Here is a 120,837-nt window from a genome sequence, read left to right on the forward strand (position 1 = left end):
ACCTATCGGCTCAATAGCCGATCGATCTGTTTTACCGTTCACCTTGTCAGTCGTAGGATCAGACTGACTGACACGCCCGCGCATTCTAAGATTTATGTTCTGCACTAGACCTGTCTAAGATTGATTCCCAAGCCTACGTGTGTGTGACTGTTGATTATCATTTTCAGCGTCAACATCTGTATACCTCCTCCTCTGTAACTAGCCATGGCTATGGTTCTACAACGTACTTATAACACGAAGAACATACTATAAATATGTTTAACACTACAACGAAACAAAATGAAATAACTTAAATACGCTTTCGAGCTAGATAAAGACATTGTTGGTGTCGCTGCCTCTGTTGATGAAGTTGTACTCCACCATTGCGTTTACTAGTAGACATGATGATTAGTCAAGGAGTAAGTCGATCTCGGCTCCACAAATAATGCTGCGATCTACTCCACCATTGCGTTTACTAGTAGACATGATGATTAGTCGAGGAGTAAGTCGATACAGTCCATAATGTTGCGATCTACTCCACCATTGCGTTTAAGTCCAATAGATGCCAAACTTTTGTATGCAAGTACTCACTTAGGAGGCAAGCCTTCACAAGTTGGGCTGTCCTCGCATCTCGATCTTCTCAACATTCTCACCACCCTCTCAACTGGTGCTCTCTCATGAAATTCTATTTAAGTTGAGATCCTTCCCCATTGAAAACCAAGGTGGTATTAATCCTCTTAAAATTAAATGTGGGCCTATGGACTTTAATGAGATTAAATGGACCTTTAGCCCATTAATCTAACAATCACACACGAGAAGTCCATCTATCTCTCATCCTTTAATACAAATCTCATGTTTCATTTCTTTTTCTTCGATCACTATACGCAGTTTTTTGTCCTTATGATATCTAAATATGGTTCAATTCGATTAGCAATTTGGCTTAGCAACCTTTTTGTTTTCTGCTGTCATGGTTCACATAATGTTAGACAGTGTGTTTTTTTGGCAAAAGTTTTGTATAGAGAAGTTACTTAAAAAATCAAATAAACCTATTTTCAAGTTTCAAATAATCAATACTTACTCCCTCCGTGTTACAGTATAAAGCTTTCTGCCCTTACTTAAATTCATATGGATGCTAATAAATCTAAACATATATATAAATTATATACATTCATTAATTGATGAATTTAGGCAATGTTAGAAAGTCTAGGTAGTAATTCGTTAATAGCTCATCTCGTTTTATGTGTCGTGAAGTTACCTAAGCTTTATGTTGTATCCAACGCAGCGTTAGGCCGAGTTAAAAAAACATTTCTAGACAATATTTTGGTTTGTTATAATGAATCGTGGGAACCATAAAACACTATACCGTTAGAACGATATAATACATACTAGGTGCGTGGCACGCGTCGGCTGCGCACACTGCAAAACCGGCGCATCAACGCGTGGCGACACGCAATCTCCCATCCATCCAGCCACCCATCTCCGATCGGATGGTTCATAAAATTTCGCTGACGTGTCCATGCCCAGAGGACGTCCAACCCACCAGCTTTAAAGGGTTTAAATATGTATTCGGCTTAATACATAGGAAGCAGCTAAGCACGTTTCAATGGTATATCATTTTCTAACACTTTGTTAGGAAAACACTAACCCTGTTTATCCTTCCACGGATGACTTCTCACGAGTGGCTGACAAGCGGGACCCACCGAACTTAACCTCCTATCCATAGTTCCACACGTGCTCTTGTAAATCGTAACCCCGTAGGGAGAGAGAGGGAGAGGGAGAAAGAGACGGTTTAATCTAACCATCAAACCAGTAATAATCCACCACCCCTCTCTCCCCTCTCTCTCTTCCCCATCTCTCCCTTTCTCCCCGATTCGCCCCGTCTCCCTCCCTCTCTCTCTCTCCCCCACTCCCGAACCAAAACCCTAACCCTAGAGGGGAGGGGGCGCCCCTTCCCCCGACCAGCTCAGCCCCCGCGCCGATGGCGACGCAGCCGCCCTCCTCCGCGGCCGACCTCTACGAGACGGCCTCGCAGCCCGACCCGCCCGCCTCGGCCGCCGGCGACGCCTACACTTTCCTCGAGTTCAACACCCAGGGCGACGACTTCGACTACCCCGACTTCCCGGAGCTCTCCCAGCCGGCCCGATCCGCGCCGCCGCCGCCGGTGCCGCAGGGCCCCGGGTCCTCTGGCTCGTCCCCGTCGTCCTCGTCGTGGCCGCCGCCCCCGCCGCCGCCCCCGGACGCCTCGCAGGACCCCGATCTCGCGCCGCGGGAGGCCACCACCCCGCCGGCCTCCTCGTCGTCGCCGTCGCCGCGCGCCTCCAAGGCGAGGGCGTCCGCGGCGGACGGGCTCGCCGCGGGGGGTCGCGGCGCTCAGCTTCGAGGAGCCGCTCGGCGCCGGGACCGGGGAGGACGGATACGACTACGGGAAGGGCGACTTCGTCGAGCACGCCTGCCGGTACTGCGGGATCCACAACCCCGCGTGCGTCGCGCGCTGCAACGTGCCGTCCTGCCGCAAGTGGTTCTGCAACTCGCGGGGGAACACGTCCGGCTCCCACATCGTTAACCACCTGGTGCGGGTCCCTCTTCTCATGCTAATTACGGTCATAAAGCTTAGTTTTTTTTGTTGGTAAGGTTGGTTCGCTTTCAGTTTTAAGATCAATCAGTTACGTAGATAATAATTCGGTAAAAAATTGCTGCCAAACCAAGTAGGTGACAAGTTTGTCTCACACATAATGCTCTCTTGCATCTTGATAACGCCTTTTGGTGTTAGTTCCTAAGGTGTGAAAATATTTAGGATGTTGGAATCAACTATATTGAAGACATCGCTTATTGTGTTTGTTGTATTACTGTCATCTAGACATCTACTTAGGTTAATTAGGTTCGATTGTTTTGATAATTTGCTCAAAGAGTCAGTTTTCCCTCAATTTTGTTAAAAATTCTGAGCATGCTGGATGGCTGTAATCTTGGGAGGATTAGGTTTGCCAGCTTTGTTTTGGATACAATCGAACATTTCATAGCTATTAAACAGGAGCTGAGCGAACGGTTTGATCTATTGGTATTTTAGTGTTGAACATCCTGTTTAAAACTTGATATAGCATGCCTTGTCCCATGTAAGGGCAATATTGTCATGAGGATGTCAGTATTGGTGGATGGTGCTTGGATATTTTTACTCACCTTAGTTAATGCTATTGTTGATGATGATGGGGGAGGGGGGGGGGTGTTGGTAGCTACTTCAACACCATTTGCGATTCTTTCACGACACATGCTAGGATATTATGTGTTGAGTGCAAGCATGTGAAGCCATCTCAAATTTCCTAGGAACACTGAAAATGACATTGTTTAAGAATTTGCATGTGTCAACACCTATCGGTCACTGGTTTAACATGAGCTTACCGTGAAGTGAATATGAGAATGAAAGATATGAAAAATATACCCTTGTGTTCTTTATGTAGATGTACCATTTTGCGACACTGTATCGGTTACTGGCTAAATGCTAAGTGATTCTGAGAATTAATGAATGATAGATGGGGAAATTTGCCTTTTTTTTCTAGATCTATCATTATTTCTTGTCACCTTTTGGTTGACACTCTCCCTGATTACATTTTTTCAAAATGTAAGTCATTTTAGACTAGTGCACAATAATTACGAAAATAGTTCAAATGACTTTGTTTCCCTTCATTTACACTAATTGGAAAATATGAATCATTTATTTTTGAGAAAGATAACATTTACTTGGCAAGGGTAAACTGGGAAGACAAAAAATGAAAAAGTTGCTAGGAGTTCTAAAACGACTTAAATTTAGAAATGAGCTAAGAAGGTTTAAACCATCCTCTCAAAAATAACATTTGTAATGGAGAGAGTTCCCTTGTTTGTTACATATTGTCTAAAGATTAGCTAAGGTTGGCATGTAGATTTACCTTCATGCTTGTGCCCTAAGGATGCCGTGTTTTCCACTATTTACTAAATTGATTTTTGGATCAATACACAAATTTCTGATTAATTGCAATCCTACAAGTTTTCCTGTTAAATCTGGTGAGCTAAATAGAACGAACAGGATGGAAAGGCCTTCTGTAAGGAGTTTGTTAGAGCGTTTCTGAAATACGTATGTTATTTTTTGCAGACCAACTTAAGCTTTTTATTTGTACTAATAGATATATAATGGTAGACAAATTGCTCAGCTGTAAGCCAATTACTTTTTATGCAAGAACCCCATCTGGTGTCGCTTATTTTTAAGGTGCTGCTATTCATCTATTACCTCAGTTCTATAGTAGTATAAAACATTTTGGGTTTGTTCTAAGTTAAACCTCTTGAAGTTAGACCAAGTTTATCAAAAAATGTAGCAGCATTCCAGTGGTGGATTTAATAAATAATTTGATGGTGTAGAAGGTACCTGTTCTTGACCAAGTTTAACTAACAAACACATAATATCTTATAATATGGAGTGGAGGGAGTAGTTTATATAATGTTTTAAGTACTTTTTCACAATGCTGTATATTTTACACAGGTTAGAGCAAAACACAAGGAAGTTTGCCTCCACAAGGATAGCCCGCTGGGTGAAACAATTCTTGAGTGCTACAATTGTGGTTGTCGGAATGTATTCCTTCTTGGTTTTATCTCAGCAAAGGCAGAGAATGTTGTTGTTCTTCTGTGCAGAGAGCCCTGTTTGAGTGTTAATGCCTTGAAGGATATGAATTGGGACCTCAGTCAGTGGTGTCCTCTTATTGATGACAGGTGTTTCTTGTCGTGGCTTGTCAAGGTTAGTGTTTTCTCCCTTTATTGTTTTGGGTTGTGTGTGCATAGGGTGTTGTCCTGTTATTTATCTTTTCACAATTGTACAATCTTACCTTCTACCAGGTTCCCTCAGAGCAGGAGCAGCTCAGGGCTCGTCAAATTAGTGCCCAGCAAATTAACAAAGTGGAAGAGCTCTGGAAAACAAATCCCGATGCCTCTCTTGAAGACCTTGAAAAGCCAGGTGTCGATGATGAGCCCCAGCAAGTGGCACTGAAGTATGAAGATGCTTACCAGGTTTGAAATTTTCATAAGTTCATTCGTGCATTTATATCCTGAACTTGTTTTAGATAACTTTCATCTTGATGTTTTAGTAACATTTTTAAACTGTTCAAATCTCCATGTTTTTACTATATTGTAACTAACACGATTTTGTTGTTTTTGCCAGTATCAAAATGTGTTTGCTCCGCTGATAAAGCTTGAGGCTGATTATGACAAGGTACTGCGTTCTGCTAATATTTCCTGAATGTACTGATATTTCTTATAACCATTTTGTTCCTTGGGGACCAGATCATGTTATATGTATATATATTGAAGTTTCTTTCCCCTTGATATTTTGCTGTAGATGATGAAAGAGTCACAGAGCAAGGACAGTCTAACTGTAAGGTGGGATATTGGACTGAACAAGAAGCGTATAGCCTATTTCGTGTTTCCAAAGGTTAGTTTAAGAACTCGCAAGTACAAATCTGTTAATATAGGCCCTTTAATTCCCATGGACTTTTTATGCATTTATTTACTCCAACACTTTACATTTGCTAAACATGTGGAATCAATTTTATATTGTAGGAAGACAATGAATTGAGACTTGTCCCTGGTGATGAGCTACGGCTTAGATATTCTGGTGATTCTTCACACCCTGCATGGCAGTCTGTGGGTCATGTGGTATGTACCCTAGAAACTTGTTAATTGATAGCTCTATGATAACACCAAGAGGGTCAGTTCTACTTTAGTGCTCATGGTAAGGAAATTGTTCCTTCAGATTAAACTTACTGCACAAGAGGAGGTAGCGCTTGAACTTCGTGCTAGTCAGGTATGAGGAGTATAGTTCTTTCTTGTTTTTTAGCGACCCTCAGCTTTTTGTTGCTTCCATCTTCCATCATTAACTATCTTGATTTCAGGGAGTTCCTGTTGATTTGAACCATGGGTTCAGTGTGGATTTTGTTTGGAAGAGTACTAGCTTTGATAGGATGCAAGGAGCAATGAAAACCTTTGCTGTGGATGAGACAAGTGTCAGTGGGTGAGTTCAATGCACCTGAATTTTATATATTTTGACTTTATGGGCACGCAAGCGTACTTATGTTTCTCCACGAGGAAATTCATACTTGCAGAATGTTCATAGTCTGTATTTGGTATCTTTGTTGGATAATCACTCTTTTCATGTTTCTCCACGAAGAAATTCTTACTTGTGCATCACTTCAACATAGGTATATATACCATCATCTTTTGGGACACGAAGTTGAACATCAAATAATACGTAACACACTACCTAGACGCTTTGGTGCACCAGGACTTCCAGAGCTAAATGCTTCACAGGTACATCACATGTATTAATGTGTTTATACAGCATGATTGTTGTTAAGTAATGTATGATCTTTCCTTTTTTTTTACTTCTAATACATGCTTATAGCAAAATGCACTTTGATGACTTAGGTTCACATGGTTCTCTCCTTTTCTTATACAGCATTTTAGTATGGTTTCTTGTGTACTTGCCTAATCTATCTTTAGCTGCAGAACTGCAGGTGTTCAGCTATTATGATACCATAGGTTTATTGAAGTAGAAGCAAACATTTTATGTTGATCTAATGTGCTGTTTCTGGTCTTGTGGTGCATCTCTTCAGGTCTTAGCCGTTAAAAGTGTTCTCCAGAAGCCAATTAGTTTGATTCAAGGTCCGCCTGGCACAGGGAAAACTGTCACATCTGCTGCAATTGTATATCACATGGCAAAACAAGGTCAAGGACAGGTATTTTCTGCAATTGTGGTGCATGCTAGTTGCTATGCTGATGTAGTTTCATACTATCGTTAACCTTTCTGTTGAAATTTCAGGTCCTTGTATGTGCACCAAGTAATGTCGCTGTTGATCAGCTGGCAGAGAAGATAAGCTCTACTGGTCTCAAGGTAAAAATAGATTATGATTTATTTTTAGTATCAACTGTTCTCTGACTTTATATTTGACTGGTTCGCTTCCCCATTAACATAGTCTATCGATTACTAAAAGATATTATAAAAATGTAGAAGTTGCAAATGCCATGCTTTGCCTCTGCCGACTTTGATAACAGAAACCATGTTTCGCACTGTTGGAAGTACTCAGTGATGCTTTGAATTGTTAAACTATAGCATACATATTAGACCCGTGAATACTTCTATTGTAACAAACAAGTAAATGACACAGGCTGTCATCCCCTACCCACCAATGTTTTGAATTGTCTCTAGTTTCTGTTGGCATGTGGTTGTTCTATTTTATCCTTTTTTTAGATAATGGAAGAAATCCGGCCTCTATATCCACATTCCTCTGTACACAATTACACATCCAATGTTCTCTTCTGATGATGCATTCTTTATGATTTTTGATTTTCATCTAGTAACTGGTTTCCTGTTGCAGGTTGTTAGGCTATGTGCAAAATCTAGGGAAGCTGTTTCATCTCCTGTTGAGCATCTGACACTTCATTACCAGGTACAGTCTTGAATTCCTGCCTGTCCTGTGCTTTCATGTGAAATAGCCATTAGTTTGATATTGCTCATGTTCCTCTATGGGTAAAATGTAGGTTCGCCACCTTGATACGTCTGAAAAGAGTGAATTGCATAAGCTCCAGCAACTCAAAGATGAACAAGGTCCTTAATCCTCTCTTTGCCAGTATGCAATGCACCTGCATTAGGTTGAATTAGAAAAGTTGCTTATCTTCTATTTTGACAGGTGAACTTTCCAGCAGTGATGAGAAAAAGTACAAGGCATTAAAACGAGCCACTGAGAGAGAGATATTACAAAGTGCTGATGTGATTTGTTGCACTTGTGTTGGTGCTGGAGACCCTCGGTTGGCAAACTTCCGTTTCCGTCAAGTAATGATTTAATTTTTCTAATATCAGTTTAATTTTGATGTGTGCTCGTTGTTGTATCATATGATGTAATGGATTTTTTTCTCAGGTTCTTATTGATGAGTCTACACAGGCGACGGAGCCTGAATGTCTTATTCCATTGGTGCTTGGTGTAAAGCAGGTAACAAATTATTAATTGGTATTTATGCTCCTTCCATCGTGCTATACTTATACTTTTACAATCTATTTAGGTTGTTCTTGTTGGAGACCATTGTCAACTTGGCCCAGTCATCATGTGCAAAAAGGCAGCTCGTGCAGGATTAGCACAATCTCTATTTGAACGGCTTGTTATCCTTGGAGTCAAGCCTTTCAGGCTACAGGTAATCATTGCTATGCTAACCATGCATTGTCATGTGACATTGGTGTCAAAACCGTGGGAGCTATTGATGCTAATCCTATCTTTATACTCAGATTTCTCATAATTCAGATATGCTTCTGCGAGTACTTTTTAAAATGTTTTTCCTTATGTGCATGTAGTTATATGTTTGTGCAGACATTCTTAATTTGAACAAATTATCCTGCTTAGTATTTGTTGTCAGATCATTGGACAGATCTCAAAGCATTTTGAATCGTTAAGAGTAGTACTTTTCCTTCATTTACGTATAGTTTTGCATTCTGTTTTTTGTGTATGCTGTTTTTGGGGATGAACTAAATCTGTGTTGTTCATCCAGTTCTTTTTGTTGTGTTACATAATCAAACATAATGAAAGTGAGTTTAACTTTTTTGTTGGGAATGGATTATCAATCCAACAAGTTATACCCGAGTAACCTTTAAAATGAGTCATATGCAAGTATTCTGTGATCGATTGTTTACTTATGGGAACAAATCCAATAATTTTGACATAACCATCCATTATTACAGGTACAATATAGGATGCACCCTTGCCTATCAGACTTTCCATCCAACTGCTTCTATGAAGGCACACTGCAAAATGGAGTAACTGTAAATGAGAGACAGACACCTGGAATTGATTTTCCTTGGCCTGTTCCAAATCGGCCTATGTTCTTCTATGTGCAGGTACCTACTTGGACCACCACCAATCAACCTATGTTCCACCAATCGACCTATGTTCTATGCTCCCTAACTGCAAAAGTTCTTTGTGCTTATTTAGAAAATTGACTCGCACTGTTTTGTAGATGGGACAAGAAGAGATCAGTGCCAGTGGAACATCTTACCTCAATAGAACTGAAGCTGCAAATGTTGAAAAGATTGTAACTACATTTTTAAGGAGTGGTGTTGTACCAAGCCAGGTATGCAGTAATGACCCCTCATCTAACATTTGCAGCAGTCGAGTTTGCTAAGAAATTCATATATCCTTTGGCATGTATTGTAGATTGGAGTTATCACACCTTACGAAGGACAAAGGGCATACATTGTGAATTATATGTCAAGGAATGGCTCTCTTCGACAACAACTTTACAAAGAAATTGAGGTTAACTATAAATCATGCATATTGCACCATTAAACGTACCTAGTTGAAAGTGGCCTTTTTATATAAGATTTTCACTTATTGCAGGTGGCAAGTGTGGATTCCTTTCAGGGAAGAGAAAAAGATTACATAATCCTGTCTTGTGTTAGAAGCAATGAGCACCAGGTATGGTTTTCTGTACAGTGTTCTTGATAGTATTTCGCAATTGATTTTAGAAGAGGTTATAGATGCATACTACCTGGCACTTTATATTAAATGAAAATTCCATGTTTAAGAAGCTCATTGACAGATGAGTGATGAGGGTGGCAAGGCTGTGTTTGTAAAATTCTTGTGTTAAGCAGCCATGTTAGAGGCATCTTTGCAGTAGTCTAACTTGCAGAGGGTTTGTGATAACTGACATGAAATATCATCTTGCGAACCTTTCAGGGCATTGGGTTTCTTAATGATCCACGCAGGTTAAATGTTGCATTAACTCGTGCTCGGTATGGGATAGTCATTCTTGGGAACCCTAAAGTTCTAAGCAAGCAGCCACTTTGGAATAGTCTATTGACTCATTATAAGGTATCAATTCCTTCAATGCATAAAAAAGTTTGATTTACAAGGTTGGCTATTTTTTGGTGTCGTTCTCATTACTCGTTAATGATTGGTTCTCGTGTGATAATAAGATGATATAACATGCATACTCTATTTGGGTTCATATATTTGGGGATTGTGTACAAATTGCTATGTGTTTTTTCCTAACATATTTCTACAATGACATACTAGAAATTATGCTAGCATTGTGGACAGAACATTTGTATTTTCTACCTGCATGTGTTTCTAAGGTCTTTTATTTTTCGAGTATTTGACAAATGGATAAGTGGTTCAACTCCACTTGGCCCTTTTCAGTATTATTTCTTCTTTTTATGTAACTACAAAATAATAGTTTTGTAATCTAGAAGAATGTGGTGGATGCTTAGTACTATCTGAGATATTAAAAGCGATAACATGTTTTATACTCAGCTCTGTATACATAGGATGTTATAGACTTGTAATCAAAAGGGTATGTACAATCTTTATAATAACAAAGATGAGGATCTCTACTGAGTTTTTTTTCTGAATTTTTACTTAATAATTTTATTTGTTTAGGAGCATGAGTGTTTGGTAGAAGGACCTCTGAACAATCTAAAGCAGAGTATGGTGCAATTTCAAAAGCCCAAAAAGGTGGTGCCTTCAGCTCTTCTAGGCACTTGTTCGAAACATTATGGTTCCTTCCTTTTTTAGTTAACAATGTTATTTCCTTGAGTAGATATACAATGATCGGAGACTGTTCCTGGGTGGTGGTCAAGGTGTTATGCAAGGAGCTAGCTTTGGTGCTGCAGGCACAAACCTAGTGGGAGATAAGAGAAGTGGTAGGGGGAAAGGTAGATAGTTAATTTTTTCAGTGTTCTTCTAAGCAACTTTTTGCTAATTTTACCCTTATTTATCTTAACATTCCTTCTCATTTCCCCCCAAATGCAGGGCATTCCTTTGTTCCATTTGGCCCACCAAATGGGGCTCATAAACCTGGTGTGCACCCTTCTGGCTATCCTTTACCTCGTATGCCTTTTCCTCCATTTGCTGGGGCTCATTCTCAACCCTATGCCATTCCAACCCGGGGATCCTTGCATGGACCAATTGGAGCTGTTCCACCTGTGCCTCAACCTGGAAACAGAAATTTTGGACCTCGTGGAAATACTGGAGGCCCTATTGGCGGACACCTTGCTCATCAACAGAACTCTCAGCAAGCTATGGGTGGCATAGGGACAGCTTTTAGCTTTCCTGGACTGGAGAATCCAAGCAGTCAGCCTTCTGGTGGAGGTCCAATGTCCCAAACTGGGTTGATGACACAGGTTTGTTTATCTCTATCTATATACATCATACATAAATAAGTACTTGCACAGTAATATTTGCCCTTTCCAATTAGATGCCTGTCCAGGGTCTCAGTCAAACATTCCGCGATGGGTTTTCCATTGGTGGGATGTCTCAGGTACCAGTAATTAATGACACAAGCATGTCATTACTAAATTGTTCTATTCTTGACACAATTTGGTTTTGTTGTTTACTAGGACTTCTTTGGAGATGATTTCAAGAGCCAAGGTTCTCATGTGGCATACAACATTGCAGATTTTTCTACTCAGGTTTGTACCCATTTTTCAAATTGTTAGTTTTAATATTTATGTGCCAATGCATCTATTTAGTCAAATCTGATTTGTCAATCAATTCAAAATTAAATTACACGTACTCTGGGAGAATCGTCTTCTAATAATGGTCAATTACAGGCTTCTCAAGGAGGCTATGGGGTTGACTACTCTCAAGGACCCCAATCTGGTTATCCTGGGAATTATTTGAACCAAAATACGCACCCAGGATACTCCCATATGGGTGCAGCAAATGACATTGTATCTCAGGTCTGTTATGTATTCTCCTCCATCGTAACTATTACGAAAACTCATACTGCTTTTTAAAGTCTTGGTGTATGTCTATGTTCTCAATTTATTAACCTTTTAATATGATCCAGGATCCGATGGCCCATGGATCTCATGGAATGTTTACACAAGCGGGATACAATGACCCTTCACAAGATGAGTCATCTCAGATGCATTTTGGAATGGCTGGTCCTGGTCCTCTCCAGTCTCAGGTGGCTTATCTTTCTTTTATCTTTGTAATGTTAACTCTTCTTTCTCAGAAAGTGTGTAGATAACTCAATTTTTTGCAGGCCATGATGAACCCGCTCTACTCTCAGTCATATGCTCATTACAACACCCAGCCTCAGTCTCTCCAACCTCCTCCGCAGTGATCAGGAAATATTGTGATATAATTGCTGAAGCCGCAGTAAGTTTTTGGAAGTTTGATGGGTTGTATCCTTGGCCCACAGCAGCTTGGTTGTGCCTTTCTGCTCAGTTATGCAGAAAAGATGGTGCATAGACATCAGTTGCAAGTATTGAGCACAAGCGTATTTTGGAGCATTACATGGACATTTATTGAGGCAAGCTTGTACACGATGGCTATGGCCGTCGACCATTGACCAGTGCTGAGGAGCACAAGGATTACAACATCTCTCTTTCCTGTCATGGTAGTTCACAGTGGGGCTTGACAACAAGAGGTGGTAACTTGTGCACTGAAAGATGCCGATGACTACCCACATCGCTTCACCTGTATAGAAGGCAAAATGGAGCTTATAGTGGTACGGTGTGAATACTCCAGGATTGGCTGGCGCAACCAAGTCTAAGGTTGCAGCTGCTATCGCCTGTCTCCATGGTACCACGAAAACGCTTGCAGATTGGCTTTGTATAGGGTTTATAGATGGGGGGTGGCCAGCCCTTTCAGATCTCTCGCACATGGCCATTTATATTTATCTGAACAAGATGTATGCTTTCTTTATAGTTTTTGATATTTAGGTCACAGAAATGATGTTTGGTGATCTTGGTTGAAAGAGCGAAAACTATAGCTTGTAGTGATTGATGGAGATCGCAGGTTTTTTTTTGGATCTGCTGCCAATTTTAGGAATTGGCTGGATTCTTGTACCCACAGGTGGGGTCTTTTGTGTGGTTGATTCCACAACCATGAGAGCAAATATTCTGTGACATGTTTTGATATTTTGATAATCCTATGTTTGGCCTCTTTCGTTATCTGGATTGGAGTCATGCACTCCCTTTTTGTTGATGGAAGGTGCATTAAACTTCCTCTGCTGTTGTTATTTGGGTGATTGTCGTACGACATTTATAAATAAAATATAATGTGCATTAAACTTCCTCTGCTGTTGTTATTTGGGTGATTGTCGTACGACATTTATAAATAAAATATAATTTATGAAAAAAATTTTTATGTGTATGTTTTTAGTGGTTTAAAAGCCAAAGCTAAAATATAAACAAATAAAACTCTAAATTTATTTAAGTTTGAAAAATTTAAATTTTGGTTTATAAATATAAGTAAAAGTGAAAAGACAGATATCTCTGTGCCATTTTGTCCGGTTGAAGAATCTTGGCACAAGTTGGAATTGTGTTGGTTCATGTGAAACCCGATGGTGGACGAGACTTCGACGTATGCTAGAGGCCCGGAGCGAAAACTACTGCTTTGGCCTTGAAGTTGCTAAAATTTTGGCGGTACATCGAACATTTAACCGGGGATGTTGGAAGAAGTTTTCGGACACGAATGAAAAAATAAATTTTAGATTTTGCTTGGAAACTGCAAGATGAATTTTTTGAGTCTAATTAATCCATCATTAGCACATATTAATACTATAGCACTTATGGCTAATCATGTTCTAATTAGGCTCAAAAGATTCGTCTCACGATTTATCCTATAACTGTATAATTAGTTTAATGTTCATGTATATTTAATGTTTCATTTAGATGTTCGAGGATTTGATGTGATGTTTTTTGAGAAAATTTTTGGAACTAAACCGGGTCTTTGTCCTGAAATAAAATCATTATTTTCAATTATAAATAAATCATTATTATCTGTTATAGATTTACGTTAAATTTTATAAATACAAAAAGTAAATAAACTGTTAAGATACATAAAGTTAAAGGGTATTTTAGTTTATTTATTTTTTATATTTACTCCTACATCTTTATTTTATTGTCGCTGTTGTCTATTATTGTTTTAACTTTGATCATTAATAATATTTAAATGATTAGTTGATGATCAGTGAAAGTTGTGTGGTTGTATATTTATAGCATATTTTTAAATATACAAAACATTTTTATTAAAAAAACAAGCGATTAAAACTAAATAATAAATAGTAATCCGTGTTAATTATTTAAAATCAGAGGGGGTATATTAACATGCTTGTGACGAGCGAAAAAAAGTTTGGAATGAAGCTTTAGTCCCAGAAGACAGGAGCTAGCGAAAAAAGTTTGAATGAAGCTTAGTCCCAGCAGACAGGAGCTAACGTTTCTCTCTCTCTACGTCCACATCCAAGTTAGGGCTTAGGGCCCGTTTAGTTCTATTTTTTTTTCCAAAAATATCATATCAAATCTTTAGACACCTAAATGGAGCATTAAATATAAATAAAAAGCTAATTGCATATTTAGAAGGAAATTATGAGACGGATCTTTTGAGTCTAATTAGTCCATGAATAGCCATAAGTGTCACAGTATCCACAGTGCTAATGACGGATTAGTTAGGCTCAAAATAGCTCGCGATTTTCATGTGAGCTATGAAATTCGTTTTTTCATTCGTATCAAAAAATTTCGACATCCGATCAAATGTCTGACGTGACACCTAAAATTTTCTTTTCGCAAACTAAACACGGACTTAGCAAAAACAACTCGAGTTGAGTGATCTAATAAATGTGAGTTGAGTGATATGATAAATGTGGAAATTTGAGCTAACTAACGAATAGCAATAGGAAAAGAGGAATCTGATTTTTTTTCTCAGTTATAGCAACTCCAACAGTTCCCATCCTAACTTACCATTTTTGTTTTTTTTAAATTGTAAAAAAACTGTTTCCAACAGTTTGCCATCCGGGGTTTCAAATTTTAGCAATTTTCCATATCCTCTCGTTTACGCGTATATATGGGAGTCTGGATTTCACTTGGCATCCAGGAAGTACGACGCTGGGTTTCTCTCGCGCCTCCGCTCGAAAAGTTTACGGGCGACATTTTTATTTTGGGTGGAGTCACGGTGTCGTGGTCTCGTCGTCCTGGTCGCGGTCCAGTGCTCGAGTCGACGCCGACCGGCGTTCCGCCGCCACCGACACCCATTCCCGACCATCGCCGGTCGTTGCGCCCCGGTGCCCGCACACCCGATGTCCTACGCCGCGGCCCCGCGCCAGCTCGCCCGTTGCCCGATGCCGCACGCCCGCTTGGCTAGAGAGACAACGGATCCTTGGCGGTGGTGGTGCACAGTGATAGGAAGTCATGCTCGTGCATCACCGCCTTGTTTCCTGCGTTGCGAACACGACAACTCGCCATGGATTAAGCCACAAACGCTGACAGCCAAGGATTCATGGCCAAAGCAAAAAAGACACACGAACATCGATCTCCTCGTGCATTCGATCGACCTCGCGAGCTCGATCGCCAGCCACATACCTTGGATCCCCATAACTATAGCTCGCCGATCACCCGCCTTGCCGCTGCCGACTCGCCGTGAATATCCCTAACCATTTTGACGACTAAATCTGTTTGTGCCAAGTGGAATATCCCTAACTGTTAGAGATAAAACAATTTTTTCTTTGTCATATTATTTAGAAAATTACTAGAATAACATATTTGGGAAACGGAATTTGGTTAACTGTTGAAATTGCTCTAACATCCGCAAACCGCAAAGAAGGCTACGAAGGGTAATTAGCGAAGCTAATCGGGTCAGTTTTACAACGTCACTCTCTTTCTCTCTCAACATTTTATGTCTATAAATTTTATAGGCATAAACTTTATACATAGAAACTTTATAACTATAAACTTTAGGTATATAAATTTAATATCTACATACAACCTCTTCAATATTAAAAATCTAATAAATACAAAATATTATATATACATAACACATTATAGATATAAACTTAATACATATAAATTTTTATACGTATAAATTTATACATACAAACTTTATACATATAAAATAAAAAATATAAACTTTATATATATATATATATATAGTAAAAAAAAACTGTTTTGGGCTGTTTTGGGCCCGTTCGTGCGAGCTTGCTAATTAGCCTTTTGAAAGCTAATCTCCCAAATTTGGAAACAATACGCCGATAGGCGCCTCGATTAAGCCCAGACTTGGCAGCCACGCCACCCTACTGTCGTACACCACCGACTCCGATTCGAACTCCATCCAATTCGCGTATAAATTGGCCCCTAGCTCCAGCGCCCGCCGCCGCATTCACCTCGCCTCCTCCTCCTCACACCGACTCAAGGCGACGGCGATGGCGCCCATCCCCTTCCTCCCGCAGGACAGCGAGCTCCTCGACTGCCTCCTCCGCCCCAAGATCGCCGGCGCCCACATCGACTCCCGCTTCACGGAGCTCGTGGGCTACGTCGACGACGTCTACGCCCTCCCGCCGGACCAGCTGGCGGCGCGGCACGAGGGCACGCCCGGCGAAGGCGGCGACAGGGTGTGGTACTTCTTCGCCCCGCTCGGGACCGCGCGCGGAAGGACGGTCGGCGGCGACGGCAGCAAGCGGTGGTGCTCGGTGGGTTCCAGGAAGAAGGTGGAGGGAGGCGGCGCTGGCGCCGGCGGCTGGTACTGCCAGAAGCTGAGGTACACGGAGAAGACGGCGTCGGGCGTCGTCGCGCCGGGGTGGATGATGGCCCAGTACAGCGTCGCCCAGGAAAAGGGCGGCGAGGGCGGCGCCGAGCTCTTGCTCTGCAAGATCTTCCGCTCCCCTCGCGCGGAGCCGGGGTCACCGTCTTCCAGCAAGTCGGCCTCGGCCTCCCCGTCCGCGTCCTGCTCCGGCACCGGCTCCGGCGGCCGCAAGAGGAAGGCGAAGGGAGATCACCTCGAGGCTCCACCACCGTCGACGCGCACGCAGCCCTTCCCGCCAAACGCAGAAGCCCTCAAGCCGGAGGGGGCAGCACCGATGAATAGTACAGCGAATTCAGCCGGGTCATTGCTGCTGAATACTTCTTGGCATTTTGATTAGTTTGTGTAGTAATAGGCTCGTAGGAATCAGGCCTGTGATGATCTCTGACAGACAGATAGGATGAATTCCTGTCTTTTTTTCTCCCGTTTCATGGAAGGCACTGTGGTAGATAGGATCTCTGATAGATAGGGTGGATTTTTTCGAATTTTCTTATGTGAAAAGAAGAACATGTAGTCTATGAATTGTATTTATCACTGATTATTGATTATGAACAAAAGATAACATCTTTTGTATACTCGAGCGACGAGTTTTGTCTCTGTAATCTCGACCAGATGCGTTCTGTTCAGCCGGTGTTCAGATCACAAACACACTTTGTTCGGTGAATTAACCACTATTCTCATACGGCATTGTGCCACCACTCTACTCACTTGATAATTTTTTAATTTGGATATGGGGTTGAGGTGTTTTTTTTTTAATATTTCACGAGCAGATATTTCATTCAGAAATTACACATCAAAGAACATATCACCTTACATTCTTTTGCATATCACCTGAGTAGCACCTAAGTTAGCTAGTCATGCATGTCTCGCCCGGGCTACATGCTCATGCATGTCTCTTAGCTAAGTTAGGTTATAGATGCAGTATTCCTACCCATTATTTCTTCACAAAAGAATGAACCATGTGATGAGAAAATCATCCATCTTGTCCCTCTCTTCATCTTGGAAGAAATGCATAAAAGGTGTCCAAACTGGGACCAAGATGTGACACTACTTTAAATCCTTGAGGGATTTGCGTGACATCTCAGTGGTTATATAATTGACAAGATAGATTAATGTGGGATATATCAACTACACAAACACAAAATATTAAATTTTACTCTTACCAGTTAAAAAACATTTATGAGTATTAGATATTTATTGGTGCTAGAGCTCCCCAACACAGTTGGTGCATTTTTCTATAAATTTGTTAAGTTAGAGAAGTTCAAGCTTACTTGAACAAAATATTTATCGAGTACTCCCTCCATATTTTTATATATGACACCGTTGACTTTTAGAATCACGTTTGACCATTCGTCTTATTCAAAATTTATATCCAAATATACAAAATTATAATGCATAATTAAAGTTTCTATAATAATAAATCATATTATAACAAAATAATTAATAATTATATAATTTTTTTGAATAAGACGAATGGTCAAACGTGGACCTAAAAGTCAATGGCGTCATATAAAAAAATATGGAGGGAGTACTATAATAATTGGATTTATAACACATCTCATTTTATATGTTATCCACAAAAATATTTATCATATGGTTACATATATCAATGAGTATTATCTATATAATATTCTAGACTATGTTTAGTGCTACCTCCGTCCCAAAGTAAGATTATTTTTGATACAATGTTTTTGACTATTCGTCTTATTTGAATTTTTTTACGATTAATATTTTTTTCTTACTAGATGATAAAACATAAATAGTACTTTATGCGTGACTAATTTTTTTAAGCTTTTACGTAAATTTTTCAAATAAGACGAATGGTCAAACGTTGGACACGGAAAACGAAAAATAAAGTTATTATGGGACGGAGGTAGTAACAAATATCTCATAAATTCTAAAAACTAGCTAACTAATGTGGATCATACAATATTTTTTAGTATTTATAATAGTTACTGCTAACTCATATAAAAACCACAAATAATATACCAATATCATGGTATATGAGCTAATATTGGTAAAATAGTTAGGTTGCGTTCGACTCTGGCGGGAACTTATCGAGATACTTTCGTTTTTCACGCTCACGCTTTTTGAACTACTAAATGATGTATTTTTTTTAAAAAATTTTATAGAAAAATTGCTTTAAAATATCATATTAATCTATTTTTTATTTTTTAATATAATTAAAAATTAATTAATTATGTACTAATATATTACTATATTTTCTATGGCGGATAACTTACCCGAGAAACAACCAAGCCGAACATGGCCTTAGTGGGTGGAACTAGCAATACTATTAACAAAAGTATCGAAGAATGAGAAAACAAAACAAAAGGAATAACATTCCGTCGACGGATGTTTAGTTCACATGTGTTGGGCTATCGAATAAAGTTGTGTTAAAGATTCTAAAATTTCAGTAATATCGATACACTATTGATAAATGAGAGTATACCATATAGTAAGTTATAATCAATTTTATCTCTCGTGTGTGTGGTTGTCTTCTAACATGCTCTTTCCTTTACTTTCTGATAGATAAATAAATGCCTTTGCGTTGCTACGGAATACCAAAACACTGAGCAAAAAAAAATCTAAAATTATTATTAATTTTCTCTAGAATCATACAGGATCGCATCATTCTTTCTGAATTTCTTCATCAAATCAATGCGTTATCATAAAAGGGGAAAAAAATGAAACTCACAAGGGAATATGCACTGAAAAAGAAAAAAAATAGCCCAAAACACTTGCGCTGCCCGGAACAAAGATGGGCCAAGAAAATAAAAGAAAGTAAATAAGACGAAGAAGCCGCTGTTAGGAAACATGCGGTTAAAAGGCTTGACCAGGTCAACTGGCCACGTGGGCGCCACGTAGACAGAAACCGCTGCATTCGTACATGTATGTATAGACAGCAGAGGGAGGCGGAATACCCGGTTTTGAGGTTCAGGGAGGCCAAACATACTCTGCCAATAGTTGAGGGAGGTAATGTGAACTTCTTCCTAAATAAGCCTAGCAGGCCCATTAACTCCCGCATGGGCCGGGCCCACTTCGCACAGCACGTAAGCCAGCCAACTCCTTCCTCGGCTGCTGTCTCGCCCCCTCGCCGTCGCCTCGTCTCCTCGCGCGAGCTCGCCCGCCCGCCGCCTGCGACGATCCTCCGCCGCCGTCCCGCTGTTTCCTCTGCATCCTCACTCGCCGGTGAGCATCCATCCGTTACGCAGCGACATCCTCTTTCTCTTCTCTCTATAGCTTCGCACTTTTTTTTTTCATTCTGGAGTTTGCGTCATGAACCCTAGATAGGTTCTCCTCCAGATCTGGGAGTTTCTCTCTTAATTTGCCTTAACCTTAATAATAAAGAGTTGATGCCCCGTGCGGTGCTGCGGAAATCTATAGCTATAATTTATATGGGATTTTAAAAATATATTTGAAAGGGAGATGGAGATATTGAACACAATGTAGCAACCGGTGGACAAGCCATTTTGATTGAACTGTGGTAAACAATAGTCATTATTCGTAGGATTGAATGCATGTCATAGCAAAATAAGAAATGTCTAAGATGGTAGATTATATGAAATGATGGTTGAAATATGGGAGGTACTAATTTCAATCTCACATTCAGTCTTTGGTAAGAGCCAATTGGACAGGAGGTAATCCATTTTTTCTTTATGTAATGCTGCGAAGATGAGTTATAAGTAGCGGTAGATTGGTAATATCTTCAGTCGAGCATGCTGTGGATAGTTAAGAAAATAATTGGAGTATTCAGCTCTTTGCATCCATGTATCTTCCTTTGATGTTTCTCATGGAATTAACTGAAGAATTAACATCATCCTGTGATATTTTGTCTGTAACCCTGAAGGAAATAATTATGGATATTGTTAGGTGGAGAAGATATGATAATAATAAAAATATTGAAATTTTGTGATAATAATAGAGAATGTATGGCATACGTGAGAGAAATGTGAAGGTGAGAACCTGATTGTTGGCTGTTGCTAATCCATGTGGTGATTGAGACTTTGAGAGTATGAGAATTAAGATAAGATAGCATGGTATCAAGAAACAACTATCTTAGGTGGTACTCATAGTATGGCTGTGGTTATGGTAGATTTGATTTGTGAGTTTTAAGTTGTAGTAATGATTGATTTTAGAGTATGACGGTCTGCTAGGAATGGTAATAAGTTGTGGGATTGTAAAAGGGCTGTTGAGAGAGAGTATTTAGGATTAACCGTGCCCTTTACTATACCAATGATGTGATTAATTCCTGGTGAGGAACTGCTACAGCCGATGTGGGCAGTTTGTGAGAGGATAGCATGTGGCGCCAATGGCTGTGATGCGAATGGACAGTGAAGATGTCTTGGGTGTGTTGGACATAAACCCTATGCCTATTTCTTCTGTTTCATTAAGCGAATGAACTGGACAGCTAGAGCGCTTGATTGCAATCCAACGGCTGGGAGGAAACAGGATGACGTAGAAGCACGAAAACAGAGAGAGTTGCTATTAATTGCACTAAATGGGGATGAATCGTATGGGTTTTTGTTCCCAAAAAGGTTAAGTTTGGGGGTTCAGTTGAACCCCCATGTCCCACATTAGATCCGCCACTGATGCACACAGTGTTCTAGCGGTGCCCACCATTCGTTTTGTTCAGAATATGTGCAAATCCCTTCAATGTTAATGAATAATTTGGCCAGCCAACCTGGCACAGGGCATGATGATGTATTTCCTCTGTTTTCAGGCTGACAAGATTATTATTTGGGGGCCAATGGAAGAGGAATACAATACCGAATCATCTAATGAAGAAGACATGCAAGAGGATGATGGTGAGAAAGAAGGAAATGTTACTGAGGGTGACGTCTTCAAGCCAGTTGATATAGATCCTGCATTGGTACCAAAAGTAGGGATGGTGTTTGAGTCTGAGGAAGATGCCTTCCAGTTCTATGTGTCATATGGCTGTCACTCTGGTTTTGGTATCACAAGAAGATCTAATAATACCTTTGATGGTTTCCGCTATCGCTCTACATTCATATGTTCTAAAGGAGGGCAGTCTAGACTGAGGTCTGGTGCGACAAAGTCCACAAGAAAACGAGGCACAAAAACTGGATGCAAGGCTAAGATGATTGTGAAGGATGCTCATTTTCAGAACCGCTGGGAGGTTATTGTCCTAGAGTTGGAGCATAACCATCCACTGGATCCTAGCTTGCTTAAATTTAAGAAGCAGCTGAAGAACTCTCCTTTTCTTCAGAATCCTCCTCGTATATCTGAAGCACCAGAGAGTCGCTTAGCTGCTGCACCTTCTAGCAGAGGTGGAGATAGCGGCATACCTTTGTCTACTCAGATTGAATTCAGAACCAAGATAGATAGAAATAGGAAACTGAAGCTTGCTGAAGGTGATTTAGATGCCTTATTGAGTTTTCTCAACACAATGCAAGACCAAAACCCATACTTCTTTTACAGTTTGGATATGAATGAGCAAGGACAACTAAGAAATGTATTTTGGGCTGATGCCAAGTCACGTAGTTCGTACAATTACTTTGGTGATGTTGTTGCTATTGATGTCAGAAACTTTAGTGATCAGTATGAAATACAGTTTGTGTCATTTGTGGGCACTAACCACCATTCTCAGCAAGTTTTACTAGGGTGTGGTCTTCTTGCTGGTAGGTCTCTTGGAGCTTACGTTTGGCTTTTTGATACATGGCTAAGATGTATGAATGGCACTCCACCACCTTCAGTAATTACAAACTACTGTCATGATGTTGCAATAGCTGTTAAAAAGGTTTTCCCTAATGCACATCACCGCTTTTGCCTTCTACACATTTTAAATGAGCTTCCTGAGAAGTTGGAGGGAACAGAAAAGAAGGATGAACTAGTTTCTACATTTACCTCACTAGCCTTTGATTCCATTACAATGCCTGGTTTTGAAAAAGAGTGGCAAGAAATGATTGAACAATTTCATCTAGAGGGAAATGAATGGTTGTCCAAACTATATGAGGTCAGGACACAGTGGGCTCCTGTTTATATAAAGGATTCCTTTTGGGCAGGAATGTCTATTACAGAAAGAAGTGATAGTGCAGCTGACTACTTTGATGGCTGGTTGATGCCAGATACTTCTGTAAAAATGTTTGTCGAGCAGTATGAGTCAGCTGTTAAGGTTAAGTTAGAAAAGGAAAACTATGAGGATTTACGGTCATCTCAGATGAGGCCACCAGTGATGACTGGTTTACCTGCAGAGGAGCAGGCAGCAAAGGTATACACAATAGAAATATTTGAGAAGTTCTTGGATGAAATAGGGCATTCTTTTCATTGCAGTTATAGTATAGTTAACCGGAATAATTCAGTGGTTACATACATAGTTTCAGATCAAATAGATCAAACAAAGAAGGTGGACTACAAAGTTGCTTATGATAATGTTGAAGATGACATATGGTGCCTCTGCCGATTGTTCCAATTCAAAGGTATATTATGCAGGCATGCTCTCACTGTACTGAGGCAGGAACTTGTACTGATGATTCCACCAAAATACATCATCCATCGCTGGTGCAAGGATTGTAAACAAACTTGTTCTTCCATGTCACAACCTGTCTCATTAAGTAATCAGGAAACAGGTGGTTATGATGATCTCTACAAACTTGCTCACCAATATTTTGCAGAAGTTGTGGAATTTGGTTCCGTGAACTTAGATTCAAAGAACTATGCTTTATCAATCATGAGGGAGATCAGAGATAAAGTGATTTCTTATGAGAAGTCACTAAGAGATCAGAGGGTTGACAGTCATGTTTCAACTGCAAATTTTGCATACAATCCCGTGAATGAGGATTTTAATGATGATGCGTTGCCAATTTCTCTTAGTACAAAAGGATGGGATGTGATGCAAGGTCAGTCAAAACGCACCCGCAAGAAGAAACTGGCAACCCCTAATGTCCTTGACACCTTGAAGAAGAAAACTAAAAGAGCATATAACAAGAGAAGGAATGCCACAGCAAATACCTTAAACACAGCAGTCACCACAACTGAAAGCATACCTGATGGCACAAATGTATGTCTTTCTACAAGATTCATTCATCTAGTTGAAAAGAAACCTTAATGGTTGTTTAATATTGAAACTTTCTTGTTAGATGCAGCATAATCAAGTTAACGAGGGATGGCCATTAACATCTACTGGTGCACCCGAAGCCTTCCCTTATGGAGTAAGACTAAATATACGCATCCCATGTTTTATCTCCTCTGCAGTTTTTTTCTGCTGTTGGTGGATCTGACAGATATATCCCTTCTCACCTTTTCTTTGCTTTCTAGGTGGAGACTATTTCATTTGATTTATCTCAATACAACAATGCGCCAAGCTTCCACTGGCCTGAAAGCAGTAGCAGGTCTCAGCTCCAGTGAGATGATGCAACAACGCAATGGTGCATGCATTCAAATATCCTAGGTCTTGCAACAGGGGCACAGCCCTGGTTCATGCTGGGGGTTGCTGACCATACGAGGGAACGTGAGAAAAAGGTTCAACTTGGGGCAAAAACTAGTACTAATAACTGTTGACTTTTAACCGATTCGGCATGTATTGTGATGACAACATGCTGCCCCAGATCTTAGAGTCCATGTAATGGCTGAGCTGTACATAATCATTTCCATTTGATATCATCCTCAGATAGTCGCATATTTGTAATTTTCACTAAGGTACCAGGTATACATCTGTGTAATGTTATTCCAGATCTAACAGATCATTGACATCTTAAATAATTCTACTTTCTCTATTTTATACGGTAAAACTTTTTAGCTTTGTCTAGATTTAGGTATTGATCAATATGTATAATTTGTATATATGTTTAGATGTATCAGTATTTATATGAATTTAGATAAGGCTAGAAAGTCTTACGATATGAAACAAACGGAGTACTTATCACCTTCATGGAATGTACATTGGTTGGATTATCCCCTTCTACAGACTCAGCTGTTCCGGCAATTCCATTAAAGATGCTGAGTTGTGAACTTGCTACGTACAAAACTGAGCCCTTGATCCGGTACAAGCTGTAAAATTGTTTCCCCTTTTGTTTCAGTGGCACAACGTAACCAGTTTATAGTATTTTCACAGGCTACATTGATTTATTCTGTTGTCAATTCGCAATACCATTAAATTATCTTCTAATCTTCTATTGTTTCCTTTTAGCCCTCTACTCTATATACATATAAAAAAAATCGCCAGTAGAGCATCATTTTTACAGCCTTCGCTGGTAAACTAATTTTCCTTTACAACCTGCCCTGGTAAAACTGTCGCTGTGAGGCAAGTTAAGTTATAACTGGAGATGTGTGTGGTCTCAGGAATTTACCTGAGGCTGGTCAAGAAAAATGTCTAGGGAAAGGAACAAGAGGTAAACGCTGTCACAATTCACAACCTGCTACTAGTATTATGGTTCTGCCGTTTCAAGGAACAGCTGGCGCTGTTGCCGGAAAAAAATTGGGTGCGCACCTCGCGCACGCGCCCGCCAGTGCACCCCTCCGCGGGATGCGCTCAATTTCGTATCGTACGGTGACGGCAGAACTCTCGCCTCGGCTCATTCGCGCGGCATGTGAGGCTCGGCGGCTCGTGGCTCGTGGCAGCCGCAAGGAGACTGAATGACCGTAGTGGCTTTAACCGTTGGGTTGGGTCTGTATGAATTAATTTTGTGTCTTTGGACATATTAAGAATAAATAAAAAAATAATATTCATTCCTGACAAGTTCGTTGATTGAAAACCGATAAATTTTGTACTAATATTTATGGAGACAAAAAAACGTACTTCCTTCGTTCATAAATATTTAACGTCGTTGATTTTTTATACACGTTTGACTATTAGCCTTATTAAACAAATTAAAAATATACAAAACTATATATATGCATAAAAATATATTAAACAATAAATGAAATGATATAAAAATAGTTAATAATTATGTATGTTTTTGAATAAAAGGAATGATCAAATGTGTCTAAGAAACAACGACGTTAAATATTTAAGAACCGAGGGATTATTTCTTTTCATAAGATCCATTAACACCTAAGAGCTAGGCCGTGTTCGGCTTGAAGAGGGTAAGTTAACTTATCCCTGATACGAAAAATATAGTAATAGATTAGTACATGATTAATTAATTATTAATTATTAAAAAATATAAAATATATTAATATGATTTTTAAAACAACTTTCCTATAGAAAATTTTTTTAAAAAAATACACCGTTTAGCAGTTTAGGAAGCGTGCGCGTGGAAAACGAGAGGGTAAGTTATCTTGTTGGGGGCAAACGAACGGACCCTAATGATTTAATAGTCTCATTGAAATTAACTTAATAGTGGGTCCAATTTTCCCATTAACATATGCATGCCATATGCGTACGAGCCACATGAGAAGCGCGTGCAGCCGAGCCACCGAGCCTCGCATGTCGCGCGTGAATGATCCGAGCCAAGGAGCCACGCGAGGAAGTTTTGCCATGGCCGTACGATATGAAATCCATCCAGTGCGTCGCGCGGAGGGGCGCACTGGCGTGGCCGCGCGCGAGGGGCGCACCCAATTTTTTTCCGCTGTTGCCCCCCCTCTCTCTCCGCCGTTGACCTAAGGCGAGGAGCTGTGGTGGTCAGGTCCCCGTGATTGCTAGCCGTTGATGCCGCTAATCTCGCCGTTGGATCCTCCTTGGACGGACGGGATCCCTCTCCGAGGGCGGTGAGATCTAGGCATTATATAGACGCAGTCACATGGTTCATTGTTACTCCATGTGAATCTTAATTGCCTACTGTATATTCATATGAATATTCCATGTATTGGTTAACGACTCTACATATTACCTATGTCTTTTATATAATAAAAAATTAACAGGAGAATCAAATGATATTACCACTATGTTAGAGATATAATTTAAATTATAATATGCATTTGGATTATGTTATTTGTTTCCTAATATAACTTCTATTCCTTATTCCTTTTTCTTTAGGACACTTCAAGTTTGCTTAATAAGATTTGTAATTTTTTTTATTAGAATTCTCATATTTCTTTTTAATATATCAGTTGCGCGGGAAGGATCTGACCATTGTATTCCCTTGCATTGTAATCATCTTCTTATAGTAGTTATTATCAGTCGTCGCGCATGGTTTTTTTCCATAAGAGTTTTCACGTTAAAATTCAGTGTCTTCGGTGTGTCTATATTTTCATAACACACTGCTATCAACATTATGAGTATCACCTCTAACAACCATACTGTAGACAAAGTGCTGGACACCCCAGAACCTTCATGATGAGGCGCCCAATTGATGGCGGAGGATTTGAAGGAGCTATGATAACTTTAGACTGGAATAATACATTTAAGTGATAAGTTCCATGACATAAGAATAAATGTTGAAAGTACGTGGACCTGGAGTATATGACACAAACGCACCATGCACTCTCCTATTTCTCCTATTTCTAGTAGACTAGTACTAGTGTGTTGCAAACTTGCAATCACTTCCGTTTCACTCTTTGGGTCCAGAAAGCAATGCGTTTCTATGTTTCAGAAAAGAAAAACGAGGAACCCACGCATTGTGCTGTAAGCGTGCACGGTGCAGTGATCAGCTATGGGTGAGATGCCGTAAGCTGCCATTGGAAACCGAGACAGAGAAAAAAAAAGGTTCAGATAACCAAAGATAGTTTGATACTGGCAGTAGTAGATGGTGTTGGTGTTGCAGAGGTGTATGGAATGATGCAAAAGGCTTTTAAATTGCAGGCTCTCACATGCCTGCTCCTTGAGATGCACACAGAAAAACACTTGTGCTTCAAACCAAATGTTCCTCTCTCAGTCTCTTGCAGTGTAGCAGTAGCAGTAGCAATCCATTCTCACTGTCGCCATAATAACTTCCACATTTCCTATCTCCTTCGTAATAAGCATCTTTTGAGTAATTTTGTGGGAATTAAATTAATTCTTACTATAACATCATGTAACTTTAGAATGGGCCAGGTTAAGGTCACTCGAGGCAATTGTTGGCGTTACTAAGTTTCGATGGGATCATGGGATTGTAATCCAACATAACCCTGAGTTTCCATGGTATTTAGGAATGAATTTGTGAAAAGTCCAGTTCACAGTTCTACCAAGTGTTTTCAACCTCAAGCTCTCTACCAGTTAGGTTTCTTACAGTAAAATCAGTCTATCTATGCTTAAATGATAGATCTGATATGATGTACGTATTTACGGCTAATTATTTTTAATAACAAGAAGTTAACAATAACTTCATCGATCTCAAGATATATCGGTCCAATCTTAAAAATACTAATAGAGGTACATGTAAGCGTATATTATAAAACCAAATATGCATGTATTATTAGGTTATTCTCCCCGCATGGTTTTACTGTGCTGTTTCTAATAATGTCATGAAACATACTTGAATAAATAAATGCCATATGTGCTATCAATCTAAAATTTCACTTTATGGTTTATAGGCTAACATATAAACTTAAATATTGCATCTGAGTAATCAATAAGAGTTAATTAAATGTATGGAGATAAAACAAATTACTCTTAGTTGAGGCTTCATATGTTTTATGGTTTAGGTAGCTATATACGTTAACTTTTATCCATATAAAACTCAACTTATTTATTTCATCATAAATTATATGGCACATCATCATTTTTACACGTATGGCATATTATTTAGGCCTTGTTTAGTTTGCAAAATATTTTTGCAAAAATATTTGAAGTATTAAACGTAGGAATAATTAACTTTTTGCCACTCTTAGAAATGTCACTAACATATTTGTCACTGGGTCTACATGTCATAAACACATGAGGGCCCACGTGTCATAGACAGTCGGTGGCAAATATGTTACGTGTCATTTCTAAAAGTGGCAAAAAGTTAAATGGCCCATTAAACGTACTCTAATTACAAAACAAATTTCAGATTCCGCCTAGAAACCACGAGACAAATCTTTTAAGTCTAATTAATTCGTCATTAGTACATATTGGTTACTGTAACACTTATGGCTAATCACGTCCTAAATAGGCTTAAAAGATTCGTCTCACGATTTTCCGTATAACTGTGTAATTAGTTTTAATATTCACGTATATTTAATTCTTTATTTATGTGTCTAAAAATTCGATGTGATGTTTTTTGAAAAGTTTTTTGGAACTAAACGGGGCCTTAGTAAGGGGTGGTTTAGTTTGCAAATTTTTTAAAAAACATCACATCAAGTTTTTAACACACATTTGAAGTATCAAACATTGTCTAATTACAAAACAAATTTTAGATTCCACCTAAAAACCGCGAGACGAATCTTTTGAGTCTAATTAATCCGTCATTAGCACATGTTGATTACTGTAGCACTTATGGCTAATCATGCACTAATTAGTCTTAAAAAATTTGTCTCGCGATTTCTTACATAACTGTACAATTAGTTTTGTTTGTTTATCTATATTTAATATTTTATTTAAATGTCCAAAGATTTAATATAATGTTTTTGAGAAACTTTTTGTGTGAAGGACCTATGAGTAAAACCTGAGACTTGGTCCTACATATTTCTGCATTTATGTTAAAGAAACCTGAGGCTTTCTACCGGCAGCCACAGGTGACTGCCACGATGATTTCTTACTGCCGGTGGGCCCACCCGTCATCCGCTCTGGTTCTAGAATGAGGTGCCAGCTCTCGAGCTTCGTGCAGCCGTTGACATGTGGTCCATGGGTAGTACGCATCAAGTTGGTCGGTCCAGATTAAAAAGATCCTACGAAAGCCTCCCCTGGTCATCTCACAAATGCGATACCTGGTTTAAATCAACTATTATTATTTTTTTTTGCCGGAATCCTCTTAGAGCAGTTGCAGAAGCAGACTATAAGTCAGTTATAAGTATATTTTAAGATGATAAGAGAGAAGAGAAAATAATAATGGACTATATATTTGTAGTCACTTGCAACACGAACTCTTTCACATATGTATGTATGACATGTGAGATATTTAAATATATGTTTTGTAGATAATTATTATATAAATTGACTATTAGATTGATTATAGATGAATTAGAGCTATTAGTTGGCTATACTATTAAACTTGCTTAATCAACTTGGCAAACTCTAATTGTACCGTATCATAAGACATAATTTAATCGGACGTGACTACATTTTAACTACGTGGAAACAAACGGTCCAAACCAGCCGATTCATAACAGAATATTTTTTCAATAAAAAAATTTAAGCATCAGATGTGTGACAGTTTTACAAATTCACAGCTAAATCAGGTTTTCGAAATCGCTCAACCACCCAAAACTTCTCCTTAGCAGTTTCATTGATGAAGTTCAAACTTATTATGCTTGATTAAAACATCATATTTACAAACGAAAAATAAATTATAAACAAAACTTTTATATACGTTTTTTAGCGATCTACAAACAAATATGATAAAAAAAATTCTAAAATTAACTCTAAATTTAAGGTTAAACTTTAAATTTTAGCTTCTAAATATAAGTATTAGCGAAAAAATAAGAACGATAGTTTTTTTTTGGGTGATTTCTTTATAAAAATCAATTTGATACTAAGGGTTTGGGGGAGTTCTGACCGTAAGAGTTTCAAGTTTAAAGCTCTCCCAAATAATACTCAGTTTCTGAGAATCTGAAATTATAGAAAACCAGTTTTCTAAAATTATAAGAAACTGATTTATCGAGCGCTGCTTCTCAATCCCCAAACATCAAAGGCCACGTCCCCCGCGGCGGTAAATCATGACATGAGGGCCTGAGCTCGTCTGTCAAACACGTGCAAACCATCTCATTAAATTTCATTTTTTTGGGAGTCACAATTGATACTAGTAGGAGTAGTACCAAACTTTGAAGTGAAACGAGACGATTTCAAAAACTCAAAAACCACCAAAACTCCCATCGCCGCCTCCACTCCACTCTACAGTCCACACTCCCACTCCCAAAATGGGGAGTCTTCGGCTCCTCCCATGCCACCCTCCTTGCCTCCTCCTCCTCCTCCTCGTCGCCTCCGCCGCCATCGCCGGCGGCGGCGTGCGGTGCGCGCCGGTGTACCGGGCGGACTACCTGGTGGACGGAAACCAGCTGGTGGACATGCAGTACCACATGGGCCCCGTCGTGTCGGGGTCGCCGACCAACCTGTACCTCATCTGGTACGGGCGCTGGGAGCCCGCCGCGCAGGCCGTGCTCCGGGACTTCCTCGCCTCGCTCTCGCCGGCGGCGGGGGCGCCGTTCCCGGCGGTGTCCGACTGGTGGGGCCGCACGCCGCGGATGTACACGGACCAGACGGGCGCCAACGTGACGGGCACGCTCGCCGTCGCCGGCGAGCACTCCGACGCGGGGTACTCGCACGGCGCGTCGCTGCGGCGGCTCGACATGCAATCCGTCATCCGCTCCGCCGTGTACGCCTACCCGAACCCGCTGCCGCTCGACCCCTACAGCGGCGTCTACCTGGTGCTCACCTCGCCGGACGTGCAGGTGGAGGAGTTCTGCCGCGCCGTCTGCGGCTTCCACTACTTCACCTTCGCGTCCGTCGTCGGCGTCACCGTGCCGTACGCGTGGGTCGGGAACAGTGGCACGCAGTGCCCCGGGAAATGCGCGTACCCGTTCGCCGCGCCGGACTACGGCGGCGGCGCCGGGCAGGTGCTGCGGCCGCCGAACGGCGACGCCGGGGTGGACGGGATGGTGATCGTGCTCGGCCACGAGCTGGCGGAGCTGACCACGAACCCGCTGGTGAACGCGTGGTACGCCGGGGACACGCCCACGGCGCCGACGGAGATCGCCGACCTCTGCCTGGGGGTGTACGGCGACGGCGGCGGCGCCGGCGGGCTCGTCGGGAACGTGTCGCGCGCCGCCGACGGCGCCTCCTACAACGTCAACGGCGTCAACGGCCGGCGGTTCATGGTGCAGTGGCTCTGGAACCCCGTCCGCGGCGCGTGCTACGGCCCCAACGCCGCCGGCGCCTGACGCCTCCTCGTCCTCAGCTCGCCGCCTCCTCCATGGCCGCCGGGTTCTTGCAGCTTGCAAGAATGGATCACCTCATGCCATTGTGCTCAATGGCTAGTACAAATGGCAATTCCATGGACGGATTCAGAGCTCGACGCCTGAAAAAGCAGCTCCCATTTGATCTGCCCCCTTTCTTGATCGGAGATGATTCGGATGGATTTCGTTTAGGTCGCAAGAAATTTCATGCATGGGCGCTGATCGATCCGTAGCAATGAGAAAGATGCAATTTTTTTCTGTTTATTTACACCATAAGTTGCGATCTATCTGTACTAGAACGAATTTGCAAGCTTCTCTTGCTTTCTCAAGCACAGTGACTACTTCTTTTTCCCTCTCTTCTCTCTTTTGACTGCTTTTTCATCATGGAAATCTCTGCAGTTTGGTCTCCCTGTCTCGCACTCTGATGAACTTTGTTTGAGCAGTTTGGTTGAATGGCCTTGTCTTTTGCAAATATTTTTCATTATTTTTCCCGCTGCTCGTGTGACATTGTTAACACCAGAATATAGTAAAATTTATTAGTGAATTCGGATAAGTAAAAGTGCAATCATTCGATATAAATCTTATCTGGAAGAGTCCGAATTTAAGGAGAAATTATGAAGACCAAGACGTAGTGGATTAATTTTATCTATCAATTAGAGATAGTTTAGAAATTTTGCTTTATGTATAGAGTCCGATTGTGACTTGTTATTTCCTTTTATCTATTAGGAAACATGTGTTGTATCAAATATATACTAGAATTAGAGTCCAAACATGATTTTTTTTATCTACTAGGAATTGCGTGTCGTGTCCAATATGGACTAGCATTCACCCTTGGGTATAAATATATACACCTGGGGTCATTGTAAAATCATCTACATCTATATAATATAGATCAATTACTCGGCGCATTGTCATGCTCCTCACCGAGGTTACACCAGTGGTACATGACACCTGACGCGGGGATGCATTGCTTCGATCTCCAGTGGAGGGTAAGTCCTACGTTCCATCGGCCCCGGTAATCGTATCGGCTAGATTAGAATTGTCTTGGTTTAGTCCGATCTTCTAATCTAGATATACGATTGCTAGTAATCGTATCAGATTCAGCTTGGGTTATTCTTGTATCTTTGGTTGATCCGATCGACCACTTTGTGTGATTTACATTAATTTGATATTTGCTATTTGACATATTCAATCTAGTACTATCTCAGTTCGGTCCGATCCATTATATTGTGTTTATCAAATAGTTTATATCAATTTAATGTATCTTGCTCATTGTTTTATCGGAGTTCCATCCGATAAGTTATCCATTATCGGCTAATCGGCTTGATAACGATATAGATCTGTTTAGTATCTACCTTGACATTGATAGGGCTAATCTTGAATTGTCTCGGTTTGGTCTGATCTTCTGTGATTATTCCTAGTAAGTTAGGCTAGATATTTTACAGATTTTAGTCGATCGTCAGTTGGTTATAGCCGATGATTCATTGTTGGTCTGCATGGCATTCTATTTATATCAATAGAGTAGCTGATTGACTTATTTATATCAATACAGTAGCCGATTGACTTACTACGTTATTTCTACACCGGCCGACTTTATCTTTTAATCAATAGTTATTTATATTGCATCAGCTTATGAAAATTACATGCAAATTAATTTTGGCCAATCGTAGTGCAAGGTTCACTGTTTATTTAATTATTCAAGTATATTTATATTGAGTTTCTAGCTAATCCAAGTATCCAAGCTTTCAACAACCAATTGCTCAACCTATCGGCTAAACGTTGTTGCATCAATATCTCATCGGCTGGATTTTCACTTACCTATCGGCTGATCTAAGTTACCTATCTTCCGATCGGCTTGTTTTATCGTTTATCTTATCAGTTACAGGATCAAATTGACTGACACGCCTGCATTTTCTAAGAATTTAGATTATGCACTGAAACCGTCTTAGATTGACTTCTAGACCTTCGTGTGTGACAGGTCGTCAGGTTAACTTTTGACGACAATGGACACATAGTGAGAATTTGTGCGATCATGGTCATATGCACGCTTCATTTCTATAAAGTGCCTTGCTTGTCTCTAGCCAAAACCGCCACTCATGTGTCAGCGCAATCATCCAAAGACTAAATGGCATGACTTTTACTAGAGAAGACGTAATTCACGAAGCTCTAGCTTTAATTTTTAAATCAATAATATTATCTATTAAAATCTATTTTAACGTATGATACTTGTATGATCAAACACGCACGGTGAATGTCATTAACGTGGGTAAGGATGCACCTGAAGCTGTACTCCATCATATAACAAAACCATCGTACATCTTCCTAGTTATCACGTGAAGAGTTTGACGAGTTCGAAGCAAGCTAAGAAGAGTGATCCATGGGAAAACTTGATAACTAGACTTTGTAAAAATAGAATGTTGCGTGGTAGATAATGGCTCAAAAGCTTAGAAGCTAGCAGTTGTATGTAACTGTTGGAGCCAACTGCTTTCTATTATCCTCGTAAAAGTATTGATTGTTTATTTGGCGTGTCTGTTCTCGCTTGAAGCACCGATTTACTCTTGTTTTGCTTGATGCCTGCTCGACGCAGTGCATAGAATACATGCTACGCACTACGCACAAAAGATTCACTATGGAGTGTCAAAAATCTATGTCCATCAATTCCGTCGTGTAGAATTTTTTAATATTACATGGATTCTATTAAATCTATATAGAGAGATTGTATGGCTCGATTAATGAATAAATCTAGATAAGGTGATAAAGTCTTGCAGTATTAATCTTTACTACTATAAAAATCTCCGGTGACAGTGGCAGTGCCTACTCCCATTGTATTTCTATAATTTAACCTCTTAACTTCGTAATAGTAAAATTCAATCAAATCCACGTAAAAAGCACGTTGATATGAATATTTTCTGTATAAAAAGATGGTCACATATTTCTTTACTACTATAAAAGTATCTAGTTAAACGGATAAAGCAGTAACTTGCTTTGAGTTTAGGGCAAGGGGAAGAGAGAGAGTGCCACCATGGTCAAACTCTGGGTAGAATCCCCAGCGTTGCTTTCAAATGAACGTCTCGGATGAGCCAAAGGCAGACGGATCCACGTCGACCACAAAGAATCCCCCGCTCCCCCCTCGCCGGCGCGGCGCCGCCACGCCCGTCGCCCTCTCCTTCTCCGGCGAGCTCGCCTCCTGAGACAAATCCCCACTCTGGGGTTCCGTAAGATCGCATGCTACGGTTGCTACCTACCGCTCGGTCCGGCAAGGTACGACAGGCCCGCCCCCTTACTGCCTTGAAGTCTTCTAGCTGGTCCGCCGGCGGTAATGACGCGAGAAAGCCTCCGCCGCCGCGTCTTTCCGGCGAGCGAGTTGGTCGGGGCGCTTCCGTTCCATTCGTGTAGCGACGAATCCTGAGACCAGAAGGGAGCCTCCGGTTTCCGAAGGCGATTGGATGGGATTGTTGGGGGTGCCGCCCCTGAGCCTGAGGTGAAACTCCCAAGATCCAAGAACCAATCCCACCGGATGGATGACGCGGAGGCGAGCATTCTCGCGTCCCTCGGCCGCGTGCGCCTCTGCGACCTCGCCGCCGCCGATGGCCTCCCTTCCGACGGCTACAAGATGTGCGTGTCGGCCCTGACGCAGTCGCTGGCGCAGTATTCCGCCGCCGTCGTCGAGCTGCCCCCTGCCGATGGCGCTCTGCTGAGGTCCGGCCTGGACTCCTCCCGCCTCTTCTTCCATCGGCGTGGGTACGGCTCCGGCGAGGCCGGTGGCGGCTCAGATGAAGCCCGGGAGTGGTGCAAGACGTCTGGTTACTATGCTGACCCGCAGATGTGGCTGGAAATGTATGACTTCAGGCCTGGGATTACGGCAATGGAGCCGAGTGATGTGGCGGAATTGCCTCCGTCAGGGTTGCCTGATATGTTCTCGGTCCTCGGGAAGGTTTCCCGGGAGGTCTTGGATGCGATTAGCTTCTCGCTGAATTTGCGCAGCTGCACATTTACGGAGTTGCTTGACAACATACCCTTGAGAAGCCAAGAAGTGTCATCTTCTGTGCTTTCAGCATGTTGTCACTCAAGGCCATCATTTGAAGGAGCACAGCAACATAGCGTTGCTTCTCAGGATGATGAACAATTGCTCATGTTTTCTGATCAGGAGCACCACATTGATAAGACTTTGCTTACGCTGGTTAAGTCGGATAGGTCAGGGCTGTATATCAAAGATTTGCAAGGGCGCTGGATTCTTGTTGATGGAGACCTTGGTCCGCATGATATTGTTGTCTATCCTGGCCTTGCACTTTATCGGGAAACAGCTGGATATGTAAACCCAGCTGTGCACAAGACAGAGGTTGGAAACTTGCAGGAGTGTATGTTTGGGCGGTGTTCGTTGGTTTTCAAGCTCATGCCGAGATCAGTTGCGAGACTGAGTGGTTCGGAGATGAGGGCTGCTGGCCATGGTGTTGACGCGCAGTTTCAGGTCCCCATGCTGGTTAATGATTTCATGCAGACAGAGCATTCTGCCAACCAACTATTTCCCAAGAACAATGAACCATCACCACATGCCGAACAGGAATGTAAGTTTGTGTAACTGCTGATGTCCCCATACAGGCCAACTGTAAATTAGTGCATAATAATGTTCAGGATGCATCTTTTTCATTCAGAAGAAATAGGTGCTAAGTAGCACCATTGCTCCTCCATCTTCACATTAGCCATCATAAAATTCCTTATTTAGAACCGTTACATCTGGTCTATTTTGACATTAATATATTCTTGGTAATCTAGATGGTATATAATAAGAGGGGCATTTAATTTTTTGTCACTCTTACGAATGTTTATAACAGATTTGCCACTGGACCCATATGTCATAGACTCATGAGGGTCCACATGTCATAGACAACGAGTGACAAATCTGTTTTGACCACTCTTAAGAGGCAAAAAGTTAAATTTCCCATAATAAGATGATGTTTTGCTGATCCAACTCGTCTGAAATAATCCCTGGGTGGTGGGATATGGTGTCCACAGGTGTCATGTTCTGATTTATATCCCCAACAGCCACCAATGTAGGGCTGAATAACCTAGTTTAGAACAAAAAAGAACTAACACAAGCAAGCCCCAACATGATGTTTGAGCTAATCTTGCTCTTCCCGGTGTTACTGACATACTGCAACATGTTGAAACAAGGCTATAGTTGATATTTCTCTTGAACCATCCTAATGGGGTTCTATGCTTTCTGTTAGGAGTGTTGATCTACTTTTCATAAGACTTCATGGATTGTAAATTTTGAGGTCTCATAGAGTGTTATTCCTACATGTACACGTTGATGCATGCATTATTATGCGCATCACTTTGTTGGGTTACTGTGAACTGATGACTTCTTCAATTGTTTGGTGTAGCATCATATAACTTTGTGGTGAAGAGAAAGAAAGACGGTAGAAAAACAAAGCCACTCCCTCCTTCCAAAAGACTTCGCTTAGAAGCGCAGAGGGTGCTCAAGGAGCGTGTCCAGGATATTGCAGATAAGAAAGGCATCAAGCTGAGATTTTGCAGTCTCAGGGACTGTGAAAGCCACATAAAATCATTGGACCGTCCATGTGAGAACATCAGAATTGAAATTGGATGGCCACCAGGTGTTCCGTTTGTCCATCCACATGACCTCCCAAACAAATCAAAGCTCAGATTTTTGGAGGCTTATGAACCCGGATGGACAGCCTCCCAGCAAGACTTCGAGTTAAGTTTTACTGAACCATGATAACTGTTATCCCTAGCTTTCTACACCATTGCATTGTTAAAGACAATAATAACTTTTAGGTTGAGTTACTATGCACTATGGAGTATTTTCATTTTTGGTAAGGTACACTAGCGACTAGTTTGTGGTTTCCATGCAAGGGTAACCCAAGCTTTACTTGCATATAGCCAAGCCTGGAAGCAGTTGTTTGTTTTATTGGGCATCTTGCATTATTGATTTGCAGCCTATTGGCTGCTCAGCTCATCTTTTTTGAATGTTCTACAAAAATGCTTTTGCATGTTACTAACATGCGCACACATCTGAATTATCTTCTGCAGGAGCAGGTTTCTGTAAATTTAGATGCATTACCAACCTTGGATATGTTTTGAATCGCAGGGTTGGTCAGTAGTGTATTTTCACCTACATGCAGAGGGGTGATAAGCTAGAAATGTATTGCTGACACCAGATGGATGTAGAAATGTGTACCAAGATTACTGACAGTCTGAACCAAATGCCGTTTGAGAGCTGACATACTTGTAGCCTTGAGCATCTCTGTAAATGTTACCTACCTGATGTTGAGATCTTATTCTTTTTGAATGTGCTGTGGTTCGGTTCTTTTTTAATATTTCGTGGTCATGAACGGTGCAAGTTACCGTGTAAATTTTTGTTGAGACTTTGATAACTTAACCTCCACCCTGCAATAAATTTGAAGCCTAGAAATTTGAATAAAATCAAATTTTGTAGGCCAATTTTGAAACAAGACTTGTGTTTTTCGTGGTGTCTAGCCGTCCTGTATATGTATCATGATATTTTTCCCATACACAAACATGTATTTCCAAATTGTAACCCTGGGATCGTAGAGGACTATCTAGACCATACACGCATAAATAAATGAATACTTGTCCAAGGTACAATTGTCAGAAAATATACACTTCATGTATATAAGGGCTTTCGAGAGTTTGCTCCCGCTGGACTAGGGCTAAACTACTAGTCCCTGGATTTTACTCTATCTGGATTCTGGGCTAAGCATACAAACACAAAATGCAGGTACCCCCACACACTGGAAACCATTGGGAAAGGGAAAATCCCAGCGCTAAATGGAAGAAAAATAAGCATTGAGCTCATTTGCTCAAATGTCTTAATGCTCATTTGTGAGCATCTCGTCCACCTTATCTTCGTCAGCTGTCTGAGCTGCCGAAACTGAATCTGCCGCACCTGAATTTTTGATATCGTCAGGGGGAGTCGAAACTGAATCTGCCGCACCTGAATTTTTGCTATCGTCAGGGGGAGTCGATTTCTCCTGGTCGCTGACGGTTACGGCTTTGTATGATACACCCTCTTGGGTCGACTCGTCGTCACTTGATAGGGTCACTGCAGCTGGCTTGCTGCTTGCCCCAGGTGCATCAACCACTGGCGACCCTGACATTCCCGTAGGTGAATTGACTGATCCAGACAATTTGCTCTTCAGATTGTCAGGATCAGGAGTATCCCTCACGGGCGATCTACACGATCCAGACAATTCGCTCTGAGTACCTGTCTCAGGAGCCTCTGGCGTGGATGGGCAAGTGCCAGCGGCGGCAGCAGGTTCTTGACCTTCCATGGTTTTGTGGGGTACTTCAAGAGTGGGAGTTGAAACATCCTGCCCCTGACTGCCAGCTGACGATGAAGAAGGGGAGTTCAAGTTGAGTGAGGAACCATCAATGCTTTTAAAAACTGCAGGAGAGGCACGTGCAGCTTCCTTGGATAGCAGTGCTGATGGAGTAGAGCTCTGGTCACCTTGCCCAACTGTGATTTTGGGATGCTCCGCGTGGGAAGAAGTTTGCTGAACTTTGTGAACTCTCCTCTTCTTTAGAGCACTCCTTGGGTCCTTGGGGAGAGAAAGACGAGGTCCTGGAATCAGGAATGGAGGTATTGCTGGTTTTTGCTCTCCAAGTAGTAGGCACACAGATTGAGCAATTGCTGAAACAGTTGCTGGTAGTTCACATTCAGGTGGCTTAGATGGAGGTGCACGCACAGCCTCCTGAAGCCAATGTGGTAGCTTGTTTGGTTTTGAACTTCCAAAATCACCAGAGTTCTCAATTAGAGGATCTGAAAGCCTTGTGTGATTCAGATTCATCTCAATCGGCAATTTCCCTAATTTGACACGCCGTTGCATCTCATGGAATAATTTGGCTTGTCCATCTGAAAAACCATGAAGAATGCTCTCATGGGAACTCAGTCCAACTTCATTCTGCTGAATGGAACTACTGTTGTGTCTGTTTATGGGCAGTGAGCCAATGCTTTCCTTCATAAAAGGATTTGGCATAAATGGTGGGATCAGTCCAATATCAGGTTTCTCCCACTTGTCAAGTGTGCCAGGAAAATCTCCACTGTATCCTGATCTGTTTTTGAAATCCTGCCACGGTGTCAGTGAGGGACCACCCTCACTTAAATTCATGTAATTAGTGGGCTCAACATGAGAAAATCTAGTTGGTATATCATTGCAACCTAACTGAATATCAGTTAGGTGGGACTGCAACTTTGGCGGCTCCATCCTCAGTTTGGAGAAGTTACTTCCATTAAGTGCCCGAGACATCATTGCGTCCGATATTCCAGGAAATGATGTAGAGTTGGAGTTTCTGGTGGCTGTAGACATTGGTTCCTCTATAATTTTCTGCTCCTCCAAAATCCATCTCGAGGCTAGCTCTTCATGAGATCGGTGGCTCAAAAACTTGAGCTTTGGATCTCTAAGCATGGCCTCCCAGTTACCCCTTCCATGCCTACGAACCCCAATCCACAATGCATCAAGTTCATCTTCTGACCAGTAGTCAGGTTTTGGACTCTTTTTTAGGAACTTATTTGAGGCATTCTTCAAGACCTTGCTTGAGGAATATTGAGCACGCATCATTAATTTGTCCAAGACCTTCTTATGATTTTCAGGCATGGATGAATGGATTTGTTGAACAGGGTTCATAGCCAAACCTGGAAGAAGGCCAGACATATCTGCCATGAACTTGTTCTTCTGTTTTGAAGTTCCAGCAATATCTGCCATAAAGCTTGGTAGCAATGAACTATTTGGCAGTTCTGGGACACAATTACGTAGATATTCATTGCTAGTGCCCAATGACAAGTTGGGGAAAAGATCTGGTACTGACTTCATATGCTTAAGTGGAATGCTGTCTTCCAGATTAAAATTAGGAAGACCCAGTTTCCCTTGAAATGAAGGAAAGGACGATACAGGATTTTCTACGGGATCACCAATCCCCTTCCCAGGAATAGGAGGAATCTGCAAATAAAAAACCTTGTTATTTCCTTTTCTTTAATGATGCTAATCTGTAGCTCTTAACTAGATTAAAAAAAATCACACGCTCTATTATAGAATGGATTCTTTTTCAGTAGTATAGCCAAAAAATTATTTAAAAAATAATACCAAGGTAGGTTGCCAATTCCTACTAATAAGAATAAAGGGGACAATTATCTTACATTTTTCACTTTTGAAGGAAAAACATGAACAATGATAAAGCAACTGCATGAAATAATATGCTACCAGCGAAAGAAGAGGACATACAGGTTGGAAGGGGAAGTAACTATCTGGAATGATGTTATTAAGCCTTCGCAAAGTCTCCTCGGAGGAACCAGGAAACATAGGCTTACAAGAAGTTGGTTGGACATCATTTTTCTGTTCGCTAGAATGATCTGCAGGAGTCAATAGCGATTTATTGGCTAGTTCACTACTAGCTTTCTTTTGTTCCTTTGTGCTTGGCCCACAAACTGAACCTTTATATGAGTTCATCTGATCAGCATTTGGAGCACAAAGGCCAAGAACAGGTAAGAGGTGATGTGGAGTTCCTGGATTGGAGATATCTGCAGCTTTTGGGTGGTGTTTCGATGAAGCAGTATTGCCCGGAAGCTTGGCATAAAGCTCTTGAGGAATTTCAGGATATCTCTTTGTTTTCTTCGAGGATTGCTTCATTTCTGCAGTTGATTCATTGAGACGTTTAGCCCCAGATGGCTGCACAGGATTGGGATCTTCTACAATTCTCAAGGGATTTGCACTCGAATCATATAGTTTCATGAACTCTTCGAGTCTATCATCAGCATAGTTCTTAATCAAATGGCGCTGAGCAATCCTCTCTTTTTGTCTAGCTCGGAGTTTTCCGCTGTAACAATCAGAAGTAAATCAGTGCTTAATGATAAGTGCACATGCAAAAGTAAGATGAATCCCCAGCCGTAGCATGAGGGAGTGGGAGGGAGATAAAGGGGAGAATTGAGGGGGATAGATCAGTGCATACTATTTTTCCTTCAAAGCCAGTCCAGCTGCAGTGTATTCTCTCTTTGGTTCGTCCTCCTCATCAGAGTCCTATATCAATGTCAGAAAATCATCACCAGGACTCAAACTATTGGAATATAAGAGTGCAAGGCGAATAGCAAATTAAAAATCACACTGCAGTAACGAAGGTCTCTGGATATATTTATATGGAAAACAAACAATATTACTAATGGGAGATTAAACTATTAAACAACTTTGTGGTATCTATCTGAATTATCAGGGAACTGCTCCTTTTGATTCTTCAAGACACTAAAGTTTGTATGATGCCCACAGTTCAGACAATCAACCAGACTGTTGTTTCAGATTCCCATAATAATTAAAAAATTACAGGTACGAACATGCTCTGTCAAGGTTTAAAGAACATTATCAAGAACCAATGCAGTGGTGAGGAAACACAGTAGTACAAAAAATTCATATCCACCTCGAATAGGCCTAAATAGTCCCAAAATCATTTAGTGCATGAACAAGAAAAGTTCGGTTTGCAGGCTTCACAGGGGTTCTCATGCTATCATGTGTCTGTCGAATTACATAGGATAAATCACACGAAATGAAATTATTCTTTTTTTTCTTTTTTTTCTCTAAACACAAGAGAATAAACGCAATCCAAAACTACAAAGGGTATAAATTACTCTTTAGTTTCTCTAAGACGTTTGGTGTAAGGGGAAGAAAATAAAGAGTAATTTATTAAACAAAACTATTTTTTGAACTATGTTAACACAAATCCAAAAATACAAAGGGCTCCTAAAACTCATTTGAATTGTGTTTGCTGTTAACAGTTTGGTGTCCTGTCGGAAACTGTAAAGGGTTGATGGGGGGACTTAGGAAAGCATCATTGTCGTGGTTATTAAGGTGGCAATGTAAATCGAGATGATCCACCCCCGCCTTTCAGCCTAAGCAACCAAACGTACAGATCATATAATTAAAAAAGGAAAAAGTAAAAAGATATGGGCCTAAGTTACATTCAGCCAGGGCGAACCCATGTTCACTCTCCCGGGGTCCTCGGACCCTGGGTAAATTATCCAATTCTTACTAAATTATATCATATTAATTAGTGTACAAAACAAAAATTAGATAATTAGTATGTATTGGACCCCGGGTAATTTCTGTTCTGGGTTCGCCACTGCATTTAGCCAGGCACACACTAGTACTGTGCAGTAAACCCCAGAACAATATCCCATTAAGAGCACCAGTCGGTCCCCTTCCCCTCTTGCCCTAGCACAGGTGCACTAGCAGGAAGCGAGCTGCCGCCGCCACTGCCTCGAGCAGTGAAGGTGGCAGCTCATTAGCAACAGTGGCGGCGGCAGCTCATTAGCACACTGGAGACAAGAGCAGAGGAAGGAAGCATGGAGGGAGAAGAGCAAATCAGTGTAAAGCAGGGGAAAGATGGGAGTGCAGTACTTTGCTGAGAAACAGGGCGAGCTGGAGAAGGTGATGAAGGACAGGGACTCAGGGAGGAGGATGCAGTGGTGCAACAGAGGGTAGGATGGAAGCACAGAGCTGTGGCAAGACGAAAGTGCTGCCTCCTAGGTTTCTAGGGAGAGCTTATCCTCATCATCTTCCCCTCTCCCCTCTCGTTAGCCCACAAGGCGAAGGTTTATCGCTTCATTTAATACGTTTAGTAATAGTGGTTATCTCGTGATGACTCGGTGATTACTCGGATTGAAGAGAACAGCAGGTCATTTCGCAATTATAATAGTCTATTGTGGCATCCTTCAAGTGCCACATCGGATTTCCATCCATGTGGACAGGAAGTATTCAATAGGCATGAACATAAAGTAGAGGACTAAATCAAGAAAATCACAATGGCACATTAAAAAATGGACGATGTGGGGATTGTGCCATTGTGGTACAATTTTAACTCACAGATTCAAAATGTTGCAAAATATATATTCATGGAGCATCACAAGACATGCAGTTGAATCACTCATGTTTTCCTTAAGATCAAAATGCATGTATAGATGAAGGAAAAGTCACAGAGCTCAAGGTTCATAAGGTTCAGCAATTATATGCCACAATTAAGTGGTCATGGTGGACAAAAATGCAAACATAAATTCATACTTGTTAGCTAGGAGAACAGATCTCCTGTGCGATATTTATAAAGCATGAATAATGTTCATGCAGAAGGTAATAAAGCAGTAAATTAACTTATGAACCAGAATTGTTCATTAATCGACCGAAAAATGTAGAGCAAGGTCAAAACGCAGAATTACCTCGCTTAAAGCTTCATTAGGAATGGTTGCAAATGTTTCCCTGTAAGAAACAGCCTTCCTTAAACGCTTACCTCGGCCAAGAGATGCTTCCTCCTCAATTTGATACTGCTCCCATCTGAGATAACAGAGAGAGAGAGAGAGAGAGAGAAAGAGAGTTAGCTGCAACCAGTAAAACAACTATAGTTGCATTTTATTGCCTCACCTAATACTCCATCGGTTCTAAAATAAATGATGCTTTAGAATATGTGCTGCAGTCAAACCTTGAAATCTTAACTCACTAATAAATGCAAAAATATTTGGATTTAATATGTGACAGATATGAGTAGATTTTTCATGATTTCAGGTTGTTACATTTCCAATATTTTTTATAAATATATGATCAGAAAAGGGAATGATCAAACATTTGCATTGGAACCAAGTTGATGTTCTAAACATCATCAGAAAAAGAACGGAGGTAGTGTTTAAGTAGAAGCAAGAAATGGTGGCTGTGAAAATTTTTGAAAGGTCAAATGAGGTTTTGGACCCAGAAGGCACTTGTCCACATTTGTTTTGCATTACTTACTGCATGATGAACTTCCCAAAAATAGGGATTTGTGATACTTGGAGGATGTGGTATGTCCTAATTTATTCAGTTTATTATGTTCTAGACTTGGAGTATTTATTTTTCCATCATTTTTATTTTCTGGCATGTAAAGTTACAAAGTAACAAGAAAAGGATTATCAATTAAGACCATCATAAGCCAAAGAGAAAGAACAAATACATGGTCTAGTGCAGCACCTGACACGTAAGAGTTTGTCCCATTCATTTTCTTCTACACGATTAGTTGCATCCTGCTTTGTTTCAGATGCCTGCTCGGAACCATCATTATCAATATTTGGGACGTCCTCAGTGGCGCCAGGATCATCATTCAGCTCATCATTCCAATCTATTGACTGATAAATTGGTGTAAAGGAGAGAATTAATTTAGATCTTCAGAGAGAAGCTATTAATTGCACAAAATATAACACAAATTAGAATACGACTGGCAGTACCATATAGAAAAAAAAATGGAACGGTTAAAAGTGGACATATTTGTTTGTTACAGAGAACACAAAACAATGAAAGTTTACTCTAGAAACTTCCTTTAAGTATACCACAACAATTTGGTGAGGCGCGGGCAAGGTGGCATTCTAGATGTCACAATCCATTGCATTAGTGAATGATTTAAAAATAAGGCACATAAATTAAATTACCTTTACAGTGCCAAGCATATCATTGTCCAAGTCCCCATCAGTGCTTTCAGCTACTGTTGATGGAAGGTTGGATCTGTCAAGAAGCTTTGTGATAGCATTTTCATCCCAAATAAATTTAGCAGAACCATCAGCACACCTGTCTTCATAAACATCGCCTAGTCCACCAGTTTTTCTTCTATGCTTAAACTCAACATCTGCTATATCATTTTTAGCACTAGAAGCTTCATTATTATCTTTAACATTTGCACCATCACTATTCCTGAAGAGTTCCTCTGTTCCCCAACGAATAATATCTTCCACTTCTTTCTGTGATTCTGATTTGTTAACAAAAAGTTGATCAAGCATCAATTTTTTCTTCGCAAGTTGCAAGATACGCTCCTCAACACTAGCACGCACAACAAGCCTGTAAACTAAAAGTCTATTTGACTGCCCGATTCTGTGTGCCCTGTTCATTGCCTGTATATCGGCATGTGGATTGAAATCAGAATCATATATGACAACAGTATCTGCAGTTGCCAAATTAATACCAAGCCCACATGATCGTGTAGATAGCAGGAACACAAAACGACTCTTGTCCTGATTAAAGCGAGCAATTGCTGCCTGGCGTTCTGCCACAGATACCGAACCATCCACTCTTTCAAATGTTTTCGGACCAAACTCCCAAGTCAGGTAATCTTCAAGGATGTCAAGAAGCTTTGTCATCTGAGAAAAAATAAGAACTCGATGACCATCCTTGTGTAGGATTTTAAGCATAGAGTGCAACAAAGTTAACTTTGCTGAGGCCTTTATTCGCATTTCATGCAAAAATTCTGGTGATCCTGATTCAGGTTCAGTTCCAGGAATAAGATATGGATGATTGCAGACTTTCCGAAGCTGCATTACTATGTTCAACAATGACTGGTGAGCACCACCTTTCCCAATATTGCGCAGTACTTGATAATTCTTTGTAAGCATAGCACGGTAGTATTCAGCCTGAATTGATGTCAATTCGACAGGCACCATTCGCTCCGTCTTCGGAGGGATATTTTGCATTGCATCCTTTTTCAGTCTTCGAAGCATATGTGGAGCTACAAGTTTCTTCAGCTCCTCCACTTTCTCTGCTGTTGTAAGGTCATTGAACTTCTCCTCAAATGAAGCTAGAGAAGGGAAAGAAGAAGGTTGTAAGAAGTTCAATAAGTTATACATTTCACCAATGTTATTCTGTAACGGAGTTCCAGTCAGCAAAACTCTATGCTGAAACGATAATGTATTGAGCAAACTGAAGAGTTTGCTGCTAGAGTTCTTCAGACGATGACCCTCATCAACTATAAGAACCTCCCATGATACAGAACGAAGATATGCAGCATCAACAAGCACCATTTCGTAAGTAGTGAGCAAAACATTGAACTTGTGAGACTTCTTGATTTTACCTATCTGGCTTGCATCACCCTCATGCCATTCATATTGACGAATAATAGATCTTGCCCGTGCAGAACCATGATACTCCACAACATTTAAATGAGGTGCCCATGAAGCAAACTCAGCCATCCAGTTGGGCATAGTAGAAAGAGGAACCAAGACAAGGCATGGCAAATTAATCTTAAATTCACAGCAAAGGGATGATAGAAAAGCACAGGCTGACACAGTCTTTCCAAGACCCATCTCATCAGCAAGGATAACATTTTTTGACTTGTACCAGCACTTGCGTAGCCAGTTCAATGCTTCCAGTTGATGAGGGAAAAGCATGCCTCCCTGGAGTTCTTTTGGCTGCTCAACCAACACATTAAGCTCTTGGCGGTCTCTTGCATTTGCTTTACCTCCCATATCCTTATCCAAAGCCTGGCAGTCAAATTTTTTGAACTGTGTGACCAAATGGGCATATTTCACCATTGTAGGTTCATCTGATCTTTCCCACGTGCATTCGTCATAAGGAAGACCACACCATTTGATCAAAGCTTCTTCTACTTCATCTAAAGAAGTGCGCAGAGCAATAACTCTTTGTGGTTGGCACCATTGTTCTTTGCAAATGTTTATCAAAGACGTTCCATACTTTGCTTTGTAATTTTCTAGTTTCCTTTTAGCTAATACTTTCAGTTCAGATTCAGAAATCCAGCTGTTATGGATATTCGATTTGCCAACCCATTTGACTAAAAACTCATAAGTAGTTCCTTCAAGCTCCTTCCCTTCAGCTTCTTGTATTTTCACATGTAATTTACTTTCAGGTGTATGTTCTTGTTTAGTATGGACTTCTGCCTCAGCTTTGGAAACTGAATGTTTAGTGTTATTCTTTTCTTCTGGAATGTCAGTTACTGTCTCATATTCACCATTTACTGAAGCTGTTACATTCGTCTGTACAGCTCCAGCATCTTTTACTGTGATGATTTGATCAGTGGAATGCACTAATGATGTATTCATGATTTCTTTTGCGCTAAGTGACTCCTTGTGTTCATGGGATCTAACGTTACTGTCCTTTTGAGCTTCAGAACAATCCAAATGATTTTCACCACCATGGTTTTCTAATTCATCAGCACATGCATCCTCTGTCACATTAGTATCACTTTTAGATGACTGAACTTCTTCATGAAATCCTTTTGAAAAGGCTTGACTAGGTTCTGGTAGACTGGAAGCATTAGGAGTGGCCATATCATCCAGATGCAAATTAGTTGATTCAATCTGCTGTGATGAAGCCTGGGCAGGTGAAATGATTTGACTTGTCTGAAGACGACATCCTAGGACGCGATCAACCTAAGCAAAGTACAAAGTTTTGTGATAATCAGATAACTCAGAAATGGGACAGAACAAAGTCGAATGAAAGGAATGATGCTGCAATTTATATAGATAAGGTAGTGGCTTCGTGCAGCTATAGTACTCCACAGGCCACCATCTACACTAGACACTAGCACATAGTTGTTAGAACAAACCTGCCGGTCCTCCTGAGTCATTATTTTGTCTCCTGCACCACCATGCTCCTTTTCAGTTACATGAACGGCATTCTGAACATAAGTATGTCAGAGAGTTAGGACATTTTTCGTAGAAGAGAACTAGGACGTTTGGTATCTCTGGATACCAATATAAGGTGTTCATCGTGCAATAGGAATTACAGGAAGCAAGACACTATGCACATTAAAGAAGTGGTCAAGGTCGATTGTGGTGGCAACCAAAGAAAAGTAATCAGAAAAGGCTGCTGTGGAAAAAATCTATATACCAGATGATGAAAGAAAAAACAATCAAGCAAGCTTATCTTTGTAAAATAAAATTACTACATCCGTCCCAATATAAGTGCATTTCTAGCGCATAGGAGGCAAATTAGTTAGGAATGAAGATGACCTAAATGCCCCTCATTAAATAGGAAGATAGTGTGGATCAGGAGGTAGTAGGGGGTAAAATGGAGAGAGATTTGAAGATGAGGTGATTGATGGGACAACTAGTACTCTACAAATGCACTCTTTTGGGTACAAATTGAATTCTAGAAATACAACTTATTATGGGATATGTAGATTGACTTATGTAAACAGTAGTTTTTTCCCCTACAGCATACAACAGCACCAGAGTAAATACTGAAAACATAAAAGGTACTCCTTGCATTCATAAATGTAAGCATTTCTAGGTCTTTTAGCAAAGAAGATTTGAGGAGAAAAGATCATGATGCCACTCGTTAAATGAGAGGTGGTTGGGAGTTGGAGGGCAGTTGTGGTTGAGGGTAAAATCATGTGAGAAATAGATGAGGGGTGGTTTGTGGGGGAAGTAGTACTCTCGAAATGATTATATTTGTGTACAATTTTCACTAGAAGTGCTTATATTTGGAATGGAAGTAGTCAAATTCAAAGGCAATTGGTTACATATTCTGTTTAATATGAGAAAGCACTACGGGATACACTACAACAAATATTAAGTATGACAACTTTGCTAGAAGAAATGATGGTCGCATGGTATTATTTCAAAAATAGAGGTAATAACTTAATTGATCAGACACTGAGCAAATTGTCAAATTATGACAGGAAAGATGCAACTTCTAACAGCATTTAAAAGAAAATATAGAAGGTAATAAATGCCGTGAAGTGTAGATCTAATAAACGGTGACAGGATGAGGAAGAAAAAACACAAGACAGACTTCTTAAGTTCACAACTAACATAATAATGTGTTCACCAATGTATGACTATGACAAAATCACTAAGTAGCCTTTATGGATAAGTGAAAAATAAAGAAAATGTATTCAACTTGGTTATGCTATGCTAAAGCATAACAAAGTTTTGTTTGAATACCTCAGGATGTTTTTTATCAACAAATTTCACTTTCTTTTTTCCTTTCTTGGTACTTGATGCAGGTGTTCTTCCATCCAATGGTTTTTTTTTGGGTGGTGGTGATTCGCTGTGCTCAAGAGAAGTAGATGGTTCCATTGAAGAATCACTGTCCACATCTGATGCCACATATTTGACCTTTTTTGCTTCAGATCTCTTACTTTCTCTGTGACTTTGTTGCTTCTTGTTCTTATATTTCTTTGGAGGTAGTTCCATGGACTGCAGAGGTTTCTTCACTTTCAAAGTACTTTCATGCTTATCATGTTTCTCTTCTGAAGACTTTCCAAGCAACCCTGACTTTGAGGATGTGGTATCTGTAGATAGTTCCTTGGTTGAACGCTTCTTCAAATGTAAGATTAATGGTTTCCTTTTCTCAACTCCATTGTCTTTTGCACTGGGTTCATCATCCTTAGCAGCACCACGTGATGTATTAAAAGAGACTTTGTTATGTGGAGATGGGCTGTCTGATGTGGTACTTGTGCGCATTCTCCTTGTCCTTTCACGTTTAGAGGTGTCAGCATCAGCATTGTCTAAGAGCTTCAAACTTACTTTTTTCGTACGGCATCTTGGGCATTGCCAATTTCCAGGTGGTGCACGCTATATTGGAGATGGAAGCATATGCAAAGATATAAGAAGCGATCAGTACAACACCCACAAAACTGTCAAAGCAAACAAGAAACAACAGAAAAGATTCAAACCTTGAGAGGGGGATTAAGACATTCCAAGTGGTATGTTCGAGGACAGCTATCACAGCACAGCAAGTTGCCACCAAGATCACATTCTACACACTCATAGAAGTACTGAAGAAACACAAGAAATGCGTATTTAAAAATACTTAGACATCATAATACAAAGAGAATAAATAATAGTGTACAGTCTTAAACATGTAATAATTATGTAACAACTACATGTATCTCTGTTATATGTTCAGCTAAAATTCAATATATTTTTTTTTCTCAAAAAACTGCTTTTGCATATGCCCAGAATATTCCCACACAAATGTATGATAACTTCATAGACATGGGACTCCAATAATTTTTTGTACGTACCCATCCTTGATGCAAAATCACCACAAGAGTTTGGTCACATCCCCTTTATGTCTCAAATTACACAAAAAAAAACGGATTGACCCATTGTTGCAGACATGGGGAAGTTCAAATGTGAGTGCCTTAAGAAGTGCTTCCTCCAAGAAACTTAGAATATCAAGATGCCTTTAAACAGCTAGATTGGGTACATGGAAGTCATATGTATAGATTTGCATCAACAAGAACTTTTGTGATATTACATTTTTATTAGGTTTTACAAATGTACAAGAAATTGTGGTAATGTGTCAAATGAAATGTTTTCATGACCACAAGGAGTAAGACGCAAACAATATCTTCAAGACAGATTAACAGCGAAGCTAGATATGGAAATTATCACATGGGATATACAGCTAAACTGCAAAAGGAAAGTATCAGAGCAGATATTCACCCCATCATTTCCTCTTATCTTCTTGGCTGATGGAGAAATGTTGTCATATTTGAACTTCTTTTTGATAGAGCCATTGTTCATTGGAGAATCCAGTACTGGTGAGGAAGCTCCATGCTCACTTGATGGACTAACCGTTAACTTGCTCCGTTTCCTTTTGTATTTCAAAACCCAATTTCCATCTGCCGCACTTTCACATAAAGAGCTCCTCTCCTTCATCATTAGAGTATCAACGTCACATGCTGCTAGCAACGGAAGAGCATTTCCTTAGTTGGTAGTTCAAAATCAGCAAGTAGGCAACCCTTTGAATAGATTAATCTTATAGTCATATGATACAGAGTTCAATTATCACATGAGATCAGACAAAGCTTAGTCGAGCGTTGGATTGTATTGCTAATGTATTTCAGTAAAACTAAGAACATCACTACATCAATATACTCAGAATCCAATTTATATGATGTACTTACATCAAAATGATGCATTGGTTGATAAACAATTATATTTTAACTAAAGGCTACCAATTGTTTCAATGAGTATACAATCTGGTGATAAGAACTCACTAAAAGATAAAACAGGCATGCATTGTGGAACATGTTACACTTGGATTATTGGCTGCTACCCTGTTTGAATGCTTCATTTAGTACTCCCTTTCACGATATATCATAGAACGACACACGCACACATACAACACTACAGGCCAAAATTAAGAGAGCAATACAAGACAGATGCAAAAGCATTTCAATTATCATGAAACCCTGTAAAAAAGCTAAACAACAAAAATCTAGGGTGAACAGAACATAAAAGACAATCCACTGTTGTCACTTATCACTAATACTCAAATTAATCTTTGACATATGAAGGAAGCACGCAAATCGATAACCCAATTGCATTATGAAAAGCCAAATGAACCCTCCCTTTGTAACCACCAACACAATCAGCCTGCAGCCCTGCACTACTTAATTCCTAGCTACTTAACTTCCAACCTTCCCTAACATCAATCAAATGTTTCATATAATTGCTTCAAAGTCCACATAATGAAACCCACCACAACCACTTAAACCTAGCAAGCTGCACAACTAGTGCTTCAATAGGATCATGAAACGCAAGCCTCATGACTCCACTATGATATGCAACTTTTAGTCCAAACATCCCTTAAGCTGCCCGTACGCCTATTGCCGCAGCGGGTCTCTAAAATTTGTTCTCTGTCAAACCCTGGTGTCTCATGACCTAGCTAATCATCTAAACTTACAGCATGCATACATACATATAACCATAACTAGCTCGTAGTCGGATCACGCAGACAGAAGCATCCAGAAACGCTACCTCTTCTCGCACGAAGCTCGCCGGCAGCAGCTATCAAACCCCTCCGCGCCAAACGAACACGGCCAGCTCCCAAATCCGAATCTCCGCCCTAAGCACGCTCCCCGGCCAAATTCCCACCAAAACCCCCGCAAACCCGCCCGAGCAGGCCCCGAATCGGGGCGCTAGACAGCCGGCTCACCTCCCCAGGTCGCCGCGGCGCGACCCCGAAATCAGAGGCGGATCGCCGGACCCCCGCCGCGCGGCGGATCGCGCCCTTCCTGCGCGTACCGGACGGAGCGGAACCGGAGCAGCGGCGGCGGCGGCGTCGGGTGCGGGAGGGGGAGGAGCGGGGTGGGAGGGGGATGCGGGGAAGGGAAGCGAATGGAGAACGGGGGGAGCAGAGCGGCGCGGCTATCGATGGGGAAGGGCACCACCCATCGCTCGCATTGAGGGAGGGGGGGAGGGGGGTAGGGGGGATGGTGGTGGTGTGTGAGCGCAGGCAGCGCTGCTCCCCCTTCACGCGTCACTTTCGCCTGCCCACCAGGAGGAAGGGTGGGTGACAGGCGGGCCCCGCGCGGGTGGCAGGGCCGCAGAGGGGACACGTGGGCTCCGCCTTCCGCGGTGGCTGGCTGGCTGGCGTCAGACGGCGCGGCGTGCGCTGTGGTGGTGGTGGTGCTGCTGCTGCTGCTGCTGGGAGGTGAACGCGGCCGCGGCCAGCAGCTGCCGCCGGCGCGGCCGGAGGACGGTGGGGGGAGGGGGAGGTGGGATGGAGGCGACGATGGATCGACGATCTTTGGGTGGGAAGGTTTGAGTTTAGGAAAAAAGAATTGGAGGTTTTTATAGGATAGTTTTGGCAAAGAAGGTGCGTTGGCCACTTTTTGTTCATGCTCTCTCTTCCAGCAGTACATTTTCGCTTTCTTTTTATATCTTTTTAACTTTTAAGTCTTTTGTTTTTATTAATTTCCACGTGGGTTAAAAACTCATGCCAACAAATCCTCTACGATGTAATATTTGTTAGTTTTTTTCTAAATTATGGATTCTAATAAATCTAACTAACGCATATACAAATCATATATATATATATATATATATATATATATATTTTTTGATAAATCTAAACAAAAGTCTGTATAAGCACTTGTAACATTTTAAAATGTGAAAGCAAACACTCTCCCTCATAAAAGTTCACCACGAATTTAAGATTATGGCACATTAGATAATTCAATGCAAGTATTTTCCCTCCTAAGTCATAATTCACATTAGTTTGATATTCTCCTAAATTACCATTACTCGTATATTTCTCGGTATGTATCCGTATGTGTATCTATACTATAATAGAGCAACTTAGGCAGATACAGCAGATCTAACAATCCGATCACCATATCCAACTGTCGATATTTGTCATAGGATCATCCTGGTGAAATCACTCACGCATGAGTCATCCTTCCAGATCTAACTAGTCAATCACGCACTTCCCTACTACTCTACTCTTGCCCTCGCTCGATCGCTTGCGCCATCACCCACGTGTAATCTCTTTCTTCTCCATCCTTCCCCTTCTCTACTTGTTGGATATCGTCCATTGCCGGTCATTGCCTTTCACCCTCAATAGCTTGGTGCCTTGAAGACACACCGTTGGGAGCTCGTCCAGCTAAGGGTGGCACCATAGCATGATGCCCTCTCTCTCACTGTTAGCGACACCTATTCTATCTCTACCCTATCTTTTGCTACCTAACCCTATCGTCGATGTTGCTGATCTCCTGTCGATGGATCTTAAACCAAAGTTTGAACCTTTTAGCAGGATCACTAAAGTGCGGTATACAACTAGGGTCAACATTGTTGTATGTCTAAAGCTCAAGGAACTCTCGTGGCGGTAACTCTTGTCCCACGTCCAAAGATCAGGCAACAAACGAAATGTGGGTGATTTAAAATTTTGCATTCATGTTTTGTGTTCTTAAATTGACTAAAACTATCTATTTTTGTAACAAGAACGTGTTCTTTTAACTTCATCTAAGTATGTACCTATGTTGGTGATTTATTAGCAACTAGGGCCTCGTTCGCAAGAGCAGGTTCGTATGTACCTAACCAGTGCACGCAAAACAAGATATATCATTAGCATATGATTAATTAAGCATTATTTATTTTAAACTTGAAAAATGGAATAATATGATTTTTTTAAAACAATTTTCGTATAAACTTTTTTTTAGCAAAATGCATAGCATTTAACAGTTTAAAAAGCGTGCGCATGGAAAAAGAGCGAGAGATTAGCCCCCTGAGCCTCTTTCGAACGTGCCCTAGGAGTTTAAGTTGTTGGGAGATTTAAAATGTTCCTATTTTAGATAGCAATATGCGCCCTTTCGTTGTCATGTTAATTAGTTGCTTTAAAGTATCAATTTTGCAAGAGAAACACTAAGTCATTGACACGACCTCTTTGCTATGAATAACGAAGAAAGTAATGACGCAATATTAAATAAGAAAGTGTATCCATCGGCTCCGCAACACTAACGGAAATTCTCTACAGGTTTACTAAATAGTATTCTAGTCGCACTGTTCCTTTCTCACGTCATTTTTTCGACTTTTGGTGTAGAAATCATTGATTTTAGTTCGTTTACCCTGATTACCCTTATTCTTTTCTGTTTTCATAGTTAAAATTCAAAATTAATTTGACCTTGATGTAGAATTCAACAAATTCTTTTTCACATCACCAATCAACCGTCACTAAAATTTATCTTCACCTTACCATTAACCATGATTTCATCCCAATGATATTTTATTTATTGGGTGATAATCTTAATCTCAATTAAATAACTCAGAAATGCTTAGTAGTTTGAAGTGAAGGGAGACATGCGAATCGTTTAAGACCAAGACATGGAGGTAAAGATGGTTGTACACGTGTACCTAGTTTCCTGTACATTGGGCACATACTATTTCTATTTGTAGCGATTTGGTTATCAAAATAATTAGTTAACCAACTTAATGGTGTATATAATATAGTCTAAGCGATTTTGAGCTACACGACTGATCAACTAAGTGCTTGTTTATTTTCACTAGGACTTTTTTTTAAGTCCCTATCACATCGAATGTTTGGACACTAATTAGAAGTATTAAATATAGACTATTAATAAAACCCACCCCATACTCTAGACTATTTCGCAAGACGAATCTATTGAGCCTAATTAGTCTATGATTAGCGAACGTGATGCTACAGTAAACATTTGCTAATCGTGGCTTAATTAAGTTTGAAAAATTTGTCTAACGAAATAACATTTATTTATACAATTAGTTTTGTTATCAGCCTATATTTAATACTCCTAATTAACGTCCAAACATCTGATGTGACAAGTGACTAAAAAAATTCCTCGACCCAAACAGCCACTAAAAGATATACATTAAAGAAAGTCTAAAAGAAGAGCAAACTACTATTTATAAGCTCGTATTAGAGCTAACCTATATAATAAATTAACTATAAAGGTTAGCGCTACTATTTTTCTCATATTTCTTTCTATCATTTATGTATTTGATGCATATATCCTGGAGCATGTATAGATCTAACTCTTGCATGAAAGACAACAATTATTTTTTATTTTTTCTTCCATCTATCGATGGTGATAAAGAGGAAGACCAATGAAGATGTTGCATCTGGAGCTTTGATTGGTAACTAGCATGGTGGTGCAACCGTTGTGCTACTCGTCGATGTTATGTATAGGTACATTGCTTGACGCATCATTTTAGGTGGTACCTATATGTGGCAAGCCTGGTATATGTGGTATCACGATTGATACCCATATATACTAGTTGATACCGACAAGTACCAAGTATCAAACTAGACTTACATGAGTATTGACTGATACATACGAGTATCAGTTGAGATAGGATCTACGTGTAGTAGGCTTGATATCTATGATATCACGCTGATACCCATAGATATCAAGTACCACATACCAAACCTGACTAAGATGAGTATCGACTGATACCTATGTGTATCAAATGAGACATAAGGTACTAGGCATGATACTAAGGCACGGGGAGGGAATGCATGTCCTCACCTCTTCATTAACTAAGGGTCTGTTTGGTTGGGAGGATTTGCCTAGATAGGACAGGGCCGCCGTTTTTTCTAGGTTGTTTGGTTCAAGGGCAGAGGAAGGATTTGGCCACCACCTAGAGAATATTCCCAGTAGATGCTGGATATCCAGCTCCGGGCGAATCTGGCGGACACGGCCGCCCGGAAGAAAAAAATCACGAGCGCTCACCTCTTACTCACCTTCGGTCATTTTTTCTCCCCTCTTTCTCACGCCCTCACCTGCTCACCTCCTCACCAAGCCCAAACCCTAGCTAGAACTTGGGTGGCCCGCGGCGGTCTCCGGCGACGGCGGTGGCGGGCAATGGGCGGCGTCCAGGGGCAGCGCCGTGGCTTGCAAAGGGCGGCGCAGGGGGTGGAGTCTAGGGCCGGCGCGGGGAGGGTGGCGTCCAGGGGCGGCGCGACTTGGGCTGCTTCTAGGGCGGCGCGGCATCCAGAGGGCAGCGACCAGGGGCGGAGCGCTTGGATGGTGCATGGAGGGTTTCGGCGTCCAGAGGCAGCGCTGGGAGGGCGCAGGGGGATCTCGGCGGCTGGTTGCTGCTATTGCTAATTTTTTGCATTGAAGAACTGTTGCTGCTGCTGTTGAACTACTAGAAGAGCAATTATGTCTTGTAACTAGTACTTCGAGATTACGGTGTTTTCTTTTTCACTTAAACATTGGCTGATGAATGAAATGGTTTAAAGTGATGGGCTTTTGTGTTGTCCTTCTTTTGTTTTTATCAATACACAATGTGTTTCTATGTTAGAATTATGTTTGGTATGGAGAAATTTCTAAATATTTTCAATATGCATTCGTTGTCATGTTGATCATCCTTCTAGGTGAGTTTAAAGGGTATTCTCACCAGAAGGTGACCATACCAATCATCTATCTATCCAAACAAAAAAACTGGATCACCATATCCACCTATATCCCTCTAACCAAACAAAATATTGTCTAATTCCATCCACCCAACCAAACAAAAAACTAGATGACCATATCACTTAGGATATGGATGGTCATATCCCATCCCATATTAACCACCAACCAAACACATCCTAACTAATTGTCTTCTACTAGCCACATGCTACTGTGCTTCACGTGCTAGCTAGTGGTTCTTTCGAGGGGTGTGGTGTGAGCGTGCGGCTTAGGACATGCCAAAGGCGTGGACTTGTGAGAAGGATGATGCTACACACATGATGTTAATACTGAACACTATAAATTGTTTCTTTCTGGATGATACGACGCGTTCTAGTCATTCTATTAATTTATTTATCTTCTACTTTCTAAAGTCAGATATATTAAAATTTTAACGATAAAATATTTAAGGGGCAAGGTAAAAATAAAAAGTGTGGTCGGAACTCGAAACCACAGGAGTATTTCCTCGTTTACTTGTGCGCCAGGTCAACCCTCAGGACTAGGTGAACGGAGAACCCTGATCGCAGTCTATCCCCGTGGTCTAGGCTAGCACACGTCGACGCGAGCGCAGCAAGTCTGGTGGGACCAGCAACACTGCCGCCCTCGGTGCCTTACCTCGCTTCGCTTCGCACGCGATTCCTTCCTTTCAGCTACTACCATAGGGGTGGACTCGCGCGCTGAGAGAGAGAGAGAGCTGCGCGATGGTGGCCCGGCGGTTCGTCGTGAGGCAGGACCCCGCCGGCGGCGGCGGCGAGGGGGAGGCGGAGGTGGAGGAGCACGAGCTGGAGTACGACACGGAGCACGGCCTCGACATCCTGCGCCTCCAGATCTTCTCCCTCACCTCCGTCCCGCCCGAGCTCCAGAAGGTTCGCTTAGACTGGCTTCGTTCCCCCGCCCCGCCCCCCCGCACCGGATCGCCTCCTCCTCCACCATCCCCGGGGTTCCGGTTGGTTGGTTCCGCTCTGATCGATTGCGGCGCGTTGCGGGCGCGCGCGCGCGTGTGCGTGCAGATCGTGGTGGAGGCGGACGGGACCGTGGTGGGCGACGGCACCGACCTGGAGGCCATCTCCGAGGGACTCCGCCTCGTGGCCATCTCCGGGGAGGACGATGAGGAGGAGGGGAAGGACGCTGCTGCGGCGGAGGCTGCGAGGGCGCATGAGAAATCGGACGAGGAGCTCGCGAGGATGATTCAGGTGCGGCTCTGTTCAATTGATATCCCTGCTAGCTATCTGATGGCTCTCTGCGATTCGGCACTAGTGTAGCAATTGTTCCGGGATTGCGTAGATATGGATTTTGCGAGTCTTCCTGGTTAAGCTGTATTGATTGTGCGATGTTGGCAGTGGCTGCAGTCAATTGATTTTGTTTGGTTTGATGAGTTTGTGGGCTGGAGATTGGAGGAAGTAAGTTAAATCAAGCTGTATTTAGCTTGAAACGGGTTGTGGTGTTGCTGCAATATAACTGGAATGACACTGTTATTGTAGGTATTTTGAATTGCTCCCTGATTTAGACATCAGTGTTCTATTTAGTTTGGCACGACTTAGCTGAGGTTCAGATCCCCCCCCCCCCCACAACCAGTTTGCTGTGACCTGAGTACTGAGTTCGCTGCTTTGCATTGCTCATCATCTGGTGTGGTGCAATGCTGTGGCGTTTGCAGATTGTGGTGGAGGCAGATGGATCAAGGCTGAATGATGGAACCGGCATGGGGTCCATCTCCGAGGGCCCCTGTATTGTGGCCATCAGTGAGGGGGAGGACGTGGCTGTGGCAGAGTTAGCCAGGATGCAGGAGAAATCTGACGAGGAGTTGGCAAGGATGCTTCAGGTGTGACATGATTATTTAAAATCCCTGAGAACCGAGCTTTGTGCTGTTGGAATTCAGTAGATAGCTTGGAAACCCTTTTGGCTTCTTTGGTTAAGTTGAACATACTGTGTGATGATGTTGGGTTTACTTGGTTTTGCTCAGTTAGTAGGGAATGAATGTTAAGTTAGCTGTACTTAGCTCGAAATTGGCCCCGATTTGGGCTTCACCATTGCTTGAGTTTCACATTTAATGGTATTCAGATCGTTTCACATGATTTATACATCAATTTGGTTCATGTTTAGTTCATTAGGGGGAGTTTGAAGCAGGTGGGAAATGCCTGAATTCGATTAAGGTGCCTGAATAACTTGAGTTCTTGTGGTTCTTCAATGGAAATTTTTAGCTTTGTTTTTTCACTGGGAAGTGAGTTGGATGATCTAAATGTCAATTCCATGAAGCATTCTACATTGAGGTTTGGATGGTTTATTCTGCTACCACTGGTTGACATTGTCTTGGTTTGATTGGGAACTTTTAATGAGCAGAGGTTAGTTCAGTTCAAGTGCAGTCTGACTTCATTTTGTTCAAGGTTGAGGCCTTCCCACAGTTAGGTGTGGCCTGATTGGACCATGTGTGGTTTATCTGGTATCAAATTGGAACAAATGCAAACTGAATTGCATACCATTCAACATCATGTCCAAATATTTTAGTTGGTGGATATAAATTCATTGTAATTGTAATTGAGGCTGGTCTATGGTACTATGGTTTTTCTGAATTTTAGCTTGCAATAGAATTGAGTTTAGTTTTTTTTTGGCTCCTAGTTCTTTGCTTAAGGGGGTGATTGCTTGGCTTTTTAGGGAAAAACCAAATGACATATTTTCAAATAAAGTAATTTGTGAATAAAACTTTTATATACGTGTTCTTAGCGATCTAAAAGCCAAGACTGAAAAATAAACTACAATGAAAAAAAAACAAAATAAGTTCTAAATTTAAGGTTGAAAATTCAAATTTTGGCTTGTAAGCATAAGCATAAGCGAAAAGATGTGGACTGTTATTCTGGGACTGGTAGGCAGGCAAATGTTGGGTAAAAAAACCCTTAGCTTATTTTGGTTCTCACCTGGTTAGATTTTTGACTTATCTCAGTTGGCTGATTAGACTAAGTTATCTAAATCAGATGGAACTGGTCATCATCAAGTCATGCAACTGCATGAGTCAGCTACTTCCACTGTTTTTTTGTCCATTTGTTCTGTGATTAGACTACACATGAGTTTTTTTTGTCTGTTCATACTCTGTTTGTAATTCTAATATACATGAGGGCTTTATGCTGCCTATTGCTTAGTGGAGTTGAATGAAAGCTTGTACAGTATAAATTGGGCTGAGAAGGTTACTCGGATATATCATATATGAGTAAGTGAAAGCTACATGTGTTTTTTACACATAGGTGTTGCTAAGAATTGTGCATCTCACAACCGTGGACTATATGGACTAAACAGTGTCCAGAAAACATAAACTTGCTTAACTTTTTGTGGTAAAACATGACAATCAGGATGAATTAATGATTAGTTTCAATATTTTACCCAGGGAAAAAGTAGGAACTCCAAAATAACTAGCAATTATCATTATTAATTCCCGTCAGAATTATTTTTATTTCTTGAAAATGTCGTAGGCGGAAGAAGAGGCACTTCTGCTACAACAATACAGCATACGCAATGATGGAGGGCAAGAATTCAGAAAAAGAGTTGAGCCTTACATGCACCAGGTTCTGATGGTATGGTATTAAAATGTATTTCATATATAAAGCTACCTTTGTGATGATTGCATTGTGCTTTTAATATCTGGTCCTTATCTGTTGACACCTTTTGGGTGTAGTATGAGGATCCAATGCGTCAAGACGCAGCGCGGAAGACTGTTCCGATAGATGAACTTCAGGAGAAGGCACTGATTTCACTAGCTAAGGTATCTGTTTTCTTTTTAAACTCGCCCTTCTGTTTGTTTCTTCTTTTTTCTTTTCTTCACCACCTTAATATTCAACATGGCTGTATTATCTTGCATTTATTGATAATGTTTCTTTTGGTTCTTGTTTGGCTCAAGGAAAGATGCTATGCTTTATGGTTTCTCTTATCATTGTACCACCATGGCTGTATTTGTTTTTCTAGTTGTACGAATTTTGAAACAAAAACTTGCAATGTTATTTTCTACATTTGAAGAGATGGGTGATATACATTCTTACAAAAGATTTTTAGTAGGAAGGGAACTTCAGTCCTTCAAAGGATGAAGAGGATCATGCCTTTCTGCTGCAATTGCTTTTCTGGTTTAAGCAATCATTCAGGTCATTTAAACTCTTTGGTGCCTTCTTTCACAATCATTACTTTCTGTATGTCTTGATTGTGCTACTGTATGTATATTTCTGTTACATCAGTACTTTTAACTAACAATTTATCTATATTTCTAACTGAATTACTACTGTTTTCTGTTAAGGTCTTCTTTTTGTGCATATGATTTAATTGACATACTTTCACCATTTTTGTAGTAGTGGTTGTTTAGATATTACTGATAGACATAAATACTAATGCATGATCTTACAGATATGACAAAGCATATAGACTAAGTGCACACACATTTGCTCTATTTGGACCAGAAAAGACCACTTTGAAACCTCTATTTGAAACATTGGAGTCAAACAAAGGATCAGTATGTCCAGTACTCCAGTACAAATGTGATATTTACGTGTCTCTGCTTCATGGAACATTGAAAATTGAGAGTAATATTTCTTTTTTTTTGGGGGGGTCAAGTTCATTGATTTGAAACAAAGGTGTAAATTCTAGTGATAACTTTGAGCTCAAATTATGGGATTGCATGTTGTTGACTGGCGCTTTACCTATTGGACTGATATACTTTGAATATGCATAGTGCAGATCCTGTGGTCTGTATATATAACAACAGCCTATGATGGAACTCATATGAATTCATATTGTGACGATGATGCTTTTCTTTGCAGATGGGTTAATGCAGCACCTTGCGACAGCTGTGGTCGTGAAACATTCAATGTTGGAATGGGCACCCCACTTCCATCAGAACTTAAATTTGGTGCCAACCGTGTCGAGATTTATAGGTAGCCGTCTTTAGATGTTATCCAGTTGTTCTTACATCTTCATCTTGCACATCAATTCCAAATAGATTTAGGGAGTCATACCTTCCTGAAGCGTAGTTGCATGCACTATTTTATTTTTGAACTCCTGCATACATGCTGTCGATAAGGTTTGTCCAAGAACCATGCCTAGCTCGGTTGGCAAGGGTTGGTGGCTTTCACCCTACAGACCCAGGCTCGATCTCTCGACCTGTTCATATTCCGCCTGGATTAAAGGAAGGGTTGGAAAATATTGTGGCTTCTTCTACCTTAGTTCCATTGGATGGCTAGCCCCTCCTATCCATCCCAACATTTATAAGGTTTGTCCCCATATGTTTCAAGTGCAACTGTTATCAGGTATCATCCCACTCTACAATATCAGGAGGCACAAAAGAGATCATTTTTGTATGAAGCAAAGTAAACAAACAAGACACAGATAATAAACTCCATGCAAGTTTTCTATGGTATTACCTGATACAGGGGCTGCTTAGCATTGAGATTGGAATGATCCGCCGCATTGTCGTATCATGGTATTTAAATATTGGTTGTTATCAGCATTGCGTATAGCTGTTGAATTGGACTGTGCTAATTTGCTATCTGTTACATTCAGTGGTGGATCTGCCTGGGCTCACCGGGTGGATTCACAATAGAATTTGATGGTTTTTGATGAATTGGAAACAAAACTTTTCACAGCAAACACTTAATATAATAAAATTTGTGTGGGGTCTAAAACTTTTCTGGATCCACCACTGGTTACATTTATGTTATGCTAGTTAGAAATATGATAAAATGCAACACCAGAGTCATACTATCCTAAGGTAATTCTCTGTTCTATGTTTTCTCACCAATAAGTTGATACTGAAATAGAGACCCAATGCACTTTTAATCTTCTCCGTAGGACTCAGCCCACTCAGACCTTATACATGATGCTTTATCATCATTTCCATTTTTCTTCTTTGCATATACTGAGTATGCTATGTTTAGGTGCAATCATTGCTCCAGTACCACCCGTTTTCCAAGATACAATGATCCATATAAGGTACGAGTAACCAATCTATCATTTTTTTTTATTTAGATAGGGTGTTATTTTTTATACCAAACCTAATATTGATGGTCAAATTGTCTGTTTCAATTTATTACTTTTGAAGCTTATAGAAACTAGGAAAGGACGCTGTGGAGAATGGGCCAATTGTTTTACATTCTACTGTCGAACTTTTGGATATGAAGCTCGCCTGGTTAGTTCCATAATGTTTGTAGATTTGTTCATCTACGGTGATATATAATTTGCTTTGCTTATAATTTTAAGCGGCTCTCCATTTGTCTTGTTGTTACCACCCTTTTGGTTTTTCCTGTCTGTTATTTTCACCCTTAACACCTTGAAAGTTCCTTTCCTTACCTGTTACTTTCACCCTTAATGCCTTCAAATTTAGGGGTCAAACCCAAAACTAACAAGGAATTATTCATTATCTGATAACCAAAATAGATTTTACCCATCCAAAAATGTTTCTTTTTTTGAGGTAAATCCAAAAATTGTTTATGTGATACTTGAATTCAAAATCGGATGCTATAAAAAGATATGGATGTGATTACCTAACTACTGTTGATGTTACCAGGGGCTCGGTGTCCAAAGAACTTGTGCAATGGACTTCGCTTACCTTTTGTCCATACAACTTGCTAAGCTCATGACTGCACGTGTAGATTTGATAATACAATTGCATCAGATATATAGTTCTCATTCCTATGAGTACAAGACAACTATAGCAACTCTAATTAATCCATCACATTATAATATGGGTCCATCAAAATATGCCGTGTCTGTTTTTCTCTCTCTGTTTCCCTTAAATTCGGCATTGTTTTATTGACTTGAATCCCCACTAATTGTTTGTATAGGTACAGATCGCATATACTTAGGGAAGCATGATATGCATAGTTTTCCCGTTTCAGTAATTCTATGTAATCCTTAAAATGGCTAATGAAAGAGCTGATTATTTTCTTGAGCTTAACCATAAGATGTTTTAAGTATTGAAACATCTTTATTAACATCATCAAATGTGTATTACTGAACACTGGACTACCATTATTAACATCTGTACTCTAAAAAGGGTTCCTGGCTCTTCTTGTTGCAGCTATTCAGTTTCATAATGCAGTTCTGTTTTGTCTGAATACATTTTCAATATCTGTTCCTTTCTCTCTGTTTTTATGTCTCTCCCTGTTGATCTCTGTTATATTTTTGGAACACAAAAATATAGATCATTTGCATCTTAGATCAAAACAAAAACTGTTCGCCAAATACCGATATGTCTAAAGCAGTGATACCAAACAAGGTTACGTAATCCATCGTGATAGCAGATGGAGCCTTAATAAACCTAAACTTACATCATTCACTAGCCACTGATGACTACTCTTTGCTCTTGGTTACTGCAATATAATACTCCTTATCTATTTCAATGTTCGAAACAGTTCCATTTGGAAGAAGAACGAGTGCACCAAAGTTTATTGTCAATAAACTGAAACATACTTACATGTATAATTTATTTACAGATTCTGGATTTCACTGATCATGTGTGGACAGAATGCTTTTCAAATTTGTGTGGGAGGTTAGTGAATATACCCACTGCTTCTAATTTGGTATTCTGTTCACACTTATTCCTAATGACATAATTCTGGAATGTTTAGGTGGATGCATCTTGATCCATGCGAAGGAGTTTATGATAATCCTTTATTGTATGAGAAAGGGTAAAATATATCCTTAGCCAACTGGTTCCTTGTCTTAAAGTGCATCGTTTATCTAATTTATCTGCATTTATCCAGGTGGAACAAAAAATTAGATTATGTAATTGCTATTTCAAAAGATGGAGTACGTGATGTAACAAAACGCTACACCAGAAAGTGGCATGAGGTAGAAATTTTTGGCTTGGTTAAGGCCGGGTAGGGTATATGTGTTGTTTAGAATGTTTTGATTTTTTATTTCATGCTTAATGCCTGTCAAATGCAGGTTCTTTCTAGGCGAATTATTACCTCTGAAGATACTGTTGCAGCTATCTTGTCATCTATAACAGGGAAATATCGCAGTGGATTGTCAATTAATAGCCTCACGGTTACAGAAAATCGTGACAGGAAAGAGTCTGAGGAACTTAGCAAAGCTGCTTATCTTGAAGTTGATGCCACCATATCTTTACCTGGAAGGCAAAGTGGCTCCGTGGAATGGAGAAAAGCAAGGGCAGAACTAGGTCAAGTTGAGTCGCTCGCCTACTCATCTTGCCCTTCTCGAAAATGTGTGGATGCTCATGTTTCAAAAATATATGATGCTCTTTCTGCTCTTCTTTCACATTTTTGTGATGGAGACATCCCTAAAGAAAGAGTTATCGAAGTTTTTGACACGCTGAAGTGCTTGATGCAAAATCTTAAAGATGCTAAGTTTAAAAGCAAGAGAGCTACATTAGACAAAAAAACACAGCTGGTTTTTGAGGAGTTTTTTCCTTCTGTTGAAAGATTGCTTTGTGCTATGTCCTTGAAAACAGAGTTGGGTAAAGATGGAGAACGCTCTGTGACTACAGCTGGAAATGCAATACATACATCCTTAGCATTACCAGTGGCAATTGATGCAGTTGATGAGATATTGAGTAATTATAAGAGTAATGCGGTTTGCACAAAAGGTCATCGATTCCCAAGAGGCAATAGACTCTGTTCAGGTTCCGTCCTTGCAAGTGGTGAACAACTCCCAATTGGAATTGTATGTGTTGCAACCTGTGCATTTTTTTATGTTCATTCATCAGCATATAGAGTGCAAAATTGTGTTTGAAATTGTTTCAGGCAACAGCGGCATTTGATGGCATTCGCTCATCCAAATGGGAAGAGCCTGATGGAGCCAAAGGTGATCCTGTTGTAGTATTACTAATATAATCTTTTAATCATTTCTTTATTATTTCTCATCTGTACTAGTGTGCCTACACGAACTTTGGGCGTGCTAAATTTATATAAATTTAAACACTACTGTTTCAAGTATAAGAAGTATCTTAGACTTTTTACCTTTGACATGGTTAGTTTGTGTCTTTTGATATCCCAACTTTGATGAAAATGATGGTGCCCATGCAGGTTTAATCCTTTTATTTAGTTGAAATTGGTGTAGTAACTGAATAAATGGCATCTGATATGACCTAATTTCTTTTCCTACTGAATTCTGTTGGAATATAATTGTAGGATCTGTTCTATAAATTTTTGCAGAATTCCATTTTCCACATGAGTGCTCGTATGCTTCTGGTTCGGTCTGATTGCCAATATGCACATTGAAATTTAAGCCGTTCACCAACTTTTAGCGTCGGTTAGGGTTTTGTTTTCTATATTAATACAAGTAATACAGTTCTCCCACATTAGATTCCAGTTAGTAGATTTTCCGTGCTATTTAAAAGACTTGTATTTCAAATAGTTATAACTTATAAATGAAAATTTTTATTGTTCTCGTTATATTATCTAACATAGTCAATTTTCAGGATGCTGGATAATTTATAGAATGCTTGATGGCCAAACTTGTGAGCTGGAGTCATATGATTTGATGTCAGCTAATGATGTACCAGAGAGGGATCCGATGGACTGGTACAGTAACTTTATTTTCTTGCATACTTTTTACACACAGGACACTGTAGACCAGCAACTATTACGATGCCTATATCCTAGTGACATGAAGTATGCAATAAGATTGCCAATTTAGAGAATTATGAGTGAGTGCAAAATATAATGTTTTACTGGCCGACGGTGGTAGTGGACATGCAAACGTCTTAGTTACCATTGTTGGCTGGAATACAAAATGTCAGTCTAGCTGTTGGGCTTATGCAATGCCAGTTTTGACCATGTCGCTACTTCTTTGTTAGACTACACCGTTTTCTGTTGGTCCACTCATGCGGACATACTTATAGCAGAGAACCTTTACAAATGTCTGGCCTTTTCTTATGCTCCTCCAGGAAAATTTGGAAATCTTTCTGCTTCAATGTATTTCCTTGCACTCTATATTCTTCGTTTCTAATACTGTAAAATGGTGTTAACGAAACGGTGTTACTCGTTAACAGAATTTTTAGTTTAAGAAGTTGCCAAGGCATAGAGAGTTACGACTTATAATTAATTCTGAGATTTCCAAAGGTATAAGATGTTACAACTTACGAGACACAAGTTGTTGGCAGATTGATGATAGATAGTGGTGTTTTACGCGCTTTGCTTTGTTTTAATCCCTTGTATGCGATGATATTCCATGAGCCATGAGCAATTGTGTCACAGGGTTCTTGAAGGCAGCGCAGATGGAGGCTCCACCTGGAATACAATAGACGCCCGGAGTTCTGTAATTTTCGACAACCGTTTCTATAGGAAAACATTTACCGTGGATAAGAGTTATAAAACGAATGCTTTTAGGTATGTTCAATATTATCTGCATTCTGCAGATAGAGGCTCTACGGTAATATCTCCCTTCTGGCTTATAATGCTTTTATATGCGTTTGGCAGGTTTCGGTTTCTACGAGTGAGAGAATCTAATGGCAATCCAAGGTTTCAGATAGGTTCAATTGACCTTTACGGGAAAAGCACATAGCTTTCTTGAAAGTTTGTTCTCAAATAGAAAGCTCAACAAGTGACATTTAAACCTTTCCGAAGATAAACTAACCATGGCTGTGACCATGGCCTATTATTTGCAAGTAGCAAGCAACAGTCGCACTGCTTGTTGGAAGATTGTAACGTGAAGTAACGCTATGGAAGGAGTGATCATCCCTTCAATTCTTGAGAGAACTCCTTATATGCCACGTTGCCACTAGTTTGTTTCCTACAACAATGCAAGAGTGCTGCAGAATAAGGAGGCATGAAAGGATGTCTTGATTGTTGTGTTACTTGTATCTATGTCAATTTGTAGCCTTCTCTATTCATGAAAAAAATATTACCTATGTTTTACATTATAAGATGTTCTGCTCCCACTGGACTCATACGGATACTAATGAATTTGAATACATTTATAAAACATATTTATCGATCCATGGATGAATCTATGCAGGACCAAAACATTTTATAACGTAGCACGAATAGAGTAGAAAGTCGTGGATCCAAAAATCCCAAGCGGGCCTTAGGAGTTGTTGCTTGTGAAGGGCTGGAGGCGTGGGATTGGGCTGCTTATGAAGAAGGGAAATTGCAGGTGGCCCACTTAACGTGCCTACTTGCAACGGTCGCTTAAGCGACCAGTCTGCAATGTCCCATCTTCAAAGGTGAGCCTATTAAGCGGTGTGCATCGCACATATCACAAAGTTTATCAATAAAACTTCAACACTTTTACATAAAAAACAAAACATAAACCAAAAGTTGAACCTTTTACATCACAATACAGGTGCTCCCCTAGGACATAAACCTTGTGGCGGTGATGGATGAGCCATTTCTTAGAAGGTGGGAGGAGGGTGGCCGATGAAAGAGTTCAATGATGCTGAGGGCATTGCAGGGGCAAAGGTAGAGTGAGAGGGGAAGGGGATGAACAACATCGGCCTCCTCCTCAGCGTCAAGGTCGATGATGGAGCTCCTCCATGGTTCGAAGCCAACAGGTTACATGGGGTGTTGCCACTAAAGAAGTCCAGGTGCATCGTAGGAGCTGAAGGCGTAGGGGGTGGAACAACGGCAGGCTCCCCCTCAAGGTCAAGGTCGACGACGATAACAGGTGGCATCGGAAGGTGTAGGGTGCACAAGGCCAAGGAAGAGAATGTGATGATTGAGCAAGATATCATGATGCCCGATGGTATGGAGCTCCTAAGAGACACGGTGGATCAGTTTGTATTGTGTCACCGTTGGGATAGCATCCTTATGGGGTCATAACCTTCAATGGAGGCAATATGTATGAAATTTTTGTTACATTTGTCATATCCCAATTCTTTAGGTTTTGTTTATCTAATTGTATTTTATGTATAAGCCAGTATTAACTATTGTTGAAGACAAATGTTGCCCCAGCTCCTCCATGCCCACTAGGACCTGGTTCTCCAGCATCAAACCCTCCATCGCCACCACTTCCACCATCTCTACCAACAAGCTCTCCATTAATTGGCACCATGTAAGCCTTCTTTGACACAAGTCCTCAAGCTGCACCGACTGCCAAACAAGATGAACCGATCGAACATGACACCCTGTTGTCTGTTGTCAGTGCGTGTAGTAGAAGCTCGCTCCCATGTCCCCGAAGATTAGACCAAGAAAAGACATGAAAAGTTTGGATACGGTATTGATGGAACATTCTCAAATAAAATGAGTTTGAGAGTTCTAGATTTTTAGTATGATTTTTGAATAGGATGAAGTGGATATAGGGTCTTGAATTTCTTTTAGGTAAAATAGTTGTGAATTATGGAATTATGGCATTAATTCTCGAGGTAGAAAATTTTGAAGATGTCTGGATTGATTGGAATGATTGGAGAAAAATAGAAAGGAAGAGGCTCCGGAACAAGAAAAATGAAGAACAATTGCTTTAAAGCATTTTCACAAAACATTTTCCTCTGAAAATCTAGTATGTTACAACTTTGACCATTTGTAACTAGATTTTCTCAAACATGTGAATGTGTGTATATATAATGCTCAAACTATTCCTTATTTGTTCTTTGTTTTACTATGGTAATCTTCAATTTACTTATGTATATAGTCATCTCTATTTTGCCCCTAACTAACTATATAGATACAAAGTACTACAAATACTGGAAGAAAATAAAAATATTAGGCTCAGTTGGCGACCTAAATGGCCTAGTCTACGCAGACAAGTGGGATTGTGCACCCTTCTGCGAATAGCATTACTGCATGCATGTGTGTTAGACGGCCTACATGTGAAGATTGAGCATTGCATGCATACATGTTATGCGGCCCGCCTGCAAAGATGATCTAAATGCAGACAATTGACTGCTTGACTACGAAGAAACCTATCTTCATAGACGTTTTGGAAGAGACGGGGCAACCAGCCATCTACATAGGTCTATTTTGCCCACTCGCAAAGGTCTTTTCTACCCTATAGTGCACCAACATGATTTACTCATTGGATAAATCCAACGATTAATATCATCTGCTTCAGATCAGACGCTTCATGTTTTATCTACCCTCTTTCCGTTTATCAGCTCCGTAAATTATGCCCACATTCCATCTATCTTCCCTGCATTAAATCTCATGCATTAATTCTGAATTTTCAAACTATCAATTTATTTTTTTAAACTATAAAGAACTCATGCAATAAATATTTACTTCTTCTGCCCTACAGTGCACCAACATGATTTACTCATTGGATAAATTCAACGGCTGATATCATCTGTTTCAGATCAGACGGTCCACGTTTCTTCTACCCTCTTTCCGTTTATCGGCTCCCCAAATTATGCCCGCATTCCATCTATCTTCCCCACATTAGCAAATTTTCATTTATTATAGAAAGATGGGAAGTTATGTGATACAACTCATGTTTGTATGAAGTAGTTTACATTAAATTTAGTTTTATAGAGTTCAAAGTTTATGTTAATATAAGATAATATGAATAAATTATTTAATTAAAATTATCTTTGTAATATATGAACTTTGTATTGTAGTGTTTCTAAAATTAGTGTATCAATTATCCTTGCAATACATTAAAATTATTCTTGCAGTTTGTTGATATGGTAGTGATTCTTAAATTACTAATTACATGTTCTGCAATTATTGTTCAAACTTGAAAACTCTTAATTTATTACAATATGATCTAACCTATAATTAATTATGCAAAGCTCTAATAGTCATCGTTAATTGACGGTTTGCAACTATTTTATCAGAGTTCGTTTAAATAATCAAATTAACAAATGCTTAATAGACAAACAAATTTAAATGTTTGGTTTATATATGATTGCATTAAAATGGATCTATAATATCTTAGTTACATTATTAAATTGTATATTAGATCGTAGCGTTAGCATGAGTATATCGCTAGTTTGCTGTGGGAGGTTAAAGTTGATATATTCTTTTAGGCAACTGTATACTAGGGTAAAATATACCTCTTGTGTTTCAACTACACTAACACCGGTGACTAATTTATCTTTTATATGGATATTGATTACTGCTCATTAGCTGAGATGAGGTCTAGTAAAAGCAACTAAACTGTCGGTGGAGCAGCTTGTATTAATTCCTAATCAACTAGATTTACATCCCTATCGATCGGTCGGTAATTAACGACGATCGAGCAGCTAGGCGCTGTGGTGCGTGCTTCACCTCAAGGTTGTTAACACGTCCTAATTGGTTGCCTTCTCCAAGTCACCGAAGCTTTTTTCAGACATCGATCAATCGATCGATCGATCGCAAAAACCGATAGGAAAATTAAACGTTTCCACCTGTCCATGCAGCATGGACAGGCATTTTGGATTGATCGAGATATCCTAACCCACATTTTATATAGGTTATTGTCTCACTGTACGCACTACGCAGATTTTCGACAATTATACTCGTCGTTGTCAGCCCCAATCATGCATGGTGATCGAGAGACAATTCCGGTTTAGGGTTTACTAAACAAATTGACTTGTGTGACAGTTTTCTCACCTAAAAGGGTAGAGAGAGAGAGAGAGATTAAAGAATTATTAGCTGGCAATTAATTGAAGTGTACCGCTGTGTTTCGTGCATCCACTAGCTGCCTATTGCAGGAGATTTCTTGCAGAGCTTCATGGTTAGATTCTTCATTTGGATAGTTTCCTTTATTATTCTTACCTCTTCTTTCTTTGTATATATATTCTTGAGCTATATTTAAATAAATAAAATGAGGGTATAGATGTCATTTTATCTGCAGTTTTTCTCCAGCTGGCTCCTTTCTTAGTAACTGTGTCCATTGTATTTTTCTTTCCTGCTTATACTTACAAGCTAAAATTTGATTTTTAACTTTAATATTATAGTTGATTTAGAGATTATTATTGTAGTTTATTTTTCAGCTCTTACTTTTAGCTAGATCTCCAAGAACGAACATATATATATATATATAAAGTTTTATTTATAAATTATTTTTAAATATGTTGTTTGGATTTTTCACTAATAAAGCGAAACAATGACCCCTTTTTTGTTTTGTTTCAGTGTGCCATTAATTAGGATTGGAATTAATTGTTGACTGACTCTGGAAAATGCCAAGTAATTTCTCACGGTTTTTAGTAAACCAACAAAAGTTGTTTGGATTGCTACCCTTAGCTGTGAAAACGTGTCCTAGTTGTTTTGTTGTTAATAGAATGAAGTACCTGTACACGTAGTATTTTTTATTCAGTAAGAATCTCTTCTATCAAATTGTTTTTTCTTATTCAGTAAAAATCTCTTCTATCAAATTGTGCCACCTATTATTGGTAATGAGAAATCTACCACACCCTTCCATCCCTTTCAGCGCATTTCGCACATCGCTAAACAATATATTAATTTAATTCCCTTCTCAGCTATCTGTTAGTGTAGATCGATGATGGTGTTTTTTTCTATAAATTTGATCGAAGTTAAAAGAAATATAATTTAAAACAAATTAAATTAAAGTGACTTATCATACACGAAGGGAGTATTTTGGTTCTAATTAAGGACCGATAATCATGGAAACTAATTTTGTACGGACGAATTAACTTTCTGCACCAAGCATGAATTGGTCTAAATTGATGCTAAGGCCTTGTTTAGTTGCCAAAAAATTTTAGCAAAAATGTCACGTCGAACATTGACCGAATATCGGAAGAGGTTTTTGGATGCGAATGAAAAAGTAGATTTCAGAGCTCGTCCAGAAACCACGAGATGAATCTTTTGAGCCTAATAATCCATCATTAGTATATATTGGTTATTGTAGCACTTATGGCTAATCATGCACTAATTAGGCTCAAAAGATTCGTCTCACGATTTTTTCTATAATTATGCAATTAATTTTTATTTTTATCTTTGTTTAATGTTTTATTTAGATGTTAATGATTCGATGTTTTTAGGACCTAAACTGGCCATGGCCTAAGATGAGTTTATTGGGTGACGTACTGACGTTTGTGTAGTCAAGCTATACACATATACGTTCATAGGCTATTCTTTTCTCTCAACTTTTCTTAGATTTTTTTCTCGGTTTCATGCACCCTTTAAATACTGGATAGTATGTTTTTCATATATATATATATATAGAGAGAGTTCATCATATCATTTTTCTTTGTTCATACCATTAGATAGCTATAAAAAATAATTCATCTTTTAGCGATAAAAAACACATGTAGTAAATGTTGTTTGGCTGTACGAGGTACTGTATTGAGCATCTCTTCCTTAAAAATTGGAATGTTTTCTTTGTTCATCAATAAATCTCTCTTACCCTAAAAAAATATGTAGCTATTATTATTTCTCGACTTTTACGCGCACGCTTCCTAGACTGCTAAACAATATATTTTTTTTAAAAAATTTCTATATAGAAGTTGATTGTTTCATATTTCTAAAATAGATCATCAACTTTGTAATAGTTATATTCTATCATTTATACCATGAAATAACTATCATAAAAATTAGCATTTTATCCTTCATCTCGGAACACAGACTACTTAGGAGCTGCGTACGTAGCAATTAAGCAGATGAGTACCGAGACAGACCAAAAGGATGAGTACCGATCGATCACACAAAACCAATACACACAACCTGCTGCATGCTCTCAGTAAGTGGTAGTAATGTGTCATTACATTTGGAACCTCCTTATGATTAGCCTTAAAATTTTGGATAATATATCTAGATACTACAGTGTATATCATGTTTACGAGAAATATTTAATTCTTCAATTATTAATGTAGGAAGGAAACTATGGTAAAAAATGTAGGAAAAGCAATCCATTATATGATTATATATATTCCTTGTGGTTCCTTGTGGCTATATGTAAGCACACAAATTCAACAAATCGGAGATGAATTGTTTTTGGATTTAAAATCCTCATAGTTTTTGAAGTTAATTTCTAATAGAAACAGGTTTCGCATGAATTATATGAAGAACTAATCAGACATTAATTGCACATGCCTAGCAATGTCGATGTCATTCAGGATTTCTTGAAATTAAATGTAGTAAGTATGTCTTTCACCAATAAATTTGGACAACATCACTTACATTTTGTATATTTAATCATGTGAAAATTTTACAGCAATAATATAACATATATATCTCATGTTTCCACAAGTCAGCACAGACTGGTTTTTTCTCTACACTTCTTTCCTATAATAACAACTTGAATAAGGAGATAAAAAAAAAACTTCCATGTTTGGACTCCATATATATTGTAAAATTAACCAGATATTCAGGAACAAAAATAAAATTTAGGGTCAGGACCACAAAACAATGCATGTTGCACTTACATAATTAATTAATCTATAATCATTCAAATATAAGTATTCTCATGCAGTGTCTAAATCTAGATTGAGCAAGCATCACATATATTTAGGAAGATAGATATATGGACATTAATTCTATTTTACTTGATTAAGCTAGCTAGTTCTCTCTACGTAGTATAATCAATCATATATATACATGCATGTCATGTACATATTGCGCAACCATTTCCGCAAGAGATCTAATAATACTATGGCTGAGTGAGATAATCCAGTAGCTACTATTAATATATATATATATATATATATGTATTATACATAAATATATTATTTTATGTTTTTCAAACAACTTCCTTTGGGCTGCATGCATCTTTCTGTTTGGCCAAATTAGTGTAATATGTAAAATGTTTCCTACTACTTATTATAGCATTAAACTTTTTATTCAAGATCTCGCAATTAATTGTTAATACCGTGTATGTGTTAAAAATCACACAACTGTGCATCTAGTTTATACATACTAGAAAAAAATGCCGCAATATATTGCTATATTTATTTTTTTCTCAATTAAATGATATCAAGACAAAATCTAAACATAAGGATGAAAAGAGAGAGTACAATTAGCATGCAATTATACTATATGCTTGTGGCATTGCGTAGTAGTCTAATTAAGTTGTTCACATTGTGCGCACATTATTAGCAGACAAATTGGAAACAATATTCATTATCATAAAGTATGTATGACTCGGATGAGTTACCTGACATTCCAATCCATGCGTGCGTGTGCATACACGTGTACATGGAACTGTAAGAGTTAGCTTTAATTTTGTTTTCTTCAGTTTCCAAAATGCATGGACAGAGACAAATTAATTAAAGACGCTAGATTGTAAGGCTATCTCCAACCATCCACGTCATTTAGTTTCCATAACATTAAATACATTGCCACATAAGCAAAAGTCTTACATGACAAGAGAGTTAATGAGGAGAGAGAAAAAAAGATGAAGAAATCATTTCTTATGCAAGAAACCATCTCTACACAAGAACCAAGAACAAAAACAAAGTGATAGGTGGATAAAAGGAGAGAGAAGAGACATGATTGGATGGAAATTTAATTTAAAGACATCATCCATTAAATACATAGTTTCTACACAATGTCTATATGACATGATAAGTTTAAAACCGCTCGATAGTTTCTGGGTTGGGAATGACCAAAGCTTGCAAGATGTAGCGTTTATTGGAGAGAATGGTTGATTTTGATCTTGTGCAATGCAATGGTTATTCTTAATTTGAAAGATACATATAAAGCTGGAGATGAATTAAAGGTTCACTCAAGCATGCATGCATAGGTGCAGTGTCTGTTGGAGAAACTTGTATGTTTATGCATAACTTGACAAAACTGAAACAACCTTTCTTGCACTAAAAGAGGTTGAAACGTATATTGTGTCACTGTTGCATCTAGCAAGAAACAAGGCCTGACTTGTTGTCATCACATTACACACTAGCAAGAAACATGCAGTAACTGACTTGTTGCTCTCACCACATGACAAAATGAGTTGACTGATCATATACATGAAAAATGATGCAACAAAAAGTTAAAGGTGTAATTGAGAAGGGTTGAGATCATATATATACATTTGCCAAAAATGTGATACATGAGTGGTCATCAGCTTGATTAAGTTGAGATGGAAGAAAGACTACAATAAGTTCATGTCATGTATATATCAACAAATGCTTTATGACATGGAAAAAGGAATTTGTCATAACTTTAATTCGATATGTCTGGATTAGATCAACAATTAAGTTCGTCTCATCACTCAGCTTAGCATTGCATTTCTTGCCTGAAAGGGACGACATGAAGTTCTGAATCAAGAGCACATGGAATGGAACATCAAAATTAAACGGGGGGGGGGGGGGGGGGGGGGGGGACGCATCGAATTTAAGCATGGGAAATCAAGAAACTAATTAGGGTGGGGTGAGATGAGGATAAATGAGCTTATTAGCAGTCCCACTGCAGCTGCTCCATGGCGTTGCCGGCGCCGCCGCAGAACATCCCGCACGACTCCACCATCAGGTCTAGGTCGAACGCCGCCGTTGCGCCGCCGCCGCCGCCACCGTACACCACCGACGAGACGTCCACCATCTCCACGCTCTTGCCAGCCATTGCGCCGGCGGTGGCGGCAACATCGGTTAGCATGAGCGCCGTCGGCCGCGGCCCAACCACCGCCGTCTCCTGCTGCACCAGCTGTATTTGCTGCTGCTGCTGCTGCTGTTGCGGCAGATCCATCCCCGCAACGCCCATGCCCGGCTCGACGGCGCTGGCCCACATTGCCGCCTCCTCGTCCATGAACGCCGCCATGCTAGCGCTGAAGCCGCCGTTGCCGCACGGCATGCCGCCGGTGTGCTGGTCCATGGAAGAGGACGACGAGGAGCCGTTCATGAAGTCCATGGAGGCGGCGCCGTGGACGCCGGCATTCTGATCCCTGAAGCTCATCAGCACGCCTCCCCCGCCGTTGCCGTGGTCAGTGTACGGGTACCGCGCCGGCGCCGCAGCGGCGGCGGCATGGTAACTATGATCATCCGCCGCCATCAGCATACCGCCGGCGGGGTTAGCCGGGACGACGACGTCGTACAGCGCCGGCGGCACCGCAGCCTCAAAGCCCCCCTTGGCCGGGGAGCTGATGGTGAACGGCGTCGCCGCCGCGCCGCCTCCGCCGTTCGAGTGGAACTGCGCCATATTGTTCCCGCTAGGGTTTGCGCCGCCGCCGCCGCCGCCATGGAGGAGCGACTTGGACGCCGGGAGGAGATTGTGCGTCTTGGGATCGAGCCCCTGCGCTATGAGCTTCTTCTTGATGCACGAGTTCCAGAAATTCTTCACCTCGTTGTCCGTGCGCCCCGGCAGGTGCTTGGCGATCTGCGCCCACCTGATCCAATTCCATCGATCGTTTGAGCTTCATCATGCACCAACCCAAGAGCGAGCGTGCGAGCGAGCGTACCGGTTGCCGAGGATGCGGTGGACGTCGATGATGGTGCGCTCCTCCTGCTCGGAGAAGGTGCCGCGCTTCAGGTCGGGCCGGAGGTAGTTGATCCACCGGAGCCGGCAGCTCTTGCCGCACCGCTGCAACCCTGCGCAACAGCGCAAGCAATACCAAATCCACCAAATCAATCGCTAGCTAGCCCACACATATATAGATCGATCTCTCAGCTCGCCGGAGCGGAGAGGGAGCGTACCGGCGTGCTTGGGGACGGAGCTCCAGCAGCTGTGGCCGTGCTGGGTGATGTAGCGGACGAGCCTCTCGTCCTCCTCGGGCGACCAGAGCCCGCGCTTCACCTTCTGCTTGCTGCAGCAGTGGTGCCCCATGGCGGCCGCCCGCCCGGCCGGCCCTCCCTCCGGCTCTCCGCCGCCGCCGCTGCGCCTCTGACCTAGGTCGTCGTCGTAGCCGCCGCGACGCAAAGCACGCTTCTCTCTTTCTCTTTCCCCCCAACCCCAATAGTGTGTGTATGTAAAGCCTCCCTCTCTCTCACACGAAGGGGAGCACGCACGCACGCACGCACGCTGCTGCTTGCCCTTGGCGTTGCACCATTTTTTGGTTGGTAATTACGATTTTGCCCCTGTGTCTGTGTGTCGGAAAAGGAATTGGAGAAACACAGCAAAATTCCCCCAAATAAAGTTGATTGTCCTGTTCGCGCCAAAAAGGACACGGTTAATTAATTAGTTTACTACTCCTGGGTCGGTACGTAAGTACTGACCGGGGTTTGACAAAATTGTTCACCGAACCAATGATCCTTGTTTAAAAGTTTCCGCGGAATTTTACTGAAAAGGGTTAGATTTTAGGTTGATTTTTTTTTGACTTGATTAGTTTAATTATGGAGCAATTTCGTAATTCGTACTAGCTCGATAAGGCTCTATTCTCTATGGTTTGCTGAGCAATTTTGTTATTTTGTATATATCGAAGATTGCTTTTCGAAAATGAACCAAATATTATATGTGTTGTAAACGTTAAAATAGCTTACAAAAGGTTATCTAAGTATTAAATGTGAAGTTTTTTTTTTAGAAAAATGCTAGTTGAGAACCGTAATTCATTAGTCCATAAACATAAAAGGATGTCACGTAAAACCGATGACCGTGGTTATTACTGTCATGTTTTTAACCCTATAGTAATTTATCGATCAAAGAAATCATTATTCACTTTTCAATAAAAAAGTTATAATTACCGTGGCAAAACTAACATCAAGATCAGTTACAGAAAAAAAAAATTCATAGCTATATAATTAAAATGGACTCATAATGGGCATCATATTGATGCCATTTGGTCATGGATTTGCACTACTCAGTCAGGAGGATCATATCGATCTCTTGGTTTCTTGAATCTTTGACATGCTTTAGCTAGCGCTAGCTGGCTGCAGCTAAAGATTACCAAACGATCACTGTTAATTGTGAGTCTGCACACACTAATTAATCACGCATCAGTTAACTTTGCTAAAACTTGTGCGAAGTAGTAGCTGTTCACACAAGCTAAAGATTCTTGAATCACAAGAGATCGATCAACGTGTACATACATTCATATGCCTCTGAACTATATGGTGAGTATTGCTGGCGATCAGCCATCCTCTTAACATAAATAAGGGGTAGTATCTACATAATTTCCAAGAGAAAAAGAGAAAGGAAGAAAGTAGATTGGTGGTTGGAGTTAGTATAGAGGTAATGTGTTATATATATTCTCTCTTAATTAATTTTTTTATATAGATAAAACTAGAGGTGATATCTACCTAGCTTTCTTATAAAACTTGCCCTGGCTGTAATAATTATATATAATACCACCGTAATCCAACATTTTCATTTCCAATATTGTACCGTTCTTTTCAACATAGCTATGTCGAAGGTTCAAAGCAAATGTTAACGAGTACCTCGGAGCAATATATTCTTGTGACTGAAGCAAGTATACATATGTGTGTAGTGTCAAATGAGTACGTGGCATGCATCTTGACCGAGTATATTTAATTCACTTTCTATTAAAAAAGAATCTAGATATGGAAATATAAAAGCATGAATTCTGATTTAAGTCGAACCATATTTTATCTTTGTAAATATAAGTACGGCACAAATAAATGAACTGTGCATAGAAGAGAAGGGGAGAAAGGAAAGACACGTGAGGTCATCTTTTGGGTGTTAACAAATGGCTTATGGACCGACGAAAAATATTTTATTGATAAAGATGTTTTATACATGTGTTTATAGTGATCCTAAAGCCAATGCTGAAAAATAAAATACAATGAAATCCTCAGATTTAATTTTTAAATTTAAAGTAAAAAAATAAATTTTGACATATAGACATAAACGTAAGCCAAATATCGAATTATCTATTGCTGGCACAATATACGAGAAAACATACGTACATATGATAAAAAAAGTGAGCAAGCCAAATTGTTACTAGAGTTAATGCTGGTGTACGTATGACATATTTCATTTCATAACGCGTGTGAAGGGAAACAAATTAAAGGATACAATGACGACAAACTTGAGTAAATTCTAACTGAGAGGTGGAAAAGAGAGAAGACGGTTAACTCTTCAACTTGGACTCGATCAGGTGCAATAAAAGATCGATACAACGACCACAAAACTAGAATAAATTCAGAAGGGAAGAGGGGATCAGAAGTTTGATACGGAGTGACGACTTAATTTTTTTTTTGCATCAATAAAAATATTAAGTCGTCACATGCAAATATATTTTCGTCAAAAATAAAATAAATCCAGAAACCTAGCTCCATGGTAGAAAATTCCTAAAATTACATTCACAAACTCGGGATCAAACCACGGATCAAATTATTAGACATTAACATTCACCGATCAAATAACGATTACGGTTGTTTTCTTTTGCACAACTTTTTCCTTGGTTTTTAATGTGTATGTTTTTCGAACTATTAAATGATGCGTATTTTGTAAAATGTTTTTATATTGAAATTCATCATCACACAATTTGAAAGTAGATTTTCAACTTTATAGCAGTAGCTAATTCCATCCATTCAATTGCTTCTCATTCAAAATTATTCTTATTTTTCCCACTTATCCTCTCACCCTCATCAATTCCTCATTTATTAAAGAACATTATAATATTTTCTTCTAATAATCTAGAAATATTTATATTTGGGACAAATGGTAATTAATTAAGTTATAATCGGCCTGGGTCTACCTTGTTGGAATGATGGTGACATTAATCACCAGATTATAAAGAGAAAAATAATAAATTAACCTATCCCTTTTCGTGTGTGGTAACTAACCTAGCTAGCTGCGATTATATACTGATCTTATTTTCGGAAATCTTGTAATTATATACCGACGTTATGGCTTTAGCTTGTCGTGATTTGGTGTGCTGCACTGTGTTTATTTGCAAGAATGCTAGCATATTGTACTTGTGTCATAACATGATTTTAATTAAAGAAAATAATCATTAACCCATATTACTATTATTTTTTATATCTTATATATTAATTGATGTATATATTGCCTCCAAAGTAACTTTTTTATATAAAGTAGATAGTGGAAAATGGCTAGCATGTGGACCCTGTGCCACTTGGGAATTGCTTGTGGGGTGGTGACAAATTCAAACACCACCACTGTGCTCTTTTAAAACTAGTATAGATTGTGCAAATTAAAATAAACACGGTAGTTTGTTTTTACATATTGAATTAGTGTTAGACAAAATATTTTATCTGACTTTCATGTCTCTTCAAATTATTTAACATTTTCAAACATAATTATAAACTGTCGCTTGCACATATATAGATATATAGTAAGAAAACTAGTTTACGGAACACCAAAATATCCCAAATCTATTTTAAACAAGATGGAAAATCCACCACAATGCCAAACTACAGAGCCTATATCTGCTAAACTTAATATATTATCTTGTTGGTGAGTAAATTTTATTCGCAGTATGGTATTTTGGTAGGTGATTGCGATCTAGTACAAGAATTTAAGAAAAACTTCGAAGTGCAACAACTTGCAGTACGTGGGGTGTGATCTAGTATATGTAATAATTTGAGAATTAAAATTAGTGTGCAACAACTGCTTTGGATTTTAATTTCCTTCACCTTTTCCCACATCGTAAAATTTCTGACTTTTAATTAATTATAAAAAATAATTAAGTATGCTTATACAAAACTATACATGTATATTGATAAAATAAGTATTTACAAGCAAAATATATATTCCCAAAATAATCAAGTTATTACACTAGCGTGCTCACTTTTTAATTGAGTTATTTCGCACACACCTTCCAAGTTTTTACACCTGTAGACTCACTTGTTGCGTTCCTATACCATATTAATTGCACCAATATCATCTTTTCAGTTCTTGTTCTAAATTGTATCAAATTGTATCACCTGTCAAGTGATGTACCGAGAATACAATTCAGTTGTTGCACTTGTTCGAGTTCAGTATTATAATCCATGAGCATAATTCTTAATTAATTGGCTGGTTAATTAGTGTGAATGATACTGGAAGAAGAAACATGTTTATCCTTTACAACATAATAACATAAGACTGTCTCTTTCCAACAGGCCAAGACGATTACGATGTGCCCTAATTGGTCATCAGGTGATGAAGGAAAAGTTAACTGTAAATTACAGTCACGCCATATGCATAGTTGCACATGACTCTGTTTGTCGTGTTTGTGATCAAACGCTAGCTAATGGCAGGATGCCAGGACGAGACGAACAATTAATTATCCAATGATGTGGCTTAACTATTTGGCATGTACGTCACACTAACATTTCGTGCATCCATGGGTCTATTGATATGGTTCGTGTTTTGCTACGGAATACATAGATAAGAGTAAATTTTACAAAGTTATAGATGTTTTTACAAAATCATCGCAAAAAATTAGATATTTAAGGTTGTATCATAACCCTATAGATTTAGCACTAAAAGCTTTAGGAAACTATTAATTTAAGATCTTGAATAATCATGAAACTACTAATTTAGTGGTGAAGCTATCAAAGCCTATAGTTTTTAGAGTTTTGCTATTGTAGGTACAAACATGGTAGTTCTGAGATAAACTTGATATTAAAATTTTGTAGTTTTGTGAAAATAATCATATTAAATTTGTAGTTTTGTGATATATACTTGAATTATGTAGTTTTGTAATAGTTTGATCAAATTATCTGTAATTTTGTAAAATTTACTTTATAGATAAATACATATTATATTATAGAAATAATGTGTGGATATATGTTGAAGTATCAAAGCAAGAATGATGGTTGGACTCCCTTAATTACAAGTTACATGTGAGCTCTAGGATATAATAAATTGCAGAAGATAGATTATGTTTGCATGTTGAGTTCTAAAATGTAATATTTCCTCCATCCTTTTATAGCTTTTGGAATTTATCTTGGAATGTAAGATATTCTACATTGTTACTTGTCGTAGCAATATTACCTTGCACTCGACTTTCTCCTCATTTTATTTATAACCACCCTTACCCCCCCTACATCAATATATGATAGCCATTATATATTGTTTTTCTTCTGTCCTTATGTAAAAGGAGGGATGAACTAACCGTTAGTGGGTAATAATGTGACATGTTTATCTATATATTGAGTTTTAGGATGAAATAATTGTTTCTACTCTTAGAAACAATTAGAATCACACATCAGAATAGTCAAGGTAGCACTTGATTAGCTTGACATCAAGGTAGTACTTTCTTGTCATTCTGATGTTCTTTTTATATGAAGTGAAACTAAAATGTTATATATGAAGTGAAGTACTATATATTCTGATGTTCTTTCTACTTGTCATTCTTATACATGTGAAACTATTAATTATACCATAGACCTAAACAAAATTCCCAAATTTCAAATGAGTCTTAGCAGAGACCAAAAGCTCAGACGACAAGTAGTCAAGGTAGCACTTGATTAGCTTGACACATTCCATGATTTGGCCTGGCAGGTAGCTCTTGTCCACAATTAATTAAACCAGCCGGTCTCTCTTTAGAGTTTATAATCTATTCACCTTTTCCACACCTTTCTTTTTTTTCCATTTGTTCTCCTCTTGCCCAAAGATCGTTCGTCCTCCAATTAACAGTACTGTGCCTGATCACACGAAACACCCTGCACACACGTACCTGCAGCTAGCCCAATCTTTGAGCTACATATATATAGCTTAATTGCTAGCTTAAGTAGCTAGTGACAAAAAAAAATAATCTTGTGGCTTAAGCTGCCTCTGAAATGGCCTTTCTTCCTCCCATCGTCATTAAAAATGTCCTTTCTTGTTGCAAGCATGCAGCTCTCGGCCCTACACATATCTGCAGCTTTGTCTTTGAGCAAATATAATAAAGGTGCACGCTCTTTGTCATGACACACGTCTCATGTGAGACACACTCAAAAATAACATAACTGAAGTAACACATGAGATAAAAAGGTCGTATTTTTCCTCGTGGATCACTTAACCTCCTAAACTATTTTCTTGACTCATTTTACACCCCTCAAACTATTCGAATCAATTACTTTACCCCCCTAAGATATTTCTCATTTTATTCTATTTCTATATGCCACATTTTTTACTGAAATTTAGTACGATGGTTACATATGTATTAAAACCTGCATCTCAACACCTTTTAGAATGTTTCATCACTATTTACATATAGCAAAAGTACATAAGACCAATTTTAACATTGAAACTTTAAATTTATACATAGCAAAAGTACCTAACCTATTTGGCAAATTGACTCCTCGATATGGTTGAACCAACCAACATCTCTATTTCAGTTTAGTTCGAGAGCTAATGTTAGTATAATAGATATGGGAATAGATGTGTACTGGGAGTATTACATATCAACTCCTATACATAAAAAAGTACATACGTGAATAGTCCCCAGTAGACGAGGAAAGAGTTCCTAATAAGAAAACAAATACAAAGTCCTACTTAACTCCTACGATCATTTCTATAGTATTCACACTTGTAGTTCTTGTTCTACTTGAACAATGGAGCACCTGATGATATAAATACATGCCCTAACATAGACAATACAACACATCGAGTCAACATCGAACATCTAGCCATCAACAAATATGCCCAACTTCTATACCAATATAGTTGTGGACTAAATTAGTCATATGTTGTCCTCATAATATATTGATATAAAGGGAACACCGACTTCTTCCAATAGAAGTAAGGCTATTGCCCATCATTTGGGGAGCTCATACATACATAAAAATCCTCATGTCTTTCTTCTTGCTACAATCTCATAAATATCTTGGTATCTAACGAATCTTATGCTTAACAAATACCATAGTTGGATACTAGGGAGTTATCCGTTTGAATAGTTTAGGAAGTAAAATGACTTAAAGAATGGAATAGAGGGTTAATTGTTTCAGTGAAATAGTTTGAAAGAGTATACCCAATGCTTTCGACATGTGAAGTCTGATTAATTTCTTGCTTTGGATCAAAAGCACGACACAACGCAAAGATTTGTTCGTCATTATCATGTCATTTAGAAAGGATAAGAATATAGTTGTCTTCGGTGTCATTGATGTCAGCAAAAGACAACAAAATGACATATAGGAAACCTCACAATGAGTTATGTCTTGTGTTGTCTTGCCATGGTTCCATTGTTCTATACCTTACCATGAACCATTCATTCACCTTGCTCTCCCATCCACATCAGTAAAACATACACATAGAACTGTATGATTATTTAATGGCTTCGTGCATATATAGCATAACACTGGTTTATTTTATAATATTTATCTATCTCAGGAATACCTAAAAAATGGCCACAGTGGAGATTAAGGCATATTTATTGCAATTTTTTTTACACCCGAACCATATTTAAATGGTTTGAAATAGATAAATCGATTGAATTATATAAATCTATGGTATAATCTCTTATGGCTTTCATGTACACCATGAAAAAGGGGAAATTCAACTAGAAAGAAGGGAGCTAAAAAAATGGTGGTTTGAAGGCTACACTCCTCTGATCTAGGTCCTCCTTTATTAAGAAGGCCACCTATAACTCTGGTTTTGTAATATTCTAAAAAATTCTCCTATTCCTTTCTAGTCAAATGTGCAACCAAGCGGTATGCAAGGCCATCGTGGTTTTTCTTCTCTTGTCATTGTGGGTTACCATCGATATTTTTAGGCACCAATGGTGGATATCGAGACCCATTGTAACAAGCATAGGCTTGATGATCCATGACACTATTTGGTTGTAGATGGCAATAGAGAAAGAGCACCGTATGAAAAGGTGGTATGTGTCCTCAAAAGCTTCTTTTTAAAGGCAACATATTTAGAGTGGGAGGTCCACAGGGGTTTGAAATTCAAAATTTTGGTTAACCCTTGAAACTGTGCAATGTATGCACTTTTCGTTGACAACTCTCCTCTTTGTGATCATCTCCAAATAATCTTCTTCCTCAAAAAGTTAGAAGTGGTCTAGCTTGCTATTTAGAGATAGAAAATCATTCATTTCTTCCAAATTCCTCATGGTCTCGACATCCACCTATTTTCTGACAGCTTTTCATGCACCGTATCTTTCTTTTCTCTGTGCCAAGTGGAAGAGACTTGGGGCTAGGTCCTTTGGGCACCTTTGTTCTAGCCAATTTTCATGCCAAAAGTCTTAGCTTTATTTTGGTCGCCACCTTGCATAACTGTTTGTTGGTTCGTCGCATGGGTGTTTGTTCCGACCCATGGTCTACCCTCACGTTTTCTTTCTATCCAAATTCAGCGCAGAAGTAGTGCAATTGAGAAGCAATGAAGGTCAAGTATTTCAAGTCCTCCTAAACTCTTGGGCCTACATACCGTCTGCCAATTTACGAGTGAGCTTCCACCATTAACATTCTCCATCTTTGGTTTCCTTTACTTTTGCTAATATATTCTAGCAGGTCTTCGACCACCATTGCTGCTCGAAAAAATATCTCATGTCTTAGACCCTGTTTGGAGGAGCTTAGTAACTACAATTTCTCACAGTCTTTGGTATTCAAAAGCTATCTTAAACATCATTTAGCTTCTGAGATTCCGCAGTTGTAGAACCTAGAAAACGAGCTTGAAAACAGAAACTGAAAACCCAAAATATTCAGATTATTTGAACTTAGCTTCTCATTAGGCATTAGTCTCACATCGGTAATTGATAATGAGGACTAACGTAAAAATATAACAATCCTCATGCTAGTCTTTTAGATTGCATAGGCCCGGTATAACATTGAGTAGCCTACGGTTGATGTAAGCTGCGAACTTATAACAACTTACTGTCAAATAAAAAATAATTTATGAATAAAATTTTATATACGTATTCTTAGCGATCTAAAAGCCAATGATGAAATATAAGCTTTGGTGCAAAAAAAAACCAAAATAAACTTCAAATTTAAGATTAAAATTTCAAATTTTGGCTATAAGCATAAATATAAGAGAAAAGATAGGGGATGAGTCTTATGCTGCCTTGAATTATATTTAATCATTGTAGCTAAAATATCATTAAGGTACATTCTGTACACCCTTCTAATGCTAAAATATCATTAAGCTAGCAATCGACCTACTGTTGTAGGAGTATTCAGTCTAGAGCGACTGCCGTTGAATGAATGGCCAAGATTGATCTAATTTCATTCACCATAGTCCTCTGCATTAGCTATAGGACGCTCCGGTCAGGTTGGGATGGCCGAGCTTCATTTATTCCCTGAAATTAAGTATGAGTGAAAAGACTTATTAATGATTAAAAAATAATTTATGGATAAAATTTTTATATACGTGTTATTTGCTATTTAAACCAGAGTCCAAAAAATAATCTATGATAAAAAACCTTAAAATCAACTCTAAATTTATATTTTAAAATTTAATATTTGATTTATAAGTATAACAATAAGTAAAAGGATAAATTGCTAGCAGGATTGTAAAAAAAAACTTTTAGCGGCGTTCTCCTACATACCATGCCCATTTGCATAAATCATCCATATTTTTCTGTGTCCGCCACATGTTGGGTAGCAAAAGAAAGCAGAAAGTTGACTACTTTGACTATGTGATAAAAAAAAAGAAGATATATTGCTCCGATGACTAAACCGAATTAAGGCCTGCACTGCCAAAATTATTCCTGATATATATAACCCTTTTACCGGCACAGAGGTGGAAATTTCGTCAAGTTCCTACCTAATTAAACCAAAGATCGACTTTACTCAACTTGTTCAGGATTTCTTTTGTTTTATAGGATTATTTATTAGGGTTTCTTGCCTGACCAGGAACATGATTTCGCTGTCTCACGGACATGTACAGCCACCAAGACGAGGACCTTTCTCTAGCAATACATGCTTACCAACGCATTAACCATCTATTATAAAAAAACAAACTTAGTAGTAGGTGAGGTGAATTTACAATGGATAATTCACGTTGCAGCACATGCATTGCAACATTTTACACAATTGACAATAAATAATAGTATATATTACTTGTTATGTATTGCAAAAGATGAGCTGCGTTAGTAAAACTTTTAGGACTAGATATGTCAATCTTATCCGTAGTTAACCAAAAGAATTTTCATATATAGAAAAAATAACATATTTCAATCTTATCCGTAGTTAGCAAAAAAAAATCTCATTCATAAGAAAAATAACATATCTTAATCTCATCCGTAGTTAGAAAAAAAATCTAATTCACGGAAAAATTACATATTTTAAAAAATTCTCATATATAAAAAATAACATATTTTAATCTTATCCGTAGTTACCGAAAAAATCTCATTCATGGAAAAAATAATATATTTTAATCTCATCCGTAGTTAGCCAAAAAAATCTCATTCATGGAAAAATAACATATTTCAATCTCATCCATAGCCAAAAATAATCCTTCGTAGGAAAAATAGCATGGTAAAAGTGCCCAAATCCAGGCTCGAGCACACTACTTATAGGTTGAAGCATTAAGTTACTGACCAAGTAATCAATGTGTAAAAAACTTGATATGAAGAGTACTTAACTTTTCTAATAAAGAGTATATACCATAAGTGGATTAGTCATTCACGTTCATTTGACAAAATAATATGTTTTATTATAAGTTAAAATATTAAATTATTGTACATTACATACTCAGGGGTACATGTCAATACTTTAAGAGAAAATTGACAAAATAATACATTTTATTATAAGTTAGAATATTAAATTATTGTACGTGTACGTACTCAGGGTACAGGTCAATAATCTAAACTAGAATAATATCAAAATATGTCACGAGCTTGTGAACCTAATCGAGAATTTTAGATCATTCTCACGCCGCTTAGACTGACTGCAAATCGAGACCATGGTCTAATGGATAGGGCGTCCCTCCACAAGCAGGAGGTCAGAGGTTCGATCCTCGCCTCTGGTCTTACTTCATTTATATTTAAATAATAATATAATATAATTATAACTATAATTAAATATAATAAAATCATAAAACTGGAGTAACATAAAACTTCCCATTATTGAAATTAACAACGCATAAATTTATTGTTGCAACTTATCTTCTTTATTGCTAACTAGCCATGCTTATTGTCACATATTACCAACAGTTGTGCATGTGTTGTAATTGATGTTAGCAACGGCAGCAAAGGCAACGTATATTTAATACGTTGGTGCAGAGCCTAACAATACTTATTTGAACTTTTAGCCATACATATATTGTTACTGATCAAGAGTTACACGTCGGTGATTAGGAAGACGTTCACAAGAAGGAGCACTCAGAAGCTGTGGCGGGAATGCGTCGGAAATCATCTAGAGAAAAGAAATGTAATTCATTTGTTACTGGGCCGTGTAAGCGTGCGTGCGTGGGCCGACTTGCTGCGACGAGTCGAGCTATATATACGGTTCCGTGTACGACAAGGCATTTAGCTTCCAGAATAATACTTGATCGCGGTGGCGACGGCGGCGGCGCGGAGGATTCGTTTGAATCTCCGGCGATCTTGTCCATCTCGTTCTTCTGTGTTGTTCTGGAATTCCGAGAGCTAACAAACTTGGTATCAGAGCTTCCAATTCCTTCCGCGCACTTGCATTTTCCTCTTGATTCGACTGTTAATCCTGGCTTGGGGTGGGAGTAGTGTTCTTCACTGACTTCCAAAAGCGTAAGCTCCATCAAGTTAGGTTGGTTGAATTCGGAGCGCAAGTGTGTCGATCATCCTGGAGAAGCCACGATATCTTACGAAGCAGGCGAAGATCATCATGGATCAGGGCGATAAGTTGGACCTACTGCTGCGTAAGATGGACGAATCCGAGCAGAAGCGGGCTGATATGGAAGAGCGGACTCGAGCGGATTTCAAGGAATTGAAGTCGGCGATCGAGCTGCGGATTCCGCAAGTGGAGAAGAAGGTTGATGAACTTGGTTTGGTGGTGGAAAAATTGGCCACCAAGATGGATACGATGCAGAGCAACTGGGATCAATTTCAAGCGCAAGCAACTGCGACTAACAAGGAATTGAATCAAACTCCACAGTTCCATCAGAAATTGGAGCAACACAACTATGAGGTTCCTTTCTATTCCACACCCTATTCTGAAATTCCAAACTCTTCCTGTTTCCGCCATGATCAGTTGTTTGCTAGTTCTGCTGGATCATCTATGCCACCCATGGCGTGTCCTCAATTTGATGGAGATGATCCGCAAATGTGGAAGGATAATTGTGAGTCATTTTTTGATGTTTATGGGGTGCATCCAGGAAATTGGGTTAAAGTAGCCACTCTCAATTTTGTGGGAATTGATGCATTTTGGTTGCAATCTGTTAGGCATCAGTTGCATGGTATTTCCTGGCTGGATTTGTGTGACAAAATTTGTCAGAAGTTTGCCAAGGATAGACACCAGGAATTGCTCAGGCAGTGCATACATATTTCTCAGACTGGTAAAGTTTCTGAATATGTGGAACAATTCGATAGTATCATGCATCATATTTTAGCTTATGACAGTGCTGCTAATCCTCTATATTTTGCAACCAAGTTTGTGGAAGGTTTAAGGCAGGATATTAGGGTGGTAGTAATGGTACATAAACCCCAGGATCTGGATACTGCATGTTCATTGGCCTTGTTACAGGAAGAAGCATTGGAAGGGGTTAAACCTTCTGGTTTCAGGAAATCTGATCATTATTTGGTATCCAGAGGAGGAATCAAGGCTGGTACTAGCGGTCATAGTAATGCTGCTAGAAGTTCAAATTTTAGACCTCCTGATGAGAGCAATGGATAGTGTTGGTTCTTTGATGCATGTCATTCAATTGGCCAGTATTTTGCAGCCTGAGCCCAGCCCTGTACCTGCTGTCATCACTCAGTTGTTGACTGAATATTCTCATATCTTTGCTGAACCTACTGAATTACCTCCTAGAAGAGCTTGTGATCATCATATCCCTCTTATATCTAGTGCAAAACCAGTGTGTATTCGACCATATAGATATTTCCAGCCTAGAAGGATGAAACTGAAAAACAAGTGGCTGAAATGTTAAAAACTAGAGTTATTCAACCCAGTACTAATGCTTTTTCTTCTCCTGCCCTGCTGGTTAAGAAAAAAGATGGAACATGGCGTTTGTGTATTGACTATAGACAACTCAATGACATAACCATCAAAAGGAAATATCCTTTACCTGTTATTGATGAGTTATTGGAAGAATTGGCTGGTTCAACTTGTTTCTCTAAATTGGATTTGAGGGTAGGTTATCATCAAATTCGAATGGTTGAAGGAGAAGAGCATAAAACAGCCTTTCAGACTCACTTTGGTCATTTTGAGTATAAGGTTATGTCATTTGGTTTTACTGGAGCACCAACCACTTTCCACGAAGCCATGAATGATACCTTGTCACCTATATTGAGAAAATGTAAGCCATTTGAAGACATTTTTGATGACATTTTGGTTTATAGTCCTGATTTGGATTCTCATGTAAGCCATTTGAAGCAAGTTCTGGAATTATTACATCAGCATCATCAGTGGAAAGTTAAGCTTTCCAAATGTTCTTTTGCTCAACCACAATTGTATATCATTGGGACTACTGGAGTCTCTACTGATCCGGACAAAATTAAGGCAATCATTGATTGGCCTATTCCAAATAATATCAAAAAGTTGAGAGGATTTTTGGGCCTTGCTGGATATTATAGAAAGTTTGTTAAAAATTTTGGTGTTTTGAGTAAACCATTGACCAATTTGTTGAGGAAGGGGGTGGCTTTTCTTTGGTCTCCAAAAATTGATAAAGCTTTTAATCACTTGAAACAGGCCTTGATTTCTGCCCCTGTATTGGCATTGCCAGATTTTTCTAAGCAGTTCTGTATTGAGACAGATGCTAGTGAAACAGGAATTGGGGCTGTTTTTTATTGTTACAAGACAAACATTCCATAGCTTTTGTGAGTAGATCACTTGGACCCAGAACTAAGGGTTTATCTACTTATGAGAAGGAGTGCTTAGCTATGTTATTGGCAATTGATCAGTGGAGGTCTTATTTACAACATGGTGAATTTTTGATTCTGACAGATCATAAGAGCTTGATAAATTTTACTTCCCAAAGATTGCATACTCCTTGGAAGCACAAGGCTTACACAAAGCTTTTGGGTTTGTAGTTTAAAATAGTCTACAGGAAAGGATCTACTAATTTGGCAGCTGATTTATTATCCATGTGTACTCATGGTCCTTCAGTTGAGTTACAAGCTCTTTCAGTTTGCACTCCTCAGTGGTTAATTGACATTGCCAATGGTTATGCCAATGATCCAGCTTCCACTAAATTGCTCTCTGCATTGTCAGTTAATCCCTCTGTTGTTCCTCATTTCAGCCTCCAGGAGGGCATTCTTCGTTATAAGGGACGTATTTGGCTTGGCCATAACTCTTCTCTGCAACAGTTTGTTATTTCTGCCTTGCATGATAGTCCTGTGGGAGGACATTCTGGGTTCCCTGTCACATATCGCACGATTAAGTCTATGTTTGCTTGGCCTGGTATGAAAAAATAGATTAAACAGGAATTGTTGACTTGTTCCATTATTTGTCATCAAGCTAAGCCTGATAGATCCAAGTATCCTGGATTACTTCAACCAATTCCAGTTCCTGCTGGGGCATGACAAACTGCTTCCATGGATTTTATTGAAGGTTTACCTGTCTCTAAAAGATTTAATTGTATTTTGGTTGTGGTGGATAAATTTTCTCGGTATGCTCATTTTTTGCCTCTCTCCCATCCTTTCACTGCTTCTAATGTGGCCCAACTTTATATGGAGGGAGTCTTTAAATTGCATGGTTTGCCTTTGGCTATCATATCTGATAGAGATAAAATTTTTACAAGCAAGTTTTGGCAACAGTTATTTGCTAAGGTGGGTACTAAATTGCATTTGAGCACTGCATATCATCCACAATCTGATGGCTAGACTGAGCGAGTTAACCAATGTGTTGAAACCTATCTCCGGTGCTTTATGCATGCGTGCCTTTCAAAATGGGTTTCTTGGCTGCATCTGGCTTAGTATTGGTATAATACTAGCTATCACTCCTCTTTGGATAAGACACCATTTGAAGTGTTATATGGGCATACTCCAACCCAGCTGGGAATTTCTATGTCTTCATGCGAATTGCCGGATTTACAACAGTGGTTGACTGAACGACACTCCATGACTCGGTTATTACAATAGCATTTACACCGAGCTCAGCAACTTATGAAGGTACAAGCTGACAAGAAATGTTCCTTTCGTGAGTTTCAAGTTGGCGATTATGTTTATTTGAAGTTGCAGCCTTACGTGCAATCTTCAGTGGCTCAACGTGCAAATCATAAGTTGGCTTTCAAAGATTTTGGTCTTTTTTCCATTATTCAGCGTGTTGGGACTGTTGCCTATAAATTGGAATTACCACCTCATAGTTCCATTCATCCGGTTTTTCATATTTCTCAGTTGAAAAGTTATCACGGTTTTACTCCATCACATACCATGTCTCTTCCTTCGGCGTTGGATGTCAAACTGGTGCCTGTTGCTATTTTGGATGAAAGGACAGTGCGATCAGGTGCTTCTGTTATTTCTTAGGTTTTGGTTCAGTGGTCCGATGGTGCTGCCGAGGATGCTACTTGGGAGAAAGCTGTTGATCTCAAAGCTCGTTTTCCTCGTGCATTGGCTTGGGGGCAAGCCAATTTTCAAGGAAGGGCGATTGTTTACTAATCAAGAGTTACACGTCGGCGATCAGGAAGACGTTCACAAGAAGGAGCACTTGGAAGCTGTGGCGGGAATGCGTCGGAAATCATCTAGAGAAAAGAAATGTAATTCATTTAATACTGGGCCGGACTGGGCCGTGTAAGCGTGCGTGCGTGGGCCGACTTGCTGCAACGAGTCAAGCTATACATACGGTTCCGTGTACGACAGGCATTTGGCTTCCATAATAATACTTGATCGCGGTGGCAACGGTGGCGGCGCGGAGGATTGGTTTGAATCTCCGGCGATCTTGTCCATCTCGTTCTTCTGTGTTGTTCTGGAATTCCGAGAGCTAACATATATGTATTGCTAAAGGTGGTTTTCTCTAGTAGTGAGCTCCGAATAGTGCAAGTTATATAATTTCGGAGTCGTTATCTCGTTAATTGGTTTGATAGCTAGTCCTGCATGCAGCGCACGTGTGAAATTAAAGTCACAATGAAATAGAGCAAGTGCCATTTTGTTATACTAAATCATTCAATATCTTTGTCGTCGATACCGTAGCTGTCAGCCGTACACCAAAGGTGATTGTTATGCAGATGATTTTCAACTGGCTATCAAACGCATATGGTGAAGGCTTAATTAATTAACATCTTGTTTACAAGCTGAGGTGCGATCTGCTAGCAAATATAATTAAGGCATGTTTAGGAGCTTAAACATGAATACGAATATTGTACAATATCAACTGAATAAAAAAGACTTAGACCCCACCCATGTGGTAAATACTATTTCCCCAGTTACATGTTATAAAACTTTATGATCTTGGCTAAATTTATATGTGTGCTAATGAATCTAGACATATAAAAAACATATACATTAATACATAGATGAATTAGACCAGAATCCAAAAAATTCTTATAATATGAGCAGAGAGTAGTATTTTACTAAAGGGTTAATATCTCTATGTTTAATAATCGCATTTGTCCTTTGTCCTCTCCTATAGTGTGTAACCACCGACTTCAAACAAAACTACAAATAAACTATCTATTAAAGTCCTTTTACATGTCTCCTACAACTTATCTTTTAATTATACTAGCAAAATGCCCGTGCTTCACAACGGGTTAAGGAAAAAGAGTTTACTGTTTCCGTGCACTTAACCATGCATTTTTTAATAAATGCAATTCGAACCTTTTATATATGCTACAACAATTCATCAAACTTGCCCCTTTACAATAGTAAAGTAATCACGAATTTATGCTCTAACAACATCATCAATGGAGGTATAGAAATAGAGCCAGATACGGTCTTATAATCAATATATCAAAATAATTTTTTATTATCCCTTTACTTTTATCCACCTCATGCAACACAGACAATTCATTTTAAAATCTGGGATTATTCCCTACCATGACCAATATATTAGCTTATCTTTTCTTGAGATTGATCGATATATATCTGCATGTCATTAAGCTTCTACCATCTTTATCTCTCAAACACCGGCGTACTGATATGCCAACTCCTAAAATCAATTTCATCTCAATCAAAAATAAATAACTTAGGTCTTCTATTCAAGATTAACAATATATAAATCTAATCAAGAATGAAAATAACCATGACTATATAAATAACAATTTTATAAACTTTGAATGTTGCTAAAACAGAAATAGAAGCTATCAATAATTTATGAGCTTACGATGCCCTCTCAAAAAAGCCCCATGATTATGCTCTACTTGATTATGAGTTTACGGTGGTATATATGCCATTGCTTGATAATTCTCTACATGCATCTTGTTTCCAAAAGGTCACTGTAGTATAGCGGTGAGTATTCCTGATATTGATCCGGTGATCCGGGTTCAATCCGGCTGTGCGTTTTTTTTCCATCTTTTGCAACGCGCGTAGCGCAAGTGGGGCGACGGCCTGATGGCGAGCGCGTGCGGCGCAACCACGAGGCAGGCCGTCGAAGCGACGCGAGTGGGCCGACGGCCTAACAGCGAGCGCGGGCGCAAGTGGGCCGCAAGCGCACGCGCAGAAGCGAGCCGATGGCTCGGCGCAGAAGCGGCCCACGGGGCGACGGACGAAAAATACTAGCAAAATCAATACCGCTTTTTATAATAGTATAGATATGGGCCGGTTACAAACTTATAATACACGGATATATTACCAAAACCGAAACAAGTTTCACCATTATTTTAAGGCATATTTTCGCGTGACAATTTTTTCCCAATTAAGCACAGGGGAGAAAAAAAAAGGAAACAGGGAAAGAAACCCATGGCCATAGATAGATCCAGTACCAGCCCATGGGCTTCCTGTCTCTTCGCGGCCCCACACCACAGTGGCAGAGCAAACCCCCCCCCCCCCCCTCCCTCTCTCTCTCTCTCTCTGGCCTCACCGGGGTCCTCCTCCACTCCTCCCACCCCCCCACCCCCCCCCCCCCCCCCCCCCCCCCCCAATCTCGTCTCCTCCCCTCCCCACGCCGCCCCCCTCGAGAAGAGAGAGAAAAAAGCGAAGCGCGGGCGGCGGCAGACACAAGATGCCGGCGACGCCGACGATCATCGGCGCCCTCCTGGGGCTCGGCACCCAGATGTACTCCAACGCCCTCCGCAAGCTCCCCTACATGCGCCGTACGGACGATAAGCCCCCCGCCCCCTTCTTTTCCCTCCCCATCCCTCGCTCGCTGCAGTTGATCTGTCCTCGCGTTGCGCCCGCGCCATGCCGCCGGGTCCGTCGATCTCGTTCGATCTGTGGCTGTTTCTTACGGCGAGGGGTTCTCCTGGGCCGGTTTGGGGCCCTCTTGTTGGGGGGTTTGGCTGTCCTAGATTTAGGTTTGGTGAGCTCCACAATGGTGGTTATTGTTTGGATGCAGTATAGTGTATGATGCTTACGAGTTTACCTATTTCACTTGATCTGAGGGACATGCCATCGAAATTGATAGTCTCTGTATTGAACTATGGTTTATGATGCCACAAATTTTTAATTTTTAATTTTTTAGATCCCTGGGAGCATGTGTTGGGGATGGGCCTAGGCGCAGTGTTCGTGAACCAGCTGGTGAAGTGGGACGAGAAGCTCAAGGAGGACCTGGACAAGATGCTTGAGCGTGCGAAGCAAGCCAACGAGCGGCGTTACTTTGGTTAGTATCTAATTTCTTCGACGTTTTTTTAGGAATTTGAATTACTCTTTCTTGATTTTGCTTCCTGTCGTTTGTATTGCTCGCATCTGACCTGTCATTTAGCACTGCCACTTCAAGAACAAGTAATAACAAGTTATATTCTCCGAATTACTTCTGTAATTTTGACTTGGCAATCTCTGGCAGTGGTTATGCTATTCTGTTAAAAGAATCAGTAGTGCCTCGTAGTCTGAGCAGTTATTAGAAGAATTACTACTTTACTAGTACAAAAAATATTTATTTTGAACCCCATGAACTCAATATGGCTCATCAGTAATCTATTTTCCACTCAGATTGTTAGGTGTTAAGCATTGCATTGCCCGTTAATCAGCCTTGCGAACAATTAGGACTAGATTTTGAGTGGCATACACAATTGATGTATGGGACCTTGCTGGTCTTTTGTTGATTGTTGATTGGAGAACTAGAATGGCCCTTGATAGACTAAGATCTACATTTGTAATATTCATGTAGTATATGGAGGAAAGGAATTCCTATGATATTTGAATATGTTTGATGTGCGTAAAACATTTGGGGGTACTAGCTTAATCTCAGGAGAGGGGATAGTGTGAACAATATTTAGAGTCAAAAGGGTCTAATACCAGGTTCATGGTTGGAGGTTGAAAACCAAGTTTGCATGACATGTGAAAGGGCTAAAATTGACTTATTTAAAGGAGTATTCCATTTTTTACCGCATCATCCCTTTTTCTTAAAACCTAACACCAATAGATATATAAGGAACATAGAAGATTACAATACATTCTATGTGTTTGCAAGATGTTCCTCATTCACATGGATGACACACCCAACACAACAAACAAAATTATGGCACTGTTTGGTATGCCCTAGCAAAAACTATGAACCTTGGAGTAAATACATTATACACCATTCTCAAATTGTTCCCATCTAGGAAATTAACCAGACATCTTCACTCTAGTGGTTCACTGACATCAACTTAGCTACAAATTACAAAGCAGGGACACCTGGGTCAAATTGGATTTCAACTGAGGAACTCTATAGCTAGTAGTCTCCAGCTCCATTAACAAAAATTAATGAAGCCCGCACTAACCCCATTGGAGTTCCTCTAGAGACCTTCATCATAGTGGTCAAGTTAGGTGCAATGGCATAGGAGCTTTTGTCAAATTGGATTTTGGTAGAGGACCTGTATGATCCCTAGCACTATTAAGAATAACATCAAGCACACTGTCCCATTCAATGTTAATCTTCACTATTTTTTTAGACTTTAATGTACTAAAAGATGAAAGTTTTAATATTCATTACATTTGGAGATTTCAGAACAAGATGTCTCTATGGCACATCAATGCACATACAGTTGGGAAAAAATTATAATGAGGAAAACTTGTGATAAGCAAGTTCAATTCTATCATTAGTTTTGTTTGGCATATCCTGAAAGTTCATTACCATATAACACAAAATATAAGTTCCTTTCAATCTCAATAAACCATATAAAAATTTTGTTAGTTGCATGACTAGTGTATGGCATTATATGCTAATTGTAGCTATAGCGTGAAAGAACTATGCACTTTTAGGTGTCTGGCTTTCAGAATTGTGCTGGCTGACCAATATAAACAGAACCTGTATAAAGGGCAGTAGCTTTTCATGATGTTTTTGGCATCTAATTGCTTCAGGCAACTACCTATGTACATTTGCTTGCTCAGTCACCCAAATAGTCTGATCAGAAGTTAAGATAAATTCCTGAAAGTCAATAGAATGCTTGATTGCGATTGAATGCCTTTCCTTTTGAACCACGTGTTCAATGTTATGAATAGTTATAAATATGATACACTTTCTCTGTTTGATATTTATAGGCTTATCAGTCTTTTATTTCCGTTTCTGCAGATGATGATGATTAGCTATTCAAATTTGTTTGCCAGCAACCAGTCTTTTTTTTTTCAGTTTGCTATGGGCTGTACTCTGTACACATGGTTTGGACCATCCACTTGTAGTTCTTATCCACCGGCCACACCTGGCTCCACATTTCAACTGTGGTGCTGTAATAAACTGTTATTTTCACAAAGGATGTGATATTTTGCTTGTATGAGAAACCAATTATCGTACTTGGATCTGATGTCATGCCTTCCCTGATGAAAAGTCATTGTTGAGTGCCAATGATAGAGCTTTTACAAAGTTAGAATTTCTGCTACCCATATGTTGTGAGTTCCTGCTGATGTGATATGTCACCTTGCATGTTCATTCCTTTTCTTCACTGCTCCTTTCATCCGGATGTCCATTGCTCTTCTTTTGTTTGATGTTATGATTCTTCTTATACTTGTGTTTGCCATGCCTTAATGTTATGAGTTGAAGCAATTCTTTTATCCTATCATCATGAGGCCTAACTTTATGTCCCTTTCTTATAGCAAATTTTGTTTCAACTACTCCCTCACAAACAAGATTTTGTCAAACTTTTAAAATTCTAACAACCAATTTATGTTAGACGAAATTTATAAGATCTAATAAATTTGTATTATTATTATAGTATCTTTTTAGGCAAATCTATAGATGTCATTTCTTTTGTATTTAAACTAAGGATTTAAGAAATTATTTATGGTCAAATTTTTTTAAGGTTTGATCAAATGTTTGTCCTAAACAACAAATATTTTTGCAATTTTAGAGTATCACTTGAAAGGATTGGTGGGCAATGCAGAACTGCCTCCTTTTTCAAAAAAAAAAAAGAAAAAAAACTGAAGCAATATTCAGAATTCATCAGATGCTTCTCAAATTAATCTTCATACACAGTTACACTGAGAACAGTTGAACAATGAACAATCCAATCGAAGGGATTCTTTGCTTAAATCATCACCTCACATCCTAAAATCCACAATTTCTGTTACCTCTTGCACCCAAGGAAGATTACCATGATCTAATTAATTAGCCAGCAGAAAAGAAAAAACAAGAAGCAGAGAAGAAAGAAGAGAAGGCTCAGGAGATGCTCCAGTGTTTGGACATCCTTCCTAGCGCTTGTGCTCGCCGGCTCGATAGTAATCGAGCGACACGTGGAGCAGCAGGTCGGACACCTGCCTCGCCGTCGGCCGCTCCCCCGGCGCCGTCCTGGTGCACCGGAGCGCCACCTCCAGCACCTCCGCCATCGACGACTCCTCCCGCGGCGCCAGCGGCTTCAGCGCCGGGTCGAACGCCTGCTCCCGCCCCGGCGACGGCGCCTCCACCCGCGACTGCACCCACCGCACCATGTCCACGTCGCCGCCGAACGCCTTGTCCGTCGGCGTCAGCCCGGTCACCAGCTCCATCAGCACGATCCCCATGCTGTACACGTCGCTCTTCTCCGTCGTCTTCAGGCTGTACCCACACTCTGCATGCACCGCCCGGGAAGAAGAGGATTTGCGGTCAATGGTCGCCATGGCGTTGAGCATGCGCTTTCAGGCGGCGGCGGGAATGGTGGTTTACCTGGGGCCATGTAGCCGTAGGAGCCGGCGAAGCAGGAGGCGGAGTCGGTGCAGTCCTTGCGGTTGTCGGCAACGGCCTTGGCGAGGCCGAAGTCGCCGAGGTGCGCCTCCATGTCGCCGTCGAGGAGGACGTTGCTGGACTTGATGTCGCGGTGCACGACGCGGGGGACGCAGTCGTGGTGGAGGTACTCGACGCCCTGCGCCAGCCCGGCGGCGACCTTGAGCCGCGCGTCCCAGCTCAGCACGCGCTTCTTGCGCTCGCCGTCGCCGGCGGCGACGCTGCTGCCGCCGTGCAGCCAGTCGTACAGGCTGCCGTTCTCCATGTACTCGTAGACGAGCATGCTGCCCCCTCCGCCGGCGCCGCCGTCGTGGCTGGCGACGAAGCCGAGCAGCTTGACGAGGTGGCGGTGGCGGACGCGGCCGAGGATCTTGACCTCCCTCGCGAAGCTCTTGTCGTGGAGGAGCATGTCGCTGTCCATGTGCGCGATCCGCTTCACGGCCACCGTCTCGCCGGTGGGCAGCTCGGCCCGGTACACCGTGCCCGACCCGCCGGAGCCGATGGCGAACTGGTCACTCAGGTTCGCCGTCGCCTCCATGATCGCCTCCCACCGGAACTCCCGCCGCGCCGACCCCTTCACCACGAGCTGCCGCCCGTTCGTGTTGTTGCCGCCCAGGCTCGACGAGAACGCCGTGCAGTTCACCTCCCCGGACCGCCGTCCGCGCCGCCGCCGCACCGCGATCAGCACGAGCACGATCACCAGCAGCACGATGGACAGCGTCACCGCCGCGGACACCAGCGCGATCGTCGCCGAGCGCAGCGCCGACCGGCCACCCCCGCCGCTGCCGCCGCAGCTCGTCAGCGGGTGGCCGCAGAGCCGGGCATTGCCGGCGAACGCTTCCCGCGGCCACCGTGAGAACTCGTTTCCCAGCCTCCCCTGCAGCTGGTTGCTGGACAGATCCACGTGCACCAAGCTGCTCATTCCGGCGAGCTGCGACGGCACTGGGCCGGCGAGCGCGTTGTGAGAGAGATTCAAGCTCTCCAGCTTGGAGAGTGACCCGAGCGACGCCGGGATGCTGCCGCTGAGATCGTTGCTGCTCAAATCCAGCAAGCTCTGCAACTCCTGAAGCTGGCCAATGTCGGGAGGGATCGGACCGGACAAGAGATTCTGCGACAGGTTCAGCTCGTAGAGGTTGATCAGCTTAGCGATGGTCGCCGGAATTTCGCCGGAGAGCTGGTTGTGGGCCAGGTTGAGCACGTTGAGCGAAGCCAAGCTGCCGATCTCCGGTGGCACTGTTCCATTGATCTGGTTCCCGTCGAGGGACAACTTGATGAGCTTGGAGCAGTTGCTGAGCTGGACGGGGACTGGTCCTGTGAGCTCGTTGCCGGAGAGCGTCAGCTCGCCAAGCTCCGGCAGGACGCCGACCCACGCCGGCACGGGGCCGGACAGCCGGTTGTTGCTCAGGGCGATGTGGCTGAGCTGCGCGCACCGCGACAGCGCGTCCGGGATGCCGCCGGTGAGCGCGTTGTTCGACGCGTCGATCATCGTCAGCGCGGCGGCGTTGCCCAGCGTCGGCGGGATCGCGCCGGAGAGCGCGTTGCTCCCGAGGCGCACGCGCTGCAGCGACGGCGACCGGCCGAGCTGCGCCGGGATGCCGCCCTCGAAGGAGTTGTTGGTGGCGTCGAAGGACAGCAGCCTCGCCGAGCCGCAGAGCGGCAGGAGGCCGCCGGCGAGCCGATTGTGCGCGATGTTCACGCGGGTGATGTTGCGGCACTCGAACATGCCGTCGGGGACGGCGCCGGTGAGCGAGTTGTTGTACAGCATGAACTGCTCCAGCGACCGGAGCTTCCCGAACGTCGCCGGGATCTCGCCGGAGAGGGCATTGTCGGCCAGGTCGAGGATTTCGAGGTTCACGCAGTTGCCGAGCTCCGGCGGGATACTGCCGGACAGCTCATTCTGCCGCAGGTGGAGGAACACCAGCTCCGGGAGCTTCCCGATGGACGCCGGCAAGCTGCCGCTGAACCGGTTCCCGAAGAAATCAACCATCTGCAAGCTCGAGCACTCCCCGATAGTCTCCGGTATCTCGCCGGAGAAGTCGTTCTCGTACAGGAACAGCACCTCTAGGCTCCCGAGGCGGCCGATGGCGTCCGGCAGGCGGCCGGTGAGCTCGTTGTGATACAATGCAAGAACCTTGAGCTCGGTGAGGTTGAAGAGCTCCGGCGGCAGCTCGCCGGAGAGTGTGTTGTTGTTGAGCAGCAGGTCCGTCAGGTTGCCGAGCTCGCCGAGTGCAGCTGGGATTGGGCCGGAGAGGCTGTTGTTCGCCAGGTCGAGCTGCGTCAGCGCCCGGCACCGCGAGAGACCCTCCGGTATCTCGCCGGAGAAGTTGTTCGTCGAGAGCATTAGGTGCTCGAGGCTCGTGGACTCTGCTCTGTCGCCGCCGCCGCACAGGTCGCCGGGGATGCGGCCGGTAAGGTGGTTGCCGGTCAGCACGAGGAAGTTGAGCTCCGGCAGCTGGCCGACTTCGGCGGGGAGTTCGCCGGAGAGCATGTTGCCTGACAGGTCGATGGTGCGGACGCGGGAGAGCGCGGCGAGCGTGCGCGGGACGCGCCCGGAGAGGCGGTTGTTCATGAGGTTGAGGTACACGAGCTCGCCGAGCTTCCCGAGCTCCGGCGGTACGGCTCCCTCCAACGAGTTGTTCGCCAAGTTTAGCTTCTGGAGGGCGGCGAGCTTCCCGAGCTCCGGTGGTATCACGCCGGTGAGCTGGTTGTCTGCGAGAGAGAGCACCTCGAGGCCGGCCATGGCGCCGAACTCCGGTGGTATCGGCCCGGACAGGGAGTTGTCCTGCAGGTTCAACGCCGTGAGCGCCGCGAGCCTCCCGAGGCTCCTCGGGATCGCGCCGGTGAGGTTGCACGACGCGAGCGCGAGCACGGTGAGGTTCGCGAGCTTCCCGAGCGCGGCGGGGATGGGCGCCGACAGTGCCGGGTTGTTGCCGAGGCGGAGCACCTGGAGCGCGGTGAGCGCGCCCAGCGACGGCGGGAGCTCCCCGGCGAGCTGGTTGGAGTGGAGCATCAGCGCCGTGAGCCTCTCGAGCGCACCGAGCGCTGCCGGCACCGGGCCGGCGAGCCTGTTCGACGACAGGTCGATCACCTCGAGCCGGTCCAGCCGCGCCAGCGCCGCCCCAGGCACCGTCCCGGCCAGCCCGGCCCCCGACAGGTTCAGCCCGGTCACCCTCACCCCCGCCGCGTCGCACTCCACGCCCGCCCAAGAACAGAACGCCGACGAGTTCCCGGCGCCGCCACCTCCGCCCCACCCCTCCAGAACACCCCCAGGATCCTCCACGAACGCATTCCTCACATCCATCAGCGCCTCACCATCACCCTGCGCCGCCGCGCAACACCCAAGAACCACCACCGCCGCCACCATTACCACGAAGAACCGCCGCGCCGCCGCCGCCATCTCCATCGCCGGCGCCATCACTCCCCCCTCCCTCCCCGTGTCTAGCTAGCTAGCTAGCTCTCTCAGTTCGAGACCCGCGCACGTAGGCGGCGGCGGCAAGGCAACGGTGGCCAACGTGCATGGGCGCATCGGTTCCCGCGCGGGGCGACCTGGGGAAGTGGACAGAGAAGGCGAGAGCTATCCGGGTCGTGTCAGTGCATGGCAATGAATGGCGCCGACCGCGTCGGCCTCTAGAAGGAGTTGGTGAGCTCGGGAAATGGAGAAGCAGCTCACCTCACCTCACCTCAAGAAGAAGAAGAAGAGAGAGGATTTTGGCAGTTGGAGGGGGAGTGAGTAGAGGAGGATGAGGGAGAGAGGAGTTCGTAGAAAGAGAGTGGTTGGGGTCCCTTTTATGGGTGATGGGGTGGAGAATCCGCCATGGATGCAAGTAAGCTTTTCTTGGTATAAAAACTGGGTGGAATGATTTGACGCCGATGGGGGGGCCGCCATGGTTTTTTGTACTGATCACCCTGCTTAGCAGCAAAAAGGATGTGGGGGCTCATCGCCCTGATGCAGCTACAATTGCGATCGTCAAGATGCTGTACTCCTCTCTGCCCCACGATCATGTAACTTCACTGTAGTAAATTCGACAAGATGTGATCTACGGTGCGGCCTGTGATTATTAAGTTGGGATTGAACTATCGAAGAATTATTTGGATTTTTTTAATAACTATTCGAGGGTATAAATGAATGATTTATAACTAATACAAAGTTTTAAATTTTGTTTAAAAATTCAGATGAGGAGCTTTATATATTTTTATGAAGTACATTGTTTGGTAATTTGGAAAACATGTTTAGGAAAATCCAAAATCCCACACACCATTTAGTAATTTGAAAAGCATGCCAAGAAAAATCCAAAATCCCTAGGAACGAAACTTATGTTAGGTTTTGGTTTGTAAATTTGGGGTAAATTTAACTTCAAGGTGAGTGTTCCTGAAGGTTGAGGATAATTGGTGTACTATGTCCTAAGTAGTACAGTGGACTTGAAATGATTTTCGTATATTTATTAGGGGTATTTGCTAAATTTCAATTGTATAAGCATTTTAGTTTTTTGAAACACGCTAAGATTGCACATCGATAAGTGTAAAATTACATTGTTGTGTACGGTAATCTTAGTTTACTCTGGCACTGTTTAGATCCTTTAAAATGACAAAAGTTTTACCATTTTAAAGCACTTTTTGGTAAAATAGATCTAAACACTAGGGTAAGAAAATAACAACTTTGCATTTGGCATTTGATAGTCTAGAGTAGCAAATTTCACCAAAAAATACATAGGGACGCGGACCACCTCTCACTTTTGCCAAAAAATTGACAATTTTTGCATGCCTTTAAACACCAATTTACAAAAATGTAATGCTAAAACTTTTGCCACCAAAATTCTTGTCATTTGCCATTTGCTATTCCAAATGCCTCTAAACAGGGCCTCTATTGCCATTTTTTATATAAATTTACTATTTGCTTATTTCAATCTCAATTCAAATGTTTTATATTTAATTTTCAAATTCAACTTTTATACAAAAAAGATTGACTGTGTTGGGACAGAGCACAGGGGGGGGGGGGGGCGCTAATAGTTCTAGGTTTTACGATAATGTCTATGTTTAGCCCTTAGAGCATTTCCAACGGATACTCAATCTCATCCTCCATTTTAAAAAATAAGTATGCCGGTGAAAACATTTTCTCTAGCAAATATTTCATCACATCCTCCAAAAATAGAGAATTCTCCATATTGGAAGGTGAAACTCCATATTTGGAGTTTCTCTCTCCCCACTCCATATTTCAATATTCAATCTTGATAAGAGAGATTAAGAACAACATTAGGGGATGTGGCTATAAAATATTAATATAATATATATGGAGGATGCAATACGAATGTTCTGTTAGAGTGATAATTAACTGAATCTATTTTAGATAGTCATCTAAATGACAATATGGATGATCAAATTTGGATAATCTACTGGGAATGGTCTATAACTTATTGAACATAGCCTATCAAATTTATGTCTAAATATCCATATAATGAATAGATAATCGAGCGAGAAAGGCTGAGGCAGATTATTGACCGGAAGAAAATTGGCAATAACATGAGAATGAAGATACGAGAGTAGTACTTGTGTATATATGCAACATGCATGGATGAATGGGATCGAGTAAGCTTGATGAAAGGAAAGTGACACAACACGATGGATGTGTGATTTTTTGTCTTGCACAATCTATTTTATAACTGTCAGAATATATATGGCACAGCATTTCATTTTCTGATAAATCCTCTCCATCTCTATCGGTTTTATTCGTGGTGGCATGCGTGGGAGGGAGGGAGCTCGATCGGCGTGCTTGGTTGTCTATGTCTGCCTTTCAGACATCAGCTGCAGTCACGAGTTGAAGGAATTGGAGTTTAATGCGAGACACGAACGGGTTTGAAGCAACACGGCATAAATATTATTCCCTCCCATTTTATTTGTTTGACGTAGAAACGTCGTACATTTGCATACGAAGAAAGTGGTAAACAGTTTTCTCTCATTTTCAAAATATATTAAGTATTTTATTTTTTTATGGTTACTCTATTTGAATACGATATTTATAATATGAAATTGATATTATTGCATTTATATTTTGTATCACGTAAATGAGTATTAGTAGAGTAATATTTGATCAAACTTTGTTATAAGAAAACAAAATACATCCTATATTTTAAAATATATATAGTCATTATCTTTAAGCGTATCAATTAATCATCTTTATGTGTAGAGTAGTAGAATCACTCTTTCAATTAATCAAAATGAAATTGTGACGCAGAAGCGATGACAGTAGGTCGAAAAAATGGTGCTTAGATCCCAAGTTCCCAACCATGCCAATTTTTTCTTTAAAAAAGAACCTTCGGCAATGACCGCCCTGCCTTGCTTATGTGGGATACTAAACAATAGGAAAAGGAAACGTAAGTAGCAACATTACTTTAATATCATGGTGTCAGATCAGCCGTGGTTTTAATACTGTACTGTTCAATATTAAGCTCCATTTTGGATTGCAAGTCATTCAAGGTTGATCATAAGTTGAAACTTCTCTAATTTTTATTCTTCTAGAGAAAACCCACCAATAAACAATATTAATAATAAGAAATAAACATACTGGCAAGATATATTGGTTCACACCATTAGCTAGAATACGAACAACCCTTTGGTTCATATTAAATGCTTACACGAATCCATTCAATCGGCTCCGATGTGATTTGTAAATTTCGGTTTTTACGTATACGTGCACCTTGGAATCCATGACTTTCTAACTTTACAATAGTGATTAAAGAGATTCTTGGTCTTTATATCTATATCTCATATGATGATTAATTTAGATAGAAGAGATTATCTTTTAATGATACGAAAAGATTTTAGAGCTATTAGCTTAGCACTTGTAATAATCTGGTGGCTTAATTAATACATACGCGCATCTGGAGATCGATCGATTTGTACAGTGAAATGTTGATGCACGTCACTCCGTATTTCCGACAGTCGTCATACGCTGAAACTTGTTTGGTTCCTAAATTTTTTTTCTAAAAACATCATATCAAATATTTGGACATCTAAATAAAGCATTAAACATAGATGAACCCAAAAAAACTAATTGCACAGTTATGGAAGAAATCTTAAGACAAATCTTTTGAGCCTAATTAGTCCATGATTAGCCATAAGTGCTACAGTAACCAACATGTGGTAATGACGGATTAATTAAGCTCAATAGATTTGTCTCGTGGTTCCTAGGCTAGCTGTGAAATTCGTTTTCTCATTCGTGTCCAAAAACCCCTTCCGTCACTTAGAAAGCTACTAGTAGAGGGCTACAGATCGAGCGGAGTAGCGACTAGCTGAGCTCGTGACCGACAAGGTTTCCTCGGCTTTCCAGTTGGGGTCTTGGTTCGTCGGATGGATGGATCGATCATGCGATGCGATGCGAGGGCTGGGCCCGGGGGGTGGGAAGAGGGGGAAAAGGTGACGCGACGGCCGGGTCGCGCCTCTGCCTGGCTGGGGTCGCGGTCGTTCGATCGATCCATTTGTACACACACCAACACGCGATTGGGGGTCGCGCGCGTCGCGTGGTCCGGCGGGCGGGCGGGCGTGCGCACGTTGTCGTCAGGTTCCGACGCGTCGCTGGCCCTGCCGCGCCCGTGCCACCGTGGTTGGGGTCCACCCCCGTGTGTCGCCGCCACGCCCCCCCTTCGCGTGCACAAGCAAGTTTAAGTATATGCAACCGCCTAGAACCCCTCGTCTGTCACCGTGCGCTGGCTGCGCTCGAAACCACCCTATCCGCCTAAACTAATTCTCGGTTTTCATTATCATGTTCTTCAGACTACTAAATGGTATTAATCATACTTAATTATTTTAGAAGATCAAATAAATCTATTTTTAAATTTTTTAATAAGTAATACTTAATTAATCATATACTAATTATGCTTATCGTTTTTCGTGCAGCTAATGGGCTTTGCAACACGCAGCTTCGAACGTAGCCACCTTGTGCTTACGCCGGATACTTGAAGTATGTAAATCTTCTGTAGTACTTTACTGCTTACCGTTACGTGGGTCTCATGTTCTATTGGGCCCAACCTGCTTAGGAGTCCGCGGAGATGGCTCTGTCGTTGTCGCATTGTAAGTGTATTTGTGGTGTTTATGTCGTATTGTGCTACTAATTATATGTCCATAAATATTCTCCCAATATCATAAACTTATTTTCGGTGGGGGTCGATGTGCCATGCAAATTAAATTGGTCCCTTGGTCCCTATAAAGAACTATACTTTATTTTCCCCGTCAGTTCACCACAGGTTAATCACTAAAACTTTGTTCTATACTAAAAGATGTTTTAGTTTTGTAGTACATTGACTTCTTTAATTTGTTTCGCTAATGTTGGCGAAACAGGACTTGAGGTTCCGCTTTCCTAGGAGGAGGCATACCGAGACCCCAACGGGTCCTTGGTGCCTCACACACCCCAGCGGCCTCATCGGAGAAAATCTTCAAGACTTACAAAAGGAGTTGCATGTGGTCCACAAGTTGCCCTCTATGACCCTAGGGGCTTGGTGCCTCCTTGGAGATGCGTGTCGGTCGGTGGCAAGGAGGCAACAGAGCGTGCAAGGTGAGGTCCCCCTAGGTGTCCAAGAAGGTGCGCTCTGCATCGGTATTTCCTCAAAGGCCATGTCCACTATGAACTTTTATCATAAGAGGGTTCATCTCACTCTAAGGTCATGTCTATTATGAATCCTTTATCATAAAGTAATTCATCTATCCCTTCTAAGGTCAGGTCTATCATGAACTCCTTAACATAAGGGGGTTTATCCACCTCCAAGCCAACCACACCCCTATAATGCTTAGAAAGGCATTCGCCCGAGGTAGCTACGGAGGGAAGGTGGCCAGGGCCCACGACTTGAGCCTTGTTCCTCTCTTTGGATATTCAAACGACACCAAGCAGGAAGAGCGTCAAGACATACAAGATTTATATCTTCATAGTACTGTTAATGCAGGAGCATGCAGGGGCGGAACTGTTTGTTCCAAGGAGGGGTTCACAAGAACCACCCCTAGGAAAAAATTAGCTAAAGTTTATTAATTTTCATCATATATACATCGCCCTGTTCCTAGGACAGGGGTTCCTAGGACAGGTGTCAGCTATATGTTTAGCCCTTCCCTGTGACAGAGCGCCCGGATACCCTACGCTTGCAAGACAATCCTAGGTGTCAAAGACTGGGAGATATGGCTGGCATGTTTAGCCCTTCCCCAAGGCTATAAGAAGAGAAGAACAGCAACGTAGGCAGAGGAGACAAGGAAAACAATTACCAGTAGAGCATACTTTGTAAACACTATGTTCAGATAGTAAGAAAATAAGAGTAGAGTGTTACACCTCCGGATAGCCTGGACGGTTGGACCTATATAACTCTCTTGTGCATTTTCCTGTCTACTATAGGGTATCAAAGTTCAGTCTTCCACAGTCATGTCTTCACTTTCTGAGTCTTTCCCGAGCTAATCCTTAAGATTATTTGAGGCGATAGCTTGAGTAGCACTCAACCACACATTGACTCATTAGCTCCTGGACGAACCTCAAACGGGGACCTCAAGCTTCCCGGTTGCAGAAGATTGCATCCTCCACAAATAAAATTACTAATAATGTGATGTCATTGTATGAATCTAGCCACAAGTTGAAGGGAACACGTTGCCTATTAGTCTTCTTCTTTTGTTATCCCCTCTCCTTCCCCTGCCTTCTCTACTTGCTCTCCATAAGGATCGAACGCTTAGGTTGGTTGGATTACTCCACATGCCTTGACACTCGATCCGCCCCTGTTTTCCATTATGGTTTTATAAAACCTACAAGTACAATGATTATTGAATGAGCCATTCCTTCGTTCTCGAATAACTAATGTCGTTGCGTACAGCGCATCACTTTAACCATAAATTATATTTACATGACTATATTATAATAATTGGAAGTTATATAGTTATATTTGTGACTACACACTTTGATGACATAACTATTTTCAAGCATTAATAAAATTGGAATAATTAACTTTTTGCCACTCTTACATTTGGTTATAACAGATTTGCCACTGGACCCATATGTCATAGACACATATGGGCTCGCATGTCATATACAGCGAGTGGCAAATCTGTTATCATCTGATTTAAAAAGTGGCAAAAAGTTAAATGTCCCAATAAAATATCAAAATATAAACTTAAATGGCACCTGTATCAATTATTCAGCAATGGATGGAGTACTTTTTCTATGACAAGGCTTAGGTAGGGATAAAAACGGAGTGCATACAGACGGATAATGGTCATTATGTATTCATTTTCATATTTTTATACAGAGACCGAAATGGATACGAATAACTCCGATAAAAAATAAGAATTATTTTGAATATGAATAAGTATAAAATATGATCGGACACAAATAATTGTTAGAACATAATAATCCCTCATATTTCTCTTAGAGATTAAAAAATTCATTCCTGTATAATTAGCTAATTTAATGTAAATACATGCATCATTTAGATAGCATCGTTAAAAGCATATGAAAGTTGGTTAGAGAATTATAGCTAAGAAGAAGAAAGAGATATATTATGTGTCGTGAGGATATCTATATATCAACAGTAGTCGAATATCCGTATCCGTATCTGTAATCGAATATCTGTATCCGTATCTATAACCACCAGAATCAACAATAGCATATGTGTATTTGTATTGAAGAAAAAATATGCATATTCATATCTGGATCCAGATTATACCAGAATTATTCGCTCCGAATCATATCCATATTGTTTTTTCTCTGGATCGAATGGAAAGCATCCGCTGTCTGTTCATCCCTAGGCTCAAGACCAAGTTACATTTCCCAGATTAATGTGCACATAGGCAAAGCTGTTGGCACACTTAAGATGCCAGATAAACCTATAATGCAAATTAATCTACCAAATCTGTAAGCCACTGTTCTTTTCTTTTTATCGGTAATAGCTAATTCAGTCGTTATATATATATCACAAAATCAAATAAATTAGAAAATCTTAGGGCCCATTTGAATCACAGGAATGAAAAAACGAAGTAATAGAAAAACATATGATTCTGATAGGAATATAAGTGTAAAACAGAGGATTGCAAAACACAGAAAAAACATAGAAATGACCATTTGATTGGACCACAGGAAAAACACGGGAATTTGAGGAGAGATAAAGACTCAAAAAAAATTTCCACGAGGTTCTACCTCTTGTTAAATTTCCTTCAAACTTGTACGAGGAGAGGCATTATATAAGAATTTCATAGGGTTTCATTCATTTGATTCGAAGGACTTTATAGGAAAAATTTCTATAGAAATAAAATCCTCTAAAATTTCTGTAAATTTCCTTTTAACCAAAGAGGACCTTATGAGAAAAGAACAATGTCTAAATGGAGGCATAATATATTTTGGGTAAAATTTACGGAACATGTAGCCTGTAGGTGGAAGGCCATGTCGAAAGGTGCTTGTTCTCACCTTTTTAAGCCTCGGAAGAATGGCAAAAAGGATACATCGTACTGATGCTACCAAAAGCACTGCCCCAACCCAAACATTATCATCACAGAATGATTAAAAGAGCACTACAGTGACAGGAGTAGAAAAAGGTAAAAAGCAAAACTCATCATCACAAATTATGCGGTCAAATTTTGACTTGTTAATTTACCATGCTACTACTGCATCTCATCCGTTATCCAGCGTCTCCTTTCAACTCTTCTCCAAAAGCTCCTCCACCTTTTGGCTTGGACTTGTCAATATATATAAATAAAGTAAATTGTACTTTAGGTCACATTTTATTATCCATATTTTATGTTACCGGCTCTGGCCAACGATCGCAGGTTGTATGAGTGAGACACGGGTAGACGAGGCTTCGGCAGCCTTGCCGAAGATCGATCCGTTGCTACTGGCAGAAGAAGAAGAGAGAGAGAGAGACAGATAAGTAGAGATAGAAAAATAGAGATTAAATCTTTATTGCTTCTACCGTAAGTTTGTGGCTTTAAATAGCCTTACACCGAAATGAGTCCAACATGAAACCAACTAATAAAACCAACTATGAAACCAACTAACTAATCTGAAACTAATTCCAACTAATTAAACTAGCTAACTAATCTGAAACTAATTCCGGATGATTTGTCTTATCCGGCAAGGTGTCCTGCTCCTTCGTACGCCTCCTGCGCTCATATGCGATGCCGACCATGACATTTTATTTTTAGACTATTCTTAAACTTGTCTTTTTTTTTACTTTAGATCAGATAAATTTATCATTATTGTCGTATACCGATAAACTCCTATCTATATGCACTCCATAAATTTTCTAAAAGGAAGGTTAGATATGACCAGAAAATTGTTTATGTATCCAATCTGAAACAAAGTCAAATTTATCTATAAAAAGAGAAAAGATAGATTGGACGGTGATCCAAAATAAAACTTATTTAATAAAAGATTGTACTCTTATGGATTTCGGATCCAGTTTGCCGTTACAATGCCAAACCCTCCAAAAAGAACTTCTTGGTTTAAATATGAACGACATGTATGTCTAAATTTGAAGTCCAAAATTTGGTTTTTATGGGACAGAGGAGTCACATTCAGAAGACAGTAGTATTAAAATAATTTGTAAAAGCAAAGAGAGGTCCTCTTGGATGAGAAGAATGGTATGGCAATTATTCCCTAATACCTGATAAAGTAATAGCTAAGTACTCCCAAGCCATACATATAAATATATAACATTCCCTTTGGTCCCTTGCCTTTAGTACTGTACATGTACTTTTCACGTCTCATGCTAAATCCATTTTTGGACAGCGTATAGGCACAAACGCTTTTTATCTAGCTAATGAAGTGGTTACCAGCTCTCCACTGACATGTGGGCCTCATGGACCAGCTTGGACCCACCTATCAGCGACCAGTGGACATATTTTAGAGTGTGCCAAATAAGGTTTTCTTTGCCTAAAAGATAATGGCAACTGGAGATGATATTGGAGTTGAGCCAACCAAATGCTAGCATGTCCTTTTACAGCTGGGAATTCTCACCAGATCAAATTTTGGATGGGAATTATTTGTGTGGTTGTAGCTTTGCACCCAACAACTCAACTAGCTAAGCTAAGAGGATCTTTCATTAATTCTTTCCTACATATTTTGTCATCAGGCATAAACTTGTGCATGTGGTGCTAGCTATGTACGTGTCATTTTGTTGTTTTGTGGTCACAAGTCTTCGCATAATTGAAGCATGTCAAAGCCTAATCCGGTTGTTGGTTTCTTTAATTGATCGACATGAACTTGATGGTTAATTAACATGATGGCATTGTTGGTTTGTGCCTCAAAGTCTTAACGATGGTCGGAGAAATTCAACTTACGTGACGCCTTCTTTTGCAGAAGTTTATTTTGGAGATGTGGTTTGAACCATATAAAATATACAGTAACCTCAGCAAAGTTTTTTTTTTCAATTAACTAATTGGGTTGTACACATATAGTGGACAACTGGCTTCTCCTTGTTTATTTTTGAAAAAACAAATGATTTCATTTCAGTCAGTGTAACCTTAGTTTATTGAAAACATAAGCCACACTCCTGGATTAGCTAGGCTACTTTGCATCTCCATTTGACTTGAGTATTTTGTTGGTTAATCAGATATGTATTTCAGATAAAAAATGGTTGAAGTGGCTTACAGTATACCTGCCCATGCTCTTCAGAATTCGTATGCATATCATATTCCATGGAGGATTTGGAGATGTAGATGGGTGTGTTTGGGGAAGATCAGATTGGTTGCCACTCAAAATTTAATTCTCCCATTTATTTGTAAAGTCTTTTAGTTGTGGGCTGAAGCTTTTGTTTGGTAAGCTAACCCTCTTTCTCCTCCTCCTCCACTGCATAGCTTAATTACTATATACAAAATCATCTATAGTCTAGACCATTTTGTACATATATGCAAATAATTGAGCTAGTAGCATCTGTGTGCTGCCTTTATGTGCCAAGCTAGCTTAATTAACATCTTCATTCCAAAGGACAGCCCTTTCCTTCTTGATGACACTCCTACTTGCTAATTAATGTGATGTGTTTGACACTTTAGTCAAACCTAACATCATTAACTAAAAAACAATCAAGGATGACACACACCATGCAAGAAAGTGTGATGCTTAAGTATCACCTTGACAAGGAACTTTTTGGGAGTATAGGTCAACCCGACACTAAACAAACAGGATGGAGAAAAAAAAAAGGTATATGTTGATCACTGTCATGCAACTTAATTTCAAGAGGAATTAAGAATGTAATATTAAAAGAATTGTGGTTGGATGAGGTCGTACCGGTTGTATTATATATGAGGTTATAACAAATGCATGTTACCTGTAACACTCGAGCTCAACGAATAAAAGGGTTGCCATCTAACCCAACGTATTTTTGTTGTTTGAAGTATAATCAAGTTCCTTCTGACCATCGTCGTAAAGTTCTATTTAAGCAACTCGTCTAATTCTATCGGAAATCTTTCTCGGCTCATACCAAGTTGTTTTCGAATTTTTTTTATTTTTTAAACATTTTTAAGAAGTAATTTTATTACTAAACCTCCAGAGAAAATATTTTCACTCCATAAACCTTTTGGCCACGCCACCAACGTTGGAGTGGCCAAACGGCTTGCCACGCTATTGTCGGTTGCGTGGCAGTATTATCTTGCCACGCCATTGACAATGGCGTCGCAAGACTGCCACGCCATGCCATGCCCGAACAGGCGGCGTGACAGCGTTGTCTTGCCACGCTACCAGCACTGGCGTGGTCAAAAGGTTCAGTTTTAGAAATATTTTTCCCGGAGGTTTAGTAATAAAATTATTTCTTAAAAAGATTTAAAAAATAAAAAAATCGTTGTTTTCAGTCTTTTGTTTCTGCTTCCAAATTAGACTAGCGATATAATATTGTGTGCATATATTCGGGTGAGACGTGATTGTACCTTATTGTAGGGTGGTATTGTCGTTTTGGCAACTACTTATAAGTACATAAGCCAAAATTTAAATTTTAGAATTAAAATTGATTTTAAGGGGTTTTTAGTCATAGTTTATTCTACAGAATTTGCTTCTATAACGATAATAACGTGTATATAAAAGTTTTACTCCTAAATTATTTTTTAATTGCTAATCGTGTTCTTTTGCCAGATTATTCTCTGGCTTTAACTTTTGCGCCTTTTAAACTGCTAAATGGTGAAATTTTTAACAAAAGTTTCTGTATATAAGTTATCATCTCATATTTCTAAATTCTAAAGTAGTTTTTTAATTTTATATTAGTTAATTTCATAACACCGCACGGAATGAGCCAGCCGGTCCATCCATCATGTGCACGGCCGCACGCTTGCTTGCTTGCAGCCTGGAGCCCTGTAGCCTGTGTCACCAACCGGCTAATTGATCCTAACTACTACGGCTACCTATCAGGCAGAAAGAAAGCTAGGCAGGCAGGCAGGCAGCCAGCCTGAAATATGATTAGCCGCTCACACACAACAGTTCATCGGCTCAGCTTCAGCTTCAGGTGGTTTTCACTCGCTGTCGCAGCACTGCTGATCATCAGAGCTAGATACCACCCGATGTGATGCGTCAACAGCAGCACAAAAACTACTCTTCAGAAAACACTTTTCTCAGCCGAAGATTCAGGGAGATAATCTCTACTGTTGCCTCGATGAGATTGATCTTTATCTGGTCCTGCATATATATACATGCTTGCTGAGATTTTTTTTTTCTTTTAGCTGGTGAGTGGTAGCTCTGAATTTGAGTTTTTTCTTTTTTAGCTGGTGAGTAGTAGCTCTGAATTTTTGCTGGTTGATTGATGCTGGTAAGGTAGCTTGCTAATCCGTACTTCGCGTGGGGCACTGCCTCTGCTTTGGATCATTCCTGCTGTTCTTGCATGGATTCAACAGCGGCCTGAAAGCGATGGGTTAACTGAAACGATTGGGCCGTTAAAGTTCAGATACTAGGATAAATCTTTTACAGTTTACTACTAGTAGTAGTAACTAATTAACGATGGTTGGTTTGTAAAATGGTAAAAGTAATACTCATGGTGTAAGTAACGTTGAATCAGCTGATGCGTAGCAGAATTCAATATTTTTAATGAGTAATTTCACGGTCCAACAAAAAATAACAAAAAGTACCTCGAGATACCGGTACCTCACAGTATCAAATCATTTCTGATCATTAGATCTAACCGCGCATATCCTACTCAGCTAAATCCAATGGTGAGAAATAATTGGGTACCTCGAGATACCGATACTTCGAGGTACTTTTGGTTGGACCGGAGCAAATCTCTTTTTTAATAGAGTGAAGTGTACCAGCGGTCTCTAAACTTGTGTACATGTGTTATCTAGGTCCCTGAACTCTCAAAATGCATTTTTGGGTCCTCGAACTTGTCTAGGGGTGTCATATAGGTCCAAACAGGCTCCGACCCGCTCCATCCGCTGATGTGGCATGCCACGGCGACGCCTACGTGTTGGTGTGGCCATGTGGGTCCCACATGTCAGTATCTCTCTTCTTCTTATTCTTTTCTCTCTTCTGGTAGGCGCCACCGTAGTATGCCACGTCAGCGATGGAGCGGGTCAGAGCCCGTTTGGACCTATATGACACCCCGGACAAGTTTGGGGACCCAAAAATACATTTTGAGAGTTCAGGGACCTAAATGACACATGCATACAAGTTTAGAGACCGCTGGTGCACTTCATTCTTTTTAATACTAGCTACTAAGTTGTGATAATTTTCTTCATGGCTAATACTCTCTCTTCGGTCATCTTTATTTGACGTTAGGAGAGCTAACTTTAGTTTTTCGGGTGTCAAACAAAAGTGCCAGGAGGGGGTATTAATAGAGTAATCTATAATAATTTTCTTAATATTTATTAACATAGGAAATGTTTGGTCTCCGGAGAAATAACACGCCATAAATTTGTTTCGACATGACAAAGGTTTTTGTGGTGTGGCATGTGGGATGTACCCAGCTTCCCCTTTTTCTGTGAAATCTTGCTTTTGTGAATTGTGATAAGCCAAGCCAGCATGCAGTGTGTGTGTAGATTTATATATTGGATATTGAGATCTGTTTATGTCTCTATCAAATGGTTACTGTTCGCCCATGAGGGAAAATAAAAGCATGGGCAAAGTGCCCACACTTTGTTGATACAAACAGTGACTGCTCATTGGCACTTTGCTGGAAAAAGAATTAACAGCAGAGTTTGGTACATGTAAAGATTCTTAGAGCAATTCCAGTTTGAACAAAACAGACCCTCAGGAATATGATGCTTTAAGTAAGTAGTTAGTAACAGAAAATTGACTATGACAAATCAACAGGATTTACTCTTTGCTATCTTTTTGCTGTATTGAGGTGACAAAAAAGAGTGAGAAACTATTGGAGGAATTAGTTTGTGCTTTTCTCTGATAATCTTGCACATTGTCAGTCATTTAAAAAGCATTTGGAGTTATTGGCATAGCTGATTTTGATGATTGATCTGTCACCTCATTTTGAAGTTTACACGCTTGCTGAATTGACACTTGTCTAGGTTCAAGACCCAACAAAGAAGTACTGATGATCAACAAGTGGATGCCGAACAGTGACATTAGGCTTGGCAACATCTCAAAATTCAGAGTACAGAAGCAAAACACTGTAAACTATGATCGAAACAAGAAGAAATGCCGACATTGCAACGCGTATGATTCATCTGATCTTTGAACAGCTTCATCCGAAAATATTCTTTCCAGGGCCAAACCAGACAGTGACAACTCTTGATCAAAGTAAAATGGCTGAAACATTCATGTATGTATATCAATTCTCAGTCAGATGGAAACGGATAACCAAGCATAAGTAGCATAACAGGACAGAAGTAGCAACATCAGATCGGCTTGTTGCGTGATTTGGATCGACAAAACCATGCCAATCGCTGCTACTTTGCGGGCCTAATTGCGATTTTCGCTGTATGAACTGCTGGATTCAGAGATATAATTAAGCCATGTAATTATTTTAAGATATCGCTGATGATGAAATTAAGGGCAACCTGTATTTCTGGCTTTCCTCGTTGGATTTGTCGTTTGTATTAACTTCACGCAGCAAGATATGCTAAGAATTTGCAGTCGGATTGCACGACGCCGCGTACATCGGATGTGTTTTCACATGATTGATGCTGAATGTTTCAGATGAGGACTACTGAATTCCTGCAAAATTTACACTATCGGGGTATGAATGCTAGACTGCAAATCGCAAGTTCTGCAGATGCTACCATCTTAAAATTCTTCCAGAATAAAGAATAAAACATTGCAAAGTCAGACAAGGAAGCCATCAGCAAAAAGAGCTGAACAATTTTCGATTCTCACCCTGATAACGTGTTTTTTTCCCCTCTCGTACAAGGTTCATTCTTCACAAATAAATCGCATTAATCAGGTGTTGTCATGTTGTTTTAGTTTTAAACAGGTGTGCCAGCAGCAACACTGGGTTGACCAGTATGATAACATTTTCATCCCTGGCTGCTCAAGATAATACTGTAATTGTATGAGCATCTTCAGAAATCCTTGTGATGACATCTTCAGAATTCTTTTCCAGGAACACACTTTCAGAACTCTGACTAGACCCGTATTGTAGCAATATTTTCACAAAAGGCAAAGTCAGATTTGAGAAGAGGGGGGCAAGCAACGGACGAAAAACCACAGATGAAAACGCAGCACACGGCGATGGCAATGCGCTTTTTTCAGCTGGAATTTGTCCGTTCCACCGTCGTTCTCATGGCACTCATGCTGCAAAGAATTCAAACCAAGATTTTATAAACTCCACATCTGTACACACTTGCTGCAGCCACACCTAAGCAGCTCATGGCATCTGTAAACTAGGGTACTCTCCTGACAACCTCAGCTGCAGGCAGCAGCGAAGAAAGTCGTGGGATCAGATTGGAATCGTTAGGTGTTGCTGGGCGAGGCATTCAAGTCCAAGTAGGTAGGACGACGCCACTGAAAGAAATGCAGGTGCAGCCATGGACCGTAGTGACAGAGCTGAAACACAGCAAGAGACAACGGCAGCAGAGGACAGATCCTGTGACTCTGTGACAGTCTAACCTCGAGAAAATCTGGCATTCGGTAGTGATGAGAAACGGTGCACATAAACTGAGACTGTTTTTTTGGGAGGACTCATAATCCCGATCAGGGTAGAAGAAACCGCCGGTTTCTTTCCCGCAGTTACAGCGATTTATCACGACCGTTTAAAATCACGGAAAACCATAATAATCATGCTCCGTTGGACATTGACTTTAAAGGTCTTCCCGGCAGTGACGAATATAACCAACGAGATTAGAGAGGTCTGAACAAATTAGATAGAGTTTTAGCCCCCGTTTCTACTAATCTTCGTCATAAATTTTTAGGGGTCTTCGTATAGGCTCCAATAACTTTAACGGAGGTAGCAGGGACTCGAGCCCCTGCCACCCCATGTTGGATTCGTCCTACTTCCCGGCGGTAAGGTAGACCCTAATCCTGATAAGAGGATAGAAACCACATGGCATCTCCAAATTTCCAAAAAAAACATTGACTAAACCCAATAAAAATCGATGAAATCTGGATGAATTTTTCGAAATTTAAAAATTCAGTTTAGATTTTTGTGAGCTCAATAAAAACATTTTTATATTATCGCTCCAGTATGAAAAGCCCAGATACCGTTAAATTCTTAACCGGTTTTCATTGGTTTCGTAAAAATGTCACAGGAACTAAAACACTGACATCGATGAACAGCGAGGACAATAGTTTTGTGAGGGCAGGCAGGGTTGTTGCACTGCTGCGGTATGTCGCCAGGTTACCCTACGAGAGGCTGGGAAACAACGCTGCAGTCAACAGCGGTTAATGTTTGTTTTTTTTACGTGGAACAGCGGTTAATATGAGCCGATCGTTTGGTCAAATTAAAAAAAAAAAACAATGCGAATATCATCTTATCTTTTCCCTTCTGTTGTTAAAATTTAAACTTCAACCTTAAATGATTTTAGGATTTCTTCATTATAATTAATTTTCAGCCTTTAACTTTAACTTTAGATCATCTAAAAATTTCAAGTTACGTTTTAGTTATAAATATATCATTTGGTTTGTCTAGTGAAACTGCAAAACGATCAGGACCCGTGCTCTCTACTGCCTAACATACGTAAAACGGTCAACGGCCTGGGACATGCACTGTTGTAGAGGTGTCACGGGTCCGGTGTTCATGTACTCGTGCTCGTGCGTGTCAGGTCAGGACTCAGTAACTCGTGCAGCTGCAGCTGCTGCCGCTGCCGGTGAGGTCAAAACGGCGGTGGGGGCGGGTTGGGTGGCTCCGGTCAGCGTAACAGCCCCCCGTACCGTACGTGGCTCGGTTACTGTGCTGCGTCACTCACGGTGGCGCGGCCGCAGCACACTGCTCACGCTTTTCGATCTCTTGCGTTCCACTCCCCTTTTTCTGGTGGTGAGGAGGGTGAGATCGGTTGGGTTCGCGTCGTGGGCCGGCCGCGCTTTCCCCGCGCCGCGCGATCTCGCCGAGTGGCCAGGCGACGCTGCAGCTGTATCTCGCCTGATCCGCCCGTTGCGGCGCAGCCAGCGTACGTGTAGGCGGTGAAAACACAACGGTCGTGAAAACCCCCCTCCCTCCGACTGACCGAGTGCCATTTCTATTACAATGCACTGATTTTTGTTACAATTTCTATTTATAAATATGCTGTCTGAGAAAAGCCAAACTATCGCTTTGTCGCGTCGCTAGGCGTCTCGATCGGCCGTGGACATTTTTGACTCGCGAGGAAAGGGACAATCTGTAGTAGTAGTACTCTGCGTGCGTGCAGATCAGGGGTGGTCACAGGCTCAACCAACAGTGACTTTGGTCTTGTTTAGTTTCTAAATTTTTTTTAAAAAACATTTCATCAAATTTTCGGACATCTAAATAAAGCATTAAACATAGACGGACCTAAAAACTAATTGTATAATTATATGAGAAATCGTGAGACGAATTTTTTGAGACTAATTAATCCATGATTAGCCATAAGTGCTATAGTAACCAATATGTGCTAATGCCGGCATAACTAGGCTCAAAAGATTCGTCTCGTGGT

At 40.6% G+C, this 120,837-nt stretch overlaps 10 protein-coding genes across 13 annotated transcripts; 7 read left to right on the plus strand and 3 right to left on the minus strand.

Annotated features, from left to right (window-relative positions):
- Nucleotides 1-1,849: 1,849 nt before the first annotated feature.
- LOC102700817 (regulator of nonsense transcripts 1 homolog) lies at nucleotides 1,850-12,936 on the plus strand. The gene is given in 30 exon segments (XM_040525723.1): nucleotides 1,850-2,335; nucleotides 2,337-2,549; nucleotides 4,484-4,735; nucleotides 4,834-5,004; nucleotides 5,156-5,206; nucleotides 5,333-5,425; nucleotides 5,554-5,649; nucleotides 5,747-5,797; nucleotides 5,886-6,004; nucleotides 6,192-6,300; nucleotides 6,606-6,728; nucleotides 6,812-6,883; nucleotides 7,368-7,439; nucleotides 7,531-7,597; nucleotides 7,680-7,822; nucleotides 7,908-7,979; nucleotides 8,050-8,178; nucleotides 8,720-8,875; nucleotides 8,995-9,108; nucleotides 9,192-9,290; nucleotides 9,375-9,452; nucleotides 9,714-9,848; nucleotides 10,416-10,490; nucleotides 10,576-10,690; nucleotides 10,788-11,158; nucleotides 11,233-11,295; nucleotides 11,375-11,446; nucleotides 11,588-11,716; nucleotides 11,827-11,946; nucleotides 12,025-12,936. Coding segments are annotated over 30 exon segments (3,819 nt in total). The 5' UTR covers nucleotides 1,850-1,957; the 3' UTR covers nucleotides 12,106-12,936.
- A 3,243-nt stretch (nucleotides 12,937-16,179) lies between these two features.
- Nucleotides 16,180-16,896, plus strand: LOC102701093 (NAC domain-containing protein 72-like). The gene has a single exon (XM_006658515.2). The coding sequence runs from the start codon at nucleotides 16,180-16,182 to the stop codon at nucleotides 16,894-16,896; it is 717 nt and encodes a 238-aa protein (XP_006658578.2).
- A 2,740-nt stretch (nucleotides 16,897-19,636) lies between these two features.
- On the plus strand, nucleotides 19,637-24,293 carry LOC102716427 (protein FAR1-RELATED SEQUENCE 6-like). Its single transcript, XM_015839887.2, has 4 exons — nucleotides 19,637-19,748; nucleotides 21,280-23,577; nucleotides 23,657-23,728; nucleotides 23,835-24,293. The coding sequence occupies exons 2-4, from the start codon at nucleotides 21,307-21,309 to the stop codon at nucleotides 23,922-23,924; spliced, it is 2,433 nt and encodes an 810-aa protein (XP_015695373.1). The 5' UTR covers nucleotides 19,637-19,748; nucleotides 21,280-21,306; the 3' UTR covers nucleotides 23,925-24,293.
- Nucleotides 24,294-30,431: 6,138 nt separating this feature from the next.
- Nucleotides 30,432-31,451, plus strand: LOC102701369 (protein EXORDIUM-like 7). The gene has a single exon (XM_015839153.2). It carries the CDS (start codon nucleotides 30,432-30,434, stop codon nucleotides 31,449-31,451), a length of 1,020 nt encoding a protein of 339 aa, XP_015694639.2.
- Nucleotides 31,452-34,563: 3,112 nt separating this feature from the next.
- Nucleotides 34,564-37,915, plus strand: LOC102716704. The gene is made up of 3 exons (XM_015839618.2): nucleotides 34,564-36,031; nucleotides 36,851-37,185; nucleotides 37,521-37,915. The coding sequence occupies exons 1-3, from the start codon at nucleotides 34,984-34,986 to the stop codon at nucleotides 37,569-37,571; spliced, it is 1,434 nt and encodes a 477-aa protein (XP_015695104.1). The 5' UTR covers nucleotides 34,564-34,983; the 3' UTR covers nucleotides 37,572-37,915.
- An 82-nt stretch (nucleotides 37,916-37,997) lies between these two features.
- LOC102716984 (protein CHROMATIN REMODELING 4) lies at nucleotides 37,998-52,256 on the minus strand. Of its 2 annotated transcripts, none has more exons than XM_006657663.3 (11): nucleotides 52,006-52,256; nucleotides 50,686-50,924; nucleotides 49,911-50,012; nucleotides 49,177-49,809; nucleotides 47,835-47,906; nucleotides 44,935-47,658; nucleotides 44,480-44,634; nucleotides 43,702-43,816; nucleotides 41,454-41,521; nucleotides 40,730-41,321; nucleotides 37,998-40,447 (listed from the first exon to the last, which is right to left on the minus strand). In XM_006657663.3, exons 2-11 carry the CDS (start codon nucleotides 50,902-50,904, stop codon nucleotides 38,321-38,323), a joined length of 6,807 nt encoding a protein of 2,268 aa, XP_006657726.1. In that variant the 5' UTR covers nucleotides 50,905-50,924; nucleotides 52,006-52,256; the 3' UTR covers nucleotides 37,998-38,320. The 2 variants fall into 2 exon arrangements, with proteins under 2 accessions (XP_006657726.1, XP_040381726.1); XM_040525792.1 differs by having other exon boundaries at nucleotides 52,184-52,232.
- A 5,353-nt stretch (nucleotides 52,257-57,609) lies between these two features.
- Nucleotides 57,610-67,741, plus strand: LOC102701646 (peptide-N(4)-(N-acetyl-beta-glucosaminyl)asparagine amidase). Of its 2 annotated transcripts, XM_015839710.2 has the most exons (17): nucleotides 57,610-57,820; nucleotides 57,965-58,147; nucleotides 58,609-58,773; nucleotides 60,413-60,514; nucleotides 60,616-60,702; nucleotides 60,993-61,075; nucleotides 61,745-61,858; nucleotides 62,858-62,912; nucleotides 63,022-63,108; nucleotides 64,415-64,470; nucleotides 64,550-64,609; nucleotides 64,685-64,772; nucleotides 64,869-65,606; nucleotides 65,687-65,747; nucleotides 66,364-66,466; nucleotides 67,142-67,273; nucleotides 67,364-67,741. In XM_015839710.2, the coding sequence occupies exons 1-17, from the start codon at nucleotides 57,656-57,658 to the stop codon at nucleotides 67,446-67,448; spliced, it is 2,364 nt and encodes a 787-aa protein (XP_015695196.1). In that variant the 5' UTR covers nucleotides 57,610-57,655; the 3' UTR covers nucleotides 67,449-67,741. The 2 variants fall into 2 exon arrangements, with proteins under 2 accessions (XP_015695196.1, XP_015695197.1); XM_015839711.2 differs by lacking the exon at nucleotides 58,609-58,773.
- Nucleotides 67,742-76,150: 8,409 nt separating this feature from the next.
- LOC102701927 (myb-related protein Hv33-like) lies at nucleotides 76,151-77,512 on the minus strand. The gene is made up of 3 exons (XM_040526515.1): nucleotides 77,383-77,512; nucleotides 77,148-77,277; nucleotides 76,151-77,075 (listed from the first exon to the last, which is right to left on the minus strand). Exons 1-3 carry the CDS (start codon nucleotides 77,510-77,512, stop codon nucleotides 76,151-76,153), a joined length of 1,185 nt encoding a protein of 394 aa, XP_040382449.1.
- An 18,151-nt stretch (nucleotides 77,513-95,663) lies between these two features.
- On the plus strand, nucleotides 95,664-98,462 carry LOC102717449. The gene is made up of 3 exons (XM_006657665.3): nucleotides 95,664-95,836; nucleotides 96,205-96,342; nucleotides 98,236-98,462. The coding sequence occupies exons 1-3, from the start codon at nucleotides 95,746-95,748 to the stop codon at nucleotides 98,247-98,249; spliced, it is 243 nt and encodes an 80-aa protein (XP_006657728.1). The 5' UTR covers nucleotides 95,664-95,745; the 3' UTR covers nucleotides 98,250-98,462.
- Nucleotides 98,463-99,033: 571 nt separating this feature from the next.
- Nucleotides 99,034-103,694, minus strand: LOC102702205 (LRR receptor-like serine/threonine-protein kinase GSO1). 2 transcript variants are annotated; one of them, XM_040526192.1, is made up of 3 exons: nucleotides 103,531-103,694; nucleotides 99,799-103,429; nucleotides 99,034-99,703 (listed from the first exon to the last, which is right to left on the minus strand). In XM_040526192.1, the coding sequence occupies exons 2-3, from the start codon at nucleotides 103,268-103,270 to the stop codon at nucleotides 99,348-99,350; spliced, it is 3,828 nt and encodes a 1,275-aa protein (XP_040382126.1). In that variant the 5' UTR covers nucleotides 103,271-103,429; nucleotides 103,531-103,694; the 3' UTR covers nucleotides 99,034-99,347. The 2 variants fall into 2 exon arrangements, with proteins under 2 accessions (XP_040382126.1, XP_040382125.1); XM_040526191.1 differs by having other exon boundaries at nucleotides 99,799-103,694.
- Nucleotides 103,695-120,837: the final 17,143 nt, after the last annotated feature.

Source organism: Oryza brachyantha, chromosome 7 (genome assembly GCF_000231095.2).
Source record: "Oryza brachyantha chromosome 7, ObraRS2, whole genome shotgun sequence".
Classification (NCBI taxonomy): Eukaryota; Viridiplantae; Streptophyta; class Magnoliopsida; order Poales; family Poaceae; genus Oryza; species Oryza brachyantha.

What these genes read in the sequence shown, in the direction of transcription:
- LOC102701093 (XM_006658515.2), top strand. Translation starts at nt 16,180, where the DNA reads ATGGCGCCCATCCCCTTCCTCCCGCAGGACAGCGAGCTCCTCGACTGC.
- LOC102716427 (XM_015839887.2), top strand. Translation starts at nt 21,307, where the DNA reads ATGGAAGAGGAATACAATACCGAATCATCTAATGAAGAAGACATGCAA. An exon ending in GCATACCTGATGGCACAAAT is followed by an intron (nt 23,578 to 23,656) that starts GTATGTCTTTCT and finishes CTTTCTTGTTAG; the next exon opens with ATGCAGCATAATCAAGTTAA. An exon ending in CCGAAGCCTTCCCTTATGGA is followed by an intron (nt 23,729 to 23,834) that starts GTAAGACTAAAT and finishes TTTGCTTTCTAG; the next exon opens with GTGGAGACTATTTCATTTGA.
- LOC102701369 (XM_015839153.2), top strand. Translation starts at nt 30,432, where the DNA reads ATGGGGAGTCTTCGGCTCCTCCCATGCCACCCTCCTTGCCTCCTCCTC.
- LOC102716704 (XM_015839618.2), top strand. Translation starts at nt 34,984, where the DNA reads ATGGATGACGCGGAGGCGAGCATTCTCGCGTCCCTCGGCCGCGTGCGC. An exon ending in ACCACATGCCGAACAGGAAT is followed by an intron (nt 36,032 to 36,850) that starts GTAAGTTTGTGT and finishes TGTTTGGTGTAG; the next exon opens with CATCATATAACTTTGTGGTG. An exon ending in CCTCCCAGCAAGACTTCGAG is followed by an intron (nt 37,186 to 37,520) that starts TTAAGTTTTACT and finishes TATCTTCTGCAG; the next exon opens with GAGCAGGTTTCTGTAAATTT.
- LOC102716984 (XM_006657663.3), bottom strand. Translation starts at nt 50,904, where the DNA reads ATGATGAAGGAGAGGAGCTCTTTATGTGAAAGTGCGGCAGATGGAAAT. An exon ending in TGACTCAGGAGGACCGGCAG is followed by an intron (nt 47,659 to 47,834) that starts GTTTGTTCTAAC and finishes TACTTTGCTTAG; the next exon opens with GTTGATCGCGTCCTAGGATG. An exon ending in CTAATGAAGCTTTAAGCGAG is followed by an intron (nt 41,522 to 43,701) that starts GTAATTCTGCGT and finishes ACATTGATATAG; the next exon opens with GACTCTGATGAGGAGGACGA.
- LOC102701646 (XM_015839710.2), top strand. Translation starts at nt 57,656, where the DNA reads ATGGTGGCCCGGCGGTTCGTCGTGAGGCAGGACCCCGCCGGCGGCGGC. An exon ending in GATACAATGATCCATATAAG is followed by an intron (nt 62,913 to 63,021) that starts GTACGAGTAACC and finishes TTACTTTTGAAG; the next exon opens with CTTATAGAAACTAGGAAAGG. An exon ending in ACACCAGAAAGTGGCATGAG is followed by an intron (nt 64,773 to 64,868) that starts GTAGAAATTTTT and finishes TGTCAAATGCAG; the next exon opens with GTTCTTTCTAGGCGAATTAT.
- LOC102701927 (XM_040526515.1), bottom strand. Translation starts at nt 77,512, where the DNA reads ATGGGGCACCACTGCTGCAGCAAGCAGAAGGTGAAGCGCGGGCTCTGG. An exon ending in CTCCGTCCCCAAGCACGCCG is followed by an intron (nt 77,278 to 77,382) that starts GTACGCTCCCTC and finishes GCTGTTGCGCAG; the next exon opens with GGTTGCAGCGGTGCGGCAAG. An exon ending in CACCGCATCCTCGGCAACCG is followed by an intron (nt 77,076 to 77,147) that starts GTACGCTCGCTC and finishes GAATTGGATCAG; the next exon opens with GTGGGCGCAGATCGCCAAGC.
- LOC102717449 (XM_006657665.3), top strand. Translation starts at nt 95,746, where the DNA reads ATGCCGGCGACGCCGACGATCATCGGCGCCCTCCTGGGGCTCGGCACC. An exon ending in CAAGCTCCCCTACATGCGCC is followed by an intron (nt 95,837 to 96,204) that starts GTACGGACGATA and finishes TTAATTTTTTAG; the next exon opens with ATCCCTGGGAGCATGTGTTG.
- LOC102702205 (XM_040526192.1), bottom strand. Translation starts at nt 103,270, where the DNA reads ATGGCGCCGGCGATGGAGATGGCGGCGGCGGCGCGGCGGTTCTTCGTG. An exon ending in CTACGGCTACATGGCCCCAG is followed by an intron (nt 99,704 to 99,798) that starts GTAAACCACCAT and finishes CGGTGCATGCAG; the next exon opens with AGTGTGGGTACAGCCTGAAG.